Here is a 144,179-nt window from a genome sequence, read left to right on the forward strand (position 1 = left end):
AATTTGCATATTTTTCTTGAGAGACAATGTCATCATGATTTTTTTTTTTTACTTCTATGCCTAGAAAGTATTCTAAGAAACCCAATTCTATCATCTCAAATGAACTCTTCATGGCCTGTTTGAATTCACAAATTAGGAAATTATAATTTCCATGAAAATTAAGTCATCTACATACAAGACAACAATAAAAACCTTACCATTTTCTGCCTTGATGTAGAAAGTGGGTTTGCCATCACTTTTGCTAAAGCCATTTCTCATCAAGTACGATTCAATCCTGCTATAGCATGCACGTGGAGCTTTCTTGAGCCCATATAGAGATCTCTTCAACCTATACACTTTATTTTCCTCACCTACAACTTCATAACTAGGTGGCTTCTCTACATACACTTCTTCTTTCAATACATCATTTAAGAAGGTGAACCTCACATCCATTTGATATACCTTCCCCTTGTGTTGGGCTGCAATTGCTATGACAACACAAATGGTTTCCATTCTTGAAAATGGGTCATAAATCTCATCAAAATCTTTTCCATACTATTGTTTGTACCCCTTGACCACTAGTTGTGCATTATGCCCATCAATTTTTCCTTCAGCATTGCACTTGGTTTTATAGAACCATTTAACTCCAATTACTTGTTTCTTGGGAGGTAAATCAATTAACTCCCATGTTTCATTTCTCTCTATAGCATCTATTTCCTCATCTATAAAATTACACCATTTCTTTTCTTTCATGGATTCTTCAAAATAGATTGGATCACTACAAGAAAATAATGCAAAATTAACACTCTCATCATAATATTCATCATACCTTTCATCTTGGTATATATCACTTAGACTCTTAGTCTTTCTTGGCAATAGGGAGACAAGAGTGGGATCAAAATTTTTAGTATTGTTGCTGCTACTATTTTGCATCCCAATCTGGGGCTGTCTAGAACTACTAGGAGAAAATTATATTTTTGAGGTTGCTTGCTTTTTTGCCTCTATCTAGAGCTCTTTATATCTGCCACTCCTTCATTTTGTTGATCATCAAATTCATCTTCTTCATCAATGGTTCACACTTTACTTGAAGTTCTTGAAGATTCATCCATTGAGTCATCCCATGACTACTTTTCAAGAAACTCCACATCTCTTCAAATGATGATTATCTTGGTGATTGGATTATACAATATACAGGCCTTTGATTGCCTACTCACCTCGAGCTTTCTCCTCCAACATTCCTTTGTCTAGATTTTCGATGAACTCTGCCTCTAGAGCCTCTACCGGAGCCATTTCTTCCTCTCCCCCTACCTCTTGAATTTGACTGAGCTTTGAAATCTTTCTCTTGGGAAGATGTTGTTGATCTATTAATCCAGTGCTCATGGGTTTGAAGAGTACCCGTCAACTCATCAATTGTCAAGGTAGTAAGGTCCTTTTCCTCTTTAATGGTCATCATAATATTATCATACTTTAGAGGAAAACTCCTCAATATCTTCTCCACTATTCTTTTCTCCTCAATCTTGTCTATTTGATTTCAACTAGTTTATCACACCACAGGGCCTTGAGCTAAAATCTACAATAGACTCATTATCCTTCATTTGAAGGTTCTCAAACTCCCTTCTAATCATTTTTAGCTTCATTACACAGACTTTATCAGTCCCTTTGAAATGCATCTTAGGGATATCCCATGCTACCTTTGAATAACTAGCTATTGCTATCTGAGAAAAAATTGTTTTGTCATGGCTACCTGAGTCAAACTTAAAGCTTTTGCATCCCTTCTTCTTGACTCCTTCAGCTAAGTCTTTGGTTTTTGGTGAAGGAAGCATATTGAGTTGGGTTGATTACATAATTAAACCCATTTACCACAAACTCCCACAAGTCATTTGCAACCATAATGGCTCTCATCTTCTTTGCCCAAGTGCCATAATTTTTTCCATTAAAGGATGGTGGCTACTACCATGTCTTTCTTGCATCTCTAGTCATGTCTCCTATAAGTTCAAACACCTAGAAATAATGCCCAAACTCACAAGGATGTGAGGCATAATAGCTCTGATACCATGAAGAAACTTTCCAATTTTCCTAACTTAGTGAGATGATAGACCAATAGGGGAAATAAGCTCAGCAAAGGAAAAAAACAAGTATGCTTAGTCAACTCTGAGAATGACACTCGATCATTACTAAGAACAACTCAATCAACACAAATTGAGTTAAGTTGGTTAACAAAGGAATCGAGTGAGCTTGGAGAACTCAGTCAGAGAAAGGACCAAGACAACTCGGTTAACACAGTGACCAAGAGAACTCAGTCAACATAGCTTGGATAACATAGTGACCAAGTGAACTTGGTCAACACTGCTTGGTGGAAGAGACTCAATTAGAATAGGAACAAGACAATGACTAAGCAAAGATAAATGAATCAGTTTACTTAGGGACTGAGCTAGATGACAACTGACTAATATTCTGGTTTATCCACCATTAAAGCATGAAGTAAAGATCAAAGACGCACAACTCTATTTTGCACAACTATCAAGATACATACTAAAATACATATGAAAGAAAGGAAACAACAATGTAATACAGAGGATGGAAAAAATTTCTTTCTTTCTTCTTTCTATTAAACTGAATCAAAAGATTAGAAATCTAGAACATAAGCTACAAACCCAAAAAACTTAAACTTACTACTACTTCTGATGATAAAACTAAGCCTTTAACTATAAAGGGTTGCATTTAATAAGCCTAGATCAATCACTGCTTCAACATGACAATCATTCACTTACAAAACACACAAAGAGAGATGCAATGTGCTAATACACAATCTAATATTTCTCTACTACTATTGCTCTGCAACTTTTTCTTTGACTCACTTCTGTCTACTCTGTCTCACATTGAATTGCAACATATTCCATCCTTTTTGTATTCACGCAAAAAAATTCCCTCTCATTCCAAAAATTTGAACTCACCTACCAAGTTAAATGCTTTTTGTTGTTGGCTCCTTTTGGGTAGGTGAGTTCAAGGCTCCAGGGACAATAAAATATATTAAAATTTCAACATAATGTAGCATTCTTTATACAATGTTTTTCTAGAGAAATTTTTTAGATGTGGGTTCTTCCTTTTGATCGGATATCATTGTGATATGTGTTAGGTAATTTTTTATTTTTTTGGGTGGGTGGGGGAGGAGGGGTAAGGCATCGTGGAAAATGTGAATACAATATTATCATTTGACTGAACATCACTAGATGACTGTAATGAGTTTTTATTCTCTTATAGAAGTTTTGTGAGTGAACTTAATTATGATCTGTAACATATTATTATTGTATTGTAAGTAAACTTAGCATCAATTAAATGTCTATAAGGTAAACTTATGCTAATAAATCTAATGTCTTTGAATAGTGTAGAATTTATAGTAGAATACCTTTTTATTTGTAGAGTTTGTTATATTCTGTCAGATCTAATATCACAAGAAAATGGGGATTAGGTCCATGTACATCTCACAGGCCCAATTTGGGCATGGAGGTTTCTTGATGGATCAATTGGAAAAATTTGCAAGAAATTGATTGGAATTTAATGGACATTTAATCGAGTGTTTAGGTTTGCTGATATAATGACTTTGCATTTGTCTTTTAGATATTCTTTCTTACATTTCTACAACTATTTTCTATACACATTGAAAATAAATTATATAGTTGTGAGGATAGAATGTGGACTAATGGATATTTAATTTAATTAAAAATATATATCTAACATTGGATGTTGGAACTATAGAAGTCAATGTTGAAGGTTGTTATGCATTGATTTGGAGATGAACAACCATGGTGTCGACCCTAAGGAGTGTGGATGATGCAATACGATGAGCATACGATGAGCATGGAGGCTTCTTTATAAACTAATACAAATTAAAACAATAAATATTGTATTTGGCTGAGTGCTCTAGATGGTTGAATGGGCTGGTGTTTGGATGAGTGCTCTTGATGGCTAATTGGGTTGGATGATTGGTAAAGTGAGTTTAAAAAACTACTTAACAATAGTTTGAAAGCATTTCCTTGGGGTAATATTTAGGTGTGATACAATTGTCAATTGCAAGCAACCTCAATGGAAAAGCCTATCGGCTAATTAGTTGGATTTAACATTATATTGACTAACAATTTTTACTCATGCCATCAAAATAATTATTGAAATTGTGGCAGAATTAAAAAGATAGAAAAAAATTTGCACTACATATAATAGTGGCTAACAAGCTGAACTAATTATAATCTTTACTTGTTAGTTAATAGAATATGTTTGATCTCACAATAACTGTCTATCATACCAATGGACGGGGAATACAATCATGACTCATTCAAGAAAATAAAAAATAAGGATAGAATAATATATTAGATAACTTTGTAATCACTAATTTGGTCACATTTGTAAATAAATTCAAATTTAAAGGAAAAATAGAAAATAAATTTTTAGAAATGAATCCCTTGTCTGATTGGCATGAGTATCCATTCATTCCTTATAGTCAATGATAAGAACACATGGCATTCATTGGTCTTTGAAAATTTTTGTACTTTGTCAATGACCCTAATATTGAGAAAAGAAACCTCACAACACAATCAACAATAAAATCTTCTTGATAGAGAGAAATAGAAAAAAAGTAGAAGATTATTTTATAATGATGTTAAAACATGAACTGGCAACCAATATTTCATCTCATAGAATGCCAATTTAAAATCTATGCAGTTCATAATCTTTATTAAGTTATGATTTATGATTAGAACTTAACAATAAGAAGGCACTAAACTTGTTTCTCGATTAACATCTCAAGTATCATGAGATATTCATGAGTTATCAAATAGTAAATAAATATCTTATTAAGTCAAAATTATTAGAAAATAGTTAATTCATTCATCATTAGAGGAATGAAAATAAATATCATGACATACATAAGGAACATCATATTCTTTCTTGTCAGAAGTAATCATAACTCAGAGATACAACAATCAATGCAATAGTCTATACTTATATCCATAGACTAATCTTATTTTGACTTATAGTTGTGTAACTTGGGGTCAAAACTAAGCACAGTGAGCTCAAGGTCCTAGTGTGGTATTAAGAGCTCTAGTCCTCATGGTGACAAATCAAACACCTACACCCATACACATTTGCACATATTAGCACAATAGCCCAAGGTCATAGGGTTTACATTTCTAGAAAGATAGAAATAACACAAGTGCTGACCTACATGAATAGTTAACTATACAATTCATTAAACATAATCTAGATTATCAAATGATTATCCATCAAAGAATGAAATTACATAAAATTATCCCAAGGATTTTGACCTTTACATCATTCATTCATCACAATACACAAATTTAATAATAAATTCACTGATTATTATAATACATTATCCATTACACATAATTACATCCAAATGATCATGATAAGATGATAAAATACATTACATCATATGAAAGTTCAACAAAAGGTGCCCTTGAACAAGTGTTCATTTGCAAGTCTTGGTCTCCTTAGCCATCAGATATTGTCCATCAGCTATCTGAGATGAGAGTGTGGCCCTGGTGATTTTACCATGCCAACCAAAAAGTGTTTATCTCCCTTGAGGTTCTTCTTGACATGAAGAATTCCCCAAGAATAGCATTAGAAGTTTAGCCACTCTGAACAAGAGGATTAGATGGATCTAGTGCACCTGTGAAACATACTACTTTTCACACATGTCTAAGTATCCTAATCATGAAATGTGGAAGGGAAAATATTAAAAAAAACATATCTACACATATGTAGTAAGATTTACAGCTTTTTCCAAAGCACTTAAAGAGTTATATTTAGCTAATAAATGAAACAACACATATTGTATCAATTCTAATCAAAATTGGAAGATAGAAAGAAACAAAGCATAGTGTATCCATTTCTATCCATCCCAATTTACCACATTACACCCATTCCATAAGGAAGTATAAAGTGTACCCATTCAAAAATGAGGAATAATAAAGATCAATGATAGTTCTAAAGTAAAACAATTTCTTATCCATTATCTACATAGGAATTCCATCTTTTGTGAATATGATACTGAAATCAACACACTCAAGATTTCATAATGAACTGTATAGGATTAAGATAATTTCACCCTTGTTTTACAATGTAAAATTCATATTTCTTGTTCTACTAAAGTTTTAAGGTCTTGTTGAGTTTCATTCCATTCCAACAATTTTTCCAAAACAAGACCCAATACTTGAAAGAGCTTTGCAATTAAGTCCTATTGCAAAAATGAAATCAACCAACTAAGAGGATAACAACTTACTTACTATGGTTTTGTTTAATCCAATAATTTGTTTTCTTAGTAATAAAATATTGTATACATTTTTGGGAAAATTCTACAGTTTCCAACTGATAACAATAGTAATTCAAGGTAGATGCCTAAATTGTTGTGGGGGATTTGATAATTCTTCTCTAATTGAGCTAGATTAACAACATAATGATTTAATTGTAAAGGAATTATCAAAAAAAATTCCAATAGAATGGAGGTAATGGTAGAATGTTCTAACTTGATAGGATAACAATGAAATATGCCTCCAAAATTAAATGCACTCCATATGCACAGACAAAGTTCAAACCAAAAAATCAAAAGAGCATCTTTTATATGCTTCTCCCAAAATCAATAAATTTTAATACATATAAGATATGATTCTATGCTTTTGTAACATTAAATAGTAATGAATAAGGGGAAAAACTTCCATGTAAAAAACATGCATTGATACTCATGTAATAACCTCAACAATCAGCCACTTCTAAAAGTCAAACATACTTAATAATAGAGAATAAAATGCATTACTTAAATTCATTAGTCCAACATTATTTTATAGGCTAACAATAAATATTTATTTTCTTTCCTAATGCATGCCATTCTTTCTAGTGGTCACAATCCAATTTATGCAAATCAATCTTTCAAGGAAGACTTATTAATTTCCATTCAAACTTTATGTTTATCATTTTTGCATGAACTTGAGTGGAGAGAAATTTGACCTGCAAGCTTTTTCCATGTATATTTTATATTAAAATGAAATATTGGTCTTTTTCTCTGTAGCATGAAAGAATTGGTAATATATAAATCATCATTTTAGTACTACTTTTACCACTATGGCTGAATCAGTCATTGAATTGCACTCACATATATTTGGTTTTGAGCAACAACTGAAAGCTTTAACAAAGCTAAATATAGGCCCTACCACCTTTATAAGGTTTTTCTTCAATGAAGTGAACATTGGATAGTTATGAATCTAGTTTGAATTTTCACTTTCCATTTTATAATCTTTGAATTGTGTTGCCTAGTTTTTAGTTAATCCTCCAAGGATTTCTATAGCTTGTGTGACCTCATGACCCAATAACATCACAATCCCCCCTTTCCAATATGGACAAAATTTTTCTTAAAAGAAAGGTTTGCAGATGGTATGCTAATGGTGTTTTGAAACCTACCTCTCTACACATTGAGCTTACAGAGTTTGACCATATTGGCCTGGAGTCTTCATGAGATCGACTCTACAACATGATTGCCAATAGTAGAATGATATTTTCCAAATGGTCCCAGGCATGGAATCAACTTAAATTTAGTAAGAAGAATGTCAACCACATAAAATTCAAGGAAAAAGATAAAAGCCAACATCAAAATAGGTTGGTTTTCCCACTTTCAATTTGGCTCAAGACATTTGGAACACCATTTAAGTTGTTGAAATATGTTAGTTGACCCTTGAGCCAACCATTCACCTACTTGTCTGACACATTTAACTCGGTAGGTGAGTTTGAATCTGGAAAAGAGAGGGAAAGTTTTTGATACAAGTCAAAAAGAAAATATGCTCATTCATTCAATAAGAGGAGAAGAAGAAGAAGCAAGAAGGAAAGAAAATATCAGAGTAGAGAACATTGTGTTCAGAGATTAGAAGGAAATTGAAGAGGATCAAAGTGCAACAACATAGGATTAGTTATTTTGTCCTTTGTAAGCTGATTTTTTTTGTCCTGTGAAGCAGTGATTGCTCCAGGTATTATTGTATGTAGCCTCATAGTGTTGTAAGTTTATATTCCAAATAGAATCAATTAAAGTATTTTGATTCTGGTTGAAGCCATATGCTCCCATATTTGTAATAGTTGAATTAGTTTTTGAATAGAAAGAAAGAAAGTAGGCATATTAGTCGGTCCAATTAATTTATCTCATTGTTATCTCCTTTCTATCTATTTAGTATTGTGATAAGTATCTGGGCAACTCTTTGTTATTATAAGTGTGTTTTAATAGTGGAAAAAACTAGACATCAAGTATGTGATTAACTCACTCAGTTTCCTTTGTTAACTAAGCTTTCCTTGTGCTAACTTGATTAGTATATGTTTGTATTCTCTCTTCCAAGTTAAAACTAAGTCCACTAAGTTCCTTCCTTGTACTTATCAAGCTTAGTCAGGTTCTACTCTTACTAAGATCACTTAGTTCCAACCTAGCTCACTTGGTTTCTATAACGACCTGCCAAGGGATCCAAAAGAATTAACCTAAAATTTTACTAAGTTTTCCAAACATTTTTTTTAAAAGAAAGAATAATAGACATGTCAAACACAAAGTAGCGAAAGCAATAACATACAATCATAATTAAGCAAACATCACATATTACATTCCTTAAGGATCCCAAAACATTAAGTCACATTTAAATTTAATTAATACTAAATCTAACAGATACCACATCCACATGAAAGAATAATTAAAAGTCCAAGTCCATTTAAATAATATACATTTGTTCTAAATGCCACTTGGCAATAAATTCAGAATGCTCAATCATCCATTATACATTTCACATGGTATGAAAGACTGAAAGAATATACATTTAAAACTAGGTTACATCATCCCTTTTGGATTATGAAACAAAGTACAATACAACAAGTAAAGATCATCCACCATAAAGATATAATCATCCATCATAAAGATATAACCATCCATCATAATACACAAAGATAGAATGAAAGAAAAAGTAGACAAGAAACTCCAATCACAACATCAACGGATGGATCTCAATGGTAAGAGTAAAAAGCACTACCACCTGACCATGTGGTAACCCAAAAAGGCCCACTCCCACCACACTAAGGAGATAGTCTCAAGTCCCAAACAAGATATCAATCCAAAAATCAAAAGTAATATCTAAGTCAAGGAAACCCTAAAAGTAATCTAACTCAAAGGTTCCAAGATAAATCGACATCTAGACTTAGAGGTAAACACAAACACATAGGAAATTTATACTACTAGTGGGCAAGTGTCATCCCAAAAACCAACTCTAGGGTTACCCAACTAGTCTTTTAATCCTCTGACCCCCCAGTGACTCTATGCAGCACTAGTATCCTTTTGTATTCAAAAGGTGTACTAATGAGTCAACTCTAAGGTTACCCGACTAGTTTTCTAATCCTCCGGCCCCTTAGTGACTTTCTATGGTACTAATATCTTATTAATTCATTTTAAACCCATTTAATGAAATGTTATCACTTATTAAAAAACTTACAATGGATTACCCTGGCAGCCACTTTGGGCCCCGACCTCCATTGCAAGCCACTTCCCAACTTAACATATAGATTACCTACCCTAGGCTCATAAAAGTAAAAATCAAAGAATCATAATATTCACCTTAGTCCTATATAAGTGACTAGAAAGCATCAAAAGGTAATTCACAATAACTCATTAGTTCTTTACAAGCGACTAGAAAACATCCCCAAAAATATTGATCAAAGACTCAAAAAGGTTAAGTCAAATATGTCATAGCATCCCTCTCGTTATCCCACAATGACACTGAAAGAAATAACCAACAATATAATCAAACTCATCATAGAGCATACCAACATATTACCATGGTTGAATTTAAAAGATCAAGATCAAATCAACATAATACCACAATCACAGAACTCCCAAGCCTTTGGTAGATGTCCTAAAATTGGTCAACACTCTAGTCAACCCAAACCCAAAACATAGATAAAACATACATACAACATAGCAATTCCATAGTTTGATTTGATTTTGAAATCACATAGTTAAGTCAATAGTAAGGTTTAAATATTTGTTTCAATGTAAGTTTGTGAGTACCTATGATTTACAATTTAACCCTTACTATTTACCCCATTCCTATATTTGAATAGAATGCACAATTACACTAATTCAATTTTAAGTCCATTATACCAAAATAACTTAAGGATAATTATTTATTTAAATAATTAAAATAATACTTATTAATTTTTAAATAAAATAATTTACAATTTTTAAAGGCACTGTCAGCTGCAACAGCAATACCAAGTACTACTACTACTGACGCAATTTGTACTTCGATTAGTGCAACACTTACTAGTGTCGTCGGGAGGTAGGGGGTGGGGTAAATCCGCCTCCCTTTTAATAAATGTATTTTATAATTATTATTTTTAATTTTTAATTTATTTTTTTGTTAAATTAAAACAAAGTCCCTCCCACAAGCTTTTTAATATATATTTTTATAGCAGTCCTAGCAAATCTTTGATAGGGAAAATATGACCAACTAGTCAAATTTTCAATTTTCAATTTCCTTTTCAATTCAAAACCCTTCCTAGTTTAAATTCTAATTTTTAAATTTATTGAATGAGGATTCCATGATATTTAATCTTTACGTATACAAAAGAAACTTGATACGAAAGAACAAAAAGATTCAAAACAAAGATTGAAAGATTCATACAATGAAATTTGGGAAACAGATTTCAACAATTGCAAAGAAGACAAGAATAATAAATAACATAATTAACTAGGTAAATCAAAACACAAGAATCCACCTGGTTTTGATGCTAAAATTGCAAACACCCATAAGATTTGTGAGAGAAATTTCTATTCTCAAAACCTTATCTCTGAAAATTCCTTCTCTGAAATTCATGATCCCTCAAAAATGAACCCTCAATTGTTAATAACGAATTCTCTCCTAAATTCGGGGCACTATTTGTGTGATCACCCAAGAGGACTCCTTGCTCACAATTTTTTAACTCCTACTTAACTTTTTTCAAAACTTCATGCACACTTTATGCAAATATTTGTAATTAAATTCACTTGCTTTCTCTTTTTTAATTAATTTATTATATTTTAATCTCATGCATATGTTATGCAATTTTAAAATTCTTTAATAAATTAATATCTTTTCCATTCTTTAATTTATTTTCGAAGCGTTAATTCATAAAATATTTATTAATTTAAGTAATAATAATATTTAGCATTTATTTACAAATGATCTCCTTAATATATTATTAGTAAATTATATAAATATTTTAGGCTCTAAAATTGAACTTGTACTTTTATCTTTTAATTTAATTAATTTCCTAATTAATTAAATATTTAAAATACCATAATAATTTTCTATTAAATTAAATCATTAATTTAATCTTTAATTTGACTTAATTAATAGAAAAATCACAAAAGACTTACAAGATGAAATATGAAAACCTATCATAAAATACCACATACAAGATCAAACTAAAGGGTTATAATCATGAATTTATGTTATATGACAAATTCAGAAGGGTAAACATCACAGATACTTGTCCAAATTTTCTAGGATAAATGGTTTAAAGGTTAGGATTTAGACTTCAAAATCTATCTCCCCTCTCTTACCATTGGGATAATGCGATAGGGTACGCTCATCCTAGCAATTCAGAGAAGTCAATACCCAGTACTTACAATCTGCATAAAATGCATGCATGTACAAACACATATATACTAAACTAAATAGGCAATGGTAGGAAGTGGTGCATCATGTAGATCTTGACTACCAGGTGACTACAACTCCCTTCCTTAACCACATCAAAAATTCCATACACATGCAATATGGGGTAAGTATTCATAAGAAAACATGTATAATAATCCATCTAACTGATCATCATCATGCATACATGAAGTAAATAGTACCAAGTAGTCTCATCATAAAATCAACTGAATATGAAACAATTTCTGATAATCTGAAAGATAATGCTACTAATCATCAAGCATAAAACTAGCCTAAAAGAGTTCACCAATAAATAAAAAAATGTAAACTAGGGGTAGGCACTACAGTTTCTATGTCAAATGAGCTCACTCGATATCATGTTATCTGCACCCATTATTGCCAAGCTCTTTCCTTTGGTGACTAAGTCACTTAGATCCCATTGTTGTTGAGCAATTCGACATTACCTGTCACTCGACTACTTAAGGTTTTGAGCAACTTGACACACACTGTGGTTCTTTTTTGCTGAGAAAAAATTATTGTGAAGTTTTTCACATGGTATTGGAGCTTTAAGTCCCCATATCCTTGTGATTTTGGGCATTTTTTATAGGTATTTTTCATGGCAAAAGATGCAAGAAAGACATGGTAGCAACTATCGTCCTTTAAAGGAAAAAATTATGACAATTGGACAAAGAAAATGAGAACCATCATGGTTGCTAATGATTTATGGGAGTTTGTGATGAATTGGTTTAGTGATACAACTAACCCAACATATTATATTGCCCTCACCAAACCTCAAAAGAATTAGTTGAAGGAGTCAAGAAGAAAGGATGCAAAAGCCTTAAGTCTTATTTAGGTAGCCATGATAGAGACAATCTTCCATAAGATAGCAACAACTAATTATTCAAAGGAATCATGTAATATTCTTGAGACAAATTTCAAAGGGATTGATAATGTCTGAGTAGTGAAGCTACAAATGATTAGAAGGGAGTTTGAGAACCTTCAAATGAAGGATAATGAGCTTATTGCAGGATTCATCTCAAGAATCTCTACTTTGATAAACCATCTCAAAGAAAATGGAGAAGAGTTTGAAGAGCAAAGGATTGTGGAGAATATATTAAGGAGTTTACCTCAAAAATATGATAATCTTGTGATGACCATTGAGGAAGAAAAGGACCTCACTGTATATGAGCAATGTTAGTATGCTAATAGAAACCAAATTTAAATAAAGCTTCTACAAACTAAACAAAATTCATAAACTTCAAGATAGACTAAGATGAACTCTCAATTGAGAATATGAGCCATTAATGGACTCTCTCAATGAGAAGCTCTCTTGTTGAGTGGCTTTGTCTAAATAGATAGGATGTATGCTCAAGCTTATGCTTCAAAAAGGGCTTCAAATGAAGTTGGAATTTGGGTTTGAGTGTATGGTTTTGATGTAAAATGGCTTCTTAAAATGGCATTATGACTTTACTTCATGGATTGTGTTATTTTTCAAAGGGGAAGGATCCAATTTATAGGCAAGAGGCTTGAGGGATTGAGGGCTAAGATGCAAGGATGGGAAAAAGCTCATGGAGGGCTCAGATTGCATGAGAAGAGAGCACATGGATTGTACTTCCTTACAGCCAATCAGAGAGTGACACATGTCACAGGGTGAGAGGATGGAGGAAAGGGGAAGGATGAGTCAACAAAGGAGGCTCAAGGGATAAAATCTTCATAAAGACCCTCATAATGGCTTGTAAGAGCAATAAAAGGGCTTGGAAGAGTCATTTATGGCCTAGTGGGCTTCATAAAGTTTTATGGTTGAGATATTTTGAGAGAGATGAGAGCAATTTCAACTTGGGCTTGATTAGGAGGGTTTTAAGCTTGCTTAGGATTGTGCAAATGATTAGAGGATGGATTAGGATGGTTTAGGATTAGCTTAGGGATAGGCAAGTGGATGGCATTTAATGAGGGTGGGTGAAGGAGGAGATATTTGTTAACTTTGGCTTGGGTTAGTAAGTTTTAACCCATGTTTAGGGAATGTGACAAGGTTAGGAGGGGATTAGGATTAGGTTAAAAGACATCTTCTAGAAGAGTCTAGACTTTGGATGAGGATAAAGACTTTCTAGAATAGTCTAGAACTTCCTAGGATGAGGATGAAGACTTTCTAGAAGAGTCTAGAACTTTTTAGGATGAGGATAAATTAGATTTTTAGAAAATAAATAAAGTTTTATTTATTTCAAGGGTTTGGGTTGAGGAGATATTTATTAAAACTTTTTTAATAAACATGAGGATTAATATTTAATCTTAATTAAATATTTTGAGTTGGGATTAGTGGTAGGAAATGATGGGATTAGCTTTTAATCAAAATTAAAGAAGGATTAGAAGATTTTGGAAGAGGTTAGTGGTCTTAAGGAAATTGGCCAAGTTTTGGGCAAAAAATAAATTTTTTATTTATTTTGGGTTTTTGGGTCAATTTATTAATTAAATAATTAATAAATAAGGAAATAATGTATAAATAAGATTTAAACATTTTTGGGAGGGATTCCTTAATTAAATATTTTTAATTAAGATAAAGGGTTTTAATGGCATAAAAATAAATTAATTAATAAATGATGTCATCAGGAATTTTTCAGAAAATAAAAATACTTTATTTTCTAAAGGTTTTTAGGTGTCTACATTTTGCCCCTCTTTGATGTGATGCCGCAAGTGGCATGGCATCAAAGATCAGAAAATAAGATGCCCAAGGCTAGAGCAGAAGAGGAGAGAATGGACTGCAAGATGCCCCCTCAAGAAGGCGGCGGGGAGAGAAAGTGAGGCTCGACGACTTCTTGAAAAGTACAAGAATCTGAGATAAGCAAGAAGACTCAGATTGGCAAAGAGAAGGGGCTGAATTAGCTCAAACTCTCACTATGGGAGAATGATAAAGGAGAATCAGATGCACAAGAGGAAGCAAGCTTAAGACTTTAGGGAAGGTGGAGGATGAAGGAGCGGAGCGCTATAAAAAGGAATCCAAGATAGGGAGATGGATGAGGGGATTATAAAGATGATGCAATAGGATTTCAAAGAGTCAAATTGGCGGAAGATGGGTTTTGGAGATCCCTAGGACTAGGATTGTGGATCTCGAAAGATGAGGCTTGGTGGATTGATTTGGATTGGTGGATCCCTAAGACTAGGATTGTGGATCCCTAAAGCTAAAGGTGAGGAGTGATTCAAAGAGATACTGATGCATAAGCTAGGGTAGGAGAGATGGATGTTGGATATGGATGGGGGATAATGGAGATCAAGGAAAACCATTGACGCTTTTTGAGTGGGGGGATACTTCAAAGAGAAGTACCACCATATAGTTGAGCACTAGATTTGCTATAGGACTATTGGTTAATTGCCAAGGTTACCAAGAACATCAAGGCCTTTTCACCAACTGTCCAGAGGACTGACGAACTGACTCAAAAAAAACACGCAAGGATTGCCCCAGTATCACACATGAATCCCAAAGGAAGCAGTGTGGAAATGACACTGGGTAACCCACAAGTAGAAAAGAAAACAAGCAAAAGACATGATCAAGACCTTACGCTCTGATTGCCCCATTCGCAGTATACCATGATATGGAAGATCGTGGCAACCTTGAGGAGGGAACAAGGAGATTGCTTGGAAAATATATTTCAAGACCCAATAGGGAAGAGTCCAAATAAAAAGAAAGCAAAAATCCAAAAGAGAACCGTTTGCCAATGAGATGGGTAGGACGAGGTACTAACGGACCAAGATCAGACATGAGGAAAGCTATATCTTGCAAGGACCTATCGAAGAGCACCTAAGCTAGTGGATTTGGATGAGTGATGCATCTGGCAAGCTGAACTAAGAAAGATAACACTTTGGTGATAGGAAATCTAGCTAAATGATGCATTGGAATAGCTAACCAAGATGTGCGATGGGTGCAAGATGTTGATCAAGGATGAACTGACATGAACGTTAGATAGATACAATGGTACTAAGCTAAAGAGGATGTACAAGCTGATGGACCAAGATATGTTACAAATGTACAAGTTTGTTCATGTTTTGGTTTTTGTGAGATGGAAATGTTTGTGAAGTATGGGATGTCTATAATAGGTGATAGGTGGATAGGTAGATGGTTTGCGAAAAGCTTAAGTGAAAATGGGGTTTTGTGTGTGCACGTGATAGTATACAAGCTAGGATACAAGATTATTTACAGGCTGGAATATGGTACAAACTTTGGACAAGATTCAGATATACAAGGTATGGTACAAGATTTAAAAGGTATAATAAAAGCTTTGGTACAAGATTTTACAAGCTGTACAGGAGGTATTTACAAGCTCCATTAGATTTTGGATATTTCGTTGGAACACCAAGGGAACAAACAGGTGTTTTATGGGATGGTGGGTGAATGGATGAGGGATAGGATAGTGATAGATAATGGATTAGTCTTAGTACACAAGGTGCCTAAATTACCAGGTTTTCACCGAGGTACCTATCCAAGGCGCTTGAATTGCCAAGTTTTCACCATTGGACGCTTATTTCTCTTTACTATTTTTTTTTGTATTTTTCAAAAGCTGGGTATACCAAGGATCTTCAAGCATAGAACTTCTTGAAATGAATGATGTTAGTAGGATCATTCAAGAGTTCTCCTTCCGGTGTAGATAGCTGATAGGCTCCAAAGCTAAAGGAAGTAGTGACAACATAAGGACCAAGCCATGTAGGTTCAAACTTGCCTTTTTTTTCTCGATCTTCTTGGACTTTCATATTTTCTTTGAGGACCATGTCACCTGGCTGAAAGTGTCATGGAAGCACCTTCTTGTTGAAATTCCTTTTGAGATGAGTTTGATAGACTGTGAGATGATCATAGGCTTGTTGTCACTTCTCATCTAAGAGATCTAGCTGGGTGAGCCGAGCTACTCTGTATTCTTCATCTGATATTTTCCCTTGCAAAGATATGTGCAAGGAGGGAAGTTCAACCTCTATAGGTAGTACTGCTTTGGCACCATAGACTAGGGAGTATGGAGTTGTGCCTATGGATGTATGGAAGGAAGTTCGATAGGCCCATAGGGCTAGATATATTTGTAGGTGCCAATCACGGTTGGAATCATTGACAACTTTCTTTAGGATTTTGAGGAGGGTTTTGTTAGTTGCCTTTGCCTGGCCATTACCTTATGGGAAATATGGGCTAGAAAAGTGGTGATGGATGTGGAGGGAAGTGCATAATTCTTCCATGTTGAGATTTTCAAAGTTACCTCTGTGGTCGGTGAAGATGGTGGATGGGATGCTGAAGTGGCAAACAATGTGGTACAAGATGAACTTGGAGACTTGAACTCCTATAGCTGAGACTAGGGGGACTGCTTCCACCCATTTAGTGAAATAGTCTATAGCTGTTATTATCCATGTATGTCCATCAGATGAGAGGGGTGTGATAGTTCCAACTAGATCAAGGCCCCAACAAGCGAAAGGCCAAGGTGGTGCAATAGGCTGTAGATCCTGTGCTGGAGCGTGCACAAGATTTGCATGTTGCTGACATGGGAGACACTTTCTGACAAAGTCACAGGAGTCTTCTTCAATGGTAGGCCAATAGTAGCCTGCTCTAAGGATTTATCATGCTAGGAAAATACCACTCGTGTGGCCACAAAAAAGTCTAGAGTGTACTTCCTTTAACACCATCGCGGCCTCATTTTGGTCTAAACATCAAGAGAGAGTATCGTGATAACCTCGACGATATAGGGTATTGGCTATCATAACATAGTGGGATGATTTTTGGATGAGGTTCTGGTGTTGGGTACGTGTGAGGTGAGGGGATATGATACCATCATTAAGGTAAGCGTAAATCTCATGGTACCAAGGGGATTGGGGACCAACCAAGATACAAACATGGTTTGAATCCTCATTCGCATAGGCGAGTGTGAGGAGTTGCTCCACTAAAAACTCATACTATGTAGCTGCTTGGGGAATTTCCAAGAGCGAGCCTATAGTAGCCATAGCATCTGTTGCTTTGTTTTGTATTCGAGGCACTTGTGTAAACTGAAGCCTTGTAAAATGTTGGGTTAGCTGATCAACTAGATCTTTGTAGGGTAATAGCTTTTCATCTTTGGTTTGATATTCATTTAGGGCTTGCTCGATGATGAGCTGAGAATCGCCAAAGATTTATAGCTTAGCAATGTTCCATTCTACAGCTATCTTTAATCCTGCTATGAGGGCCTCATATTCAGCTATATTGTTGGTGCTAGGGAATTGTAGCTTGAAGGCTTTTGGAATGTAATCTCCTTGAGGTGTGACCAACAATATTCTTGCCCCTGATCCATGAGATGTGTATGAGCCATCAAAATAAATTTTCTATGGGGGTTGTTCTTCAATTAGATAGATATGCTCATCTAAAAATTTTGTGATCAACGGATAAGCATCTATTAGAGGTGCATCAGCTAGGTGATCTGCTATAGCTTGCCCTTTGATTGCCTTTCTGTCCACATACTGGATGTCAAATTTGCCAAGGAGCATAACCCATTTGGCCAAACGGCCTGTAAGTGCTGTTCTGGAGAGCATATACTTGAGAGGGTCAATCTTGGAGACTAGTTGGATGGTATGACTTAGCATGTAATGGCAAAGCTTTTGAGTTGAGAAAATAACTACCAAACAAGCTTTTTCCATAGGAGTGTAATTGAGTTCATAACCAACTAGGGTTCTACTGATGTAGTAGATAGCTCTTTCTCTGTTGTAGTCATCGAGCTGTGCTAGAAGTGCCCCTAGAGCAGTAGGTGTTGCTCATATGTACAAAATCAGGGGATGACCAGGAACTGGTGGAACCAAGATAGGGGGATTGATGAGATACTGCTTGAGATGGTCGAAGTTGCACTGACATAAAGGATCCCACTTGAAGTTCTCATCCTTCTTTAGTAAATGTGAAAATGGTGTACACTTATCTGCAAGCTGGGAGATGAAGCACCGAACAGATTGAAGCTTTCCCTAAAGAGAACAAAACTGTCGCAGTGTCTGGGGAGGAGGCATGTCTAAGATAGCCTTGACCTTCTTAGGGTCGATCTCTATACCTCGTTTAGAAACTATAAAGCCTAGAAGCTTGCCAGATGTGACCCCAAAGACACATTTCTTGGGATTCAGCATGAGATGATATTTGGCTAACGTATCAAAGACTTTCTCTAGGTTAGCAAGATGATCCATGAAGGTATGAGACTTGACCAAGATATCATCCACGTAATCTTCCAAAATGCTATGGATGAGATCATGAAAAATGGCTGTCATAGCTCTTTGATAGGTAGCCCCAACATTCTTTAGGCCAAAAGGCATCATGTTGTAGCAAAAGGTTCCCCAAGGGGTAGTGAATATTGTCTTATGCTGATCCTCTTCTGAAATATTGATTTGATTATACCTAGAAAATCCATCCATGAGGGAAAAAATTTCATGTCCAGCTGTAAGATCTACAATCATATCGATGTTGGGCAAGGGAAAATCATCTTTTGGACAAGCTTTGTTAAGATGTCTGAAATTAGTGTAGATTCTGATGTCACCAGAAGGCTTAGTGACGAGGACCATGTTGGAGATCCACTCTGAATAGTCAATAGATCGGATAACCTTAGCAGCTAACATTCTTTCTAACTCATCTTTGACCAGTAATGCCACCTTGGGGTGCATTTTTCTAAGCTTTTGTCTGACGGGCTTGATCTGTTGATTGACTGCAAGATGGTGAACTACAAGCTTTGGATCAAGCCCTGGCATGTCCTGATATGACCATGCAAATTGGCCAATGTTCTCTCTTAAGACCTCAAAGAGGAGATCAACTTGGTCTTGTGATAGGGATGTAGCAATGTGAACAAGCCTAGGGATCTCTGAAGAACCAATGTTGACTTCCCTAGTATCCTCAATTAGAATAGAAGATATCTCTGGTCGATTATCTTGAGGAGGTAATGCTAAATCCTCATGTTCTGCTTGTGGCCCTGGATGTTCTTGCTGAGGGGTTCTCTTCGCTGCCTTAGCTAGTCTCAGATTCACCTTAGTTCCAGTTTTGGGTGTATCGAAACTAGGTTGGGGATTTTCTCCAAAATACCCCTTGGGATCTAGCTTGTAGATATAGGAAAAATCTGGCTTTATTTTCTTGTGAGGTGTTTCAGCTCCCATGAATCTCAGAAGTGCTTCCTCTGATGTGAACTCATCAATGTGTATGACGCTTGGTTGGTCCCAATCTATGAGTTATGGATGGGTGAGTGGTAGGTCAATGAGGTGGATGGATAGTTCTTGGAGAACAGAGTCTCTGAGGGAGATTTGGTCTAGGATATCATTGTAGGCTCTCTTTTCAACTGTCTTAGGAATGTCTTTGATTTTGACAAGGTCACGGTGAATGTTCAAAAAAGCATGATCGTCTGTATTGGTGCCCTCAGTTGTGGGTATGCCAAAGCCAAGACCTGACTTCGATTCCCACTTGTGTGCATCGATGGGGCATTGGATGCCTCTTTCTTCTGGTCCTAGACCACCACCTTGATAGTTCCATTTGTCAGTGATGTGCTTATGTTCTTTGGGATACTTCTGGCTGAAGTGATCAAGGCGTGCCTGATTCCTTTGAGGTGCATCCTTATGTAACCAATTGTTGATATCTAGAGTGAGCTCCTCATGAAGAGGGATTTTCGAGGATACAAAGGTTGTTGGGCCAAACTGTTTGTATCAAGGAGATGGAATCTCCTTAGCTTTGTGATATGTCGGTCATCCATGGGCATGTGGATCAAGTGGGAGTGCCCCAATAGCAAATGCATCCGACAGACTATACTCTCCACAACCCTTGTTATTGATCTTCATGGTAGACAGGGTAGAGGCGAGGATGGTTTTTGGGTCATTACAAGTGTGGGATGAGCTGGCAATGGATGTGCCGATATCAATTCCAGGGCAATAGTTTGTATATGAAGCTTCAACTGCATTGCAATAAGCAAAGGGTTCTAGATCGGCATGGTTGGTTACCTCTGTGCCTTGATGCAGAAATTTGATGCACTGATGGTAAGTGGATGGAACGGCTTTCATGGAATGAATCCATGGGCGACCAAGGAGGATGTTGAATGGTAGGTTTAGATCAATAACATTGTAGAGTGTTTCTTGGATGACTAGCCCAACCTTGATTGGTAGCAAAATAGTTCCTTCTGTGGTTCTTTCCAAGTTGTCATAAGCTTTGATGGTGATAACCTCACTGATGATATCTGCCTCTATATACCCAGCTTGTTTTATGAATTTTAGGGTGCAAATATTCAAGGTTGATCCATTATCTATCATTACTTTTTTCACAGCAAAATTAGATACCATGATGGCTATGCGAAGCAGAAGGGTGTGATCTGGCTCGACCATGGGTATGTCGGTGGGTTTGAACGATAGGGCACATGAGGATGAAAGGTGTCCAACAAGATTATGAAAATTAGTAGCATTGATATCAGAAGGGACACGGGATTCTATGAGAGCACTATCAAGGATGTTCTTGTACACAGGACTAGTGCGAAGAAGGTCTAAAATGGAGATTTGGGCTGGCATGTTCCCAAGGTGTTCCAAGATATTGTACTAGCTTTTTGATGGAGCTGATGGTGCTGGTGAAATAGGTGGGCCTACGATGTTAAATCAGGCTCTTCAAGTGGTGAGTGTACACTCATTGTTTGGTCCTTGGATATTGATAACATTGACAAAAGGCTCTTTCTCAGATATACAACCTATAAGGCTACCATAGTCTATATAGGATGAAGTGTGGTCATTGTTCTTCCCATGCTGTTGGTTTGGCTGACAGTTGTTGGTGTTGTTGTTGTTGGTTTGGATAGGTGCTTTTCCAAGATTTTGATTTTTGTGAGGAGGAAAAGCATTTTGATAAATCTGTAAGCCTGCATTGGGAGAGGTTTGGGCACCAATAGTGATTTCCTTCCGATCAATGAGGTCCTGCACATAGTCTTTCAGTTTCATGCATCTGAGGGTAGTGTGACCTTTTACCCTATGAAATTTGTAGTACTCATTGTCTTTGTACCATGCAGCTTTGGATTGGCTTGGGTCAATTTGCTAGGTAGGAGGAAATTTGATGAGGTTTTCCTTGACTAATTTCTCAAAAATGACATCCAATGGCTCACCAAGGGGTGTATAGTTTCTAGGTGTAGGTTGGAATCTGGGCTTTTGTCCTGCAACTACATTGATGGCATTAGCTTGATTTCTAGACCCTTGAAAGTTTGGTCTTGGATTGTGGTTTTGATAGCTGTGGTTATTCTACTGTTGGTAGTTGATAGCTTGTTGATTCTTTGGTTGATAGGGTGGGTTGGACTGGTTGTGAGAAGGACCAACAATATTCACATGTCTGGTGTTAGTGACGCCATCTGTTGCAACATGCTTGTTTTTATTCCAATACCTAGACTTGTCATTGGAATGTGATTGATTTTGGTTGGCTTCCTTGTAAATCTTGACCACACCATCTTTAATGAGTCCTTGCTCAAGGATCATTCCTTTCTCTTTGATATCTTTGTAGGTCTGCAAATAGTTCATGGTCATGTGGTGAGCCAAGCTAGGATAGGCATTATCAATAAACATTTTTACCAAATGGCACTCTCACAAGGTGCAAGATATGCAGGTGGTAAGGGTTTGCCATCTTTGCAGATATTCAGGAAGGCTTTCTCCACCTTTTTGCTTGGTGTAGACAAGATCAACTACTGATAGCTCTGTTTCAACAAGATGGGCATATTGGGCTACAAATGCCTCAGATAATTCAGCAAAATTTTTAATTGTGCCATAGGGGATTCTATAAAACCATTCAAGAGCTGGTCTGGCCAAGCTTTTGGGAAAGAGACGCAAGAGGAAAACGTCATCGTATGCCACTTCTTGGCAGTGCATGTAAAATTCTTTGATATGTGTGACAGGGTCTCCTTTTCCTCTAAATTTGTCAAATTTGGGTGTCTCAAAATGCTTGGGGAATGGTGTCATGGTAATGGCTTTGTCAAATGGGTAAGGGCACACATTCTCAAACTTGAAAGTTTTTAGATCATTTCCCTCTTGGATGTTCTTCAAAGCTGTTTTCATGGCTTCCCATTCTGAATTAATGGGTGATGGCTGGGGTGCCCCCAATGTAGGAGTGCCTTGAGGTAGGTATGCACTAGATGGGGCCATTGAATATGGATGGTTGTAAGGGATTTGCTGATAGGGATTGTACATTGTTTGGGCAGCTACATGGTGGATGATAGTTTGCTGAGGGGGAGGTGGCGCATAGTGTTGCATGTGTTGCGAGGCTTGCTATTGATATGGGATTTGAGGTTGGGATTGAGGAACATAAGCTGGTTGTGGGATAAATGAATTTCTTTGTGGAGGTAAGGTATAAGATGGTTGTGAAGCTTGGGGAAAGGATCAGGGGGCTTGTGGGGTTTGACCAAGGTATGTGGGTTGTGCCCCCATTTGGGATGGTACCTGCAAATAATTGGTGGTTGGCTGGATTGGTGGGTTACCTCCTAGAAGTGGCATTGAAAAGTAGTTTGTAATAGGAGGTAATGGATTAGTTGGTGGTGGAGGTGGTGGGAATTGAAAGATAGGAAATGGAATTGATGGGGTTTGATAGCTTGGTGGCTGGATTTGGAAGCTTGGTAGAGTGGTGGCGGGAGCTTGGGTCACTTGAGAGCTGGGTAGAACATTGGTAGTAGCTTATGGGGTTTGATAGCTTTGTGGAGTGAGGGTAGTAGCTTGTGGATTTGTGGCTAATGGCACTGAGCTCCCAAGACCTAATGGAAATGATGGGATTGTGCTTTGGGCTATGGTGAACAAGCTGGGGGTGATGAAAGGTTGATTACTTGGCCCCATAGGCGGCATCCCTGTTGTATATTGCTGAGGTTGGCCAAAGATGCTAGCATTGATTTGGGAGATGGGTGGATTTGGAAGGCTGGGTTGGGGAGCAGTAGCAGCAATAGTGAAGGGTGTGAACGGTGAGGTGTTTTGGGTAAAGGGGTTTGGAGCAGAGAGGTATGAACCAAGGATGGAGTGGTGGTGGCTGGGTTGGCTTGCGGCATGGAGATTTCAACTTGGGTGGATGATGGTATGTTTGGGTCTGTTGGAGCATATGGATTGGTTGGAGGCTCTTCTTTTGGCATATATTGAGGATAATTTGGATCATAAGAGCCTATGGCTGGTGGCAACTATCCAAACAATGGGTGAGATGGATCTAATAATGGAGGGGGTCTTCCAAAGTCACAGGTTCCTACATTGTCCCTTCAAAAATTAGCCATGATTGTCTCTTTGTTTTTGTCTATAATGGCATTTACCAATACTGCATTTCCTGGTTGATTCATGAAAGCTTCAATGTCAGTAGATGATGGCATAGCTTTCTCTGGGCTAAAGGATGGCTGAGTGCTCAAGGGGGGTGAGGTTGTTTGATCCAAATGATAGGGCTCCATTGTTTCTTTCTTCTTGGCTAAGCGAGTGACGGGTGGCATGAAAAATGCTCCTAGGGATGAGATGCAACAAATGTTGGTGGATGCAAAAGGGAGGAAGGCTTTTCTATGCAAATGATTTCCTAGGTTGAGGAAAAGCTATATGAAAAAACCTAAGGAGGATTGGGTTGGGGATTCTAACTTCAAAGATATGTTGCCAAAGCACAAAAGGTCTACTTTCCTATGTGCAAGCTTGGTGGTGATTGTCTCAACTTAAGGATAGACTGATAATCCTTTAGGAAGAACACGAGATTGACCACTTGTGGATCCCAACCTTTAGCTCAAGGTGATGAGGGATAACAAGTGGCAAATCTAGATTACCCTAGACAAAGCTTTGTCAAAGGGATAACCTTGGTGAGATTGGTAGTTTTGAAAGATTTTAGGAATGGCAAACTTTTAGCAAGGTGACAACAATTTTTGAAGGCTTGGATGTGAAGATTTTGGATTGCTGGCTAGATGGTTTGGTCCTAAATGAGATGGATGAGCTAATAATTCTTAAGGGGATAACCTAAGATGGCTGACTTTTCTACAAATATGACTCTAAGGTGAAGCTTATCCAAGAAGGTGTGGAGAAACAAGGGTGTCTAATCATAGAAATCATGCCTAGTTGGTAAGGCATAAGCAGGATTAACTCCTGGATGTTGGTTAAATTTGATGGTGCACTCTAACCAGGCCTCTTGAAGTGCTTCGTCAACAGCTTTATCCTCCGCTTTGTGGAGTTTGAAAATTCGAGGACTTGGTGTTAGTTCCTTTCTCTTGGCTGAAAGTTTTTGGTATGCCTCAGATAGTTTGAGTTTAACTTTGTGGAACTTTTGTTTGGGTTTGGGTTGCTCTGACATCAATTCTTGAATCCGCTTGGCTTTGAGAGACCTCAATTATTTTGCTTCAACTTGTTCAACTTCTGGCATAGGCAGTGACTATGCTAAGTGTACCCTAAGCTAGGATTGACCAATTTTGGAAAACATTCAATCAACAAATAAAAAAGCAAGCAATAGATAGGAACAACCAAATAGAAGTTTTTGATTCTCAAAATGTGATACTTGCGCTGAGGAGTGTGTATGTTTTACAAATGTTTTGATCAGTCACTTCAAACACATTAATACTCTAGATGGTTGTATATAAGGCTGATAGTTGGTTTAGCTAGGGAGTCCTTGATATACCCAAAGGTACGTGAGGCCCAAATTCGTAGATGAAACCAACAAGATGTCACACAGCCGAGAGGAGCGGTAACCCACTTCTCCTCTTTCACTTCTCAAGGGTATAAAGTTCCTTGAGGCTTAGCCCGAGTGACAAAAATCTTGATTCCAAGAGAGGTGTCTTTCAATTCACCTCTCGATTCTTATACTCCACCAGAATGCTGGAGTTTAGGTCGTCCAAGGGGTGATGAAATCCTCAAGCAGGCCTCCTAAAAAGAAACAAGGTTTTGGATCCTAATTTTATGCACCCAAGATGGCCTCGAAAGACGAAAAGGGGAGAGAAGACTTGGATGACCTTGGACTATAAAAAAAATGCTTTTTCTTTTACCAACTGACTCTTATGTGTGCTAATCTAGACTTTGCAAGCACTCATGTTTAAGAGACAATGTTCAATTCCAACTTGAAGCACCAACAAAATTAAATTGATCAAAGAATGCAAACAAGAAGAAGAGTTAGGGTCAACAAAAGAAAACTCACATGCCCAGAGGCCTTCCATGTCAAGTATCGATTAATTTCCTTTAAAGCATTCAAGAGTTGGTGTGATTTTGTTTTAAGCCCAAAGCAAAGATGTGTGAGACTCGATTTGTCAAGCACACGCCCAGAGGCCCTCCACGTCAATAGTTGCTCAATTTTAGTGCCCAAACTTGAAGTGTGATCGATTTAATCTAAAGTTTTGGTCATTTAAAATTTTTGATAAAGTTAAAGCAAACGTTCAAAGACCAAGTGAGTGAGTTAGATTGTGGAACATTTAACACTTTTTTTCAAATAGACCCATCCCCATAAATGGCGCTGAGATTGCAACCAATGGTTGAATTGATGGGTGATTAGAAAAGAGGTGAGTCCAAGGAACTACTCAAATTGATTTTTGCAAATTTGTATTTAACTTAACAAAGTTTCTTAAATGTCCAAAAATGAAACTTTACCTAAATTGCATGTGGAAAAGAGATTTGTTTTGTTCAATTTTAGAAGCTCCAAATGAAGTGTTTGATATTGCAATGGTTAATTGATCCTTGGCATTCAAGATTGGATTTGTTGTTTTAATCATGCATTCAAGGAAAATTTGATTTTAATCCATGGCATTCAAGAGTGTGTTTGGCAACATGCATTCAAAGACAAGTGATTAAACATTCAAGTTTTTTCCTTTGAGCATTCAAGATTGAGATTTTGTGTGTTGTTTTAAAAACTTTGAAGTGCTTTGTTTTAACCTTAGATCATTCAAGATTGTTTTGGACTCAAAAGTGAAAATGACTCTTTGGACTTTAGTTTTCATTCAAGATTTTGTGTTCTAGTTTGCATATTTTAAGCCCAAAAATGATATTCCTAGATTGTTTTGATGCATGAAAAACCTAAGGAACATTCAAGATTTTGCAACAAGACATTTGTTTGGAACAAATAACAAAGCTTTTATGACAATTTTTGGCAACCATTTAGGACTCTTAGTTTTCATGAGATTTTTAAAAGAACTTTAAAATATTTGCAAATGAGGTTCATTTTATCCTTGATTGATGCTTTGAGTTTGATTTAGATTTTAGTGTGCACTTAGTGTTGATTTTGAACCTTTTGAAATGGAAACTTGAAGTTCTTTTTAAATTTCCAAAAATGAAGTGTTCCTAACTTTGCATGAATGCATCTAAAACCTTGATGTTGCAAGGATGCAAATGATTGAATTGATTTAGTTTCACTTGTTAAAAGGCTTTTTTTTTTTTTGCAAATTTTTAGTTTTTAATGGATTTAAGTATGATTTAGGGGCTCATTTTAAGCACTAAAAAGAAGTGTGTATGATTTTGCTTCCTTCAAAAAAAATGGCCAAGATCTCCCACAAGAAGAAGAAGAAGAAGTAGATGGAATAAGAAGAATATAGACAAGAAGAGGAAGAAGAATTGCAAGTGCTTTGTCCACCTATAAGCTTGAAAAATTTGCAAACACTATGAGATAGATTATGAGTTCCTTTGTCTTTTTCATGCTCATGTGGACCTACAAAACCAATTTATACAATCCTACCAATCAAAAAAACAAACAAAATTAGCCAAAATTAGAAAATGACATACAAAACTTGACTAAAAAAACTAATTAAGATTACCCATGCGGGGTCCCACCGGGCGTGCCAAAATGTATATGAGCAATGTTAGTATGCTAATAGAAATCAAATTTAAATAAAGCTTCTACAAACTAAACAAAATTCATAAACTTCAAGATAGACTAAGATGAACTCTCAATTGAGAATATGAGCCATTAATGGACTCTCTCAATGAGAAGCTCTCTTGTTGAGTGGCTTTGTCTAAATAGATATGATGTATGCTCAAGCTTATGCTTCAAAAAGGGCTTAAAATGGAGTTGGAATTTGGGTGTGAGTGTATGGTTGTGATGTAAAATGGCTTCTTAAAATGGCATTATGACTTTACTTCATGGATTGTGTTATTTTGCAAAGGGGAAGGATCCAATTTATAGGCAAGAGGCTTGAGGGATTGAGGGCTAAGATGCAAGGATGGGAAAAAGCTCATGGAGGGCTCAGATTGCATGAGAAGAGAGCACATGGATTGTGCTTCCTTACAGCCAATCAGGGAGTGACACATGTCATAGGGTGAGAGGATGGAAGAAAGGGGAAGGATGAGTCAACAAAGGAGGCTCAAGGGATAAAATCTTCATAAAGACCCTCATAATGGCTTGTAAGAGCAATAAAAGGGCTTGGAAGAGTCATTTATGGCCTAGTGGGCTTCATAAAAATTTATGGTTGAGAGATTTTGAGGGAGATGAGAGCAATTTCAACTTGGGCTTGATTAGGAGGGTTTTAATCTTGCTTAGGATTTTGCAAATGATTAGAGGATGGATTATGATGGTTTAGGATTAGCTTAGGGATAGGCAAGTGGAAGGCATTTAATGAGGGTGGGTGAAGGAGGAGATATTTGTTAACTTTGGCTTGGGTTAGTAAGTTTTAACCCATGTTTAGTGAATGTGACAAGGTTAGGAGGGGATTAGGATTAGGTTTAAAGAAATCTTCTAGAAGAGCCTAGACTTTGGATGAGGATAAAGACTTTCTAGAATAGTCTAGAACTTCCTAGGATGAGGATGAAGACTTTCTAGAAGAGTCTAGAACTTCTTAGGATGAGGATAAATTAGATTTTTAGGACATAAATAAAGTTTTATTTATTTCAAGGGTTTGGGTTGAGGAGATATTTATTAAAACTTTTTTAATAAACATGAGGATTAATATTTAATCTTAATTAAATATTTTGAGTTGGGATTAGGGGTAGGAAATGATGGGATTAGCCTTTAATCAAAATTAAAGAAGGATTAGAAGATTTTGGAAGAGGTTAGTGGTCTTAAGGAAATTGGCCAAGTTTTGGGCAAAAAATAAATTTTTTATTTATTTTGGGTTTTTGGGTCAATTTATTAATTAAATAATTAATAAATAAGGAAATAATGTTTAAATAAGATTTAAACATTTTTGGGAGGGATTCCTTAATTAAATATTTTTAATTAAGATAAAGGGATTTAATTGCATAAAAATAAATTAATTAAATAATTAATTAATTAATAAATGATGATGTCATCAAGAATTTTTCAGAAAATAAAAATACTTTATTTTCTAAAGGTTTTTAGGTGTCTACACTCACCACATTGACAATGGATGAATTGATGGAAACTCTTCAAACTCATGAGCACCATATTAATAGGTCAACCACATCTTCCCAAGAGCAATATTTCAAGGCTCAAGAAAATTCAAGAGGCTAGGAGAGAGGAAGAAATGACTCTGGTAAAGGTTCAAGAAGTAGAGGTTGTGGAAGAAATAGTCAAAGGAATGCTAATGCAAAAAGCTCAGAATGAGAAATCAATCAAGAGGGAGCAATCAACTCTCAAAACAACTCTAGAGGAGGTAAAAAGAATTACAACTCCAACAAGAGCAATGTAGAATGCTATTACTTTAATAAGTTTGGGCATTATGTAAGTGAATGATGAAAGAAGCAAGGTGATCAATTAAGACAAAATGCAAATGTGGCTAATGTGAATATGGGAAATGCAAACAATCCCACACCCTTCATCATGTGTAACATTAGTGAAGAAGGCATCCTTGAGGTATGGTACTTGGACAATAGTTGCAACAACCACATGAGTGGTAATGCAAGTTTTTTTTTTCATTGATAGAAATTTCAAGTCTGAAATTAAGATGGGAAATAATGGAACCATTCCAATTATGGGCAAAGGATCTATCATGGTCCACACCAACCAAGGTGAGAAGAAGGAGATACAAAATGTATATTTTTCCCTAGGTATGAAGTATAATTTGATGAGTGTTGGATAATTCATTCAAAATGGTTATAAGGTGTTGATGGAAAATGACAAGTGTTTCATTCATGAAAAGGATGGGAGTAGCAAGATACTTGCAATAGTCCAAATGATAAAGAACTGGATGTTCCCCTTGAATATGGAGACATGCTTCTCTTCTCAAGTCAGTGTTGCACCTCCCAAGCATGCATATAGACTAGTACATCAGATATCAGCTCTTAGGAACATGATTAAAGACCCCTCCAAGCTATGGCATCTCAGGTATGGATATCTTGGCTTTTTTGGTTTAAATTTATTGTCTAAGAAAAGAATGGTATATGGTTTTTCAAGCATTGTAGATTCATGTGACAAGTGTGAGGCTTGTATTTTTGGTAAGAAATATAGGCTTCCCTTTAATTCTAGTAATTCTACAAGGGCAAGAGCACCATTAGAATTGGTGCATTCTAATTTATTTGGCCCTATGAAAATCACTTCTATTGGGGGGAGTACATATTTTATAACATTCATATATGATTTTAGTCATACGACATGGGTGTATTTCTTGAAAAGAAAATCTGAAGTATTTGATAAATTTATTGAATTTAAAGCCTTGAAAAAAAAAATGTGGACACTATGTAAAATTCCTTAGGTCAGATAGAGGAGGGGAATATACCTCCAATTTGTTTTTAAATTTCTACAGTAAGAATGGCATCAAGAAGGAGCTTATAGCCAATTATACTTTGTAGCAAAATGGAGTGGCTGAGAGGAAGAATAGGGCCATTATTTAGATGGAAAGGAGCACAACGAAAGAAATTGGACTCCAAACATGATATTAGGGAGAGGTTGAAGCAATAATAGTATACTTGATAAATATATGTCCTACAAAGTTAGTTCATGACAAGATTCCTCTTGAAGCATGGTCAAGAAATAGATGGACAATTGAGTACTTGAGAGTGTTTAGATGTGTAGCATATGGACATATGCTAAAGGAAAAAAGGAAAAATATGGATGAAAAAGGTGTGAAGTGTATCTTCATTGGTTACAACTCAAAATCAAAGGCCTATAGGTTGTATGATCCAATTACCAAGAAGATTATCATTTCAAGAGATGTGTATTTTCTTGAAATTAGTCATAGGATGGCTCAGTGGATGAATCTTCAAGAACTTGAAGTAAAGTGCTTACTATAGACGAAGAAGATGAAATTGGTGATTAGAAAGATAATGGAGCAGAAAACATAGATAGCTACAAATAATGACAAAAAGGCAAGTAGCCTCAAACATGTTGAGTTTCAGCTCCTAGCAGTCCAAGACAACTTCGAGTTGGTATGCAAAATAGTAGCAGTAGAAATACTGAAAATTCAAATGCCACTCTTGCCTCCCTATTACCAAGAAAGACTAAGAGTCTAAGGGAGATATAGCAAGAAGAAAGGTATGATGAAGATTATGACGAGAGTGTTAATTTTGCACTATTTTCTCATAGTGATCCAATCTATTTTAAAGAAGCTATGAAAGAAGAGAAATGGTGTAATGCCATCGATGAGGAAATAGATGCTATTGAAAGAAATGAAACATGGGAGTTAACTAATTTGCCTCCAAAGAAACAAGTAATTGGAATTAAATGGGTTTACAAGACTAAGTGCAATGCTAATAGAAAATAGATAGGCATAAGGAATGATTAGTGGTCAAGGGGTACAAGCAGTAGTACGGAAAAGATTATGATGAGACATATGCCCCAGTTGCAAGAATTGAAACCGTGCTTGTTGTCATAGCAATTTTAGCCTAGCACAAATGGAAGGTACACCAAATGGATGTGAAGTCCTTCTTGAATGGTGTATTGAAAGAAGAGGTATATGTGGAGCAGCCACCTAGTTATGAAGTTTCATGTGAAGAATACAAGGTGTATAGATTGAAGAGAGCTCTATATGGGTTCAAGCAAGCTCCATGGGTATGTTATAGCAAGATTGACTCATACTTAATGAGAAATGGCTTTAAAAAAAGAGATGGTGATCAATGAAGCAAGTGGTAAGGTATTGATTATTGTCTTATATGTAGATGACTTAATCTTCCCTATAAATAATAATTTCCTAATTGGTGAGTTTAAAGAAGCCATGTAGAATGAATTTGAGACAATAGACCTGGGTCTCTTGAAGTGTTTTGTAGGAATATAAGTAAAAAAAATGCATAATGGAATCTTCATCTCTCAAGAAAAATATGCATATTAGATCTTGGAGAGATTCAAAATGTGGAAAAGTAAGGCAAACCCAAAACCAATAGTAGTAGGTCTAAACTTGAGCAAGGAAGATTGCAGCAAAAGTGTGGATCCAACATTATATAGAGTATGGTTGGAAGTTTAATATATTTGACAACAACTCATCCTAACATGATGCATGTAGTAAGTTTTATTTCCAAATTTATTAAAACAAAAAAAGAATTTGTATTAGCAAGCAGGAAAGAAGATCCTAAGGTATGTGAATGGTACCAAGGGATTCAGTATTTTTTACACTATTGATAATGATTTTTAGCTAGTTGGGTATACTGGAAGTGATTTGGCTAGAAGCCTAGATGATAGGAAGAAATTTTTTAGATACATGTTTCATATGGGCTCAGGTGTAATTTCATGGGCATCCAAGAAGCAACCTATTTTTGCTCAATCTATAGCAGAGGCTAAATACATAGATGTGAATGTAGTAGCATGTCAAGCTATTTGGTTAAGAAGAATCTTGATAGATTTGAATGAAAAATAAGAGGATGAAACTGCTATCTTTTGTGACAACATTTCCTCAATTGCACTGTCAAAGAATCAAGTCTTTCATGGGAGAAGCAAGCACATTCAAATCATATATCACTGCATCAGAGAGTTGGTGGAGAATGTAGAAATTAAGATAGAATTTTGTAAGTCTGAGCAGCAACTAGCAAACATATTCACTAAGTCATTTAGCATAGCAACTTATGTGCATCTAAGAAGCAGTCTTGGTGTAGCTAATTTGGATCAGAAGTGATCCTTGTTTTTTTTTGTCTTGAGACAAATGGGGAGTGTTGAAATCTATCAATTTCCCCTTGAACCAACCACCCACCCACCCATCTGACACATTTAACTTGGTAAGTGAGTTTGAATCTAGAAAAGAGAGGGAAAGTTTTTGAGACAAGTCAAAAAGAAACTATGCTCATTCATTTGATGAGAGGAGAAGGTGAAGAAGCAAGAAGGATAGAGAATCAAAGTAGAGAACATTGCATTCAGATATTAGAAGGAACAGGAAGAGGATTAGAGCGCATCAACGTAGGATTAATTTTTTTGTTCTCTATAAGTTCATTTTGTTTTTCGTATGAAGTAGTAATTACTCTGGGTGTTATTGTATGCATCCTCATAGTGTTGTAAGTTTATGTTGCAAATATAAGTTATAGGCTAAAGTACTTTGATTCTGGTTGAAGCCAAGTTGAATCAATTTTTGAATAGAAAGCAAGCAAGTAAGCATATTAGTTGATCTAGTTACTTTGGCTCATCTATTCAGTATTGTGATAAGTATCTATACAAATCTCTATTATTATCTCTATGTTTTAATAGTGGAAAAAACTAGACAACAAGTCTGGGATTAACTTGCTTGGTTTCCTTTATTAATTGAGCTCTCCTTGTGCTAACTCGCTCAGTATAGGTTTTTGTTCTCTCTATCGAGTTACATCTAAGTCCACCAAGTTCCTTACCTATACTTACTAATCTTACTTGATTTATACTCTTACAAAGCTCACTTGGTCTTGGTTGAGCTCACTTGGTTCCTTTATCAACTGAGCTCACTCAGTATAGTGTTATCCACACCCATTATTGTTGAGCTCTTTCCTTTAGTGACCAAGTCACTTGGGTCCCATTATTTTCGAGCAACTCGGCATTTCCTGTCACTCAAATACTTAAGTTGCCAAGAAACTTAGCACACATTGTGGCTCTTTTTTTCTGAGAAAAATTTGTTGTGAATTTTTTCACACAAGTTTCAAATTAATAATTTAAGCAAGGAGAAATAAGGACATACAAGGAAAGTTTTGAAGAAAATTTGAAACACTTAAACAAAGCCATAGTGCAAATTTTTATATGTAGCACATGTTTATTTGTTAAGAAATGTTGCAAAATTCCCTCATACATGTTCATTGTATTTATGGAAGGGAGGAGATGAGTTTCCAAAAAGGCTAAAAAAAACCACCTGGCTTTTTCACTTCCAGATCATGGCCTACTCTTCCCAACCCTTGTCACTCTCTAGTTCCATTTCCTACCCCCCAATCTTCTCTTCCTATCCACTATTCTTTTTATTTTAATAACTAACACAATCTTGTTGTCTTATCCAATAAAAAAAATCATATTTAACTAGTTATTAGAAATAGATAATACTAAGTAGGGGGGGTGAATTAGTATTCTACAAAATTTTGTCCATAACTAAATATTGTTAATTACTTTTAACTTTCATATGAAAGTAAACCAAAAAAATTGAATAGTAAATATAACCATGCATATAGAGAACTCATAACACCATTATTTTTTAACTAGGGAAACCCTGACCAAGGGAAAACCCTGATGGGGATAATACCCACTAGATGATTCACTAAACAATAGGATCATGTTAAGGATATTGACCCTATTAGGAGTCTATGAAATACATATAGTATCTCAAGTCCTTGTTAGAAGACTAGGCCTTGTTAGAAGCCTCAACCCTATTAGGACTTGGTAGATCAAACACAATGTATGCAAGAAGAGCCTACTACCCTAACATGCAATTATACACTTTAGCTTCACAATAATAGATATACATGCAATACTTTTTGTCTATTTTATTTCACACTTGCTCTAAACATCATTAGATGTAGTTTGCATATCATCTTATCAACTTCACATCAACCACAAATATCGCATAGATCATACATATGTTGCACACTTATCTTCACAAGATAAGAACTTTACTTATACCTCACACATTCATAATTCACTACTTAGTTGACCCCCATGTTTTTACATGCTTGTAATAATCTAAAATAACTTATGGAGTAATATCCACATAGTTATCGCATCATGACTTAGTAATTTTTTTTTTACCAAAATAATTCCTCAAGTCATACAACTTTGATTACTGGTATGCTCTATTTGGCACTATTTAATACCTATATTGGTATTTCAATCATATCTCGTGTCTGACTATCTGTATACGCCTGCACACTAGTACGAATAATCATGACACTATCATAGAACTTTCCTCAGCTGTGCATAAGCTAACTCTCAATGAGTCATCCGTACACATCACATCTGCTCTCTATGCTACTGCAAACTATCTAATACTTAGATAATTTTCTATCTCTAAATGCATAAATAAAATGTTGAATATATGTTGCCATAAATGACAACTCTTAAAATATCTATCTGACCATATTGCCAACAATCTCCTCCTTTGGCATTTATGGCAACATTTGGAAAAATTGGCTAAGTCCCAAAATGATGTCATACATAACAAAAACAAATAAAAGTAACTATACAAAATTTCCTTCAAAACATAACAATTGTATTCATTATTGATGGATCATTACATTCCTTATCACTCCTTTACATTGACACATAAGTACATAAGTGTACTCCCCCTACATATATAATAATACAATTTTCCTTTACATATTACTACCCCTTTGACATCAATGTTAAAGGTGTCAAAAAATATGTCCAAAAATTGTGTAGCTTGTTGCTAATCAACTTGTCATTCTAGAAAAACAATTTGCATAAACAAGTTTTAGCTTGTTTACTTCTTTCTACTAGTTTTCCTTTACTAAATCAAAAATACTACTTAGTGCGCATAGTTCATAGGATGCCACTTCAACTGTGCATAAGTAAGTATATGCAAATTTGTCATAGGAAGTCTTTACTGCAAGACATTGCTCTAGATTCCTCTACAAGGTATGTATCTTAGGTGACAAAATTTCTCTAAGACTAGAGAATCTCTTTGCTACCTTCTCCTTGTTAGTTTCCAAGCCTTTGATCACACTATGGATCTTCTCTACTTTTGTTCCACTCTCTTCAATGCTAGTTTCTAGGAGCATTAATCTCATAGTGAGTGATTCAAGTTCACTCATCTTACCCATAATTTGACTCTCAAAGTTAGTCAAGTATTTATATGATAGCACACATTGTCCATACAATCTCTTCCCTTCATCAATGTGATTAATGAGTTATTTGATGCTTCCATCAAGTGCTTTCAATTCATTTATCACATTAGTGCATACTATATCAAATAGTGATACATCATGCTTCACCTACGCTTGCATTGAAGCTACTGCTAGAGTTGTGAAATCTTCATCAAAGATCTTCACCAACTCCTTGGCCTTTAATTGCAAGTCTGGATTGGCTATAGTAGTAGTAACTATCTTTAGCATTCTATCAAATACTTCAGTTAGTGTCTTCTCCAAAGATGTTACTGATTTATTCATTTCAAATAACTTGCTCAGTGAGTTCATTAAATCTTTTTATTATCATCATCAACTAATGGCACTGATATCACTATTGTTACTATGATTGGAGTTACAGTAGGAATAGGTGTAACTACTTTCTATTTTGTCTTTTTCTTCTCTTCTTCCAATCTTTTTGCTTCTTTCCTTTTCTTCTCCACTTCTTCTTTCTTTTTCTTGTCTTCTTCTTCTTTCCCTTTCTTCTCCTCCTTTTCCTTTTTCTTTTCTTCATCTAACATTTTTGCCTCTATTATCCTCTTTGTTTCTTTTTGTTTCTCTTCTTCTTTCTCTTGCATAGATTCAGTACCCATAACAATGTGTGGTGGTGAGGGTACCTATTCTTTCTCTTCCACTTCTCCCTCATCACTAGATGTTGTGTTTTCTTGCACATACACTAGACTATTAGCAATGGGTTGGACACTCACCTTTGGCACTGAGGTCATGACTTTCACAATTGAATCCTCTATTTCTTTCCTAACATCCTCATAGTTGCTTCCCATCAGAACAATTTCTCTTCTTTTTTTCCTCAACAAGGGTTCAATACCCTTCAAAATTATGTCTGAGTCCTCCTTGGAGTCAACTTCACATAGTTTATTTATCATTGTGATCCTCAAATTCATATATTCTTCCAATACTCTATTCTTCCTATTTATCAACCTATTATATAGGTCTTTAGGTATCTTATTTTGATTATTATCAAACTTCTTATATTCAAAATCATGTTTCTTACAATGGAATTTTCCAATTGCCTTCTATCCATGTTACTGTACAAGCTATAATACTTATTTAATTGAACAAAATTATCATCATTTATTATTTGCATGTTAAGATTCTCTACCTTAGGCTTCCATTCTCTCTTTCTAGCTGATGCTCTACCTTCATGCACATCTTGTTCAACTAGTCTATCTTCAGTTTCTTCTTTTGGTTCTCCAAAATCACTTATTTGCATCATTTTCCTTCTCTTTCCTAGTGCACTTGTGGTCTTCTTGACCCTTTTCTTGGATGGTGGTGGAGCTTCTTGCTTTACCTTTACCAATCTCACTAACTTTCTTAGCACAATAGGTGCTTCCACCTCTAGTTTTGTCTTAGGCGGATCACCTCTTGTCCTCACAGGTTGCACTTGCACAATTGTTTCATATGGCATAATGTTGGCCTACACACATTGTTGTGTTATACTCACACTTTCTTAAGGTCCTACAATAGCAATAGGAGTTGCTGAAATCACTTTAGTCTATTTGCTTGCTTTCATTTCCAATGCAATGCCTTTGACTTCATTTAATTCCTCTCTGGTAATGCTTGATTCCTTGAGGATAGAATCTATCGCGTTTTCCACTTTCTTCTTTCTTTCCTTGCTATGTAATTCTGACTATACTATTCTCATTTTCTCCTCATAGGTTCTCCATCTAGGGTACTCTGTGTCCTTCTTTAATTGGAGTATGATCTGCACATACCCTTCTATGAGCTATGCACTCATCTCATATTTCATGGCTTCAATAAACTTAACCCTTGGTACCACAACTTCAATACAAGTGTTATCTAGCTCCACCATGAAGCATATCTCATCCTTGTATTTCTCTACCATGGACGAAGGTATTCTATACCTCTATTTCATTTCAGGCTAGAAACTCTTCAACATTCTATCAATGTCATCATCTCTGATATTCTCCAACTTAGATCTAAAGTATTGAGTCACCATCTTGATTGTGCACTAATTGATATCCTAATATGTTACTGCTAGGAACTTCTTTTTAGCATAGGAAAAGAAATGAGTCAGTAAGGAATCAAATCTGAAAACTGTGCTCTTTGTTTTCTTCACTTTGGCAATGTTATCCAATAATTGTAGTCTGTCTCACATAGATTAACTTTTCTCCCTTGAACTACCATTACCTAAGCCACATGTAAAAATCCAGTTGGTGCTAAGTTTACCCTTGATCCATGGTTGAACTTATACCCTAATATCTTTGTTAATAACTTTACTCCTTTGTCTTGAATGAAGTCTACTTTCATGTTTCTTCCATCAAACCTTGTGTTCAGGTTTGTCTCAACCATCTTTCTTACATTCTTCTCATTTACAGGATTGCATCCCTCATTTCTTAAACCTATGACCTTATGAATTAGGTCATTATCAATAACTATCTACACATCACCTAGCCATAACAAATCTTTATGTACCCTACTGAGAATGATTCAGGTCCAATCATGATTATCAAATTTTGTATAAAAAATATAGTTTACTAAATTCAACTTGCTCAAGTGTGCATACTCAGATTTCAAAGATACGTCACTATTATACATAGTTCCCAAATCTTTGTGAATATCTTTATCTCCTATGCTCTCAACCTTGCACTGGATATAACTTCTAATATCCTCAACATGAAGCACATTCTCTAGAAATTTTGAAAATTTCCCCAATGAGTCATCCAAAAGTGAAATAAATAGATTTTTCTTGAACACATATCATGGTCTATCACTCACATTATAGATAGTCTAACTATCCATTGAATTGTAACTATAAGCACTTAAAAATTGGATTTAAACTTCGTAAAATACCTTAAAATTGTGTTTTAGGGATTTTTTAACTTTTTACTTCACAAACTTCTCTTCGCACTTTAATTCACCCAAGACACTTTGCATGAACAAATGATATGCATAATCTTGTTCACGATCCTTAAATCATTTCAAATTAGACTGTGCATTAAATGTGTATCTACCACAAATTCAAATATTGTCCTTGTTTACTAGTAAGGTTGTTTCTAAATTCCTTCTTACTGAGATCATATCAAGACTTGTGCACTTGACCATAGCTTTCTCTCTAAGTCCTTTACCTTTTGTTAACTGTGCAACTTCCAATTCTCTCTCTAACATTAGTTCTAACCAATTGATGCCCTACCTCAGCTAGAGTAGCTTAATTCATATAGGATGAGTCACAAACAATCTATATTTTCAATATCTCATCAGCTACATCAAAATTCTATTCCTCCAAAATTGTATGAAAGCTTTCTAGATCCTTAGCTATCAGAAATGCTTCCTTGAATTCATCCACATGTTCCTTAATTGCTTCCTTTTGGCTATTATCACTTCCATTTTCATTACTTCTACCATTACTATTATTGTTCCTCCTATTATTAGGATTCCTGTTAAAGTTTCTTCTATCCATTCTACAAAATCTTGTTGTGTGTCTGAAGTTAATACATAATTGACATACAGGTGTATTTCTTTTATGATTTGTTTCATTCTGATTCTAAGGTGCTCTGTAATTCTTTGCAATGTGTCCAAGATTGTTACACATGTAACATACAATATTCTCCCTTTTACCATCAGGTTTATCACCATCATTGGGTCTACTGTGGGATCTACCTCTTTCATTACCTGTAGGCCTAGCATTCCTAAACATTCAACTATTTGCATTATTACCATCAAACTTAGGTTTCTTACACTACATATTTATGTCCATAACCATGACAATTATAACAATAGAAATTGGTAATAGATTTAAAAGACTTACCTATGCAATATCTTTTTATATGTCTAACTTCATTACATATGAAGCATCTACCTTTGAACTCATGTCTTACTTCCTTGGGTGGTTCATCTTGCTTAGTTTTATCAACTTGTTATATATTCTTAGGTTCATCATGTTTCAATGATAAATCCATTAATTCAACTTTCTTTGATACTTCAGTAGATGTGCTTGATTCTACCTTATTGAGATCATATTCCTTGGGGAATTCAATAACTGGATCTAGTTCTTTTTTTATTTCAACTTTCTTGGCCTATTTCTCTTCAATAAGATATCCAAGTCTTGTCTTGTTAGAAGAAGGTCTCTAGTGAAATATTTGTTCATCTATCGTCTCACTACTAGAATAAAGTTTCTCTAACTATTTCCTAGCTTGTGTCAATTCTCCTTTCACAATTATATTGCATTTTTTTAATTCTACATGCTCAATCTCAATAGTATCTAGTTTAGATGTAACTTGAGTTGACTGGGATCTAAGGTCTACATTCTCAATTTTTAGTTCAGGTTCATTCTTGCCACTAATTTTCTTAAGACTCAACTTAAGTTCAACAATTTTCAATTCGTGTTTCAAAATCTCATTATCTTTCTGGATATTTCCTACTTCATCATTGTCACTAGTCTGCATAATTATTCCTTGCCAAATTTTAGATCATCAATCTTGTCTTTCAATTTACCAATGAAAACTTTTGCATCTCCATATCTAACTTTCATGTTATCTCTTTCTTCATTAAGAAGGTCAATCTACTCTAGAGCTTCTTCAAGGTTTTTCTTCAACTATTCCATATCTATAGGGATCTTGCTCAAGCTATTAAACCTCCTTAGAGTAACTAGGCTCTGATAGCAATTTTTAGAAATAGATAATACTGAGAGTGGGGGTGAATCAATATTCTACAAACTTTTGTCCACAACTAAATATTGTTAATTACTTTATAACTTGCATATGAAAGTAAACCAAAAATGTTGAACAATAAATATAACTGTGCATATAGAGAACTCATAACACCATTATTTGTTAGCTAGGTAAACCTTGGCCAAGGGGAAATCCTAGTGGGAGTGATACCCACTAGATGATTCACTAAACAATAGGATCTTATTAAGGATATTGACCCTGTTAGGAGTCTATCAAATACATATAGTGTCTCAAGCCCTTATTAGAGGACTAGGCCTTGTTAGAAGCCTCAACCCTATTAGGAGTTGGTAGATCAAATACAATGTATGCAAGAAGACCACACTGCCCTAACATGCAATTATACAATTTAGTTCTTCACAAGAATAGATATACATACAATACTTTCTATCTATTATATTTCATATTTTCTCTATACATACATTAGATGTAGTTTTCATATCATCTCATTGACTTCACATCAATCACAAATATCACATAGATCATACATATATTGCATACTTATCTTTGCAAGATAAGATCTTTAATTATGCCTCACACATTCATAATTCACTTCTTAGTCATGCTTTTACATGATTGGAATAATATTAAATAACTTATGGAATAATATCCACATAGTCAGCTCATCATGACTTAGTAATTATTTTGTTACCAAAATAATTCCTCAAGTTGTACAACTCTTATTACTGGTATGCTCTTTTTTGCACTGTTTAATACCTATACTAGTATTTTAATCATATCTCACAATTTAATATTTGCGCACACCTATGCACTAGTATACGACATCATTACACTATCATAGAACTTTCCTCAACTACATGTAATCTAACTCTCAATAAGTCATTCATACACATCACATATGCTCTTTGTGCTGCTGCAAACTATCTAACACTTAGACAATTTTCTATCTCTAAATGTAGAAATGAAATGTTGAATATATGTTGCCATAAATGAAAACTCTCAAAACATCTATCTGACCATATTACAGACACTAATTATGTCATTAATAAAAGAAATAAATTTATCTATTAATCAATTCTCCTAACAATATTTATGTGGCAATAAACTTTCCATGAGACGAGTTATGACACATTTGAAATTTCCAAGAGTTAGCTTTTGTATTTAATGTGTTAGGTAAATGTCATGCTTTTCTGAGCTAGTATTTCTGTTTTAAATCATGATGCCCGTTTATTCCTTTATTTTTTATATTTTAGATGCATTATGTAAGGGGATTCTATGTTAAGTAATAGAGATAATATGTCTGCCTATATTTCTCATGTTATGCTCTATTTTTCTCTATTCTAAAAATATCTATTATGTTATTAGAGCTAATGATTGAAAGGTAATGGGTGAAAGGTAATGGTTGAGAGCTAAGAGTTGGAAGTTGAATAAGATCAAGAGCTTCCTCAAGAAAATGTTTTTTCCATAATAGAAGTTTGGAGTTAGTAAAATATTTGGGTGAATGAGTCATGTTTTTACACTAAAAAGATGGAGGTTAAACCAATCATGTTCAACCTACACAGAGAGAAGTATCTATAACAAAAATTTATAAGGGTTTACAATCTCTCTTAGTAGAAGAGAAGATCGAGGAAATCAAGTGTCTTAGTGTTTTTTGGCAAAAAAATTTGGTGTCTAGCTTAGGAAAAAGGGGAAAATAGATTAAAATAGTTATAGATTCCAAATGTAATCCTAGCACACAAGGATCAATACTGAATGACAAAAAAATTCTATATGGGCCATTAAAATGAATACTTAGTTGAAGAATTTAGATTGTGGGGAGGATGTAGAAACAAGTATGAAGAGCAAAATACATAAGAACTAGCTCAAATGAAAAATGCACAAAAGAATACAAATATAGAGAACAAAAGGAAAGATTCAAGAGCTTGTGGAACATACATAATGTAGTTGAAGAATCCATCTTTCCCAAAATTTTAGCAACAACCAGTGCAAATTAGACATGGGAGATACTTGCAACAACATGTGAAGGAGTAGAAAGGGTAAATAATGCTAAGCTATAGATTCGAAGAAAAATATTTAAAAGTTTTCAAATGAAGGACATTGAGACAATAGATCAGTTCATGTCTCAATATATGGGTGTAGCGAATCAGCTGAGAGCTTATGGTGAATATTCATAGATAGAAAAGTTGTGGAGAAAATGCTTAGAATTATTCCACAGTCATATGATACTTTGGTAACTACAATTGAAGAATGTAAAGATCTTCATACATATTCCATTGAAGAGTTCATTGGTTCAATATTGAACCATGAGACTAGAATATAAAAGAGAAATGAATCTATAGAGATTTATCAAAAAATACAAGCCACAATTAGTAGAGAAAGAGGTAGAGGAAATAGAGCCAAAGGAAGAAGTTATTTTCAATTTGATAGAAAATATTGTACTAAATATTGATTAGAGGAGGCCCTACCATAGTCACAAAACTAAAGGGGAAGAGGAAGAAGCAATGAAGAGGCAGATTTGATAAATTGAACATACAATGATTTTATTGCAAAAGATATGGACATTTTGAGAGAGAATGTAGGAAGAAACAACAAGCCTAGAATAGAGGAATATATAATGTGTCCAAAATGGAAGAGGAAACTCATTCAATGTTTATATCATGCTTAGTAGAAAAATATAATAACAAAGAAGACACATGGTTGTTGGACAGTGCCTACAATAATCACATGATATGTAAAAAATATTTTTAGTATCTTTCGTAAAACAATCAATGCCAAGATAAAGTTAGGAGATGATGACTTGGCTCATGTTGTAGGAAGAGGTACTGTCACTATTGTAAATATGAAAAATGAAAAAAAAGATATCCATAATATTTATTATGTTGAAAATTTGAAGCATAATATAATGAGTGTAGGCCAAACGAGTTAGAATGGGCTTGAATTCAATTTAAAGGACCTACTTGAATTATCCTAGAAAAAATTTGAAGCAAAATGGTCATAGCTAGAGTCCAAGTCACAAGAAATAGATTCTATCATCTAAGTTTAAGAAGTGTCAAACAATCTATTGGTTATGCACATTATGTTACAAATTTTGATGAAACTTGGCTATTGCATCTTAGATATGGCCAACTAGTTTTTAACAATCTAGATATTTTGCGTAAAAGGTCAGTGTTTGTAGGTCCACCAATAATAGATGTTCATCACAATCCTTGTGAGAGTTGCATAATTTCCAAACATAAGAGGAGTGTCTTTGCAAATGTTGAAACTTATATAGCCAAAGATCTACTACAATTGATGTGTACCCATCTTATTGGACCCACACAAACAAAGTATTTTGGAGTGAGCTATTATTTCTTAAATTTTATTGATGATTGCAGTAGGATGACATGGGTGTATTTCAACAAGAAAAAATCAAATACCTTTGAAAGATTCAAACAATGTAAGGCAATGATAGAAAATTAGAGAGGTAGAAAAATTAAAATCTTAAGGTTTGATGGAGGAGGTGTATATGATTACAAAGACTTTGTTGCATATTGTGGAGAATAAGGAATTCATTGATAATTTACTGCTTGGTATACTCCGTAATGAAATGGAGTAGTAAAGAGAGAAAACCAAACAACAATGAACATGGAAAGAAGTATGCTGAAAGATGAAAAGAATTACCAAATGAATATTGAGATGAGGAAGTTGCATCTTTAGTATATATCTTTAATAGATCACCCACAAAAAGTGTGAAGGATTAAACACCTCTAGAAGCATGGAGTGGAGTTAAACTATATGTAGAAAATTTGAGAGTTTTTTGAAGTGTAGCTTATACACACGTGCTTGAGGAGATAAGAAAAAATCTTGATGGTAGAAGTTAGAAATGTATAGTCATAGTTTATAATGATGCATGAAAAGCCTACAAGTTGTATAGCTCAATCACTAAAAAGATATTAGTAACTAGAGAAGTAAACTTTCTTGAAGATAAGTTATGGTATGAACATGACAATGGAATAGCTCATAGTCAACCCACTCCATTTTTTTTGAACCGAAAGATGTTGGTTAGCCAAGATAAAGACTACCTAGATTAGAGGTTCTAATAGAAGTAGGACAAAACTAAGGACAATAAGTGCACAGTCCTTCTTCCAATAGTATTTCATACCCTACACTAGCACAAGTGAGGAACCAAAAGACTAGAAAAATTAGAGAAATATATGAACAATAGGAAAAAAATGAACAAGTATTATTTTCTTTGATGTCTAGTTAGTATGTATGCTTTGAAGAAGCAATTCACAAGAAAGAGTGGAGTAGAATTAATGAATAAGGAAATTGCAGCCATAGAGAAAAATGACACATGAGAGTTGGTAGACTTGCCACAAGAAAAAATGAAAATAGGAGTTAAATTGGTTCATAAGAAAAAGCTTAATGTGAAAGCCCAAATTGAGAAGCACAAGGCAAGACTAGTATCCAATGGTTACATAGAACAAATAAGTATAGACTATGAAGAAACTTTTGCACCAGTGGAAAGATTAGACATAATTAGAACTGTATTAGTAGTTTTAGAAAAACCTCATTGATCGGTTTATACAATGTGAAATCATAATTTTTAAATGGAATTCTAAATGAAGAAGTATATGTTGATTAGCCACCTGGGTTTGAGATCAAAGGACCAAAAAAAAAAGGTCTATAAGTTGAAAAAGGCTCTATATCCATTGAAACAAGTATCAAGGGCTTGGTATAGTAGAATAGATTCCTATCTACTCAACAAAGGGTTCAACCCTAGTAATAATGAGCTAACATTGCACATAAAGACAAACTTACAAAGAAGACTAGACACAATTAGAATTGTATTAGCAATTGTAGAAAAACATCATTTGACAGTCTATCAATTAGATGTGAAAGCATTTTTAACTAGAATTCTAAATAAAGAAGTATATGTTGATCAACCATCTAGGTTTGAGATCAAAGGAGAAGAACAAAAGCTCTATAATTTGACAAAGGATCTAGATAGATTAAAACAACCACCAAGGGCTTGGTATAGTAGAATAGATTACTATCTACTCAACAAAGGGCTCAAGCATATAAATAATGAACCAACATTGTATACAAATAAAAACTTACAAGGTGGAATTTTGATTTTATGTATCTATGTTGATGATTTACTATATGTACTAGTAACTTGCATCTTGAAGAATTTGGGCTTGACATGGAAAGAGAATTTAAAATGACCAATCTTAGTCAAATGAAGTACTTTATTGGTGTAGAGATTGAACAATTGGAACAGGGTATTTTCATCAGCCAAAAGAAGTATGCATAAGATGTGTCACAAAAATTTAGAATAAATAATTGCAAGCCAATTAGTGTGCCTATTGTTCCAGTTAAAAATTTGAGAAAACATGACGAAGGTGCAATAGCTTGAATCCCACATTATATAAGAAATTGGTAGGAAGTCTCATGTAGTTGACAACAACAAGGCCATACATTATGTTTCTAGTCAGCCTTCTTTATAGGTTCATGGAATCAACAAAGACATCACATTGGAAAGTAGGGAAAATAATCCTAAGATATATTGTAGGAACAATTAAAGATGGTATTTTGTATGTAGGTAATGAAGAAAATTGACTAATTAGATTTACAGATAGTGATATTTCTAGAAATGTAGATGACAAGAGAAGCACAATGGGTTATGCATTTTTTTGGGTACAATTATAGTTTCATGGGCATCCAAGAAGAAACCAATTGTCACCATCTCATTAGTAGAGGTAGAGTATGTAGCAGTCTATCAAGAAGTATGAATGAAGAGAATCATAAGTGATCTTAAATGAACAACAAAGGAGGAGCCAATATTATCTTTTGTGAGAACAACTCATCAATTACACTTTCTAGAAATCCAATCTTTCATCAGAAGAGAAAGCACATTGACACTTGTTGTCATTTAATCAGAGAGTTGGTAACCAATGGAGAAATCAACTTTCAACATCAAAAATCTAAGGACCAATTGGTAGAGCTATAAAAGGAACAATTAGGAATCATTAGTATTAAAAATGTTGTAATGTAGATAGATTAAAAATTAAGGGGGTATGTTAAATGTAATTATTGAATCTATATGTTTTTGGTATTTATCTTTTGGTTAACCCTATCGATACGTTGTGTTAACCACATGTTTGAATTTTTTGAGAGGCATCTTTTGGATTTAATGTGTTAGGTAAATGTCACTCTTTTGCACTTAGATTTGAGTTTCAAATCATGGCACCCTTTTGTTCCTTTATTTTAGATCTTTTAGATGTATTATGTAAGTGGATTTTTGTTGGATACAATTGATTAATTGTGTATTGTGTTTGATGTTACACAAATGTCATATCATTATCAGTTAGTGCATGTCGAGCTCACTCGAGCAATGAAGACAATTTTTTTGTCTAGTGATTGTTCTTGTGTTTGCCTAGTTCAAAAGGCAGTATTTGCCAAGTTAATTTGGGCATCAAAGGAAAGTTTGCGAAAGATGAGTGTTAACTGAGCTCACTTGGTAAATGAAGGAAATATTAGATGGAACCATTATTAACCGAGCTCACTTAGTTACCAAAGGATCTTTGTGAATATGCAATGTTAACTGAGTTCACTTGGTTAACATAGGAAAATTATTTTTGCGTTAGTGTCTACCGACCAGGGTCAGCTAATGAAGGATTTTCTTGTTTTGGCATATTGAGTTTAATTAATTTATCTATTGGTTCTAGCTGACTAAGATGATGAATATTAGTTATTCTAAGTTGTATAGGAGCTAACTTGACAATTAGAATGATATAAGTATAAGGTCAAGTTTAGAATTTGAAAGAGGGTGTAAGAATGTGAATGGATGGAAGATTTTGAAGATCAAATGATGCAGTAAGGAAGCAAATCAGAAGGATAAGCATAATATCCTCATGAAGTTGAAAAGATATATTTGATCAAGAAGGATCAAGTACAATCCAAAATAGAGATCTTTAAACAATTCAATTACATCAAATATCAAGTCATCTCATTGTTACTCTCTAACCATTATAGCAGTGATTTAAATCTCTTAACAGAGTTGGCTTAATAGCTATTTGTAAAACCTCTAACAAGGTGGCAATTTCTTTAAATTATCTAAAGACCACTAATAAGGCCATTCCTACTAGGGTGATTAAATCCTTTAATAGGGTCACACCTAATAGTGTGTTTTGTAACCTTTGATAGGGTTGGTTCCTAATAGGGCTCACTTTAGAAGAGTGAAAACAATAACTAGTTGCAATTGGTGGTTTTCCCAAATTGGGTTTCCTCATTAAATCCTAGTGTCAAATGTGTTCATGTTATTTTCTTTTATGTGTTTGCATCTAAGTTAAGATAATGGTAAACATATATAACATATAATATTTACATGTCAAGTACTTACCAAGCATATTCAGTATTTACCGAGTTACAACATTTTGTTGGAATATTCAAATATGGAAAGAGTACTTATGAGAGGGGGGGTGAATCATAAGTATCATACTTTAGCCAATAAAACTTTTAACTGAAAGTAAATTGCATGCATGTAAGTATATCAAATAATCATGAAATTAGACACATGCATCAATAACACTTAACATTGGAATTTGGTAACCCAGAAACCCTCCAGAAATAAGAAGGTAAAACTGGGGTGGGGATGATACCCACAAAAATTACTGCAGCAATATTGTTCAACCACTTCTGATGGTTTGCCCTATTAAAGGCTTTACACTGTGTCAATAGTGACCTGGTTAGAGGCTTTTAAACACTTAACATGAAGTGTTACCCTGTTAAAGGATTTTATCACCTGGTTAAAGGATTTATCGAAATAGCTGTTAAGCTAACCTATCATCATAGGATTTTTTATTCTAATACAATTGCTAGAAAGTATTAGGTACAATAAACCTGACTGATTACAATCCTTGATTGCTGATTGTAGGCACTTTTTCTGCTTTCTCCGATCTGGATCCTTTTGTGATTTGATAATCCTCACTTTTGAAAATAGACTTCCTTGCGAACCCTTGTATATCTTCTCATACCTCTTATCTCTCTCTTGCACTTTACAATGAAGTTTCGTCTTCCTATATAGAAGTTTGATTTGCCTTTACTGCTCAATTCTCCCTCTTCAATTTTTTTAGGGTTTCAAAATTGATTAGGTAGGATATAGTGTATCTACCTCATATCTTGTTTTCTTCTTGAAACTTTGCCAGTTGTATCTTAAAAACATTTTACATGGTGTTTTGTGCCACCAACTCATCATTCTTATCTTCCTTTTAATTCACAGATTTTTAGATAACAACCTTGTCGGCTTAGATCTGGCAAATCTTTGATTTCCTAAATAATGCGGCAACTCGACACTATTGAGTTACTGGTGCTCGGCACCTCTGTGTTACTCGGCACCTATACCAGCTCGGCACTTGAACTTACTCGACACTTGAACTTCACTCGGCATCTGAACTTCACTCGGCACTTGAAGTTACTCAGCATCTGAAGTTACTCGGCATCTGAAGTTACTCAGCATCTGAAGTTACTCGGCATGCATGATATACTCAGCATCCAATGTGGAATATGATTAAGTGTGTTGGCACTCAAGTGTCAAAAACATTATGATGTTAACAATCTCCCCCTTTGACATGAGTGACAAAAACACTTAACTAGCCTTATAAGTACATTTACTAATCTGATTGGTATGTACATATTGAAATCTTTGATCAAAATTTATGTCTTACAAACTTACAATATATACCTCAAAAATTTTGTAAATCCCCCTGAGTTGGTTGTGCCTTATCTATATATTATTTGTATATCAATGCTCCTCCTTTGTATTAACTCCCCTTATTAATCTGTATCTCCTCCTTTACAATCTATATCTCCCCCTTTTTGACACTTATGTCAAAGAATGTTTAAGGGTTAAGACCATATTTAGCCAAAAATGTTCTATTTACCTCCATAATCATTCTGAGAGCTGCATCCCAATTATTCAAAGCAATTTCTAGTGACTTATGCTGGATGGCAGTCTCGGCAGCAAGATGAACAAGTCCATCTAATGTAGAAAGATTTGGATCTTTCTTGAGTACATTTTTAGCATATACTTGCTCTTTATGGAGTATCTCTAAATGTGGGGTAATGGAGGACTAGAGTTGTATTACTTTGGCCTTGATATTGACCTCATCTACTATTAATACAACTATTTCTTTGTTTGTGTGAAGCGACTGGGCAAAATGCTTCTCACTTTGAGCTGGATCACTTGGTAGTTGCATGCTTGAAATGTTTAAGTTTCTTTCCAAGCTCAGTATCTTTTGGCTTGTTTCTTGTATGAAATATGAAAAATCACACAACTTTTTGTATAGTGAGAATATATTCTCAAGTACCTTCTTCACCTTATCAATAAGCTTTGCCAATTCTACTTGTGAAAGTGTGATTTGTCTTGATATTTTCTCATTCACTCTCCCTTGAAATTTCTTTTCTGACCATTCCATAAGTTTTGCATTGGTTTCTAGGTCTTCATTTGTCACATGGTCAACAATATCTGTTAATTGCTCTGTGATATGCTTTGACTCATCTGGTGATTGCAAACTGAAGGCATCCATAAAGATGTCCTTGATCTCATAAAGTGTTTGCTTATTTTTATACTCTTTCCTGAGTATTTCTTGTCTTTTCCTTCTATTTAGTGCATCTTGCACTTCATTGATTTGATCAATGGTTATTGATTTTGAGTCATAACTTGGTATGACTATCTCTTCATCTAATTCAGGGTCTCCATAGTGAAGTACCCTTGCAACTCTGGTGGTGCTGGATGATGGTACTGAAATTTGTAATGGCTTGTGTGAAGGAGTCCCCGAGGTAGGAAAATTTATTAGTGTTTGTATTGCCACCTGTTCTTTAGGGGTTTTAACTATTTCCTCCTCTTTTTGTTTACCATGATCAATTATTGTTATCTATGGAAGTCCACCTTGTATTTGTGCTGTAGGATCAGATGTAATGGTCTGTCTTGTTTGTTCCTTTCCTTTTTTTATAGCTACACTCTGCTTTTGTCTTGTAGCATCAGTTATACTAGTTGGTATATCAAATTGACTACTAGTAGTTGTGATAGAAGGTGGTTCTTGTGTATTCACCTTATCTTTAACTATACTTTCTACTAGTTTCTGTAACTCATCTATATTGACCAATACTGGTTCTATACATAATATTGCTTGTTGTGTTGACTGGTCAAGAATTCTTTTCAGATCTTCTGCAGTTAATGGATTGACATTCTGACTAGAAGTATCAGGAACATCAGTAATTGTTATTGTATCTGCAGGTGGAATGGATGCTTGTGGAGGGCTAGGGGGTGGCAATTGTGTGTCTTGTACATTCTGATCTAGTTGCTCCTCTTGTTCAGTTGTTGCCATTGTATCCTATTTTTTTGTCTTTCCCTCCTTTTCTTCTATCTTTTCTTCTTCTCTCTTCTCTTCTTCTCTTCTCTTTTCTTCTTCTTCTTTACTCTTTTTCCTCTTTTCTATTGGTATGGCTGCTTCTTCCTTGTATTCTTCCTCAAGAAAATCTTCAATCTTTTTATACAAATTCTTCCATGATTTTGTTGTTCTTTGAACAATCTCTTCCATTCTATTTTGAAGTATAAAGAATGCCCTATATTTGAGTGTGAACCTAATATTATGCCTTTTGACTGCTTTGCTAATTTTTTCTCTAATCAAATCTGGCAATACACTGGCTAGGGTTGATTCCCTCATCTCCTTCTCCATTTTTAAGCAAAAATGCCATCTGTCTTCTATAATTTTTGACAGCTCCTTTGGCAATTGACCATCTAGTTCAAGTGGGGTGTACTTGAACTGCGCCATCATTCCATACACTATTTCTTCTATCTTATTTTGTTCTTCTTTATTAAATTTACTAAAATCAACTTTATTTAAATTATTCAAGTCACCACTTGCAATCCTTTTACATAGGGTATCAACTGATGAGTTGCTTACCTCTTCTGGTTGTTCTTCGTCATCAGTGTCAGGTTGAGCCACATACTTTCTTCTTTTTCTTGGCTCTTCTTGAGATTCCTTGACTTTTTTCTTCTTTGCAACTTCCTCTTTAGCCTTTTGAGTAGAGGCTCTTGTTGATGCTCGTATTATTGGCTTTTGAGGTGATGAAGTGGCAACTTTCTTCATTCTGGGCTTGGCTAAAGTCTATTTTGTTGCCTTTCTCTTCTTTGGCTTCGCTTCAGTTGGTGCTTCCTTGGCTTCTTCTTCCTCTGCACCTTCCTCCTTGCCTTCTCCAAGACCTTGGGTTTGTTCTATTGCCCCTTGTTCCTGCTCATCTTCATCCTTACTATCATCTTCTTCTTCTTCTGCCCCAGCCTCAATTTCTTTGCCAAACTTCTTCTTGATCTTCTTGACTAATTTATCTTTCTTCTTCAATGTAGAAGCAATTTTTAATTCCATGTTTATTTTTGATCTTACCACATCATAAGTGCCAAAGTGTGGTGCATTTTTATCAGCTTCTTCTGCAAGTAGAGTTGTTATTGCTGCAGAGGTTTGATCAACATCAAGTTCATAACCTAGTGGCCTAAGCCATCTTATTCTAGGTATAACTGCTTGTATGTAAGTATAATATATGTCAACTAAGAAATATATTTCATTTGTATGCTTTTCTACCAATGAAGCTGGTATCCTTGACCTTTGCTTCATGGATTTCTTGAAATCCTCAAAATAACCTTTCATTTGGGCATCAAAATTTTCACCCATTTGCTCAATGTATCCATTAATTTGGTCAACAATTGTTTTATCTGGATTCCATTTTACTTTCCCTATAGAAGGAAATTCTTTCATCAGATAGAGGAACATACACAACAAAACTGATCCAAATTTTCATTGAGCTCCTTTACTTTTCCTTATGGCTCCCAGATTTTCATTAATCTATTGAAACATGAGCTCTGCCAGATCATAAGTGTGATCTTTTTTTATTATCTTGTATGCAACATCAACTGCTATACAAGGTACACTGTTCAACCTGCTTGATTGATAGAATTTGTGTGAAATAATTCTCACAGCAAAATCTATAGGGGATCTATGACTGTGTCAATAGTCATTCCTCTATTGTTCCATTTGGCACCTATATTTTTCTCTATTATTTCCCTTTTATCACTTTGAAGGGTCTTTGGCTGATCTAGGGTTGGAATACCAGTAACCCTATGAACAATTTTCTTGGTAAATTTTACTGGCCCTGACTCTAACCAAAAAACTCTATCATGTATTCGGCTCAAAATTATCTGTACCCATTCTATTTTGAAAACAGTTGGAAATGCTAGGGTTTTGGTCAATCCTTTTCTTTCTACTATTGAAAACTCATTTTTCAGTACTTTGTTTTCACACAGTTTATCATATGCATTCTAAATTTCTAAGTCTCCTATGGCACCAATTTTGCAATTGTAACATTTCCTCACATCTTGAACCATTACAACTTTTGGGGGAATGTGGGAGAGAGCTTCGGCTGGGTCATTTTTGTAGGCAACTTCAAGAATAGGGCAGAAATTAGGTTGCTTCACTTCTTTTGAAACTAACTGGACTTCAAATGACTCTTTTTCTTAGGTTTTCTTTGAACTTGACGCCATTATTGTGAACTAGGGTTTATACAACAAATGGGTATAAAACTGTGTAGCTTGGCACAAACAAAAATACCTTTTGATCGATGAAAAATGTGTTGAATGAGTTTGCAATCTTCTTGAAATATTGGATTCTTGCTATGAAGTCGCTCAGCTCTCTTTCTTCTCCTTTGCTTCTTGATCGCGATGTAAAAAATTGATTGAAATCGTGATAATATACCCTAATTTTATCGCATTGAATGCTCAACTGCCAACTCGGCTTCTAAAGAAATTTTGACCTAACTCGACTTCTATTGGAGTTATCCAACTTGGCATCAATTTTCAGCTCGATCGCTGTTGGGAGCTTGGCATCCAAAGGCAGTTCGACATCAATATTTAGTTTTATCTTAACATCTTGTTTCATGTGGATTTATACTTTTCTTAACTTCCTTTTCTTGGGATTGATGTATGATATAGCTTTGTATATCAGTCTTGTGTACTTCTTGTGCTTAGTTTGATGAAGTATGATCACTTAACCCATTGGGTGAGGTGATCCCTCCACTTGATGTGTTGCATCCTTCCTTCTTTTTCCAAGTCTTATTCATTTGTCCTCTTATCTTTTCAACATCAATTATTTGTTTCTCTTTGCAATCTTCAGTCGTGGGTGCCTTTGATTTTGTTGGGCAATTCTTGCTAATATGACCAATTTTTAAGCAATTGAAACATGTGGTTTGATTCAACCATCTTTTGTAGTTTCCTTTAAAATGTGTTCTTATACAATTTTGTGGTATATGTCCATATTCTTGACTATAGTGACAACTGTACCTAGTGTTGTAATTCCAATGATAATGACTTTCATTTCCTTCTATTTTTGCTGGCTGATTTAATGTCCACATAGGTTTTGATCTGCATTCAAATGCCCTATGTCCATACTTTTTGCAATTATAACAATTTCCATCAAATCTTTGAGTCCTTGTGACATTGGATCTGCAATTTTGTGTCATATGTCCTCGCATGTTGCACTTGTGACAGAAACTTTTGGGTATGTTTGATTGATTAAATCTTCTACTCCTGCACACATTAGTTGTATGTCCCTTCTTATTATAGAAATGACAAGTGGGTTTTGAATTCTTACCTTTATCACTTCTTTTTTCAGCACTCTTTGATGATTCTCCAAGTTTAGTGCTGTTGTATCCTAGTCCTGATGTATCATGGGTAGATTTTGGAGATTTCAGATGCTTTTCAAAATACTTGATTGCTTCACTTGATTTGTTGAGATTCTCGGCTACCTCTTTTTCTCTGTTCAATTCATTCTGCATTTGTTAATTTTGCATCTTCAAGGTAGAGATCTCAATATACTTTACATTGAGTTCATGATGAAGATTCATCATTTGGGCAAGTGTATCCATCTGCATGTTTGAGATCCTTGTCAGTTTAGTACATTTTTCTTCAAGTCTGTTTGCAAGATTCCTTTTATCATTTTCCATCATGACCTTATCATCAACTGCTCTTTTCTTTTGTTCAGTGATTTCACATATCATTATAGCTTGTGATTCATGTTCCATCTTGAGAGTTCTTATCTCATCTGCTTGGAATTTGTTTTTCTCCATCAATTCTGTTATTGCTGCATCAAACTCTTTAGTGTCTCCACTAGAAAATTTTTTAGTGGTATCAATCTCCTTGTAGTGTATATCATTTTCAGCTATGGCTAGATCCTTCCTCTTTTTTAATGAGTTTCTCAACTTGTTTCTGAATTCCTCCAAGCTATGCAAAGCAAGTTGCACATCTATCACCTAATTTTCAATGATCTTTCCAAGTTTGAAGGCTTCCATCTTTAGATCTTTTCTTCCAAGTTGTTAGGCTTTTCCTTAAGAGAACTCGGATTAAGCTCTGATACCAATTGTTGGAATATTCAAATATAGAAAGAGTACTTATGAGAGGGGGGGTGAATCATAAGTATCATACTTTAGCCAATAACACTTTTAACTGAAAGTAAATTGCATGCATGTAAATATATCAAATAATCATGAAACCAAACACATGCATCAATAACACTAAACACTGGAATTTGGTAACCCAGAAACCCTCCACAAATAAGAAGGTAAAACTGGGGTGAGGATGATACCCACAAAAATTACTACAGCAATATTGTTCAACCACTTCTGATGGTTTGCCTTGTTAAAGGCTTTACACTATGTCAATAGTGACCTGGTTAGAGGCTTTTAAACACTTAACATGAAGTGTTACCCTGTTAAAGGATTTTATCACCTAGTTAAAGGATTTATCGAAATAGCTGTTAAGCTAACCTATCATCATAGGATTTTTTATTCTAATACAATTGCTAGAAAGTATTAGGTACAATAAACCTGACTGATTACAATCCTTGATTTCTGATTGTAGGCACTTGTTCTGCTTTCTCTAATCTGGATCCTTTTGTGATCTTATAATCCTCACTTCTGAAAATAGACTTCCTTGCGAACCCTTGTATATCTTCTCATACCTCTTATCTCTCTCTTGCACTTTACAATGAAGTTTCGTCTTCCTATATAGAAGTTTGATTTGCCTTTATCGCTCAATTCTCCCTCTTCAATTTTTTTAGGGTTTCAAAATTGATTAGGTAGGATATAGTGTATCTACCTCATATCTTGTTTTCTTCTTGAAACTTTGCCAGTTGTATCTTAAAAATGTTTTACATGGTGTTCATTGCCACCAACTCATCATTCTTATCTTCCTTTTAATTCACAGATTTCTAGATAACAACCTTGTCAGCTTAGATCTAGTGAATCTTTGATTTCCTAAATAATGTGACAACTCAGCATTATTGAGTTATTGGTGCTTGGCACCTCTGTGTTACTCGGCACCTATACCAGCTCGGCACTTGAACTTACTCGGCACTTGAACTTCACTCGGCATCTGAACTTCACTCGACACTTGAAGTTACTTGGCATCTGAAGTTACTCAACATGCATGATGTACTCGACATCCAATGTGGAATATTATTAAGTGTGTTGGCACTCAAGTGTCAAAAACATTATGATGTTAACACATTTTATGTGTGTCTGTCGAGCATCAATAGTATTTTGTTTTCATAGTTTATTTTGTATTGATATCTAAAGGGATTTGACATATATTTTAGTGGTAACTAATTTTCCCTTCCCCTCTCAATTACTCCTCTTATATTTCCAACAATTGGTATCAAATCTTTTGGTGCTTACAGAGAAGGTTTCAAGGACCTAAGCTAAAGATCAGGATGTCTTACAAAAGAGAGATTCCCAAGTTGAACAGAGACAATTTTGCAACACGGCAAGGACTTATGAGGTTACATTTGGATACCATCAATGATTTAGGATGTAAATATCTTGATGTTGAATACAAGACTCCTTGGAATGTTATTAGTTGAAGATATTGCTGAAAAGAAGAAAAATAACATCATGATGATTGATATTGCATCTGCTCTTAGTTATGCTAAATTTGATGAAGTAAAAGATTGTAAAACTGCTCATGAAATGTGGACCAAACTAAAAGACATTTATGGAGAAGATGGAAGTGTAAGAAGAGATAAGGATAAAAGTCTAAGAGGTCATTTTAATCAGATGAAAATGAGAGAAGATGAGAACAGTGCAAAATATGTGGAAAGAATCAAAGCAAGTGTGAGTGAAATCAAAGCATTTGGAGGAGACATTCAAGAGAAAATAGTTGTAAGCAAGGTAATTAGAAATCTTCTTCCTATTTATGTAATTAGAGTGTTTTCTATTCAAGAAATGAGATGTGATCCATATAATAAAATATCTTTGGATGCTCTAGGTAGAAGATTGATAGCTTTTGAGTTAGATAACTTTGATAACTATATTCCTAGTTCAAAAGGTATTAAGTCTACATTTGAAACTAAACTCACACTCAAGAAAAAGAGTAAGAAATCAAAGTCTAGTCAATAAGGAAGTGAAGAAGAAGAATTAGAAGAAAGCTTAGATAGTGATCTTGAAGTTGTTAAAGCCCTACTTGCAAGGGAGTATTCCAAAGGTAGAGGAAAGTAAAAAGGTAAAGTTCCTCTTATCTACTTTTCTTGCAAAGAAGTTGGTCACATTTCTACAAGGTGTCCAAAAAGAGAAAACAAAGATGAAAATAAAAGTGATAAGCATAAAGGCAAGAAGGATTCCAAGAACTACAAGAACTACAAGGGAAAAGGTAATAAATCTTTTTTTATGGTTAAAGATTTTGATAACAGTGAAGATGAAATGGTATATATTGTAGTAACAAATGAATCTAATGATGGAGATAAAATGGCACTTATCTCCTATGTTAGTGAAAATGATACATGAATTATTGATAATGGTTGTTCACATCATATGACTAGAGACAAAACAAAATTTGAGCACATGGATTATAATGATGGAGGTAGTGTGAGATTTGGAAACAATGAACCTTGTAACATAAAAGGAAAAGGATGTATTTATTTGACAAAGGAACTTGTATGTGACAATGCTTATTGGGTTGAAGGACTAAAAAATAATCTACTGAGTGTGGCATAGTTGAATAACATTGAATTCAAGGTAGAATTCATGGATGGACAGGCCAAAATATCAGATGGAAAAGGAAATCTAATTGGATCTGGAAAGCAAACAAAAGGTAATCTATTTTATCTTGGTCTTAGTGAAAGTTCAAGTTTTATTGCTCAAGTAGAATGATACAAGATCATCTTGGGTGTAAAAGGAATCTTGCATCACCCTAAAATTATTTTTATTTTAGTCTTTTCTATTTTAATAAGGACTAGTAGACAGGGTGGTTACTATTTATGGAAACTTGCTATTTTTAGTAAGTTTGTCATATGAGCTCAGAATGTCCTCATTTTCTACAACAAGGTTAATTTTAGAGTTGTAAGCCTACCATAAAAATCTCATTGCTTAAGCATAAGTATCAAAGAAGTTATTTCAAATATTTGGTGGAAAATTTTACAGAAAAATCTTCAGGCTCACTGTTGGAGGCCTTAGAGTACCTAGATGAGGTCCGAAAACTCAATGGAAGGGCATTAGCACCATTCCAAGCCTATAGATCATGAGCTAGCATTTCCAAAAAGTGGTTATAATAGCCAATCAAAGAAATAGTTTGTGAGTTATGGCCTTTCAAAGTTGGGCTACCCGAAATATCTAAAATAATTGTCAAGGATGTATTTGGCTGACTCTATATGTATTATTAGGGTCTGTTGAACCTAGGTATTAAGTTTCAATGTCTAGAACCTTCTTAGGTGGCATAAAATTGCCTATTTAAGAACGGCCCAAATATTGTCTAGGACAACTCTAGGTGATAGTTCACAACTTGTCTTGTAGATTATTGTAATGAAGGCACCCATGTGGGTTAGCATATTGTACATGATAATTTCATAATTCTGCATTTCTTGTGCAAATAAGAAGTCCATATTTTGTTCTCACTTTGGCTATTATTTCTTTCTTTCTATTATGAGTTTATGGTTTTAAGGGGAGCATCCTTCATCAAGTGGTATCAAAGCTAGAGTTCTTGAGTGTGTGGACATATCACCAACTATAAGGCAGTTCATACTAGGACCATAGTTTGGGTTGAGCATGTAGACAGATCACCCATTGTGAGGCAATTTGCACTAGGGTCTCAATAAAAGCAAAAAAATGTCTCCATGAAGAGACCATGGCTAAATAGCTATAGATGTTACACCTCATGGTTTTAGAGCTCTCCAAAGAAAAATGTAAGCATTGGAAGAAAAAATGCATAGAGGAATAAATCTTCTTGTAAGAGATGAAAGTGAGGATGAGGACGAAGTAGAAGAAAATGTTGAAGCAGAAGCAGTTTTAAATCCAGAGGAAGAGAGGCTTTTTAGGGCCATCTTCAAGATTAGAAAATGACCTAAGTTTGAGGTTCCCACATTTTCAAGAAATCTTAACCCGAAAGAGTTGATCGATTGGATCAATGAACTAGAGGAGTACTTTGACTATGAAGATAATGAGGATCTAGATAGGGTCAAGTTTGTGAAGGAAAAATTGAAGGGACATGTAAAGATCTGGTGGCAAGAGGTTCAGTTAGAGTGAAATAGAAAGGGAAAGGACAAAATTCCCAGATGGGATTGGATGATAGCTAAAATGAAGTGTCAATTCATTCCTATGGATTAAGAGCTTGATCTGTTGAAGAAGATGCAAGGAATGAAACAAGAAAGAAAACCTATTCAAGACTGTACCCAAGAGTTCTACCAAGTTCTCATTAGAATTGGCCATGTAGAAGCTGATAAGAAGAAAGTCACCCATTATCTTAATGGATTAAGGCCAAGCATTTAGGGTGAGCTGAGTCTGGTTCAAATGAGCAGTATTGAGGAGGCATACCAATTTGCCCTAAAAGTTGAGGAGAAACTAAGCAAGAAGTTTGACAACAAGAATAATGAAAGAGGTCACGATAGAAGATCTATTGGATGATCTTATGGAGGTTGTAATGATGATCAGAAGAACAAGGATGAGGCTGGAAGTAGCAATTAGAATAATAGAGATCAGAGAGGAAGAGGCAGAGGACAAGTATCTGGAAGAGGAGGCTTCCATGGGAAATGTTTTCATTTTGGAGAAGAAGGACATAGAGCATTTGAATGTACCTAGCACCAAGAAAGGACAAATTGAATAATTGAAGGTCTGACTAGAGTTGCACATGTTGATGAAGATGTCAGATCCTCACATTCTAAAGATGCTAAAAGAGAAGAAGTCCTAGTTAACAAAAGAATCCTGCTAAGTGGTGAGGATGAACCTAATCAAAGAAGGAGTTTGTTTCACACAAGGTTCACATGTGAAGATAAGTGTTGTGATGTGATCATTGATCATGGAAGTACTGACAATCTGGTGTCAAAAATGATGGTCACCAAGTTGAAGCTGAAGAGATAGAAACACCCACATCCATACCATATTGCTTGGGTGCAAGATGATCACAATGTTATAGTCAATGAGCAGTGTTCAGTGAAGTTCAAGATTGGAAGCTACTAGGCTGAGGTACTATGTGATATCATACTTATGGACATATGTCATATGTTTCTCAATAGGCCATAGCAGTTTGATAGGCATGTTGTACATGATGGGCGAAAAAATACCTACACTCTGACCAAGGATGGAGTGAAACATAAGTTGAAACCATTGAAGGATAATGTAGAAAAGGTATGTAGTGCTTCCAGAATATGTCTTGTTGATGGAAAAGAGTTTCTCAAAGGTGTGAAGCATGAGCATGAGTGTTTTACTATAATTCCAAAAGATAGTAAAGAAGAAGTAGAGGAGGTACTTGTAGAAATTGTAGATATGTTGGGAGAATTTTTTGATATTGTATCAGATAATGTACCTGATGGATTTCCTCCAATGAGGAAGATCAATCACCAGATGGATTTGGTTCCAAGAGCCACTTTTCTAAACAAAGTATTGCACAGAATGACACCAATAGAATATGAAGAGTTGAACAGACAAGTTCATGAGTTGTTGCAAAAGGGGTTGATTCAAGAGATTCTAAGTCCATGTGTTATACTAGTAGTATTAGCACAAAAGAAAATTGGAGAAGGGAGGATGTGCATAGATTCTTGCACTATAACCAAGATCATAATAAAGTAAAGATTTCCATTACCAAGGATGGATGATATCATGGACTATTTGAGTGGAGCTAAGTATATAACAAAGATAGATCTGAAGAGTGGATACCATTAGATTTGTATCAAAGAAGGTGATGAGTGGAAGACTGCTTTCAAGACAAGGGAAGGAGTATATGATTGGTTAGTCATGCCTTTTGGGCTAACCAATGCATTGAGGACTTTCATGAGGCTCATGAATGAGGTACTAAAGGAATTTCTAGGTAAGTTTGTCATTTTTTACCTAGATGATATATTGATCTTTAGTAAGACATTGGAGGAGCATTTGATCCATATTTGCAAGGTGTTTAATAAGTTGCGGGAAGAAAATCTGTTGATAGACTTGAAGAAGTTTAATTTTGTAAAGGAGTTGGTGTACTTGGGATTTGTTGTCTTAGTAGAAGGTCTAAAAATGGATCTAGAGAAAGTGAAGGCTATCCTTGAATGGCCTACTCCAAGGAGTGTGATAGAGATAAGATCTTTTCATGGACTAGCTACATTTTACAAAAAATTCATAAGAAGTTTTAGCAGTATTTGTGGACTCTTGATTGAAACAATTAGAGGGGATAGGAAAGAGTTTAAGTGGAATGTAGGAGTAGATAAGAGTTTTAATCTGTTGAGTAGCCTATTTTAGCACATCCTAATTTTAACAAGCTATTTCAAGTAGATTATGATGCTAGTGGTACTGCAATAGGAGTTGTTTTGAGCCAAGAAGGTAGAGTTGTTGCTTATTTTAGTGAGAAGTTGAATAATGCAAAAAGAAAATATTATGTTTATGATCAAGAATTTTGTGCTATAGTTCAAGCATTGAAGAAGTGGAGACACTGTCTTCTTCCTAAGGAGTTTGTTTTTTATATTGATCATCAAGCTTTTCAATATTTGAATAGTCAAGGAAAATTGAACCAAAGGCATTTAAAGTGGGTTGATTTTTTGCAGAGTTATACATTTAATTTGAAACACAAGAGTGGGAAGACTAACAAAGTTGCAAATGCTCTTAGTAGAAGACAACTTTTGCTAATAGAAATGCAGATAGAGGTGGTTGGGTTCAAGGAACTCAGTACTTTGTATCTAGATGATCTTGATTTTGGTGAAGCATGGAAGACTTATACAGAACCTATTACACTTGATAGGACAAGGTGGTTGGATTTCATGATCCAAGATAGTATGTTGTTGAAAGGAAGCCAATTGTACATTCCTAGAAGTTCAATGAGAGAGAATCTCATCAAGGAGAAGCAATGGTTCATGAGTTATGGCTTTTCAAAGTTGGGCTACCCAAAATATCTAAAATAATTGTTAAAGATGTATTTGGCCAACTCTATATGTATTGTTAGGATCTGTCAGCCCTAGGTATTAAGTTTCAATGTCTAGAGCTTTCTCGGGTGACATAAAGTTGCCTACTTAAGAAAGGCTTGAATATTGTCTAGGACAACTCGAGGTGATAGTTCGTAGCTTATCTTGTAGATTATTGTAATGAGGGTGCCTATGTGGGTAAGTATATTGTACTTGAGAATTCTATAATTTCGCATTTTCAGCACAAATAAGAAGTTCATATTTTGTTCTTGTAGTGGCTATTGTTTCTTTGTTTCTATTATGAGTTTATGGTTTTAAGGGGAGCATCCTTCATCATAGAAGAAAGCTGGTTATGACGCAAAATATTATGTCATGTAAACTTTGATAATCTAGTTAAGATAAGAAAACATAAAAGAGTAAGAGGCATTCCTAGTTTGAAGATGCCTGATATGGGTCTATGCAAAAATTGCCAAATTGCTAAGATGGGAAATACTAGTTTTAAAAGTAAGAACTATCAGTCAGGGGACTTGTGCATATAGACTTATGTGGACATATTGGAATAGATTGTTACAATAGAGAAATTTTTTTCATTCTTTTCATTGATGATTATTCTAGAATGATGATTGTAATGTATCTAAAAGAAAAATTTGAAGCTTTTCAAAAATTCAAGTGGTATCTAGCAAGAGTAGGAAAAGAAACTAGAAAGAGATTGAAATGTTTAAGATCAGATAGAGATGGTGCGATGAATTCACCATCTCTATCTGATCTTAAACATTTCAATCTCTTTCTAGTTTCTTTTCCTCAATAAGTTTTTCATTGAAAGAGGGATCAAAATACAAGTATCAGCCCCCGGTACTCCACAACAAAATGGTATAGCTAAAAGAAGAAACATATCCATCATGGATTGTGCAAGAACACTAATGATTGAAAAGAATGTTGCAATCAATTACTGGAAGGAAGCTATCAGCACTGTAGTTTATACCTTGAACAAAGTACAATTTAAGAAAGATTCAAATCAAACTCCTTATCAACTATGGTATGGGTACAAACCAAATGTAAGTTACTTAAAAGTATTTGGTAGCAAATTTTATATCTTGAAAGAATCTAGAAAAGGTAAATTTGATGTCAAGGGTGATGAAGGCATATTTTTAGGATACTCCTATAGAAGCAAAGAATTTAATTTTTTGAATTTTTCTACTCATAAAATCATAGAAAGCGCACATGTGAGAATTAATGAGCTTGCAGAAAAGAGTGAAGAAGAAAGAAGTAAAGAGCTAGAGAATTATAGAAGATTTGTTTACTATGAACTTGATACCGTGCCAAATCTATCTGAGAGAAAGGAAGCTTCTGCCCTCGAGTCCCCAAAATCTCCAATAGTTACTAAGTTGTAGATAGTACAACCTAAGTCATAGTCTAAAGGACCTGAGTTACAAGTATAAGCTACCGAGCTAGTTCAAACTAGGTCTGATGGACCTTACTCATAGACAGTGGGACCCAAGCTAGATACTAAAGTTCATGATGAAAATAATGGAACTCATTCCAAATCCAATGAACCTATGTTAGCAAGATATGTCAGAAGGCATCATGCACCTGATCGGATCATTGGAGATAAATCTAATGGAACAATGACAAAAAGAAAATTAAAAGGTACATGTTTACTTACTAACTTTTAACTTATAAATGTTAAAGATGCTTTGGATAATAAAAGTTGGGTTGAAGCAATGAATGAAGAAATAGAACAAATAGAGAAGAACAAAACCTGGACCCTCATTCCTAGACCTAAGGAAATAAATGTAATTGGCACAAAATGGTTGTTCAGAAACAAGCTGAATGAAGATGGAAAAGTTTCTAGAAAAAAAGCAATATTAGTTTCAAAGGCTATTCTCAATAAGAAGATTTTTCTTATGGTGAAACTTTTGCTTCTGTTGCAAGATTAGAAGGTGTTAGAACTCTACTAGCATATGTAGCACACAGAGGATTTAAAGTGTATCAAATGGATGTTAAATCTACATTCTTAAATGGGATTCTTGATGAAGAAGTCTACATTGAACAACCAGAAGGTTTTGTAGATCCTAACAAAAAGAGACATGGTCTGCAAATTACACAAAGCATTATATGGTCTCAAGTAAGCTCCTAGAGCTTGGTATGAAAGACTTCACAATTAATTGATACAAATTGGCTTTCAAAGAACAAATTATAATAGTAGTCTTTATATCAAAGAAGAACCAGACACAAAGATTGTGTGTTGGTAGAAATATTTGTTGATGATACCTTATTCACAAGAAATAATGACTTATGCAAAGCATTTTCAAAAGAAATGAGTAAAGAATTTGAGATGTCTATGTTTGGTGAGATAAAATTCTTTGTTGGATTGTAGATTAAGTAGAACAAAAATGGTATCTACATCACTCAATCTAAGTATATCAAGGAGATATTAAAGAAATTTGGAATGGAAGATTCAAGACCAGTTGGAACCCCTATGTCTACTAGACATAAGTTTTCCAAAAATGATGATTTAAAGGAAGTAGATCAAATCACATACAGATCAATGATTGGAAAATTTTAGTATGTAGTGCATACAAGGCCTAATATTGCATTAGCAGTTTGTATGGTGGCAAGATTCTCAGCAAATCTAGGACAAAATCACATGATGGAAATTGAGAGTATCATGAGATATCTGAAAGGTACTAAAGACAATGGTTTATGGTACAAACTTGGAGGCAATTTGGACTTAAAGGTGTTCACTAATGTTGATTCGGCAGTAAGTATTGATGACAAGAAGAACACTAGTGGTGAAGCATTCTTTCTTGGTAAAAGAGTAGTGTCTTGGACAAGAAAGAAATAAAATTGCATCTCTCAATCCATAGTAGAGTAGAATATGTGGCAGCAATAGTTAATTGTTCTAACATTGTTTGGTTCAAACAACTATTGGAAGGAATGAAGATAGAGATCAAAGATCCAGTAGTCATATACTGTGATAACACTAGTGCAATCAATATATCAAAGAATCCAACGATGCATACCAAAATAAAGCACATTGCAATAAAATATCACTTCTTAAGAGAATTGGTGCAAGATAAAGAAGTCAAATTGGAATGTGTAAATAAAAAGAATAGATTGTAGACATATTCACCAAGCCATTACCTAATGATGCATTTATGTATTGAAGAGGTAAGCTAGGGGTCATTCCCCTATCTGAAATCCACTAAATTAAGTTTAGTGATGCATCAACCTAGAACTTGTTAAAGATCAATTAGTTGGTGCACTATTGACAAGGGAATATTGCAAATGAATCAGTACTTAAGGTACATTGATATTAATAGAGTTGTTGTCTTTGGCATGTGTTGTCAAAGAGGGAGAAGTTTACTATCATATCTCATAAAAAAATGTAATTAGAAGGAGAATTTTTCTATAAGAGGGAGAAGTATGCTATCATAGAGATGCCTATGAGGGATAGTAAACTTAGCAGAAGTTATCTGATAGAGGGAGAAACTAAAGGCAGAAAGAGTTTATACTAACATGTTTTGTTGCCATCAATGCCAAAGAGGGAGATTGTTGGATACAATGGATTAATTGTGTATTGTCTTTGATGTTACACAAATATCATATCATTATCAGTCAGTGCATGTTGAGCTCACTCAAGTAGTGAAGATAGTTTTCTATGTCTATCAAGCATTCCTATGTATGCCTAGTTTAGAAGGCGGTGTCTACTAAGTTAACTCAGGCGTTAAAGGAAAGTCTGCAGAAGATGAGTGTTAACCGAGTTAACTAGGGCATCAAAGGAAAGTCTGAGGAAGATGAGTGTTAACCGAGATCACTCAGTTACCAAAGGATCTTCATGAATATGTAGTGTTAATCGAGCTCACTTGGTTAACATAGGAAAATCATTTTTGAGTTAGTGTCTACCAACCAGGGTTGGCTAATGAAGGATTTTCTTGTTTTGGCATATTGATTTTAATTAATTTATCAATTGGTTCTAGCCGACTGAGGTGATGAATATTAGTTATTCTAAGTTGTATATGAGCCAACTTGATAATATGAATGATATAAGTATATAAAGTCAAGTTAAGAATTTGAAAGAGGGTGTAGGAATGTGAATGTATGGAAGATTTTGAAGATCTAATGATGCAGAAAGGAAGTGAATCAGAAGGATAAGCATAATATCCTTGTGAAACTGAAAAGATATATTCAATCAAGAAGGATCAAGTACAAGCCAAAATAGAGATATGTAATCAGTGATTTATTTGCATTAGAAATTAGGTCTTTTCATTGTTATTGTCTAACCATTGTAGTAGTGATGTAAATCTCTTATCAGAGTTAACAACTATTTGTAAAACCTCTAACAAGGTGGCAATTCCATTGAATTGTCTAAAGACCTCTAATAAGGCCACTCCTAATAGGGTGATTAAATCCTTTAACAGGGTCACACCTAATAGTGTGTTTTTTAACCTTTAACAGGGTTGGCTCCTAATAGGGCTCACTTCAGAAGAGTGAAAATAGTCACTAGTAACAATTGGTGGTTTTCCCAAATTGGGTTTCCACCTTAAATCCTGGTGTCAAATGTGTTCATGCTATTTTATTTTATGTGTTTGCATCTAAGTTAAGATAATGGTAATCACAAATAACATTTGATATTTACATGTTAAGTACTTACCGAGAATATTTAGTATTTACTGAGTTACCACATTTTATGTGTGTTTGTCGAGCATTAGCAGTATTTAGTTTTTAGAGTTTATTTTGTACTGACATCTAAAGGGATCTGTGATTTATTTTAGTGGTAACTAATTCACCCCTCCCCTCTCAGTTACTCCTCTTATATTTCCAACTATATCAAGAAATATAGATAATATTTCTGCTAATTTTCATGTTATTCTTTGTTTTCCTCTATTATGAAAATATATAATAGATTTGTTAATGTGAACACAACTAAAATATTTATGTGCTAAAAGTCAAACCAACAAAGCCAGAAGAGAGAGTTTGATCATCTCCAGCAAATTCTAAGGTGAAATAATTTTTGACAACAAGAAATTATGGGCACTTTAGATCCATGTGTTATGTGGTTCAACTTTTAGAAGGAAAAAATAAAAAGACTATCATCAAAAATCAAGAGAGCCAATTGGAAAATAGGAAATTTTGAAAATTCCATTTAATATGAAATTTTGCCTAGACCATAGTACAAAATAGAATAATTGGAATATGGTACACACCCAAGGTGGCAATTAATATGAAAATAATAGTGAAAACATTAGTCGTTGCCATTATCAGACATGGACTAGCAATTATAGAATTACTTATTTTTGTATTTAGAATAGATGATACACACAATATTATAACATGTAATGATTTTTAATAGCGCCTAGCCCTTCCCTTTTTACAACCATACATGTTGTCCACATTGGGTGAAATAAAGAACCTACAAATCTAAAAAAAATATTTATAAGCTATTAAAAATAAACTTCAGATTTGGTGCCTCAATAATATTCGTAATTAATAAAATTTATTGAGATTTATAAGAAGGAGGAAAATGAATAGTTAAAATTAGCCAAATTAAAATATTTGTACAGCTAAGTGAGGCTTCAAAGTTGGATGAAAGAAGACAAGTGATAAACATGAATATCTCCCTGCTAAACTCTCCCTTAAAAGGCATTATGGAAAAGTAGATTTAAATCATTCTCAATAGCATGGAAAAACATCATCTCACCCACAAATATGGTGTTAAATCTAATATTTAGTAGCTGCAATAACATTTCTAAAGAAACGGTACAAAGGGAAGGGAAATTAGAAGAGAGGGATGATGTACTAGGTGCAATAAAATTTGCAAAATAAAGTCTAAATGAAAAAGTCAAGGAAAATACACTTCCAAAGAAATACTATTCATGATGTCATGATTGGAAGGAGTATAGTATTTTTTAAATACATAATAAAATCAATTTATTATATTTGGTGACAAATTACACAAAGTAAGTTAAGAAAATTAAGCTTTCTAGTTTATCTTGAGATCACCAAAATCTTTAACATAATAAAAAGGCCACTCAGAAATATTAATCTCCTTTCTAAAGATAAGGACTACCAATGATTTTTAAATACTAGGAATGAATTCGTACACAATTTTTTCAAAGTTGTCACAGATATTCTAACCAATCCATACAAAAAGTAATAATTGAATTAAGACCTCATATTTGATGGTGGTCCCTACTGTCATATATTATTTTATGATAGGTAACTTATTTTTAATTCCTTTCATTTTAGGTTTCAATAAAATATTGTTTGTAATTTTTTAATTTATAAATTGTTCTAAATATAAATATTTTATAAATTTAAAATAATAATAAAATTAATTCCATTCTGATACAAATACATCAATTGAATGCATTCTAATAAAACAAACATCAATTGTGAGAATAGGTTTCGAGTCAATTTCAAAGGACCTAATTACATTATCCTAGACAACCCCTGAAGTAAAATGGTTAGAGATAGAGTCCAAATCACAAGAAATAGATTTATTATCTAAACTTTAGAAGTGTCAAACAATGGATTGGTTATGCATAGTATGTTACAAACTATGATGAAAATTGGTTATGGCATCTTAGATGTGACCATCTAGCTTTTAACAATCTAGATGTGTTGCAGAAAAGGTCAATGGTTATAGGTCTACCAACAATTGATGTTCATGATAATCCTTGTGAGAGTTGGATTATTTCCAAGCATAAGAGGAGTTCCTTTCCAAATGCCACAACTTATAGAGCCAAAGATCTACTAGAATTGGTGCATACCCATCTTTTTGGACCCATGCAAACAAACTCTATTAGAGGGAGCTATTATTTCTTAACTTTTATTGATGAATTTAGTAGGATGACATGGGTGTATTTCATCAAGAACAAATCAGATACCTTTCAAAGATTTAAATAATTTAAGGAAATGGAAGTAAATAAGAGTGGTAGAAAAATTAGAGTTTTAAGGTTTGATGGAGGAGATCAATTTATAATTCCAAGGCTTTGTTGCATATTGTAGAGAACAAGGAATTCATAGATAACTTAGTGCTTGGTATACTCCACAACAAAATGGAGTAGTAGAGAGAAAAACCCAAACAATCATGAACATGGCAAGAAGTATGTTGAAAGCTAAAAATTTATGAAATGAATATTGGGCTAAGGTGGCTACATGTTTAGTCTACATCTTGAATAGACCACCTACAAAAAGTGTGAAGGATATGACACCTCAAGAAGCATTGAGTGGAGTAAGACCACATGTAGAAAATTTGATATTTTTTGGAAGTGTGGCTAATACACATGTGCTTAGGCTAGGGAAAGAAATTGATGATTGAAGTGAGAAATGAGTAGAAAATTTAAATTGTCCCAAACACTATATTAATTTATTAATATTTCCTTTGATATTATAATTGATTATTTATTAATTAATTATATTTTTCATATTCTTCTACTCATTTAATTAAATTTATCTAATTAAATAGGTTCACTTCCCTAACATTTTTAAGTTTAATTTGGATACTTCACCCTAATGTGTTAAATTTATTTAATACATAGTGCTCCATAAATTCCCTTTTAAATAATTTCCCTCCACTTTATTAAATTCTATAATCCTATGATTAAATTAAATCCTATTTAATTTAATTCTAATCCTACCTAAAGCTTAACCTACCACCCATCACTCTCATCCTTCTAAGTTAATCCCACTAGTTAATCCCACTTTATTATGTTAAATACCCTCTTAAACCCCCTTTAGCCCCTAAGTGTATGTTCATACATGTATGAGCAACTCAAAGCCAAAGAAAGCCCCCCTTTCATTAATTCCTCCAAAAAGCCTCTTACACACTTGTCCCCCTTTCCTTTCTCCAAGGTTTCTCACACATGTGAGCACACCTTGAGCCATCTTAATCACAAAAAGTCTTATTTTGACCTTTGCATGACTTATCCCCTTAACCCATGTGTCTCTATTGTGCCACCTATGTGGATGCTACATAGATGCCACTCTTCAAGACCTCTCTCAAGCCTATAAATAGAGCCCTTGTCTCAAGTATTTTTCATCTCCCTCATTTGCATTGTTAACATGCTAGTATAATTCTAGAGCTCTTAGTAGTTTTATGCATTTTTCTAACCTTTGGTAGTATCTAGCTTCATTTTATTTTTATCACTAACTTAGTTTATTTTCTTGCATCCATCTTCACCATCCTTGAATTATTTGAGCATGGTTGCATCCATAACCATTGTTGAAGCATTCTCCTCACATCTAGTTAGCTTCATGCATCTCCCACTTCATTTCAATCATCTTGGGATTCAACCATTGTGTTTGGTAGAGCACATCCACATCCCTCCAACTAGAGCACATCAACAAGGTTCACATGGGTGCCCTTGTTGAGTTGCTCCAAGGTTGTGTGGGACTCATATCTATTGGTTGATTATCTTAGTGAAATGCAAGTAGTTTTAGTTGTTTTCATTGTTTGAATCTTGATATATGAACATGTACAACTAGCATTTTCCTTGTATAAGCATTCTCGCAACATGTAGGTTTTGCATGTATGCATCTTAGCACACCTAATTTTTCATTGTTTTCCTTACAAGATGAATCCTTCCTACACAAGCTTAACAAATTTACCATTAGAATAAATTTCATGGCAAGAACTATGGACTAAATGACTACTTGGTCATAAGGTCTTTTGTTGATTTTGTCTTTGTGTGTCAGCGACAGCCTCCCCAAGTGTCCCCCGATTCTTCAATATCTTGGTACTGTTTGAATGGCTTAATATGATTACATGGTTAATTTTGTGATATCATCTATTTCATAATTATTAAGCATATCTATGTCAGTTTTGAGATATGGTTATGCATTTCTCATTGGGGGCAATGGGTTAGCACACTTTATACCAAGATCCTTGAAAAGACTTTGGGTGTGCCCAGACCTCTCTAGTGTATATTTGTCATAGCTACCAAATATATATTGTGTTTTAAGAATGTAGTCCATGCAAAGGAACCTTTCCATCTGTGCTACTATAGCATCTAGTGAATAATTCCTATTGCAAAATCAAACTAGGGTGTGCTCTCCCATATGAACACAACTGAATCCCTCACTATCATGTATTTATGATGCATTTAGATTCATTATCTAGTTAAATCATTATCCAGTTCACCCTACTTCATTCTAGTCTTACCAACAAGTCATGCAAGGTCATCTTTTAAGCCTTTTAATTTTCTCTTTTCCTTCTCATGTCTATTTTCAAGAAAATGGGGCAAAATATATTACTCTTTTACCTGATTTCTTCAAGAGGGCACCTTCCTCCCTTTTCGTCACCATGTCAAGACTCTTGTGACTCCTCTCCTCACTTGGGCAACTTGTCTTTTCTTTTCTTTGATGCAATGTCATCCTGAGACTACATCAAAAAGGGAAAAAAATGTAGACACTTAAAATTATCCCAAATACTATATTAATTTATTAATATTTTCCTTGATATTATAATTGATTATTTATTAATTAATTATATTTTTCATAGTCTTCTACCTATTTAATTAACTTTATTTGATTAAATAGGTTCACTTTCCTAATGCATTTAGATTTAATTTGAATACTTCCCCTTAATGTGTTAAAATTATTTAATGCATAGTGGTCCATAAATCCCCTTTTAAATAAATTCCAATTTATTTAATTTCCCTCCACTTTATTAATTTCTATAATCCTATGATTAAATTAAATCCTATTTAATTTAATCCTAATATCACCTAAAGCTTAACCTTCCACCCATCACTCTCATCCTTCCAAACCTACCCACTAGTTAATCCCACTTTATTATCCTAAATATCCTCGTAAACACCTGTTAGCCCCTAAGTGTTTTCTCACACATGTGTGAGCAACTCAAAGCCCAAGAAAGACCCCCTTTCATTAATTCCTCCAAAAAGCCTCTTATGCACTTGTCCTCCTTTCCTTTCTCCAAGGTTGCTCACACATGTGTGAGAACACCTTGAGCCATCTTAATCACAAAAAGACTTATGTTGAACTTTGCATGGCTTGTCCCCTTAGCCCATGTGTCTCCCTTGTGACACATATGTGGATGCCACATAGATGGCACCTCCTCAAAGCCTCTCTCAAGCCTATAAATAGAGCCATTTTCTTAAGCATTTTTCATCTCCCTCATTTGCATTGTTATCATGCTAGTATAATTCTAGAGATCTTAGTAGTTTTAAGCATTTTTCTAATCTTTGGTAGCTGTTAGCTTTATTTTATTTGCATGGTTAACTTAGTTTATTTTCTTGCATCCATCTTCACCATCCTTGAATGCTTTGAGCACTATTGCATTCATAACCATTGTTTAAAGCATTCTCCTCACATCTAGTTAGCTTCATGCATCTTACACTTCATTTTAATCATCTTTGGATTCAACCATTTTTTTTGGGAGAGCACATCCACATCCCTCCAACTAGAGCACAGCAACAAGGTTCATACATGTGCCCTTGTTGAGCTACTCTAAGGTTGCGTGGGATTCATATCTATTAGTTGATCAACTTAGTAAAATGTAAGTAGTTTTTATTGTTTGAATCTTGGTATATGAACATGTTCAACTAACATTTTCCTTGTTTAAGCATTCTCCCAATAGGTAGGTTTTTCATGTATACACAAATCACATGCAAAACCCTACTAGACAAACAAGAATGCATCTAAGAATTTTTTTTCTAATTGTCACAAGATTGGATCTATGAATAAGAATTGTAGGACCCAAGTACTAGTACCAAACAATGAACACAAAAAAGGTAAAGGCAAAGTGAATTTTGATTAAACATAGAAGAAGATAAATCAAACTTGGAAGAAAAAAGTAGAGACTAGAAGTAGTGGAACAAATGAAGTTAGGGTCACCCAATCCAATGGAGGAGGTGATCACACCATCTCATATTGATAAAGAAAGGTATGTAAGGAACTATATTATTTAATGATCTATCTTACATCAATTCCTAATAGAAAAATGTACTAAATTTCATATTTGAATAAGAAAAGATGCATAAGAACATATCTATGGAAAGAATAGTGCAAAGGAAACATTTACACAATGAGTGTTGAATGTTGGTAAAATTTTCTATATGACTAATAATTGCAATATGGACTGAGTACTACAATGCCAAATTGATGTATAGGCTAAGTTAGATGGAATTAACCAAGCTATACAATTAAAGTTCAGTTCAAAGGCATAATATCAACCAAAACAATTGAATTCTGCCTAACAGAGAACTTGGCATTAATGGAGACCCTAATTCAAGAAAATGGGAGTATATATTGAAAATTTGAAGGTATTTTACACACCTTACATTCAAATTTTGATAGAACAGAGCAATTTGAGCAATTTGAGCAATGTCCAAAAGTAATTTTACGGCAAAAGATTGATCAAGCAAAGATTTAAGTTGTGTTGAGTTGTTCAGAGGATAAAGTTTCAAAACCCTAACAAGGAAATATGACATCATCATCATCCACAAAAAAAATTCAAGGACTAGAGGTAAGTAATGTTTAATTGGTGAATAATGACACTTTTCCTCCACCAAAATTTTGTGAGATTTCTATGAAAAGTGATCCAATGGGTGTGTTATTGTTGATATCACCTAAAGTCATTATGATCCATGATGTATGGAGTTGTTACATGTGTAAAATTGGAGAAGTTGGTGATTATGAGATTTGTAGGGCATATGAGAAATTATGTGATGAAGGAATATTGAACGATGAATTCAAAATTTTTGAAAGGAAAGGGTTAACTCGTGCCCAAGATTTTTTGAGGAGTTTCAAGATTGAATGAATTAAGGTAGTGCTAAGAAGGATTCATTATATGAATTTGTGGCTATAAAATGGACCTATTAAGATCACAAAGAAAACAATTCACAAGGTTATTAGGTATCCAACAATGGATAAAAAGAAGACTATGCATTGTTTGAGAAGAAAAGAAATTGAGGCTAACACAAAACAATAATTGAATGGTATTCAATCATAGATTCAGTGATTGAGTTCGCAATGATAGTCATTTCTCACAAATTTTAGTAGTTGAGTAGGCTAAATAGTGTGTCATGTATGGCAGTCAATCAAGTGTGGAAGATTGTTATGAAGGATCATGAATATGATCTTTTTGAGTTGCAAAGGTCATAGTTGGTAGAAAACCTGACATCAATAAAAAATGTGAACAATTAAATGTGTAAGTTTGGATCATTGATTATGTGTATTTTCTTTTATGTTTAGAATTATTTTCTTGTTGTTGACAATATTGTTCAGGAGAAAGGTAAACCTATCACAAGAAAGATTAGTGAATATTCAACTCAGTTGGGAGAAAATTTTGAGCATGTTATGGACATGTATTTTGAGGAGTTCAAACAAAAGATGAGAAAAAGGATGAGGATCCCAAGAACATTAGTGATGAAATATTACAATGATGTATGTTTTCTAGTACACATAGATAATTCATTTATTCAAGTAGTCAAGCCTTGGAAAGCATGGCTTAAAATATTTTGATAGTGACAATGTAAGTGCAAATATTGGTGCACTACTTAAAGAAGAAATTGATGCAAAAGTATATCCTTTTGGGAGATATGAAGAAGCTAAGGAAAGGATCATAGTTGATATCAAAATAACTTCAAAGAGAAGAATAGAATGAAAATTATTGAAGATCTAGAAGAGAAGCTAGGCACCCAAAGACAAGGAAAAGAACCTTTGAAGCTTACAAAAGGTGTTGGCGAAGGTGAAGATAAAGTTGGTAGTGATGAGGAAGAGGAAGAGGGAGAAGGAGATTGGGGTAAAGTACTAGTGGTGGTCACTCCACCAATGAAGAAAAATAAAACTATAAAAATCACAAATCCTAAAGCAAAGGAGGTTACAAAGAAGTCAACAGTAAAACTGCTCTCTCCTCCTGCACCAACAAAGCCAAGAATAAGGGTGACAATAGCTAATGTCGAGCCATATAAAAAGAAAGGGATAGTCATTATTACTCAATTGAGTTGCTTTATTATAGAGGAGAATAAAAGGAAATCCACTGGGAGCCAAACAAAGAGAAGAAGGCTAGTCAAGAAAAAAGAAATTGAAGAGGATGATATAGAGAGGACTGAGTTAGATCAACCAAGACATCACTGAGTTGCAGTACCTAAAAGATAAAATAATTTTGATGAGGTATGCACTAACATTAGAAGCTTTGCAAGATTATCAAGTTTTAGATTTGTAAAATATGATACACTGAATAATGATGACAAATCCAAAGTAAAAGAGGCCATGATAGTTATAATGGCTAATAATAAATTAGCTCCTACTAAATTGGAAAAGAAGATTCCAATTGATTTGTATAGTACATTAGCAAGGAGATGGAAACATGCATCAGACATGGAGAAACAAATAAGAGAAGGAACTTTGGCCAAAATTATGCTTGAATTATCAAACAATCAAAAGTCAAATTTTTTTGAAAAGTATAGGAACCAATTTGTTCCTAAGTTTAAATTTTTTATGATTCTTCAAAATAAGATTGAAGTTTTAGTACAAAAAAATGAACTATTGTGGTTAAGTATTTTAGGCTTAACCACTGAAAGAGCTTAACATGAGAATGTAGTGGAGACTGTGACCATCAAAGATGATCATAGTGATGGAGAAAGCTCAGGTGTGTTGAGCCCACAAGGAAGCATATCACCTACATATGCCACCAAACTTAACACTATCATTGATGAGAAAAAGAAGTCCTTAGATGTTGAAAGACAAGAGCAAGAGGCAAAGTAATCAACCAAATAAACTAGTGTAGAAATTTCTTCCATGGGTCAAGAAGGACCAAATGTTTTAGGACCTCAAATTCAAGGAAACAAGGAAACATGATAAGGAGTAGAGAATATAGTGTTGAATGCTACAATTTTTGTCTCATGTACTAAAGTTTAGATAATACTGAGTGGTGACACTCCATCACCTACTCCTACTAGAGTAGTGTCAAGCAACAATACTTAGAAGAAAAGTAAAGGAAAATAAAGAAAGGACAGTTCTCCAAATATTATTGTTAGTCTAAATGAAGTCATCGAGATTCCAAAATGGGATCTAGCCAATCTTACTCTTGAGAAAACTATCATTCTATAGGACATTTTGAAAAAGAAAAGGAAGCAAGAACAAGTGAAAAGAGAACATCAACAGAAGTAAGTGTTGCATGATATAAAACATATATTCATTGATCCTTTTGATGTATAGAATATTGATGGGAAAGCCCCTATTATTTCCTAGCTAGTACAAATTGTTAAATAAGTAAATACTAGAGATATTTTAGTGAATGAGAAATTAATGGCATGGTTAGAAAATAAATTTGAGAATAATTTTATAGAGAGAGTCTCTACATCCATTTTCCAGAGGAAGGTAGAGTTACAGGAATGTGTACAAAATATAAAGGAGCTTTTGCACAAGATATAAAATTTGTGTAATATCTTATGTGATGTGCCAAGGTTTACCAATGATTTTTAGGAAAACATACAATGGATTTAGACTGAAATGAAGCAATTAGGAAGCTTAATCTCACAATCAATAGAATCTAGCACAATGCATTGCAATAAACTATTGTTTGCATAAGGAGAATTGGTCAAACTACAAATAGCTGAGAGAAACATGAGGGCCAAACTAATCTCTATATAGTCAATGTTGATACCATATCTAGAGGTTATAAAATGAGAGATAAATTCAACAAAGGATCTAATCCAAACAATCATAATCTTTTGACTATTGATAGTTTAATTTACTTGGAAGTAAAATTGGAATTGAAGATTCATGTCTTGGAATCAATAAGAACAACATGGGATCATGCTCTTGCCATGATCAATCAAATCCACAAACCATTTATAGAAAAATATAGTTTGATTCCACCCACTGAACCCCAACAATAACCATAAGTGACAAAAACAAGGAGGCATGTAATACTAAAAATTGCATACAAAATGGTAAAATGATGAGATCAGGGAGTATATAGGAATTAGAGATCCAAAGACACAATCAAACTATTTAGCATCATGTAATAAATGTATTCTTATATTGTTCAATTGGAAAAAGTTTTGAAGTTCTATACAAAATTAGTCACAGGCTTAGGGGGAGTAATCGTATACTTTTATTATAAAAATGTAAACATGACAAAGTTATTTTTCCACTAATTTCAAAGGGGTATATTGGTGGTATCTCCAAATCTTGTTGTCTATTAGTGTCAAACACGTAGTCATATATGAGGTAGAGTTAGTTGGTTATCATTGTGACCAAACTACTCTATAGAGGTTGAATCATGTGGAAGAATTGTAAATAAACATGTATATTTCAAGCTCTATAGGAGCCAAGAATTTTTAGTACAAGTCAAGCCTAGTGAATGCCGAGCAGACAAAGAACATAGATGTCAAGTTATACAAAAGTGTTAGAATATATAGTCCACCAATACAACTAAGAGGGGGGGGGTGAATTAGTTATACAACTATAATCATAATTATCAACCTTAATAAATATTAACCATATGAGCAATATAATTAGAAACCATAACAAGACACTCATGCACAATAAAACCAAATATGATAACTATGGAAACCCTTGATCAGAGGGAAAACCCTAGTGGGGATGGTACCCACAAGATGATGTACCAATATGAATATTCCTTGTTAGAGTATGGACCCTATTAGGAGTCGATGAAATAAATTCTATACATATGAGTCAATGTTAAGAGACTTTGAATCCTTGTTAGGAGTTGTGCCAACCCTATTAGTAGTTGTAGAAGGTGGATGGACCCACTATCCAAATTTTTTTAGGGGCAAGACCAATGAACCCATTATCAAAATCATCTTTGCATTATTCCTTGTAGAATAATAGAAATGAATAGTATTTCTCCTTCCTCTTCCTCTATCCTATCAACCAAGCTTCCACTCTTTCAAATCTTGTTACTAGATCTCAAATCTTACATCCAATAATCCTTTTGATTGCTTACTTGCATTCACCAAACACTTTTCTCCTTTTTGCACTTCCTTGAACACTTCACAATTGATACACAAAAATGAATACACTTACAAACAAGGAAAACTTCTTTCCTTTATATCATATCTTCAAAAATAATTCCTTGAGTTGGTCTTGAACCTTTCCCAATTAATTGTAATAAGATAATTAATTAATTCATAATTACAATAGTATTGTCAGCTCATAGTTTATACAACTTCTCACATGTGTGATACTAAGGCTTGTGCACTTGCTAACATCATCATCATCATCATCATCATCATACTATCTTCTATCACTAGCTAACTGCACATCTCCAAATTATATCTTCGCTAAATTATATAATGTAAACCTCAAAAATTACTAATAGTTACTCTATCTCTGCATTGCTCTCTATAAATTAGGTATATCTTCCATACATCTTTGACTTACTTAACGTGCACTGAGCCACATCATCAGGACACAATGTAGAACATGTCCTTGAATGTGCATCACCAAAAAAGAAAAATCTTATCTGTACAACTAAGATCTTTGTCTTCTACTCTATCAGTCTTTATAGATTAACTACTATGTTGACATCAATGAAAAACATAGTCATGAATGCAACATGTCAATACTCTCCAATTCTTAGGATACTCCCCCAAAGGAATACCATCACCATTCATGCTAACAATATACCCCTTTGGAATTCATGGCAACATAGATGAAAACATCTAAATTCCAAAATACTAAATCATATTCTATTGTTGTGTTTCTCTCATCTTGTTAAATCATCTTCATCAATCAAATCTAAAACCCTCTGGAACACTGCTTTGTTCTTCATGTTGCATATCTCCCTCTAGACATACTCTTCCTTCTTACTTTATGAACATTTCTCCCCTATACATACTTAGGAGATGTGCTCTTCTCCCCCATTACTTAGAAGATAATTTTTCATGAATACTTCCCCCTTATTGACACCAATGACAAAGGCCTCATTATGTCAATTTACTACTCAAAGTCTTCAACTAGCTCAAGTGTCCAAAGACACTAGTTAAAACCACATACCAAGAGTCCTCAATGACTCAGTTCATCATCAATACTCCCCCATACAAGAAGCATCAACATTCAGTCTAGTCTAATAATAGTGTTTTGTACCACTAGATTGATGCAATCTCTGCATCATTTACTTTAAATTAGGCTACAAAATAATCTAAAGCATAGCTCTTAGGTACTCAAATGTATCTTTAGGTAAGGGCTTTTTGAAGATATTTGTAATCTAATCTTTAGTACTTGTTGCCCCACTTTTATTTTTTAGATCTTTCTCAAAAGTGAATTCTATGCACCCTAATAGAAACTAAGGTTCGTCCTTATGCGCATTTAATTCTAGGTCAAATCTTGATAGATAGATGGTCTTCACTAAGTTACCCCCATCCCTACTCTATTTTAGAAATATGTCAGGTTGCTATCAAAATTTATGTAATACATTGAGTAGGTTTAGTACTTAACTTGGTGAAGATCAAGATTTTCTCTTTCCAAACAAATCATGTTCATAGGATTGTTTCTAATGCTCTATAATTCTTGAAGATTTCATATTTCTATAGCACCTGTAAAGAAAGAGTATATTGCTATGACTTTAGTGATTATTGGAAGATAAGTAATTTCAAGCCATGTTGATGGCTAATGGAACAAGCATTGGCAGAAAACCTCATATCATCTTCTCTTTGGTAGGTTTTCAACCCATGAAAGTGATTTTTTGTGGGAGCTCAGTTGTGGATACATCAAGCATAATAGTATTTGAAAGTCATAGATTCCTTGCTAAATTGAAAGTCAAATCTTAGATCAGGCCCTCAAGCATAATCTAAACTAACTGAAATTGAAGTATGAAACTTTAGTGGAAATCTCATATTATGTTCTCCTCAATGGATTATCAACCCATGATGATGATTTTTCATGAAACTAATTTAAAAAAATTCAAGATGTTAAGTAATCTCGGAGTGAACAATTATACCTTGATTTGGCATCCTAAACAATAAAATCAAGCTTTAGCAAAGACTCAACCATATAGAAGCATCTACAAAAAATTGGAAATCACCTTCTCCTTCGTGGGTTTTCAACCCATGAAGGCCATTTTCTGCCTCATCAAAGAAATTGAGGCAATCAAGAAGATTTAGTTCAAATGAAAAACTTGATAGATGATAGGATGACAATGGAACGAAATGGACTATCACAAATGGAAGATGTGATTGGGATCTTTCTCGATAGATTTTCATCAACTAAGTACTCCAAAAGTAATTTTATGAAACTAAGGGGGAAATGGAAAAGTAAATAATGAGTTATTCAAAAGTTACCATTATAACCAACATGATGGTGAAAAGTTTTTAAATACCCATTAAACCCTGGCATCTACTTTTAATGGGTATTTCCTTAAATTATCACTTGTGTGGTGTGATCTATGAAGTTTAATGGATGAATTAGGGCTCTCATATAAAAGCACACAAGCAGTTGAATTAGTTACTTTTCTTTCTTGAATTCTCATTTCTACTAGTGTGCATAGCTTTAAAAGATAGTGGTTGTAAAAAGTATGTTGTCTTTTTCACCTTTTGATTCAAAGCCTTATTTGTAAGCTATGGCCACTAAGTTCATGGGTTTTGATGGTTTGACTAGAATAAAGTCTCAACTATAGAACTTCACAGACACATCCCTCTATTTCTTTGATATGGAAAACTTCTAAAAGAGGGTAAAGGCCAAATGCATCTATCCTATCACTAAGAAGCTTTGAGGATGTGGTTTAGTTGAAGTTTTTGGTTTCCCAAATGTAGTCCAAGCCTTAGAACTCATATACAAGTGCATTATTCATTACAATCAAGAAGTGCAGAAAATCATTCTACCTGATGATACTTTTTGATTTCCATCAATAGAGAGATAGTGGTCAAGTGTCTTCATGTGCCAAAATGGGAGGAATTTTTTGACCTAACAATCAGTGGAGTTGTTTCAAAATTCTCAAAAAAGAGGATGATATGGAGGAAGGAGATTATGCTAACATGGTTCCAAAAGCCACGGAGTGACAAGAGCAAAGTTCTCAAGACCTTGTTCAGGTCAAACCTCAAGCCAAAAATAATTGATATTTTGGTTTTTCTACATAGATTCAAAGGTGAAACTGAAGCCCAAAATTTTGATCAACAATAATTCTATTTGGTTCAAGTTATATGTTTTGATATGTAGTATATTGATTGGGTGTAGGAGGTAAGTGAAATTCTACCCCATGCTCTCCAAGCAACCAAATTCTATAATTCATTCTACATGTCCTCATTCCTAATACTTGGCTTCCTTGTAATTTGTAGGGACTTGTAGGGATGCCTAGAATAGACGTTCTCCTGAGAAGCCATGCCTGTCATTAGTAAGTTCCATTATTATTTTAGTTAGTTTTCATCTTTCTCTTACTTGTGTCTTGTAGCTTTTGATAGCTTTCCCTTGAAGCTACCAAGATACCCAAGCGAGATGATGGTGTTAATTGAGATCATTCATTAGGCCATGCAAATGAACATCCTAAGCAGGAGTGTATGGAAGAAAGGGTATGAGTTCTCCATAAAGGTTAGGGCATTCAACCTTGACACCTGGTCTGATGCTAAAAATATGAAGATTTTTGAAAAGAAGTACAAGCTGGATATGTATGAGGTATTGAGACCTATGTTCGACCTTAATTGGTATGCTAAATATGTCCTGCAGATTACAAGTGTGATAAATCATGTTAGCGCAATTAAAGACTATCGAGCTAACTCCAAAGATGAATTTGAAAGTCATGATCATGCTTTTGCAAGGTTGATAGTAGATCAAATTAAGCTATACAAAGTGAACATAGATGTGGAAGAGGTTGAAGATGATGGTTAGAATATGTAAAGCACAAATTACATGACCAAAACACCCCTATAAGCTCTTTATTTGTTAGAGAGATTGTGGAAGACTTGGACATGATGATGGAAAAAATGTATAAGAGGACCGAGAAGTGGGTCAAATGGACTATGACATGAAAGAAAAGAAGTAAAGTTGCATTTGCCCCATCCACCCTAGATGTAGCTGAAACATCATCTTCCCCTAGTGGAACTTCAAGAACAACTCCATCACTCATTCAAGGCCCAGCTCAACCATTGGATAGAGGTGATCAACCTCCTAACAAAAACATTCCTCTAGATAAAAATTGTTAGGATGGTTCGGTCCCTATGACCAAGGTTTAAGTAGATGCAGAAAAGAACAAAGCCAAGGAACCAAAGGATGCTCCTACTCTAGTAGTTTAGTAGCTCCAGGCCAATCCAATTCCAACCATGGGAGTGCTACTAATCTCCCTAAGTAGTCCCTCCATTTAATTATTTGAACTTCACAATGGGGAGAGCAGCAAAAGTGAATCCCCCGGATTAGATGAAGTAGTAAAGAAGACATCTCAAGTGGTAAAGACTAGTGAAATTTCAAAATTCATTTCCCTTGTTTTGGGAAATCCTTTCTCTTCATTTGTTAAGGTCTTTACCTCCATTAGGAGAAACATGTTTAGTGCGAAGACACTATAAATTTTGTCCAAAGTGATAAACACTGATTCATGGCTTGAAAACACTTTGGACAGGAAGAGGAAAAGGATAGAAGATGGAGCTCCAAATAAAGAGACTCTTTCTTTGGCCATCCACTCTAGGTCAACATTAAGTAAAGTAAAGAATCTAAAGACTTTGTCTATCCTCAATAAAGATCTAGACATGAGACACCTTACCATGGAGATTGCCAAGCCCATCAAAGAAGGCAAGATCAAGGATTAGACTACAGCCGACTTTAAATTATAGTCTTTGGATTAAGGAGAGGTTAGGAATGATACCAAGGTGGGATTATGGAAAGAAAATACCAAAGTGATAGAAGAAGAACTTGAAGACTTCAAAATTGCTAAAGTCAAGCTGAAGGAAGAGTTCTATGAGCTGAACTTCTTTATCATGTAACTACTTGCCCCATTAGCAAGCATTTTAGGGATACCATCTACTAGTGATCCCATATCTACATATATTATATCCATTATATCTTAGCTACAAGAGGACAAGCAGTTTGTACAAATTGGTAGAGGTTGGAGTGAAAAACTCAAATATGAAGGACTTGTAGTTATAGAACAACTTGGAAATGTAGTGTTGAGGCTCGATATAGAAAAGGATAACATCCTAGCTAGCTAGGCAACTCTGTTAGCAGAAAAGGAAAAATGTGAAGATTGCAGCTATCTTCTACATATGACCATTCAAATGAAGGCCAAAGAAGTAGTTGAGGCCAAGATTTTACAAAAAGGAGACAAGGCTTTATTTGAATGGCAACAAAGCTTGCAATTGAAAGCTGGCATGATCTCTTCATTAGAAGAAGGATTGCAGAATACAAGAAGCAAGGTCAAAGAGGAGCAAGACAAGGATTATGAGTTGTTGAAAGGCCTACACATGAAATCCCAAACAAGTGGGCAAGGAAAAGGATTAGTTGGAGTCACTATTATGCAAAAGGATTTTTTTGACTACTTAGATAAACTAACAAAGAGATCTTCCAGCCATTACGATAGAGTGTTAGATCTCCAATGACTCAGAGGATGCATACATGTAGCAATAGAAGAAGTGAAGGAGAGCTTGAGTCTAATAAAATACTTGGCTAGAGAACACTCCAAGTGGTTTATTAGATACAACAACATCCACATCAATAGATATAAGGAGCTCATTCTAATCATTGTTGGTGCCAAGGCCTATAAAGTGAAATTGGAAAAGGGGAAAAAGTGAAATCATATCACTTCCACTCTTTTTATGTTCTAATATGACTTTTTAACTAATAATTGGCTTCTTTTTTTATATGCTACTTTAGTATGTTAGAAACACTAAATTAAAAACAATCAAAAAGAATTTGCATACTAATTTAACATAACTTCATGAGAGACAAAGTCAAGTCCTCAAATGAGAATATGAGCCATGTATAGGCTCTCTCAATGAGGATGATCACTTGATGTAGAGGTGTGTCTAATAGCTTAGATGGCTTAATTATGTATGTATGCTCAAATGCTCAAATGGGCTTCAATGGAGGATTTTTGATAGATTTTGGTGAATGGATTTGATGTAAAAAAATAGCTTCTCAAAATGGCATTATGGCTTTACTTTCTAGATTCTGTTAAAATGGCTTGGGAGAGGATTCCTTAAATAGGCAAAGGGATTGAGGGATCAAGGGCTAGGATGCAAGGATGGGAAAAAGCATATGGAAGGTTTAGATTGAATCAGAGGAAAGCACATGGATTGTGCTTCCTTAGAGATAATCAGGGAGTGACACATGTCACAAAGTCATTGGTTAGAGCAAGAGGGGTTGAGGGGTCAACAAAGGAGGCTCAAAGCTCATAGATACCCTCATAGTGGCTTGTAAGAGCAATGAATGGGCTTGTAAGATTCATTTATGGCTTTGTGGGCTTCATAAAGTTTTATGGTTGGGATATTTGTGAGAGAGTTGAGATATTTTGACTTGGGTTGGATTAAGAAAGTCTTAAGCTTGACTTAGGAATGTGCAAATGATTAAGGCTTGGATTAGGCTTGGGTTAAGATTAGATTAGGCTTGTTAGAGATGGGCAAGTGGATGTCATTTAATGAGGGTGGGTGAAGGAGGAGATATTTGTTGGCTTTGGCTTGGGTTAGCAAGTCTTAACCCATGTTTAGGGAATGTGACAAGGTTAAGGGGGGATTAGGATTAGGGTCAAAGATAAGGATTGACATCTTCTAGAAGAGTCTAGGCTTTGGATGAGGATGAAGACTTTCTAGAAGAGTCTAGAACTTCCTAGGATGAGGATAAATAAGGTTTTTAGAAAATAAATAAAGTTTTATTTATTTCAAGGGTTTGGGTTGAGGAGATATTTATTAAAGTGTTTTTAATAAACATGAGGATTAATATTTAATTTTAATTAAATATTTTGAGTTGGGATTAGGGGTAGGAAATGATGGGATTATCCTTTAATCAAAATTAAAGAAGGATTAGAAGATTTTGGAAGAGGTTAGTGGTCTTAAGGAAATTGGCCAAGTTTTGGGCAAAAAATAAATTAATTATTTATTTTGGGATGTTTGGTCAATTTATTAATTAAATAATTAATAAATAAGGAAATAATGTTTAAATAAGATTTAACCATTTTTGGGAGGGATTCCTTAATTAAATATTTTTAATTAAGATAAAGGGATTTCATGGCATAAAAATAAATTAATTAATTAATAAATGATGATGTCATTAGGGACTTTTTCAGAAAATAAAAATGCTTTATTTTCTAAAGGATTTTTAGGTGTCTACACTTTCCATTTGTCATTTTTGGGAAGAAGATGAACTAATTCAGTTTCTTTTTGTAATGGTTCATCTCAGAATCCTATATGTACTCAATTGAAAATTAATGAAAGGGTCATCTAAATTTTGGTGTGAAATACTTTAGATTGTGGAGACAACTTGAATGTGTTTTGTATCAATCATTTACTATTCTATTGCATATCTTAGTTAGAAACCTCTCTTTGAGTTGAATTAAACTAATGAACAAACATAGCTTTGTTCGCCTATTTTAATACAATAAACTGAAGATAATCATAGTATTGTTAGAAGCTAAAAGATACTTTTTCTAGTGTTATTTCTTAAGCTAGTTTCCTACATTTTAGAGTTAAATTCATTCTGTTAAGCATTTTTTTCATTTAAATAGAATTCTCTATTGCATCACCAATTTTACAGGTTCATAAGATGTGTGGATTTATAGATTTGGTTAGTATTAAGACCTAGACTTTAGCCTAAGTTAGTTTTTGTCTAGGCCTAACTTAGTTTTCCTCTCCTATTCTTTGGTTAAGAAAAAACCCCATCTTAGAATTAGGAACAAAAACATTCATTAAAAATCATAAACTCAAGGAGTTGTACCTATAAATTCATAGGAAAATTAGTCACTAAGTTACAATTTCCCAACTATTTTAATCAGTTGTTGTTCATAGATATTGGGCATTTAAAGAGTTAATTGAAAAGGAACAATCTATTTACCAAATTATTTTTGGTGACCCTGCTGGGGAGACAAATAATCGCTAGACTAGTAGATGTTATAAAATGAGGAAAGATGGTGCTACCTCATGAGAACATATTTCCCATACTCCAACCTTACCTTGGATTCCAAGATGATCAAGAAGATATTATTTTATCCCTAAATACATTTGTCTAGGGGTATAGAAGGAATGAACAACACTATAGAAATGCCAACCAAGTACTTGAGGAAGAAGAATCTAGAGTTGAAGCATGAGAGGGGCTATTTAGAGGAGAGATATTTGAAGAGAACAAAGGAAAGAAGAGTGTGAATCTTGAAGAAGAGACTAATTTGGAACCCTGGACCAAAGAAGGTTCCTCGGGAGTACCAAAGATCAAGGTGGGTAGGACCCTATTTTTGAAAAGCTTGCAAAACTTAGCTTTCCCATCCTAGAAGAACCTCAATGAAATGGTGACAAGAAGAGTAGGAGAAAGCCATCTTCACCTCTAGAAATCAAATCTTATTGTACACTAATTTCTAGGTATTGATTTTACACAAAGTATTTTCTCCTCTAGTTATCATCTTTTTGTAATACCTTGTGTGAACATTTATGGCTACTCCCTAAGCCATAGTGACTGGTCTATTGCAACTCGTAGCATACCATTTGCTTCCATATTATTCAAGAAAGAACTTCCCCAAGTTTTTAGGTCATGGGAAGGTTACTACTGATGAAGACATTAAAGCCTTTTTCACATCAACTTATATCTTGGGAGTGGCACACGAAGAAATAGTCAAAAGATTGTTTGTAGAAACTCTAATAGAAAGTACATTAGATTGGTTTTATCATTTAGATGATGCCTTAACTATGGATTGGCCTACAATGAGAACAAACTTCAAAAAAAGATTCAAAATCATAGAAGATGAACATGTTCTGCTAGCATAGTTGACATCTATCAAAAAATAAGCCTCTATAAGTATGAAGGGATTTTGTTGCTAACTTTAACAAGATCACTAGTAGAATTCCTACTGCTAATAGACCTACTATAGGTAATTTAAAAAAATTCTTCATAAGTACAATGCCACTGAGCATTAACTATGATCTAAGGAGATCTCATCCCACTGATCTGGGAGACACCCAAAAGAAAGTTGTTGAACTAGAAAATGACATGATCTCTACCCAAAAGTGGAAATGACAGTTTCAATCTAAGGAAAGTACTAGTAACACCACTTCATTTGATGAAATTTTGCAAAAATCATCAAAAAAATTAGTTTCCATGAAGAGGAAACTCCCCGGATTCAATAATTCCTACCAATATAATTTCCAAAATTAACCTAGGAGGAATACTGATGGGAAAACTCTACAACTTACTGGTTTGCAACAGAGACTCGCTATAGAAGTTGTACCCAAAAAAGGGAATATGTGCATCTTCCATTTAACAATGGATCATGATAATGAAATTTGTCCTAGAACAACCTGTATGATGTAGTTGTTGTTTGATAACAAGGTAAATACTACAACTTCTGGTCCTGGGTCAGATTTGTACTCAAATTGTGACTCTAGAAATTTATTTTTAGAGTATGGATCAGACTTAAAAGGGCAAGGTGAATGTCTTTCTACAATTTATGGGACCTCATATATAATGCTAACTCAAAGCTAGAAGAATAAAAATAAGGTTTCTAATCATTCTCCAGGTGGTAATGATGATTTTCCTTCAAGTACTAGTAATGTCAATCAAGGAGTCAAGATTCCTCAGTTGGGTAAGGAAAATAATTCTTTTGATTTCATTCAATTTTCTAAGGACTCCAAGATCCAAATTTCTCCTATAGACTACTTAAAGTCTCATCCCTCTAAATCAAAAAGGTTAATAGATCATTGAAAAGGAGATAATATAAACCTAAATTATAATGTTACATCTATGGAAGAAGATGAATACTTAACATCTAATCTTTTTTATCAAGAAGAATCCAACATTTTGGTGACTTTTCCAAGTCAAAAACCTAACCCATTTTATGTGTCCCTATATATTAATGGATGTGAACTGAGTAATTATATAATTGATTCAGGGGCTTCAAACAATGTGATGCCCTACCTGATGGCTAAGGCTTTAGGTTGTACTCTTACAAAATTTCATAGTAGATGTTACTCCATGGATACCAAACAAGTTACATTGCTAGGGAAAATCAAAGGCACATAGGTAGCCTTAGCCACATCTGGAGAAAAAGTGACTATTAACCATCCTAGTCACAAATATCCGTGCTAGCTATGGGTTGTTGCTAAGAAGAAGCATTTGTGAATATTTAGGGGGGCAAATAAATTTGGATTGGTCTTAGGTGGTGATTTTGGTAGGGAGTAAGAAGGTGAAATTAGGCCCTGAGGAGAAAGCTAAGTTTATTGCTCTGAAATTAGATGACCCTAAATCTCATATTTTGTACCAAGAATTAGAGTTTAGTAATTACATGTTTTTCATTGAAGATGATATAGATGAACCAATTAGTAAGGAAGAGGATGAAGACCCAACTCTTGTCAAAGAAGAAATACTACAGATCTCGACACTAGAATTTGATGGGAGTTGCTCTTTATCTTGGTTCGGTGCAAGGGTGGTACTAATACCCCCAAAAGGAGAATCAGAACCCATGGTATTCAAATTGGAGCTTGAGAATATTAATAATACCATCGAGTACAAGGCCCTGCTTCTTAGGATAATAGCTACAAAGGAAAAAGGAATAAGAATTCTAAAGGATTGTGGCCATGTGGAGCTGATTGGAGACCAAATTAAAAGTCAATATTTTGTGAAGAATCATAAGTTAAAAAACTACAAGAATACAATATGGGATGAGATCAAAGAGTTAGATGATTTCTCAATCAAATCTATACCAAGAGAAATGAATTTCAAAGCATATTCATTGGCAATTTTTGCCTCCTCACTGCTTACTCACCCAAAATTCAAAGATAAGAGGTATCAAGTGGAAATTGTGTATAGACCTTCCATGCCTAACAACATAGAAGCCTGGAAAGTATTTGAAGATGACAAAAGTTTGCAGTTATTTTTTGAAAATGTTGGAAATGTTCATGAAGATAGTTCAAATGAATCCTCTCAAGAAGATCATCACAAGAAAAAAAAGATAGATGGATCCCATGCCATCCAATTACAAGGTAATGTTATTCCTCCTTTGTATCTTTGGAATTGCTTAATAGACATGATATTTTCATCAAGAAGAAGAGGATGGAAAAAGGGCCTACAACCAGTGAGTTTGAAGGTATGAATATTGGGGATATGCAAAATCCTAAGATGATCAACATTGGGAGATGTTGCATGCTGGAAGAAAAGGACGAAGCATAGAAGGTTTTATATTTTGCATTCTCATTTTGTGGTTTATGTACTCAATTTTACGGTAAACAACGTATTAACTCAACAAGATGTAGGTTGAAATAGTAGAGGAATATGGATAGCTAAGACAAAATAATATGGCATTGAACTTAAGCTCACAAAACTAGTAAGGGGTAATTCATTATGTAAGCCATAGCGGAAAATGAAAATAGTGAAAAATCAGAAGAAAATCAATTAGTTCTAGTAGTAAGCCTACAAGATCTTTGGTTTGAAAATATCATATGTTTCCTAACATATGGTGAATGTCCTAAAGGATTAATAATGAAACAGAGAAGAGATCTTGAATTGAAAATTGCCAAATATGTGATCTGGGAAGATAGGCTATATAAAATATCCATAGATGGGACATTCCTCAAGTGTGTAGACAAATAACAACAAGAGAGATTGCTGAAGACATTCCATGATGAAGCATGTGGTGGACATTTCTCATCCTTAGTCACTTATTTCAAGATATTGAGGAAATGTTACTACTAGCATGGGATGTTTAAAGAGGCTTACCAATGGGTGTCAAAATGTGAAAAATGAAAAATGTTCATTGATAGACCTCAGTTAGATGCACTACCTCTCAAGCCGGTAGTAATCAAAGGTTTTTCCTAAAAGTGGGGCCTTGATTTTATTGGTCCTATTAATCATGTTTCTAGTGTTGGCCATATCTACATCGTCACCACAACAGATTATTTTATGAATTGGGTGGAGGGGAAAGAAACTAAGAAAATCACTTATAAAGTAGTTTGTGAGTTCATAAAGGAGGACATACTAGTCAAGCTTGGTGTGCCTAATAAAATGGTAATGTATAATGCAACTTATTTTTCTTTAGTTGAAATTACTAAGTTTTGTTTTGAGTATGACATGACAATCAGTCACTCATCTTACTACTTTATGCAAGGGAATGATCAAGCTGAGTCCAACAAAAAGAACCTAGTGAACATCATAAAAAAATGATGTCAAATAATCAAAGGACATGGTACAAAAGGGTCTTTAAAACACTTTGGGTAGATAGAGTGACTCCAAAAAGGGTGGTCAAAATTTCCCCTTTTGAATTGGTTTATGAAGTAGAAGCTAGTCTTCCCCTACCCCTAGAGATGGCTACTAGTAAATTAAGAAAAATGATTGTAGATGATATTTATAGGGATGGTTTGGAGAAAAGGATCATGTACCTAAATAATATTGAAGAAGAAAGAGAAGAAATTTTGGAGCATATTACACAACATCAAATGTTTGTAAAGAACTTGTTTGACAAAAAAATGAGGCCTTATAATTTTGCAGTAGGAGACACTATGCTATTGAGGAATAAGAAAAGGGCACCAAAAGGTATGTATGGGAAGTTTGACACACTTTGGAAAGGACCATTCATCATCCATCAAGCTTTTGAAAGGAACTCGTTTAAATTGGTGTATCTAGATGGCAAGGTGCTACCTCTAACATATAATAGTCAAGACTTAAAGTTGTATCAAATTTCAAATTGAAAATAGGTAACCCCTATATTGTACCATAGTTTCATTTTCTCATTTCCTTGTTTCCCTTAGCTAGGTTCTCTTTCCTTTCTTTCCTTGTTTTTGTTCTTTTGCTTTAGTGTTTTTGTGTAGCCTCCTTTCATTCTTTTGCAAAACCAAAGATTTGGATTCCTCGCTTGGACATGAAATGCCCAAGTCCCTAGATAGAGCCAGTTGTTGCCCCACTTTTATTTTTCAAATCTTTCTCAAAAGTGAATTCTATGTACCCTAATAGAAACAAAGGTTCATCCTTATGCGTATTCGAGTGTAGGTCAAATGATAGCTTGACACTCTTCATCACATTTCCCTTAAATCCCTTCTTTATTTTGGAAATTGGGTGGTTTTATGTCAAAATTCTCGTAATACATTAGGTAGGTTTAGTACCCAACCCAGTGAAGATCAAGATTTTATCTTTCCTAATGAATTGTATTCGCAAGATGGTTTCTAATGCTTTATAATTCCCAAAGATTTCATATCTCTATAGGACTTGCAAAGAAAGAGTAAATTGCTATGACTTCAATGATTATTGATAGATACATTAATTAATTTTAAGCCATGCCAATAAATAATGAAACAAGCATTGGTAGGAAACCTCATATTACCTTCTCCTCGGTGGGTTTTCAACCCATGAAGGTGATTTTCCATAGGAGCTCAATTATGGATACATCAAGCATAATAGTATTTTAAAATCACGTATTCCTCACTAAATTAATAGTTAAATCTCAGATCAGTCCCTCAAGCATAATCTAAACTCATTGAAATTGAAGTACAAAACTTTGGCAGAAAATCTCATATTGTCTTCTCCTCAATAGGTTTTCAACCCATGAAGATGATTTTCCACGAAACTCATATAAGAACAATTCAAGATGCTAAGTAATCTCTAAGTGAACAATTATGCCTTGATTTAGCATCTTGAACAATAAAATCAAGCCTTACCAAAGATTCAACCATATAGAAGCATCTGTAGAAAATTGGAAATCACCTTCTCCTCGATGATTTTTCAACCCATGAAGGCCATTTTCTACCTCATCAAATAAACCAAGGCAATCAAAAAGATTTAATCCAAATGAAGAACCTAATACATGATAGGATGATAATAAAACAAAATTGACTATCACAAATGGAAGATGTAATTGGGATCTTGCTTGGCAGATTTTCATCGACGGAGTACTCCAGAAGCAATTTTTTGAAACTAAGGGGAAAATAGAAAAGTAAATAATGGGTTATTTGAAAGTTACCATTAAAACCAATGAAATGATGAAAAGACATTTAAATATTTTTTGAAACCTTGCATGTACTTTAAATGGATATTTCCTTAAATTATCACTCATGTACCATGAGTTATGAAGTTTAATAGATGAATTAGGGATCTCATATAAAAGCACATAGGCAGTTGAATTAGTTACTTTACTTTCTTGACTTCTCAGATATGTAGTATATTGATTAGATGCAAGAGGTAAGTGAAATTATGTCCTATGCTCTCCAAGTAGCCAAAATCTATAATTCATTTTACATGTCCTCTTCCTTGATATATATGTTAGCTTCCTTGCAATTATGGCCTGGTCTGCCATGTCTACACAATTGGTACACCAATGATAACTAGTTGCAAATTCTCTAGAAAAGATGAGACACCTATAATTGAATAGAAGAAGTACATATCCATGATTGGAGGATTGCAATATCTAACTCACACTAGAACATATATAGCAAATGCAGTTGGAATTGTAGCTGGATTTCAAGTCGATCTTAAGGAGTATCAATATGCACTAGTAAAGAGGATATTTGTGTTAACATTCCAGTCATGTTTGTTATTAGTGGCATACACTTATTCAAATTATAAGTCTATACTGAGCATATTGTACAGTTAACAATGCTAACCAAGCATTTCAATTGTTACCAAGTTCTATAGTTGCTACCAAGTCCTTTGGAAAGATTTCAGTTTGCACTGAGTAGTTACTATAGAGTTAATGATCAGCAGTGTAAATCAAGCATCTCCATGTATGCCAAGTTTACCAGTGTAAAATAAGTTGTGCAGTGCTTATCGAGTTCATAGTTGATGTGATGTGAGTCTAGTTTAATTGAGCTTCTTAGTGTTAACCAAGAAACTCAATTTATATTGAGCTTGAAGTGATAGCATTAACTAAACTATGCAGTATGAATCAAGTGATTCAGTTTATATGCTGAGTTTTGCAATATTCATCAAGTCACCAGTGTAGATAGAGTTCAAGACTACTTGGAAGTGATCAGTATGGACCGAGATTCTATGTCTACCAAGTGCATGATGATGTCAAGCATTAATAGTAGATTATGAGTATTAGAACCTCACCGAGTCAGTCTTCATGACCCAAGTTTTTACACTTTGACTAACTTTGTAATATTTGTGAAAACTTGTATTCAGGCCAACTTTATAATTATGTAATTGGATTAATATATGTGTAATGTATTGTATCACATCCAAACAATCAAAGAGAATCAATGTAATCATTAGAGAAGAGAAGAAGAGTGAATTACAAAGGCTATAAAAGTATAAGGAGCATCAAAGATATACCTATCACAGTAAGGTGATTTTTACATTTAGAGGAATCTCATTCAACAAACCAAGTTGTAGATCAGAGATCGACTACTACTTCATCCTAATAGGTGGATTAGTCAAATCATTTAACAAGGTAGACCTAATAGTCTTATGTAAATCTCTTTACCAAGTGCATACTTCATTCTGTGTTTGTAAATCCTTTTACAAGGTGGACCTAGCAGTCCTTATTACTTCTAATAGGGCAGATCATTAGAAGTGATCATTGTAAACCTTAACAGGCCAACTTTATACTGTAGTACTAAAGCTTGTGGGTATCATCCCCACCCTAGTTTTACTTTCTATTTGGAAGGTTTTTGGGTCACCAAATATTATATTAGAAATAGTGTATGCTTTCATGTTTTTCAGTTTCTCATGCATGTAGTTAGATCAGAATTCACATAATGATTAATTGCTAATTGGGATAAAAGTTTTAATGGTTACTAATTCACCCCTCCCCTCTTAGTAACTTAGTCTATCATAATATTTCGACCAATTTAGATATTTGAAGGGAACACATAATTATGAGATATGGTGTAATAGATCAAGTGATTTCACTTTATGTGCCTATATTGATGCAAATTAGGCAGACAATATGGATGATAGAAAGAGCACAAGTAGTGGAGCATTCTTTCTTGGAGGAAAATTGGTTTCTTAGCTGAGAAAGAAATAAGATTGTATTTCACAAAGTATGTAGCAACAACAAATAATTGCAATCAAGTTATGTGGATGAAGCTAATGCTGAAGGATATTGGGATAGAATTCTAAGAACCTGTTGTCATATATTGTGATAACATAAGTACAAAAAGTATGTCTAAGAATCTTGTATTGCATTCTAAGACTAATCATATATCTCTTAAGTATCATGTTTTGAGAGAAAATACATTAAAAAAGGAGATCAGATTAGAGTATGTGAGTACTATTGGTAAACAAATTGTTCCTTTTCAATTAATTCTTTAAATGCCCAATAGTATACTTTGAACTTCTTATCTATTACTTATGCCAAGAATATTCTTACTACTTCCATTCTGGCTAGAAGTGCATATGTCTCCTCCTAATCTATTCCTTCTTGTCATGAGTATCCTTTGCACACAAGTCTGGCTTTGTTTCTTACAACTTCACCTTGTTCATTCATCTTGTTTCTGAATACCCATTTAGTTCCTATTAAATTCCGTTGCTTAGGTTTAGGTACTGATTTTGATGTATCATTCTTCACAATCTAATCTAGTTCTTCCTTCATTGCTTGAATCTAATGATCATTTTTTCATGCTTCATGTGCACTTTTAGTTTCAACTTGAGAAATCAGACCTAATTCCTCATTGATTCTATTTTTTGTCATCACTCATTTATCTCTGCTTCCAATTATCTACTCTAGTCGATGATTCTTTGTCATGTTCTTGTTAGATGTAGGAGTTTCTATCTCAACTCTCATCTCTTCTCTTGGTTTAGACCATTTTTCTCCTCTTTGCTCAACAATTTGTACATCATTCTACAGATCATTGTTACTCTCAATGAAATTTTCAACATTCCTTCTAAAAATTCTAGTATTATCTTCTTCTTCATCAAAAATTTAATGCATCATCTTTTTCTTGATTACAAACTTATCATCAATCTTTACATTTGTGCATTCAACTATTGTTTTGGTTCTATGATTAAAACATATGTAAGCTTTACTTTTCAATGAGTAACCAAGAAACATACCTTCATCTCTTCTTGGATCAAACTTAGCAATTTCATCATCTCTCTTAATGTAACACTTCCTTCCAAATATTCTGAAATATTTAACTAACAATGAATGACCAAACTATAATTCATAGGGGGTCTTGTTCATACCTTGTGTTATCTATACTCTATTCATAGTATATACTATTGTATTGATTTCTTCTCTCCAAAATGTCTTGGATACATCATTTCTCTTGTTGCCTCTGATACTGATCTTTTCATCCTTTTAGCAATCTCATTTTTCTCAGGTGTTTTAGGTGAAGATAACTGTCTTTTAATTCCATTCTCTTCACAAAACATGTTAAACTCTCTAGAGGTGAATTCTCAAACTCTATCTAATCTCAAACATTTTATCTTAATAATAGATCCATTCTCAACTCTATTCTTAAATATCTTACACTTCTCAAATGATTTAGACTTTTCTATATGAAATGCTACCCACGTCATTCTAGTGAAATCATCAACAAAAATCATAAAATACCTTTCTCCATAGAATCCTCTTATCTTAGTAGGACCACTCAAATATGTGTGAACAATTTTTAGCTTCTCTATAGTAGTGGACTTCATGTTAGTAAATGATACCTTTTTCTCTTTAGCCAAAACACATTCTTTGCCAACAACATTAGTAGGCTTTGTTATCTTAGGCAAGTCTCTAACTACAAATGTATTACTGATCTTCACAATATTATCAAAGTTTATGTGACAAAATCTCCTATGCCATAACCAACTATTATCCACATGTCATTTTAGTAGGATTTAACTAAAATACATTACCTCTGGAGCTTTTTCTTGTTCTAATCATCTTACCATCCTTATCCTTGATGGTGCAAGTTTTTTCTGTGAATTGTAAGTGATAGCCTTTGTCCACCAACTATCCAACACTCAACAAGTTATGCTTTAGTCCATCAACAAAATAAACATCATCAATTTTAGTCTTACCATCAAGTGTAATAGATCCTATCCCTGTAATGTGATCAGATGCATTATTACCCACTCTAACAATACCTCCATCATGATTTTTGAACTTAGTAAATTATTCATATCACCAGTCATGTGATGTGAACATTCATTGTCTATTATCCAATCATATTTATTTTCAACTTGGGAAACTAGACCTTTTTCTTCTCTAATTTCTCTATCAAGATCATCTTCTTTAATATCTACAAATCCTATCTCATCATCACTTTCACTTTGAGCTCTTTCATCAAATTCTTCATCTTCATTCGCATACAAACAATTTCTATCTCTCCTAGGCTTAAACTTTCCCTTATAATTTTTCTCCCTCCTAGGACGTTTAGATGCATAGTAACCAAACTCATTACAAGTCCAACATTTAAAGATGTTCTTACCATCTTTTTCTCCTCACAATAAGGACTATACCTTCATCAATCTTCTTATCTTCATCAAATCTGGTTCTAGTACTTCTATAAGTCTCCATGAGTGCTTGCACTTCTAGACAAATATGGTCTGACATATAAGGCACTAAAATCCATCTCTAGTCTTGCTAAATCTTCAAATTGTCTCAAACCTTCTTCTATTTCTTCCAATCTTCCAAGCAACATTTCTCTGGTAAACTTCTCAATATATGGTATAAGTAGTTCAATCATATGTTCTACTTGTTTGAATGGTGGTGTCAAAGTTCATAGAATCTTCCAAACCACTTCATCTTCTTCCTTGGATCCACCATAAGATTTAATTCCTACAACAATCTCTATTATCCTACCAATATAGCTTCTTACATATTCATCTTCCATCATTCTACCATCTTGAAATGAATTGCAAGAATTTTCCTTCGAGAAAAATCACCCAAGATCAAGAAGCTCAAGTACTAGCACAATATGGACCAATAAAGTATGATCAGAATAACAATATGAAAATGAATTGATGTTCATACACACTAGGAGTGCCTGAATATAAAGGGCTCTAGAATGACTAGGAGTCTGTAAAGTGATAAGTCTCACAACTAAGCACATGTCCACCAAGAGTGGATTATCCTCCATTGAGCATAGAAGTTAGTGCAATGATGAGAAGATAATCTTAACATGGGTGAGTCATGTAAAATTATGTTGTAGACACCATGTGTTTAATTAGAGTGCAAAAAAACTATGTTGTCTACATAGCAACTCAGATGCTTATGCAAACTCCAGTGTTTTAGACAACATGTGCTAAAATGAGATGCTAACTCTTGTGTTGTTAACAAGACAACTCATATGAGTATGCATACTCCTAGGTGTCTAATCTAATAAATAATAAAATAATACATTAACCTAATTAAACTTAAGTAATGTGTAATAATAATTAATTATTTACACTAACACCCCCCCTTAAGTGCAACTTAGTGAAATGGACTTAAACTTATGAAAGTTATAATGAAAATGCATGATGGGTCTTGGCTACCAGGCCATGTTAGGCACCCATGTACAAATGCAATGCAATCTCTCTAAAAATGAAGAAAGAGGGAAAACCTCATGGGAAAAAAGATTCTCCCAAAAAGAGAGATGAAAATACAAGATGCATGGATGGATGGAGTAATAATGATCCCCCATTACAACATACATCATGTATATACAATAGAGAAGTATGAGATAGATGTAACCCCATAAGAGGAAAAGTCCCCCTGATAAGAGAGAAGAAGAAGAAGAAAGGAGACAAAGTAGTCCCCCCCCCCCCCCCAAAATGTAGAATGTTAGATGAATGTAGAAGTTGATCCATGACTACTAAATAATGTTCCTCCCTTTAGGAAAAAACAATGTCATAGGTACATATGAGATACTTCCCCAATATGTGGAAAGAATCTCAAAGATGAATGGTGTCTTTGAAACCTAATAAACTATCCCTGTGTTGATATTGACAGTCACCCCTTCCAACACTATTGAAAAGAACATGTTTAGATCTAGCAAGGATTGATGTAGAACATATCCCAAAAAATTAACTGTCACCTCAAATGATTAAGAGACCTCCTACAAATGCTATACATAAGGATCCACAATCATATCAACCTAGTAAGACTGATCATGTAGAGAATGGATATGAGGGTTAGAGTATTCCCTTGCAACAACTAAAGAAGGATCTTCCTCATCAAATACAAGATGTATATCATCAATAATATCTCCCAAATTTGCTATGTATGACTCCACAAACAAACCTGAAATATCTATTATGTAGTTATCCCCTAATGTTGGAACTAGAAGATAAGGTGTACCCAACTGTACTAAATTACATGGACCTATTACTATAGCAATGTATGCATTTGGAATTTTCTGATGGTGTGACCACTTCCTACATCTATTAATAGGATCCCCCAAAATCTGAACCTTTTAAATCACTATCACTATTGTCACTATTAGTTTCCACAATGTATGAATTATGGAGAGGATTAGAGGATAAGCTAGGTAAAATTTCCTCAAAGTGAACATTCCTCTCTATAAATATCTCATGAGTCTCAAGATCCATAAGTCTATATGCCTTAACACGTTTATCATATCCAATGAAATTACAAGGTTATGTCTTGATTGACTTTACCCACTACAACCAATGAATCATCCTTAAGATTTTGCACCATTACTAAATAAGGAAGGAACTCGTCTTTATTGCCACCTCCATATTGAATGGTTTGGTAAATTGAAGGGAGATTAGTGTTAAGGTTAGGAACATAGAGAACATATTTGAACTCTCCATTTTCCATCTCAACTTGTCCTTTCCCTTCAACTTCCACTTGTGTATCATTCCCTACAAAGATGTGAGGTACCTTAGACTGCTTCAATGAAGAAAAGTGTCCTTTTGAAGAACCCATATGATATGAGGGACCTGAGTCAAGAATCCATTCTTATAAAGAACTTGAAATTGCCATAAATGCTTTCCCTTTTGCTTGTGAAGTGGATGGATTGGAATCCTTGGAAGCATTTGGCACATTGATTTTGTTCTTCCTAAGTAATTTTTCTAACTCATCTATTTTCTTAGTCTTGCAATGACACTCATCATGATTCAATTTCTTGTAATATGCACAAAATAGTTTATTCTTCTTGTTGTTGTTTCCCTTCTTATTGGAAGAAGAATTGCCTTGTTGTGAGGGGGAAGATTGTTGTGTCTCAAATTGTGATTTTTGCTTCCACTGCTTTTTCTTGCTGTTGGTAAAACATTTTTCACCTTGATTTTAATGGTTCTCATTACTAGCCACCAATTTTGTAGACTTGGATGACTTGAGAATTCTCGTATCTATCAACTTGGGTTTTTCCATTATCAACATTTCTACAAATGCATCAAATGTAGGCTTAGTGAAGGCACTTCCCATGGTCAACATGTTAGTGTTGTTACTCAAACAAAAGATGCATATTCTAAAAGTAGCCTCTTCAAGATGTGATGAATCAATCTATCATCCTTCATGTGATTACCACAATCCTTAAGTAGTTCTCTCAATTCACTAGCTTTGTTGACATAGTCTTGAATTGTGTCAAAATTTTTAGGATCCAATTGAAGTAGATCATCCTCAATTTGGAATCCTTTTTCCTCATCCACCTTACCATACAACCCTTGAAGTTTTTCCCAAGCACCCTTGGCATCCTTAAAGGTGGAAATGTGGAAGAAGAGATCTCTATGAACACAACTCCTAATAATTCCTAAAGCCTAATTGTCTTTAACTTTCCAATCAACTTTTACATCAGCATTAGTGGGTTTTAAAATTGTACCATCAACATATAGATTTAAACCTTTTTCCATTAGTCTAGTCCATACAATCTCTTTCCATGTAGTATAATTGTGTGAAGCTAGAAGTGGAGTTTTAAGTGAACTCATGATGCAAAGAATTAAAAGAGAACAAGAGAGAAAGCGAGACACAAGAACACAAGATACCCCCCCTCGCTCTTATTCACTAAATCAAATAACCCCCCCTCAAAATGATGCTTTGGGAACTTTATATGTAGTGTTTTTACAATAGGCCACTTGTCAAAATGGACAAAAGTAGACTTCTAATTTTGTTGCTTACAACCTCCTCTTAGAGTTCAAAACTGGTACTAAGCAATGTAGCTTAGATATAAAACAATTTTGAAGTTTGATCAAAGCAATACAATGCAAAAAAGGACCTATTTCTCAAAGTGATATTTGTGTCCACACAAGCCTATAATTTGATTTTAGATCTAGAAAATAGATGAAAAATTATGCACTTTCAAAAAAAAATGGAATATGAATATTTGTCCAGATGAGCCCAAACAAAGCCTTTGAAGTTGTAAAAATCAGGATTTGTAATTTGCAAAAAAAATCAATAGTAAAGTGTACACGGTATAATTGCATATTCATGAAACTTTAATGTAGAATGTAGATGAACTGAAAATAAACTAGACTAAACACAAGATATCCTTGTCAAAATATAAACCCGACAAGTGTCTCATATTTCCCTAACTACAAACACTAAGAAAGCTCTTAGACCAGCATCTCAATGACAGTTCTAGAAATGGGAGTATGCTTAAAATGTAGATCTACAAGAATGCATGCAAGATCTAATTACTAAAATGTAGATTATATGTGGGAAAAAAATCTTAGAATGCTATCAAATGGACATGCAATAAGCTAACATGTAGTAATGATGCTAAATAACATTAAAAAAATGCTAAAATGCTAAAATGCTATAAACTTGCTAGAATGATAATACTAATAACTCAGAATGTGCCTATAATGAAGATGCCTAAAACTTGGATCCTTTGGTGCTTGGATTTCCCTCCTATTTATAGGATTTTGGAAGGGGTTGGGGTAAGAATTAGGATTTTCACCTTTGATTGGTGGATGAAAGTGAAACTAAAAATATCTCATAAGAGACCAGGAGGAAGAATCTAACAGACTTGGTTTTGAGGATAAATGGAGATATTTCTAATTCTTTTAAATGATAAAGGAAGATTTTCACTTTTGTGAGGATAATTGATTTAACAAATTTTTATTTATTTTCAACACTTTGTCTTTTTCTTCCTCCCTTTTTGAATTTCGTTTTATGAATTTGAATTATTTTCCTCCTCTTTTAAAGTTGATTTAGGTCTTGTCGATTTGATAGATAATCAATGACCTGATGTGATTTTGATTTGAAAGTATGTTGTGTTCTTCTTATTTCCTCTTTAATTTGCATTGATTGATTAGAATTGTGTAATTCAAGTCTTTGCCAATTTTTGGGTGTCTACAAATGTCCCTCTTTGAGCTAATATGTGAAGCATATTAGTTCAAAGACTGTCTTGATTTTTTGATTTTTAGGTTGAGTTTTGATGATTGAATGATGTCTTAACATTTTGCAGTCGTCATGGTGTCTAGTTTTTGATGGCTTGATGTATGATATTTGATGATTTTATGTCTTGATTTCCGTTGATTTTTTCTAATTGATGTTGTAATGTTTTTACTTGGATATCCTGGTTTTGATGTTTGAAATTTTGGCTAGGGTAGAACGTTATATATATATATATATATATATATATATATATATATATATATATATATATATATATATATATATATATATATATATATATAGAAAATTTTGATGGCCCAATTTGGATGCCCTAGTTTGATATGGATATACTAACCCCTCATAAATGAAATTGGAAAAAAATGAAAGTGCAAAAATTAAGAAGGGTGTAATTTTATTTCTAACTGTTAGAATTCTTTAGAATAACTGAGAGGGGGGGGTGTGAATCAGTTATTCAAGGTCTAAATGCCCTAATAATATTTTTTTAATTATAGTGAGCCCATTAAACTATTCATCATCCAAGCTTAATACAACCATCCTAGCAAGTTACAGCAAATCAACATGCAGGAATAAAACATGCAAGATCAACACATGACACAGTGATTTATGTGGAAACCCAATTTGGGAAAAACCACCAGTAACATACTACTCAATTCTCACTCTTCTAAAGTGATGCCCTGTTAAAGGCCTTCCCTGTTAAAGGCTTACAACTCCCTGTTAAAGGCTTACAACACACTGTTAAATGTGACCTTGTTAGAGGATTTTACCATACTGTTAGGAATGGGCCTGGTCAAAGGACTTTGGAACATTCACTTGGAATGTCACCCTATTAAAGGATTTACAACATAGCTATTAAACCAACCTAAATCCATAGGATTTATACTAACTATTACAATTGCTAGAGAGTAAAAATAATGACTTTTGATCTGATACAACTTACAACATATCTTGCAGATTACAGATCAAACTTCAGTTCAATCCTTTGCTTGGCTTTAATCACTGTAGCTCTGACAGCTTGTCATCTCAAGCTTCGTCTCCTTGAGTCTTCTTGCTCATCATACCAATGCAATCATATATGTGGTCATCTATCAAAATAGAGTATCTATTCTCTCTTTCTCCTTAGCACCTTCTTTAGCACTTCATTCTTTCATGCTTGGTCATCTACTCTGCTTCGTGACCTTATGACTCCTTAAATAGAAATCTGAAATACCTTTCCTACTCGATTCTCCCTCTCCAACTTTAGGGTTTCAATAGATTAGGTAGGATACAATGTATCTGTCCCATATTTTGCTCTTATCTAGAAACTTCATCTAGAATCCAATTGTATTTTCCAAAAACATTTTACATAGTGTTTTGTGCCACCAACTCATCATTCTTATCTTCTTTCTGATTCAAAAAATTCTAGATAACTACCATGTCGGCTCAAATTTGGCAAATCTTTGATTTTCAAAATAATGTAGCAACTCGACATCATTGGCTTACTGATGCTTGACTTCTTCTATGTTACTTGGCACTTTGTATCATGCTCAGTACCTGATCTTCAGTTGGCACCTGAAGGCTGCTCGGCACCTGAAGATCACTCGGCATTTGAAGATCACTCGGCACTTGCTAAAGTTAAACTTTTCTTGGCTTCAACTGAGAATCTATTCAACACTAACTAGCTTGCTCGGCTCTCTCTAATGAACTTAGTTAGGCTTTACAGATGACTTAGCTAAACCTTACATCTTTGATGTGTTTTAGTGTGCCCATTCTATGTGTCCTAGTGTATGAAATCAATACACTCTTTCATTAATGGCTTAGCTAATCCTTATACTTCCTTATAACATCATAACTTCAACCTTTCTCTAGGTGTTTTGGTTACATCTTATTGATTGCCTCCTCCTTGCCAATCAACCAATTGATAGTATTTGGATCACTAAAGCAATTGTCATTCCTACAAGTAGCAAGTTTGACATCAATGACAAAACAATGATAGAGAACATTCTTTACTAGTTCTATTACTCTTCATTCATGATCTTCTCAATCATTTCCAACACTAACATGTTAGATAATTGATGAATAAAGATGGTCAAGTTGATTTAGTGCAATACCCAATTCACGAAAGTGAGAATAAAAATTCCAATGTTAGGTAAATAGGGTGAAAAGTGAGGATGGTGGTCCCATTAAAAGAGCACAGATTCGAAAGGGGACACAAGTATGAGTATCCAACAAACTATGATGCTCCAATAAGTCATTGAGATCCTCCATTTTAAGATTTTTTTTGCATTTGTACCTAGATTTTGGTGAATTTCACGTGAATTTTGGTGGGAAATTGGCTTTTTAGATGTTTTTGTGCATTTAGCTTTTCTTTTACTACTTTTGATTTCTTTTAGTGCATAGGAGTAACCTTTTAGTGCATATGTAGGATGAAATTGTTAGAATCTGATAAGATTAATAACCCAAAAAACTAATGCAAAGAATAAATATCTAAACTATGAATGCAAATGATACAAAATCAAAATAGCATCATAGAGTTAGTCTCCAAGAGAGTAATGCAAATGTTGTAAGCAAAATAGCAATTAAGAGGATGCAAAAACAAGAGATGCAAATACAAGCCAAGTAGCATGCTTATATAGGCTAGAAAGAGAGAGGAGGTGGCAACACCAACCAATGAGGAGCAACCATCTATCAGACTAAAGATAGTAAAGTATCTTCTCAAGATAGCTAATGGATGCTCACATGTAGGAAGGTGACACCTCACAACCATTCACCTAATAAGACATGCTTTATTAACCTAAGAGAGATTATTAAAAGTGTAGGAAAAATCTAGCAAAATAGGAAAAATAAAAAACTACACTAACACCCCCCCATAAGCGAAGCTTAGGTGGATGTAGAAATGGGTCCCGGCAAGTCAAGCCTGATGAGGTACCCATGTACATAAAATTCCCCCAAAAGAGAGAGAAAAGAGACTCCCCAAAGAAAATTAGGACTCCAAGTGAGAGGAAGCAACCCCCCTAAAAGATGAAGCATCCCATACCCCCAACAAAGCTTTCAAATTTTGTCTGATAGATCCACTTACATCGAACAATTTTTCTTCCCTTAGAAAAAGGGACAAGATCCCAAGTGTGGTTCCTCATCAAAGAACTATACTCTTCTTGCATAGCTGTATCCCACTCAGAAATACCAAAAGCCTCATGAAAGGACTGTCGATTTGAGGCAGTAGCAATGAAGATATGTAGAGCATCTTGGAATTGTGAATGAGTCTGCTTGGTGTCTGATGGATCCCCAACCCAATCACCTGCAAACTGCAAGGTCTGTCTAGCCCAAAGTGGACCAGAAGATGGAGAATCTAGAGGAGAATCATCAACCTGTGAATGATGACTAGGAGAGGAAGGAGGTGAATCCTCTGAATCACTCTTTGCATCAAAAGTGGAGGTAGAAGACTACTCAAGTGAATCTGACCCATTAGAAGATCTATCATGTATTCCAAGCGACTCCAATGTCAAAGTAGAAGGCAACCCTGTGACCATGCTCTGATGGTTAAGCTGATGCAAGTAGTGGAAGTTAAGATGGCCAAACTGCTCATGCCATAATCTGCTCACATCATTAAAGTGAGTGAGCAAAATAGTCAAAGAAGGATCAGAAACAAAGTGAGAAAACATATAGAGTCGTGACTGATGATCTGCTCTCCCAACTGCAACTGTAGAATCATTGTGCAACTCACGTATCTCCACTGAACTAGGAGTGAACTCAACCCGCTTGTCTAAACTTGTGTGAGTGATCTAGTGTACCGATAGGAGATTAGTTGATAATGAGGGTACATAAAGAACATCATGGAATGTGCCATCCCCCATATCAACAAACCCTCTCCCACACACCTCAACAAGAGTGTTATCACCCATCAAAATAGAAGGCATAGTACATGGCTCCAAGGATGCAATTTCTTCCTTAGATGAAGCCATGTGGTGTGAAGTACCCGAATCAAGAACCCAAGTGGATGGTGAGGAAGCAACTACACAAAGAGCCTTGCCCTTTCCTTTCCCCTTGCTATTTTCTTTTTCTTTGTTAGACCCTTCATTAGAACTTTGTTTGATAGACTCAGGAACACTAATATTATTCTTCTCAAGAATGTATGTCAAGTGATCAAGTTGTTTTTGCAAACATTTATGTTCATCATGACCAGGTCTTTTACAATAGGCACATTTGACCTTTTCTTTCTTAGGCTTATCGCCCTTGGAAGATGGTGTATCAATAGTTGCTTTTGAAGAAACTAGCATCTGATCCTTCTTCTCCTCACTATTCTTTTGTTTCTTGTCTTTACTATTGTTGTTACTACTTTTTCCTTGTTGTTCTTTTGTGCCTTGGTTGGCAGCCAAGGCATGTGACTTAGAGGACTTAAGAATGCCCATCTGGATTAGCTTGTCCTATTCTCGAGTGAGATTGACAGAAAAATCATCTAAAGATGGCATGGTGAATTGAGTACCAAGTGCACCCTTAGTAGCATAGAAGGTAGAGACAAACACAAAATATTCTGAACTTAGCTTAGAGAGAATACTAAGAATCAGTTGTTCATCTTTTTTTTCAATTCCACATTGTTTTAACTGCAGCCTTAGTGATTTCAATTTGGTGAAGAAATCTTGGATTGTGTTGAAATTTCCTGGACTCAAACTAATTAATTCATTTTCCAACATATGACCCCTCATTGAATCTTGTGTGCCAAATAGTGTTTCTAGCTTTGTCCATACTTCATTTGGTGTATCCAAAGACTCAATGTGAAATAGCAAGTCAGGAGAAACAAACAAACACAATGTTCCAAATGCCTCATCATATTTGTTAAACCACTTAGGCTTATCTTCATCTTTAGCAGGTTCAGTTTCAAGTCCCATTATTATCCTATTTAATCCAGCTTTCCTTAAGTGAATTGTCATGCGTGATTTCCACTCAAAATAATTGTATGGAGTTATGATGGGCATATTTGTTTGATCCATGATGAAGAAATGCAGAGAAGAAATGCTAAAAAGAAGAGAACCCAGCCACGACAATGTCCCCCACTTTTTACTCAATCAAAGAACCCCCCCAAAGAAATATGATTTGGCACTTTATTTTAGTGCGTTTACAACTACCACTAGAAAGAAATACTTAGTGGTCTTGATTTCAATGCATTACAAACTCTCATGAAGAGCATATGCTAAAAGTGAAATTTGGGCACAATAATCAAGGAAATAAATAGCACCACTGCGATCTACTCAAAAAATATGCACTTTCAAAAAAAGAATCACCTTGATACGAGGTCGTATGAGAAAGTTATGATCCTCTGAAGTTTTCAAAATGAGAACTGTGCACAGTCACGACTGAGAATCTGCAATTTCTGAAGAATTCATGCATGAAAATCAAAAAACAACTCCACTAGTGGATAGAGCACAAAAAAATAGCCAAGTTCATAACAAGAATCATCAAAATCAGAGTCCGTATGAGCAAGAACGAGACATTTGAAAATTGCATTCAAATCTGCGACTGCCAATGGAGAGGGGTATGGTTGTAGCTTTTCATGCTTGATTCTGCAAAATATACAGCTTGCATGAAAAATCTAAAAGATACCCAGATGGTTTTTCGGGGCTGCGAACAAAACCCAAAAAGCATTTTTCTTGCTGATGTACAGAAGATGTTGCTATAGTGTAAATCAGACACCTTTAACAATAAAAAATGGCTCCAAAAATCACAAAATGACCCTAGCAACCAGAATATGACATGCAAATGCTGGATCAGCTTCCTAAGTCCATCAATGGCATGCTGGAACCTGCAAAACTGATTGAAAACTACAAATATACAAGTTGGTTGTCAGATTTGAGATTGAAACCCCAGAGAAAAACCATTTTTGTCAAAACTTTTCTGATTCTCAGGATCATCCAAAGATGCAAGAGAATAGCATACTTCGTTTTTCAAAAAAACTACAATAAAGTTTATTTCCCCCCCTCGAATCTCTCAAATAAGGAAACTAAAATCTACTCTTGCACATAGAAAAGCTCTGATACCATGTTAGAATCTAATAAGATTAATAACCAAGAAAACTAGTGCAAAGAATAAATATCTAAACTATGAATGCAAATGATACAAAATCAAAATAGCATCATAGAGTTAGTCTCCAAGAGAGTAATGCAAATGTTGTAAGCAAAATAGCAATTAAGAGGATGCAAAAACAAGAGATGCAAATACAAGCCAGGTAGCATGCTTATATAGGCTAGAAAGAGAGAGGAGGTGGCAACACCAACCAATTAGGAGCAACCATCTATCGAACTAAAGATAGCAAAGTATCTTCTCAAGATAGCTAATGGATGCTCACATGTAGGAAGGTGACACCTCACAACCATTCACCTAATAAGACATGCTTTATTAACCTAAGCGAGATTATTAAAAGTGTAGGAAAAATCTAGCAAAATAGGAAAAATAAAAAACTACACTAACAGAAATAGCACATAAGAAAACCTAGGTTTTAGGAAAATTAGTGCATATTATAGTTTTAGTAGCACATTTGCATATGTTAGTGCATGTGATTATTCTTATAGCGCATATGAATAGTTTTTTAATGTTCTTTTTTAAATAGTGCTTTTGCGATGCTAAATGGCACATATGTGTATTGTAATAGCCCTTTGCCATATTATAGCACATTTGAGGTATGAAAAAGTATGTTTGAATTTTATAATAGCACATAGATCTATTTTAGCGCATTTGAATTATCTTATAGCATGTGTGTCCTAGGAAATAGCGCAAATGAATTTTTAAGGATGAAAATAGATTATAAAGCCTGAATTGAGTAGAAGATAACACAAGAGGCTAGATTCTAGGTCTATTGATCAGGGATTTTTCATAATGATTAAACAAAACTAGTCAAGCAGTCATGAATTAATGTTCTAGGAACAGTCTGATGATAGGTAGGTAAAGAATGATGGTCTAGCTCAAGATATAGAGTAGGGAAAACAAACAGGTCTGACTCAAGATAGAGAAGGATGAGTAACAAGTCTAAGATAGAACCATGAGCTGAGTAGCTACATATCAATAGTAGACTGATGTATGATGATCACTTGTGACAAAGGCTGACATTGGTGTTTGTTTGTTTGATGAAAAATAGGTTTGTGGGTGAAAGCTCATGATACAAGGGTTATACCCATGGCCCCAAGAGGTAATAGGTAGATTATCAGTGGAGGAGTGATAGGTGATTGATAGATGTGGGTTTACTTATTTGCTACAAATGCCCTAGTTCTGAGTGAATAGGGGACTATTGACAGTTGTGACTAAGCAATGCCACTTGGACCACAACACCTTTCATTTGATAATGGGGGAGATGACAGTGACTCTTGAGGATGTATATCAGATATTTTAGATCCTGAATGTAGGGGATTTGGTGTACTATGATCAGACTGCCAATGGTACTACTTTCTAAGATTTTTTTGGGGATGGGAACATATCATGGTTTCAGATGTTGTAGTATGAGACATTGCCAGCAGTTTTGGTTGGATTGATAGGAGAATTTTTGTTTCTAGATCATTAAGGGTGAGGGTGTCTAGTTGGATGGGGCCAGTTGACATAGGATATGATTGATCAACCACAGAGATTTGCATGAGGTAGTTGCATTTTGGCCCAATTATATCATGACTTACATTAGGTTGTGTATTTTCCCATTACTCATCTGGTGTGTGTGTGTGATAGTGGTTGTAGGATATGCCTTACATGCATACTTATTCTAGTGTGATCATGCAACCCCATTTGGGCAAGATAGAGTATTGGCGGTGTATATTGGATGACATTGATGAGGTTGTATGGAGACCTTATAGGTTTACAAAGACATGGGCCAAGGATGATGATGAGATGGTATATTTATTTGATCTGAGGTATTTTCTTGGTCGAGTACTTATAGTGATAGAGAAGTTTTATTTCAGGTGGGTGGTGAGATAGTTTGGATGGTGGCAGGGCATACCATAGGGGTCAGCACAGTATTCTTAGGTGCAGTCAAAGAGAGTGGTGTGGGGGTTGACTTTGGAGTATGAGGCTTTCCTAGAGGCCTTTTTGCAAATGATAGACACACCACATCCATGGGCATTGGGGGATGGAGGGGGATTTTTGAGAGCATCCCTTTGCAAGATATACAGATCTGACAAAGCCTATACTTGGGATTGATGAGCCATCAAGTGGGAGAGAGGATAAGGATGATGAGGGTGGTCTAGGGAGAGGTAGAGGGAGACAATGGGCAAGAGTTAGGGCAAGAGGTGTGGTTAGAGCATGGGGGAGGAGATGTTGAGTAGCCACGGTGCTACTATAGAGGGGTGTGGCACGAGGTTTAGTGTAGGGACTAGTAGGTGCAGGGAGGGTTGGAGGGATCTAAGGCCATGGTGGTGCAAGGGTGAGGGGAGAGATGGGTGGTGGTGTGGGAAATGGGTAGTGGGAAAAAGGTGTTGAGTAAGGTAGGGTAGAGCAAGTGAGGGTCAGGTTGCCTAATGATGTTCAGTTTATCTGGCAACAGAGCCGTAGGTACAGGGGCCTATTAGAGATCCATTGGAGGTACAGTCATAGGGGCCATAATAGGTGCTACCAAAGGCACAACCACAAGTACAAAAAAAAGTGCCACCAGAGAGGCTAGGGGGATCTACTAATTTGGAGGCTCAGATGAGTGCTATGGAGGCTCAAGTGGGTGAGTTGATGAGTACCCTATAGGCATTTATAGTTGTGATGACATAGGGGCCACCACTGCCACCACCACCACCAAGGATAGATGGGGCATCGACTAGTTAGATAGTCATAGCCGAACAAGTTGCATCAACAATAGATGTGATAGAGCAAGCACCACAGCAGGATACAAGTGCCCTTGGTGAGTAGGGACCTTCAGGTTAGCCGCCTGCATAGGGATGAGTGTACATTATGTGTTATGGCATTACTCCTCATTATGTATGATTATTCGTTTGATGTTTATTTTGATATTCATCCTGATTTCCTTGGTTGATCTATGGATGTTCATGTGGGTAGACATTATGATCTGTTCATGTTCATGTTATTTGATCTATTGGATGTTCTTGTTGATGCAGTCTATCTTATATTCATTTGAATTTTGGCCTTTTGCTTAATGAGATATATGAGCTTATTGATGTTTAGATGTGTGCACTTGTTATATCATGGACACATGTATGCATGTGATGGTTTGATTTGATGGATATGATAGGAGTAGATGTTAAAATATATATATATATATATATGTGTGTGTGTGTGTGTGTGTGAGTGATTAGTGTAGCATGACATATGGATAATTAATGAAAATAAATGAAATGGCAATAATGATATAATGGATGAAAATGTAATGTGATAGTTTGAATATAATGAAATGAAATAAAATGTGGTAAAAAAATAGAATTTGATGTAATGCAATGTGATAAATGAAGTATAATGAAATGAAAATGGGTGTAATGTAATGGTATGAGATGTGATGTGGTATAGTAAAATGTAATGTGATGTAAGGAAATGAATTGTGAAAAATGGATTATGATAAATGAAATGTAATGGAATCAATTCTGTGATAATGTAATGTAATGGAATGAAAATAGATAAAATGACATGGACAAAAAGAAATGATATGTGAGGTATGACGAAAATGAAATTAAATTTGTAATGTGATAAGATGTAATGAAATGAGATTTATAATGTGATAAGATGTAATGAAATGAAATGAAATTTGTAAGTGAATCGGAAATGTGATGGAATGGAATGAAAATCTGAAAGGAATTAATATGATGTGATGAGAGGGAAAATGATATGTGGTATGATGAATGTAATGGCATGAAATTTAATGTAATGCAACGTAATGTAATGGAATGATATGTAATGAAATGAAGTTTCTTGTGATGTGAAATGAAATGAATGTGTAAATGAAAATTTAAAAATTTAAAAAAAAAAATTTAGATGAATGAATGTGTGACAAAGTGTCATGGAAGGGAACATGGTAAAATGAGAATAAAAATGTGAAGATGGAATGTAATGACATGAAATGATAAATAAAAATGTGAGAAAATGTAATGGGAACATAATGAAATAAAATGTGATAAAATGTAATGTGACAAATGGAATGTGAAAGAAAGTGAAAAATGGAAGGAAATGGAATGGTTTGAGATTTGAAAGCTATGGGATGGGATGTCAACTTTTGAGATTCAAAAGCCACTTAATGAAATAGATGAAATGCGTGAATTAAAGGTAATGTGATGAAGAACACAAAATGCAAGTCACAAATGTAGAAAAATAGGGAAAGTGAAATATAATAAAATGAAATGAACTGTGATATGGAAGGAAATGAAATGGGAGGGAATGATATGTGATGTAGTGAGTTATGATAAATGAAAAGAAAATGAAAATGGGATGTGATGAAATGAAATTTCTTGAGATTCAAAAGCCACGTAATGTAGTAGATGATGCGGTGAAATGTGATAGTGACTAGAATTGTTTGAGATTCGAAAGCCATGTAATGTAGTAGATGATGTGGTGAAATGTGATAGCATGGTGGCAATATTGTGAGGAGATAAAGTACATGATAGTTGAGTGCTAAAATCTCACCTTGATGTTGATGTTGTGTTCTATTATTGGATAACCAGTCATGAATTTGCTAAATGATGTCGTGAAGGCCTCCTTGTGTATTCCAATTTATGTGCCAAACTTTTGTTTTTTAAGAACCCAAGATGAAAATGAAAACTAAATGAATGCAATTAGTTGTCACTTTGTAAAGAGATGCAAAATTAATTTTCATCATAGAGTTTTTAATAAAAAGTGACCAAGTACAATCACCAATAGCTTAGCTATGGCGATATAAATATTATGTCACGCCGAGGAGTACTAGCAAAAATGAACAATGTACATGAAAAATATGACAATTAATAGAATACAAAGTTATATATATAGAAGAATAAAAATAGGCATGTAAATAGTCACATGTTAGATGAAAAACTAATAAAATATCATGACTTCATCCTGGCACCTCTAGTAAAGCACATCATTGAGGCACTAGAAGTACATAATAGTGAACAAACCATTATTTGAGGACTAGGCATGCTACCAGTCGTGTGTAATAGTGTCGAGTTTGTTTAGTTTTGCCTGGGAGAAACTATTGTACTAGTTGGATAAGAAAGCATGGGATATGTTTGTTGGTATGATTTTCACACTTGCAAAAAAATTTTTGAAAATTATGGTGAGAAATCATTTGAGTTTCTAGGTTGCCCTAGTTTTTCCCTGTTTCATGTGTTATCAGAGTCTATTGATTTCTCCAGGTTGATCTCCTAAAATAGCCATGTAATTGTCCTAGGTCTGAAATTGATGGCATCCCTTTTGAATTTCTCAGAAGGAGTTGTAAAATGTTTTAAGTTAGTCATTTACATTCTTACGGTGTGAGGTTTCATGTAACAACAGAATGCCTTTTGCTTTTGGTTTTTGTGGCCACGCTTTCTAATATAGTGAAGAGGCGTAAAGGATTTATCACGCTTTGAAAAGCTCTTGTTACGGGCTTACAAGTAAACACCTTGAGCGAAGGAGCGGGGAAGCCTGCAGTGTGATCTATGCATATACATTTCAATGGGTAGCGTAAAGGTGTAAAGCGTGATTTGAAGGGTGCGCGAGGGTATTACGGTGTTACGAGTAAAGGATTTTTTGTAAAGATGGAGGCAAGGTTCCATGGTGTTTACGTGTCTACAATTCTTGGGTTTGCGGATGACTGTAAAGCTTCGTTTTAGCGGTAAAGGAATCATGTGGGACCTGTTATAGTGTCAGAAGGGCCCAGTTGCAACGAATCAGATGGAGGCATGACATTTATGTCAGATGGACCCATCCCTCATGGCACATGACTTAAGTTTTTGATATTACGCCCTTATGCTTGTAAGTTAAGCGTATGAATGAAGAGTTGTTTTTTCCTTTTTCTGTGGTTACAGGTCCAGTCTCAGCGTGTAAGCATAAAGAGGTGAAAAGGAAGATCAAGAAAAAGGGCTTTACGCTTATACGATAAAAGGAAAACGTGAGACCGCAATAGTAGTTGAGAGGGCTCTCCGGTGATACGAATGAAGCTAAGTCGTAAGAGTGGAAGATAAGTTTTGAAGCCTTACGGTGTCCCTGAAAAGGTGGTAAGAAGAGCTATACAAGTCATGTCTGGAAGTAGTGAGTATTTTGCTGATATTAGGAAAAATTATTTTCACCAAAGGGCTACTGAAGCATGAAAAGCTTCTACTGACATGCAAATTGCAGCATCAAGATTGGATGACAGGCTCATTCAATCTGAGAAATTCATGGAAGATGATGATTTTATTAAATCATCATAATTTAAAAGTTTTCTTTATAAAATCAAACAAAATGAACTCACATTGAGTCTCATGCCAGGAGAAGATCTAGAGAAAAATAAAGAGTTAGTTAAAAAACTATTGGCTTATGACCCTGAAAGTGAAACAATGACTGCTGCAGAAGCTAGGGAATTAGTACATAGGAGTGGCATGATTCTAATACCACATTGGGATATTGAGAAAGCCTTTGTGTTGGACCAAATGAGAAGACAAGATAAGGCCTTCAGTTATGAAGCCACTAGCAGTGAAGGCTTTAAAAGAGGGTCAGGTTTTAATGTGGACACTAAAACCCTAGTAGTATGGAGTGTGGCCTTTGACACCAACAAGCCTAAGATGATGGATATAGAAGAAATTGCTTAGGGCAATATGATTGTGTGGACATTGGAGAGCACTACTGGGAAGGAAATCTCCAGTTTGGTAAAATGTTTTGCTCTTATGAATGAGGAAAAGGTTGATGAAATTGAGGATAAGTTAGCTGCAATGTTCAATGAATGCCTTGATATTAGGAGAACATATGAAGAAGAGCTCAAAATGAGCCATGTATAGAAACAAAGAATAGAGGAGTTGGAGGAAAAAATTAAGATTCTAGAAATAGAAATAAAATCCCTCAAAGAACAGCTCAAGATAGCAGCAAAGGCAGAACATGCACCAAGGCAAGAGGAAGAAAGAAGGCATGTAGTAGAAGCAGAGGCCCAAACAGAAGGAATACTTATGGGAACAACAGTGCCTGTGCCTGTGATTAGTGTGGAAACAAAAGTTTCCCAGGTTGACAAGAATACCAAGAAAAATGCTTTGATGAATGTATTAAATCATAGAATCAGCATTCTGAAAAGAATATCTCAGGATACTTATAATACATTCATCAGTCTAAAATCTACAGAACAGGTATGCATGGGTGCAATTAGATGGCTTGAGCCTATTTTTCAACATTGGGGACCATATATGTGATTTTTTGATAGGTTGATACCCTTGTTAGCCAAGAAGCCAGATCTCCCAGATAAAGTTATTACTGTGAAGGAGGGTATGGACAAAGTGAAAGAATTATTGCAAATCTTCACAGGGAAGCTGGCAGTAATTCAAAGCAAATTGAAAATAGTAACAAATGGTTTCTATTCTTTGATTCCTTCTGTTATTGATTTTGATGATAAGTTAAAAGATTTTGATGAGTGGTCTAATTCTTTTGATCACATTATAGACTTGCCACAAGTGGTATCCATTCTCCAAGATGGTATTGATGAATGTCTTTTCAATGAACTAATTGATACCCTTTTCAAGATTGAAATTGAAGTGAATAGGTTTATCATAGAAGGAAGGGTGATTACTGATGCCAGGTGGTAGAAAACTATGGATGAGTTAACAACAGTTAAGGAATGTGATTGGCCCACTAAAAGAGAAATATTTGTATGGGAAGCAATCGCAGAAATCAAAGCACTACCAATAGGGAGCAGTTAGAGAAAAGGACAAAATTGAAGATTTTATGCTCCAGTTGTCATCTGCCTTCTGTTTTATTTGTTTTGTTTTATTTGTTCAGTTTTCTTTTGAAAAGGGGTAATTTACCCTATTTTTGTAAAAGGACACCTGTCACTTTCTTTTAGCCTGAAGCTTGTTGCATCTCACACTATTTAAGTGAGATCCCAAGGCTAAAGAAGGGTCCGAATTCTATTTCTTCTAAGTATGATGCTTAGTCTATTTTTGGTCCAAATTTTTGAAAGCAAGTTTATAATGTATTTTTCTGTCAATTCTCTGAATATACATGAATATAGAATGAGTTGTGTTTCTTTCTAAAGGACATTCTGAGTCTATTGTAAAGGATATACCATTTTCAAAGGAAATGAATACAAATTGTGAACTGTCCCCATATCAGTTCTTTCTGAATTTTGTCTCCTTCTAAATACTTAGCTACCTTGATGTTGTATGAGTAAAAGCTTGTGCAATTGAATGCAATCTAGTTAGGTTGTATATCCATTTATCGTTGATGTTAATTTAATGGATTAAATAAAGGCTTTGATGAATGTGATGAGATTCCTTAAGTATTGAAAAGGATTTTGAATGATAAATTCTGATAAGAATTGCTGTTAGAATTTGTTGTAAGGCAACAAATTAGATCTAAGAATTTTCTATAGACTCTGAACCCCAATGGATTAGGCACTGATCAAGTTATTTTAGCTGAAGGAGAAATATATTATAAATGGTCATTCAAATGCATCATCAAATCAAATTTTACTTTTATTTCCTGTAGATCTTCAAAGTTGGCCAGCACTTGTCTGCATGGAATGTTTTGACTACAATTAGCCACTATTGTTAAGGACATCTGTAGATCTATAGAAGAATTCTTGGCCATATCTGTTTCATGGGATGTGTTTATCTGGTTAGTAGGAATTATAAATATGTTTTGAGGATTGTGAGATGAGAATCATAATAAAACTAAGAATAAACCTCATACAAGTTTTCCATTTTTGAATCATCCCTGGATATACCCGCCTGGTTTTGTAGAGCCAAAAGAGCAGAAAACCATCTGTGGTTTTGTTAAAGTTGGGTCCAAGTACTTTGCATATGCAATTGTAAATAAGAATTGGCTAGTCTTTAGGTTGTGTATGTATTGTTATCTTGGTATTAAGCCTTTTGTCACTTAGTAGTTTTTTGTGCATTTTAAAACACCAACAATGTTAGTGGTAATTTAGTAGCAAATTTTGTCTAGTGATGTGCGTCAGTGAGAATTAGGGTGTCTAAGTGTCAGAGCCAAGGGTCAAGTGTACCTAGTACCAGTGTGGTAGGATGTAGAGAATGGATACGTGGAAAGACCAATAAAGAAAAAGTCTCAGGAGAGTGACAGCTATAAGTAAGTTGATATCATGGGAATGGAACAAGGCAAGGAGAAGAGTAGAATGTGGCTATTGGATATATTGAGAATTTGCAAGAAGCATGCAAGTGAAATTATGTTGGGCTCACTATATCAATCACAGTAGGAGGGTGATGCTAGCCAAGGAAGGTGGATTAGGAAAGGGTGAAGAGTGAAGCGTGTTCGACGAACCTCTAAGGAGTTGGTGTATTAGTTGGAACAGTAAGTGTTAAGTTCAGAGCTAGGTGAAGCAAGTCATGCGAGACAAGGGTTGGTGTAACCCAAAGAGGTGGGGATCAAGGTAGAAGAAATGCCCTTGTCAGCATTAATGATATTGTCGTGGACTGCAATGCAATAGGCATTATAGGTGGTATTGGATAATGAGCCAATGACATAGGTGGAGAGTAGTCTATCAGGGATGATGAAGAGTATGTTAAGAGTGGAGGAGGAGGTGGGGGAGATAAAATCTCCTGAAAAGTCCATGGGAGAAGCTCCAAAGGATGTAGAAGGCATTTGTGTGGGTGAGATAATGAGTGGAACATGTCAGTTGATTAGCCTCGAGATACCAAGACAAGGGTCAACAAAAGGGGAAGCGAGCAGTGTAAATGTAGAGGAGCCATAGCAAGAAGTGAGAGGCAGAGATCAATCATCATGGGATGTGGAGGAATTATGAAGAATGTTAGCCACTGAGAGAGTTTGAGCAGAGAATGTAGAACAAGAAGTCACATTTTTGCTGAGATCGATGGAGAAGGCACAAGAAGATGGAGTGCAAATGGAGGCAAGATGGTTGCAAGTGGTGGTGGATGTAGAGCGGGCATGGGTGCAATCACTAGAAGTGGAACTACATGTGGAGAAATTGTGGGCAAAGGGAAATGACATGGGAATGTAGGCAGAGCAGTCATGAGCTCAAAGGTTGCAGGAATCTCTAAAGATGGCTCAAGTGGGTTTAGAGAGTGCTCAGAATGAGTTGGTGTTATTGCAATCACAGTCTGAGTCATTTAGGGAGGAAATTATGAAAGTAAACTCCCTATCATTAAATTTTCAAGAGAAGTTAGTGTTAAGTGAGGGGAAGGTGAGATAGTTGCAGTAGCATTTGGGTGAGGCAAAAGCAAATGTGGAGCACTAGCAAATGGTGACTAATCAAATGTAGCAAGAGTAGGATTTTTCCCAACAAGTGATCACTACACTGGGTGTAAGCAAGTTGATATAGAATGTGTTTGTACGAATGCATCAGAATGTGAAGGTACATCAGGAAGTCACTTATTATATGGGATGTTATTATCATGCATTCCCAAATGAGGACTAGCGAGAGTTGTAGTTTGTGTACAAGGAATTTACACAACTATTGAATGCACATTTACGTAGTGGGGGGTTTCCAATTCCCATGGATGCAGTGTGAGTATGTAGAGGATTGACACCGGGGGCTTCCTCTTCTAGAGTTGGGTCAGAAGAAATGCCATTGGTTGGATACCCTATCTTGCCACCTCCCCTAGGGAGGCCAGAATAAATAATCCACTAGACACAATTCAAATGTAATGTTGTCATTGTCATCATAGTAGAATTAAAGTTTGTGCCTATTCTTGTGGCAATCAAGGGACAACGGATGTTGATTGTAATTCATTGAAATATTTGTTTTTGGTATTTTTAGAATATATTTGGATGTTTTTAGCGTTTTGAAGAATATGTGATTTTTTTGGAATTTTTGATAGATATTTGAATGTTTTTGTGTTTTGTGACAAATGTTGGAAAAGTTTCAATCTCTGTAAAAGTGGGAATAATATGATTTGTAGAGTAAGGGTAACCTTTATTATTATGTGGGTAACTAAAGGTCCATGGGAGGCTCTCAATGAAAGATGAGTATAGATTTGTGTAATATTTGGGGAGCCATGATGTGTAGGGCATAATTCGGTGTATATTAATAGTCGTTAAAAATGATTATAAGGCCAACGTTGAGATGTGTCTCGAGATGAACATTCACAAGGCCTAAAAAGCATTTAGAGGCCCAAAAAGGACACTTTGGGCCAAAAAAGGCACTTGAGGGGCCTAGAAGATGTTTGGGCTTAAAAAGGACACCTAGGCCTTGAGAAAAGTGAAATAGGGCCTCAAAAAAAGTGCTTTGGCCTAAAAAGGTCCTTGAGGGGCCTTGAAAAGGGTACTTGGGCCTAAAAGGCACTTGAGGGGCCTAAAAAAGGTGTTTGGGCCTAAAAAGGCACTTGAGGGGTCTTGAAAAAGGCTTTTGGGCTAGAAAAGGCACTACAGGGGGGCCAAGCTCTCATTCTTACACTTACTTATTCTGTGCCTCTGGTTAAGTGAGGATGAAAGAGTCCAATGAATATTTGGGCTTTCGAGATAGCATTGATATATTTGTTGAAGGGGGCTAGACCAATCATGGCCACTGCAACATAAATAAGACTAATGATCTATAGGAAATTGTTGTTCTTGAGAAGAGGAAGGAAAAGGGGACACATCTTGCACTATTTGCATTGTGCTAGATTTTCTAAAGTCTAGTCAAATTCTTTCAGGACATAGCTATGTTGTTTCTTAATGCCAGTGAGGCACGTCATATTCAAATATTTTATATCTTGTTATATAGCCTATTTGAGCAAGTGAACCATGTTTGACAGTAATTTTGAGGTGTTGTTAATTTTGCAAGCTTTTGTCGCTATGTTTGGCAATTATTACCCCCTTTTAAATGGTTTTGGCATTTTTGACAATTTTGGAATTTGTTTGGTAAATTTTTGGCAATTTCTAAAAAAATTCTGGTAATTTATTTTTGATAATTTTTGGATTTTTTTATATATATAATTTTGGACAATTTTTGAACTTTTTATACAATTTTGGATGATTTTTGAAATTTTTTGATAATTTTGGACGATTTTTTAATTTTATTTTTTTGATAATTTTGGATGATTTTTGGATTTTTAGGAGTGGAATGAGGATGTGGGTGAGATTTTTTGGAATATGTGGGTAACCAAGACCATGTAAGGCACCTAAAGAGGCAAAGAAACCAAGACTAGGCAAAAAGGTGAACAGTGGGCATGGATAGCTATATTTGGGATGCAGGAGGTAATGAAAGGAGTTTGGGACATCAAATAGGTTGAACAAGGGCTAAACTAAGCATTGGTGATCGTTGATCAAGGTGGATAGCTGAGATGTGCATTGATTTTCCTGCAATTCATGTCTATGGTATCTCAATACATAATCTAACTCCTTGTTTCTCTCAATTTGTTGTTCTTCCCTTTGTCGCTATCATGCTAACTATCTCTTATGTTATGAACTAAATATGATGCCAAAGAACCATGAAACTATAACTCACAAGTGTTTCTCAATTGGGTATGTGTGAAATTAACTTGATTGTGCTAGATGAGCCTCAAACAAGCAAAATTTGTCATAAAGGATGCAGCTTGAGGGTTGTCTTGACTATTTTTCAACATTGAAGGACTTGTGTTGTTTAGGGAAGTCCAAAAGTGTTGTCTCTCACTCCTTTTCAAACCAAAAGTGGCATTCTCAAATTTTATTTTTATTTTTTTGGTATTTTTGATGTGTTTCTCAAGGCTCTAGACATAAAATCTATTGAGATGGATACTATTGATGGGTTCTACAAGGTTCATGCCATCACAATCTGAAAGTCTGTAAGTACTAATCCCAAAGGACTCTACGATAATGTAAAGACCAATCCAATTGGCTTCCCACTTTCCTTTCTTTTCCCTAGCCGCTTGGTTCTTAGGGTTTTCTCAGAGCACCAGCTCACCAATCTGAAAAACATAGGGTTTGACCTTTTTGTTATAATATCTTGATAACCTATTCTGATACACTTTGAGGTGTTCATGTGCTACACACTGGTGTTCTTCTAAAAATTCTAGTTGCTCTAGATGGGCCACTTTGTAATCCTCATCTGATAGGACATCCTAAAGAGTAACTCTCAAGGATGGGATCTCAACCTCTAAAGGAAGAATAGCTTCACAGCCATAAACCAATGAGAAGGGTGTCACACCTATAGGTGTCCTAACACTCATCCTATAGACCCAGAGGGTGGAGTTCAACTGTGAATTCCAATCTCTACTAGTATCATTGACAATTCTTTTAAGGATGTTAATAATGGTTTTGTTGGTGGCCTCTACTTGGCCATTGCCTTGGGGATAATAAATTGGTGAGGAGTGGTGTATAATGTGAAAATTTTCACATAATTCATCAATTATTTGATTTTTAAAGTACAAGGCATTTTATGTGTGAATGGCATGAGGTATGCCAAACTAACAAATGATATTGTTTAGAATGAAGGAAGAGATTTTTTTTCCCATAGAATCAGCAAGTAGCGTCACTTTGACCCACTTGGTGAAGTATTCTATGGTGGTGATAATCTATTTATGTCCATCGAAGGAAGGTGGATGGATGGCTCCAGTCCAATTAAGGCCCCACTAATAAAAAGGCCATGGTGTGGCCAAAGATTTGAGCTCTTGGGCTAGTGCATGAACAAGGTTACCATGGATTTTGCATTTTTTTCAAGTTTTAACATAGTTGATAGAATCATTTCCCATGGTTGGCCAAAAATAGCCCATCCTAAGGATCTTCTTTGCTAGTGTAAACCCATTGGAGTGTGACCCAAAAATCCTTGCATGGACTTCCTACAGAGTGACTCTAGACTTGTCTTTTTCAAGACATCTAAACAAAGTACCATCAAGACCCTTCCTATACAGCGTATCAACCACCTAAGTGTAGCATGGGGTTTGTCGAATGAAATTTCATTTTTGGTTATGTGAGAGATCAGATGGAATGGTATTATCATAGAGGTAAGTGATGATGGGGTTATACCAAAGGGAATCAAGAATGTCTAAGTGGTAAATGATAAGGGAATTGAGTTGAATAAACATGGGTTGAACCACCTCTTCTACTAAGAACTCATATCACTCGTGCTGCTCTAGTAGTTGGAGTAAGGAGGCCAAGGTGGCCATAGCATCTGCTACTATATTTTTATCTCTGGCAATTTATTCAAAAGTAATATGAACAAAACATGCCTTGAGGGTGTTAACCATATGTTTATAAGGTAATAACTTTTAACCTTTGGTTTGATAAGTGTCAATGACTTGATTGATGATCAACTGGGAGTCTCCATAAACCTCTAGTGATGTTAGTTTCCACTCTAAAGTTGGTTTGAGACCCAAAACCAAAGCTTCATATTCTACCATGTTGTTGGTGTAGGGGAAAAGTAGTTTGTAAGTCTTAGGGATGGTAACACCTAGTGGCATGATGAACAAAATACTAGTGCCTGATCCATGGTGTGTGTAGGATCCATCAAAGTAGAATTTCCACATTACTGGCTCTATCTGAAGAATGTACATATTTAGGAAATCAGCTAGGATAGGATTTGAACTCTCTATAGGCACATCTGCCAATTGATCAGCAATGGCCTATCCTTTTATTGCCTTCCTATCAACATACTCAATGTCAAACTCACTTAGGATCATCACCCATTTGGCCAATCTACCTGTTAATGTTGTTTTTTTGAGAAGATACTTGAGGGGATCAATTTTTGAGATGAGCTTGACCTTATGTATTAGAAGATAATGACGTAGCTTTTGGGAAGCAAAAACTATGGCTAGATAAGCCTTTTCAATAAAAGAGTAATTGAGCTCATAGTTGACCAGTGTAAGATTGATGTAATAGATGGCTTGTTCTTTTCCTTGGTTGTTTTCTTGTGCTAGGAGGGCTCTAATTGATTTATCTATTAGATAAATGTACAATAACAAAGGTTTGTGTAATATTGGAGGTACCAACATGGATGGGTTCATCAAGTAGGTTTTGAGTAAGTCAAAAGCCTTTTGACACTGATCATCCCATTTTAAAATTATGTCTTTTTGTAGTAAGTAGGTGAAAGGTACACACTTTTTTTCCAACTAAGAGATGAACTGACGAACTGGTTGAAGTGTTCCTTGAAGAGAGTGTAACCTACTCAGGTTCTTTGGAGGTTGCATATTTATTATGGCTTGGACCTTTTTAGGGTCAATTTCTATCCTTTTGATTGAGACAATGTATCTTAGAATCTTGTCTAATTTGATGCCAAAAGTGCATTTCTTGGGATTGAGTCTAACTTTGAATGCTTCTAGGTAGGTGAATATCTTGGCCAATATGGGGAGATTTTCTTCTCAAGTATGGGATTTGGTGAGGATATCATCCAAATAATCTTCCATAAATATGTGCATCATATCATGAAAGACAGTGGTCATGGCCCATTGATAGGTGGCCCCAACACTCTTTAGCCCAAAGGGCATCACATTCCAAAAAAATGTGCCCCACACCCAAGTAAAGGCTATTTTCTCTTGATCTTTTGGTACTGTCCTGATCTGATTATACCTTGAAAACTTGTCCATGAGTGAAAACATGGAATGGCTTTTTGTCAGGTCTATAATGGTGTCAATGTTGGGAAAAAGGAAATCATCTTTGGGACGTGCTTTATTTAAATCCCAGAAATCAATGTAGATGCATATTCTACCATTCTTCTTTGATATAGAAACAATGTTGGATATCCATGATGCATATGCTAAGGGCCAGATGAAATTAGTGCTGATTAACTTCTCTAACTTTTCTTTGACTAGTAGAGCTATATGGGGATGCATCTTTTTAAGCTTTTGTTTTACTAGCTTGACCTTTGGAGAAATGTTGAGATGATGGAGTATTAATGTTGGATCTAATTTGGACATGTCTTCATAGGACCATGCAAATTTTATCTATCTTTCTTCAAAGAAGTGAATGAATGCATTTCTTTCTTCTATGCTTAAGGATTGTGCCAAATAAATGACCCTCAGTTCTTTCTCTGTGCCAATATCGATTGGTTCTGTTGGTTCAATCAAGATACAAGATCTTTCCTCAGAGTTTTCGGGTAAGGTATTAGTCTCCCCATCCGTGGGTGCCACAGTTGGGTTTTCACCTTGGGATGTGTCACTTATATTTGTTTCTTTTTTTTCTCGAGATCAATTACAACTTGATAGTGATCATTAAGTTTGTAAAATGTGTGACCTATTATAGTGTGACTAAGGTAATTGATACTAGGCTTGACTTTATGCCTTTCTTCTATTCTTTGTTGATGAGATGGTTCAACCACACTAAGGTAGATGAAAACATCATGGTCAATGTCAAAATGAGGAAATTGGTGAGGCTTGATTGTATCCCAATTAATGAGTTTGGGATGGACTAGGGAGAGTGATTCATAATATGGAAAGTGTTCAATGAGGTTTAAAGACATGATTTCATTGGATGGCTCATACATTGTATCCATTAGATCTATGATATGAGCTTCTTCTATAGTATCAGGAAAAGTAGAGCTTGTGAGAGGCTCATAGTAGTCATCTTCAACTTATATTGGAAAGAAGTCAGGAAATAAGGTTTGAAACCAAAACATTTCAACATGTTCATCTTCTAAAATGCTATGTTGTACCTTGACTCTTGATGAAGTGGGCCCTAGAAAAGAGGTTATTCCTTGTGTAGCTAAACTGTTAGATGTGGGTATGCAAAAAACATCACATTCTTTATCATGGAGAGACTCCTTGGATAATGATTCAAATTCCCATTTAGTGGAATCATCATCATCTTCGTTATTAGAGATATTTATGGGTAACTCTTTCATGGGATGTGAACCCGAGAGGGATAGATTTGCATTTATGATGTCTGTTGTTTTTTGGCTATTATCATCCCTTTGTTTAGGTACCCACACCAAGGCAAAAGAGGAGGAACCACTACGCTTAGGAAGAGCCTCAAAAGAGGTTTGTGTCTTGTCTTGTTCACCATACCCTACCCCTATTTTGGACATGTTCAACCTGAATTGGGCTATCAAAAGTTTGATGATGCCTGTCCCTTTCCCCAAGGGACCATCTCCCATATATCCCATCATTTTCATGAGATCAAAACCTTTTTTGTGTAGGTCCGAGATGCCAATTTTTCTTTGACAGATTTCTTCTATTGAACTTGGAGGTGCTCCACTTGCTTTGATAAAATGTGTGTGATAAGGCTTAGTGGTGGATGATGGTTTCCCATGAGCTTTTGGAGAAAGTGGGGGATCAAATAAGGAGACTGAGTACTTGCCCACTCCTTTGCATTGTAATTTACACTTTTTGTCAAAATATTTCATCAATCTATCCATTTCTTCATAGTGTGACTATTTAGGGTATTGGATGATGATGGTAATGAAAGGGAAGGGCTTGAACAACCAACTTTCTCTTTACCCTTAGTTGATGTTGATGAGTGGTTGTCATTTCAGCGAGTATAGCATGAAGCATATTTAGATGTGGACTACCTGATGTCATCTATTGGTGTGCCAATTTCTTCCCTATTATGAGGGAAAAGAGAATTACAATATTGGAAAAAATGTTGATCTCTGAGTATGGTCACCTCTTGACCCATGTAAGGAAATTTAAGACATTGATGGTAAGTGGAGGGAATGACCTACATGTCATGAATCCATGGTCTTCCTAAAAGGATGTTATAATTTAATTGCAAGTCTAAGACCTGACAAATAGTTTCTTTCACAACTGGTCCTACTCTGATTGGCAGAATAACCATGCCTTTGGAGGATCTCTCCTCATCGTCATAAGCTTTGATGGTGATTTTCTTTCTTGGGTCAAAAAAATCCTCTAAACACCCTAGGGCTTTTACTAAATTGAGTGTGCAAATATTAAGGCCTACCCCATCACCAACTAATGCTCTCTTAACTCTATTTCTATGGATAAAGACTTCAATATTTAAAGGAGAGTTTTATGGCTAGATGACAGACATGTCATCTTGGGCTGAAAAAGATACACAGTGAGGGGCAATTAGATTGTTGACCATGTTTTAAAATCTACTCACAATTAGATTGTTGACCATGTTTTAAAATCTACTCACATCTAGGTCATTTGGCACTAAGGCTTTGGTGAGTATTTCTTTATGCTCTAGGGAGATCTATAATAGTTCAAAAATAGAGATATGGGTTGGAGTCTTAAGTAATTTTTTGACTAGGTTGTACTTGGGCAATGAGGAACTTATAGTTGCATGATTGGGATTTATCATAGGTCCTGGTAGAACAACTTTAGAGGCCTAGCCTTGGGTGATGGCATTTGATGATTGTTTCTTATTTTCGTCCTTGACTATGATAACATTCACGGCATCATCAAAGCTAGAGATCATGTTGATGATATTGTTGTAATGATACATGTAATTAACTTTAGTCTGATTAGCTTTGGAGGATTCCCCCTTTTCATGGCTCATGAAAGGGTTCTTGAAGGCCTATGGTCTTCATTATTGGTAAAATTATTTACTTCAATGAATCCATCATTGATTAATTTTTGTATTTCCCCCTTAAGGGAAAAAAAATATTTAATTAGGTGCCCCCTATGTTTATGATAGGCACAAATGTGCTTCTCATTCCACCACTTTGGCTTGACTTGGGGTTCATAAGGTTTGGCCTCATGAAGCACAATGATCTCATCATTCAAGAGGGTTTGCAAAGCACTTTCGTAAGACACCCTGATAGGAGTATACTCCTTGGGTATATCAAAAGATTGATATCTGTAGGGAGGAGGAGCTTGATTGTAAGTGACTTGTTGATTGGATGTTGAGGGAGTTTCTCCATTACATTGATAGAATGGACAAGGATCATCTTACAAAGGTGTGTTGGAGTTGGTATTGTTGACAACATGATATGATTGGTTTAGATGGGATTGGGTTTAAGTTTTAACATGGTTGGCTTTGACCATCCCATCATTAACAATGTTCTTATTGTTGCTTCTCCACCATGAATTTTGTCTATTAGTGGCTTGACCAAAGGAGTTATGAGTCTGTGTGGATTTGTTTGAAAATACCTTACCATCTTTTGATAGTTTAATGATGTCATTATTTAGTAGGGTCTCCTCTACTTTAGCGGCATTCTCTAAGGTATTTTTGAAGTCTTTAGGCGCCTGGAGTTGGAGCCAATAATTCATCAGTTTGGAGAGACTATTAATGAAGATGTCAGTCTTCTTTTTGTCTGGTATGTCTCTATGATACTTGGCAAACATGTGTCTCCACCATTGTAGGAAGGTCTTGAATGACTCATCAGGAAGTTGTTTTGTATTACATAAGTTGATCATTGTAACTTCCCTTTTGATATTGTAGGAATATTGAGAGATGAACATGGATGCCAATTGGTCAAAGGTTTTATTATTGGAGGTAGCTTGGAGAACCACTCCATTGCTTGCCCTCCAAGGCTCCTAGGGAAAAGACGCATTAGGTGTGTCATGTCATGGACAAATTCCATACTCAGGGTATAGAATTGTCGAAGGTGATCTTGTGGATCTGATGTGCCAAAATATTTATCATATTTTGGTAGTTGTACATTTTGTGGGAAAGGCATGAAGGTAATGTTCTTATCAAAAGGGAGAGGACGCACCTTTTTGAGGCTCAATTTTGTGGATTGTTTCTTTCCTCTCTTCATTCTTTCCATTTCCATTTGTAGGTCTTGTAATTTTTGTGTGACAACATCTAGGGGTGACTCTTCTTCATCTCATCTCAAGTTGGTCACTTCAAAATTGGATTGCAATTTTGTACTTTCTTGTGCTAATGCTAGTATATAACACTCCTTGTATTTCTCGAGTACCTTGTCCATGATGTTGACAAGTTCAAGATTTTGTTGAAAATCTTCAATTTTAGTCTCAATACTCTTGTCATCCCATATGTTAGATTAACCCATTATAGCTAAGAATTCCAAATTTTTATTGAACAAGGGTGACTCATGAATAACTGAGTCAGTGAGCAATCTATTGGTGTAGTAGGTTCAAGGAGATTCAGAGGTTTTATGCATTTGATGGTTCTATTGGCTATTCTAGAACTCACTCGTATAGACGACCATCTTGATTTTGTAGCTATACTGATTTTGTTTTGTGGCATGAATGTGAGTTGGATTCTTTTAGTTCTTATGCATTTTTGAAATGTGAGGGTTTCTATTGACCTTGATTCATCTGGAGTAACAAGTTGTTTGACAATGTTGGTGAGATGAGTTCACTTTCATGAAGTCAGGTAGGGGATGGATGTGTGTCTCCAAATGTTTCTTTCTTGATGTGCAAAATGAAGCAATAATAATTGTTGGGTTGATAATGATATTTGTAGCTCTGCTTTTTTCAAAAAGATGTTTTCAGTCAATTATGGAATCTCTCGGACTTGTAAAATACCAGTGAGGAAAAGGGTAACCAAATTTATCATTTGATCACAATTATCATGCATGTAGATGGCCTCTATTTTATATCTTTTCTTAGATGCATCACGGGATTGATCAAATGCATTGTTTAACTGATCATATGCACTTTCTAAATGCTTAGATGCACTATTCTAGTTTTCATGTGTTGTTTAATGATTTAGATGCATTGTTTGGATGGGAAAATGAGTTGTTTAAATGTTCAAATGCACTTTTCCATAGGAATATGCATTATAACAGAGATAAATAGCATACAGGAATATTCAAAAGCACTATTTTATTTAGTATATGCGCTACTTCAGGGGTATTCAGCTATGTTCTTGTTTTGGACTTGGTTTCTTAATGCTAGTTTGAAGTTGCATCTTTTTGGAAGGATAGTGATCTGTACTGTTGTTTCTCATTAAGTTTTAAGTCACACCCAAGTAAAACAATAGTAGAGATCAAAGTAAACATAAAATCGTACACACCTAGAAAATGAAAGGAAAGAGCTTCCTAACAAGGTTATCTAAAGTCGATGACTAGCAGATTTTAGTGTTTAACCAACTATGTTTAAATTTACCTCCCTTGTGACAAAGAGCTTCCCACCAATGCTAAGGAGGTTTGGTGCAATCCCTTATGGGACTACTAGAGGAAGGCTATATTCTAAATATAAGTGGCTTGCATTCAATTAGGAATGCAAGATTGGGAGGCAATCCCTCTCACCAGACCTACTAAGGCAACTTGGGAGGTAGCCTTTCTATGGCTAGATAATCCTACCTAGTGGAAAGCAGGAAATGGAAATCACAAGCAAGTTTGGGAGTTTGATCACTCAAGAAGAGTGAGAGCATATCCCTACTATCTTGACTTCCCAAACACAACATACACAAATTTTTAATCACTAGTCCTTATACTACTAAAGACAAAGGGGCTCCTAGTTAGGCTATGTGTAGATTCATTCCTTGTTCAATTGTAACTGATCTTTATAGAAGGTCAGGCATTCTTATCAACTCGAAGGAGTTGACAACATAGGCCTACTTCTATTTTAGATTAGTGAGATCAAACATTTCCATTAAGCTATGTTTGGAACTTAGAAATGCCACACTTTAAATTAACAAGAACCGAGGTCCACTTACCTGATTTAGAGCTAGCAAAGGCTAGGTGCATTTATGAGGGTCTTCATTCCTCTTGTGCACTATCTGCAATCTGGGAGCTTTCATTAACTATGAAGGGACCTATAAGAAAATGATATTAGGATCTAGAAGTTAGATTCAAGAAACTATAAATTTTATCAGATGTGTTACAGGAATACTCATATGCGCTACAAAAAGCTTTGTATGCACTATTTGATCTAGAAAATGTGATGTAGAATACTTTATATGTGCTTTAGCAATGATTAGATGTGTTACAAGACTCCTTAGAAGTGCTACAAAAAGTTTTAGATGTATTAAAAAACTATTTAAAAGTGCTTAAATGCGTTAAAACAGAGTTTGGAAGCATCAAAATATCTATCAGAAGTGCTAAAATAGAGCTCATAAGTGTTAGAAGATTTAGATCTAGCCCTTGTGTGTTCAAGGAAGACTTTGGGACTTTACTCTCATTGATTGAAAGGCTCTAGAACACTGTAGAACCTATAATCGATCAGATCTACATAAGGAAATAGAAAGAAACATAGATCTATAATACCCCAAAATTGGCTCATTGCCATCTCAACCAATTTTGGTCTATTTATGATCAATCCTAAAGTCATATTCCATTAGGAAAATTCTCATTCTGCTACTAGCTACTTGACTTAATTGTCAAATGCAGAAAACCTAAATCTGCATTCATCATGCTTATTATTTAATTCCTATAGTATTTATTCATATTAGTCACATTAAACCTATTGATTAATATTTTATTGTATTACTAAGTATTTATACTTTAATTAAATTAAATTATATCTTAAGGCTAATGTACTATGGAATTAAATTTATTTAATTTAATAAACGTGCCTATTTTAATTAATTAAAAGAAAATTATTTAATTAAATGGAGTACTTACTTCTAATTAATTAAACAAAGTTATTTGATTAAATGGGAAGCCATTCCTAATTAATTAAATGAAGTTATTTAATTAAATAAGAAAAGTGTCTCTAATTAATTAAAGGAATATTTAATTAAATAGAAAAGGTAATTATGAGAGTATATCTCATTTTATTAAATTAAATATCTCACCAAAATCTCTCTTCAGTTCAAAAAGGGAAATTTCCAGTTCACTATTGATCAAAAAGGAATTAAATCAATTAATTCTTTATTATACTCAAATTAAATCAGTTAACTCCCTTTAATTTGGGAATCTTCCTTTATGACTAAACTTCACCTTTAATCCAGACCATTGATTGAAATTGATCTCAACCGTTGATGGATTCTAGGAAAGTCTATTTAAGAGACCCTCATCTCTTCATTTTGGGAGAGGATGAATTTGGAATTTGCATCGAATTGCTACTGGATTGTGCATTCATTTGAGCTCCTTACTTTCATAAGATATTCATTTTCTAGTTTAATCTCATTTAGCATAATATGCATACATTTCAGCATAGCTTTCTTTTAAATGTTCTTAGATTAAACGTGCATACTCCATTCTAGATTAATCTGTATTCTCATATAGATTAGTCGCATTTTCTTTCAAATCCTTCGTTCTTAGAGGTTCTGGTTGCTTAAACACCTCAAATCTGAGGATATCTAACAAGCAATTCCCTTTAGATAGAAGGCAACAAGTTTCCTTGCCAGTTGATTTTCGGATGAACAATCCAATGTTCATTTTGGGATGAATCCGCATACAAAGACTGTGTTGAAGTGTGTGTGTTAGCAGAGGCCGCATTTTCATGCATACAAGATCTATACTAAAAATGTATTATTGGACTGAAAGATTTGAAAGTAGAGAGGCTTTGAGCTCAAGCCCCACAGTGGGAACCAATTTGTACATGGTATAATCATGTATTCATGAAACTTTAATGTAGAATGTAGATGGACTGACAATGTGTAAGGTCCCTACTCACACGAACTTATCAATTATGAATTTCTCTATTAAATCTATGGTAGGAGATTTGAATGGTTTTTTTTTTATGGCTTAGATGTCTTGATAAGAATTGAGATCCTAATACATTCATGTTTTATATATTCAATGATTTGAGAACAAACTGCATTATCTCAACTATTTAAACATTAAAATTTCACTAACGATGATACGAGAAATTTTCACTTGATGATAAGGATGTTGATTTTGATACCCCGATGATTAAGTTTTATGTTCCAAATAGTTTAGTATTCCTTAAATGGAGATGTTTATGATGTTAGGTTTATGCATGCCTAACGATGATTTTTTTGGCATTTTAATTTGAATTAATGAATAAGTTATGCTATATTGATTATGTCATTTCTTATGATTAAATGTGAGTAGAAATGAATTAAATAGTTAATTATATGAGAGATTCATGTTTTGATTTATGTAACTAACTAGATAAGTTTTGAATATATGTACATAATTTTCTTGAGGTATTGATGTGTGAAATGAGTGTGCAGGATATTTTAGTTGAGAAACTCGATGGAGGAACGAAACTGATCCCTATGTGCCATTTGTGGAAACCTTGTTGTTCGTAACTTAATTGTATTGTGAGATGTATGAATGTATCTTTCTGTGATCAGTAAATGTTAATGTTTGTAACTGTATTCTTTTAGTGTCGCTTGACACTTGTGAATTGTTTATGCTCTTCAGCGTGCTAGTTAGGGTTAGCTGTGTAACCTTTGGACCTAAGTCAAATTAAGTTAGTGTCTTTTTGCTAATTTGGTTCTTAATTGAGTTTAGTCATCCCTAATCTGAATTAGTGCTTAATCTGCATTTTTGAGTTGTTAAATGGTCCTATTTTATTCCTAGCTTTTGTTGGCTCTAAACCTATTCCTAAGGCTTTAAAACATGAAATAATTATACCCAAGGGGTATGGGTATGGGTTGGGGGTCTTTTCCAACCCCTAAGCCCCTTTTATTGACTTTTGAGGTCACTCAAAAAGTCTCTTTTTGTCTTTGTGCGAAAATTGACTATGGCTACCATGAGTTGTCTCACCTCACCTCCACTTAGTGGTTAACCATAGTATAGGTTGAGTTAGAAGCTTCTAGATTTGTAGGTGGGTGGGAGAAGTTATTGATCCCTTTGGTGGTTGAGTTGGAGGCTTATTTTAGAGGCCCTTCTTGGTCTAGTGGGGGGTGTTACCCAATCTCTACATTTAGAGAGGAGTTCTTGAGGATTGAAGCAAGGAGAAGGAAAATCTACTCAAACTTGTTCATTGCCATTACCTCTTTGTGAAGGTTGGAATTCTCATCTCCCTTGTTCAGATTTCATTCTTGTTTCATGCTTATGCTACCTTGATGTTGTTGCAATGTTTGTATGTTTGTGGGTATGTTGGGAAGCTTTGAAAACCAGGTTGTTTTTGGATGATTTCTTTTCATGTTTATGTTGAAATTTTGAGATGTTTCTTGTATGGGTGTTTTGGTATTACTCACCCTTAGAGAGGGCAGAAGTGACCAATTTTGGGAAAGGTCTATTTAGTCAGACTCCAACCAGTGTAGAGTCTCTTCTCAGGATGAGAAGAGGGAGAAAGGGTAGGGTGTTATGGGCCCCTACCTGTCAGCACAAACCTTGTATGATTATGGTATGATTTTGGTATGTTGAAATGGAAGAATGAAAGTTCTTGGTATATAGCCCCGATTGGGCATCTGTTTGGTGTTGTGCTTGACTTCTCCTGGTTGGAAGAATCCACCTTTCCCTAGTTTTGATTCATTGTGAATCCTATGGTGTAAACCATGTATGATTATGCTTGTTTGATTGTTCTTGGTTATGCTTGGTTGTCACCCGATCAGATATTTGTTTCCTCTTCGGTTCGTATAAATGTGTTGCAAAATTTGAAATGAATCCCTTGATGAGGGACATGAAGAAAATTCAATTATATTGTTGAAATTTGGAATTGATATCCTATTGTAAATTTTATTTTAAACCTTATTGTAAATGGCAACGAAGCCGGATTTTCTTCCTGATTATTTCTCGGCTAAGCCTTTGAATCAGGTTTGCCAATAAAATTAGTGGTTGAGTATAATTGGTTATCATGTGATTAAATCGTGATTTAAATTTAGATGGATGTATCTCAAAAATAGGATGGAATTGATGATGTTCAATTTGGTAAAATTTCAAGTTTTCTTTCATGTTGAAAATGAAAATTATGATCATGGATGTAGATTCAAGTTGCATGATTATTTGAATCAAACAATTCTTGCATTATTGATTTAAAACAGATAATTCATATTCTTGTATGTTAAGGTTGTAATTAGGCTTTATGGATTTTCATTTAAAAGAAATTATTGGCAAAGGTCAAATTATTCCAATTAAATCTATTCAAAAAAAAAAATTGTGTTTTGCCCATGTAGTTTGGGCATGACACAATGAACTAGACTAAACCCAAGATATCATTATCAAAATATAAACCCTATGAGTATCTCATGTTTCCCTAACTACAACCGCTAAGAAAGCTCTTAGACCAACATCTTAGTGATAGTTCTAGAATGGGAGTATGCTTAAAATTCAAATCTACAAGAATGCACGCAAGATCTAATGACTAAAATGTAGATTATATGTGGAAAACAACTCTTAGAATGCTATCAAATGGACATGCAATAAGCTAACATGTAGTAAATGATACTAAATAACATAAAAACAATGCTAAAATGCTATGAACTTGTTAGAATGATAATATTAATAACTCAAAATGTGCCTATAATGTAGATGCCTAAAACTTGAGTCCTTTGGCTCTTGGATTTCTCTCCTATTTATAGGATTTTGGAAGGGGTTGGGATAAGAATCAATATTTTCACCTTTGACTGGTGGATGAAAGTGAAACTAAAAATATCTCATTAGAGACTAGGAGGAAGAATCCAATAGACTTAGTTTTGAGGATATATGGGGATATTTCTAATTCTTTTAAATGAGAAAAGGAGATTTTCACTTTTGTGAGGATAATTGATTTAATAAATGTTTATTTATTTTCAACACTTTGTCTTTTTCTTCCTCCCTTTTGAATTTCATTTTATAAATTTGAATATTTGTTTCTCCTTTTTTATAGTTGATTTAGGTCTTGTCGATTTGATAGATAATGAATGACCTGATATGATTTTGATTTGAAAGTCTATTGTGTTCTTCTAATTTCCTCCTTAATTCACATTGATTGGTCGAAATTGCATAATTCAAGTCCTTGCCAATTTTTGGGTTTCTACACAAAGATCTCAAACATCCTAATGTAGACATCACACAAATCTACCCCAAAAAAAAATTGCTCGAAAAAAGGAGTTTGTATGAGGGAGATATCGTTGTTTGAAAATCACCTCTATAATTATTTTTCTTGAATCACTGTCGTTGCACCTTCAAAATTCAATTGACTCTAGATTTCACCTTAAATGTTTGATTTTGATGAATCAAAAGTTGATTTGGGAGATTTTTGACATTCTAAATATGATGCCAATATTTGATTTGCACTAGCAAGCTCCAATCTTGTCCGGCAAAAAATCTCTCCTACTAGCCTAAAAGGCCATTTTTTGCGCAAAATTTTGGAAATAAAATACAAATCTAAAAAGAAAAAATCCAAAGATGCAAAAATATTCAAATCTAAAAAATTAATTGCATAGATCAAAAGATGATCATACTAAATTCGCAAATTGGGCCTTCAAGTTTCAGTTTGCAAAAAAAAAATTGCCTCAAATTTGACTATGGCCTAGGGTAGGCAAAATTATAGTCAAAATTCACCAAATTGATGCTCTAGATGCAGTGGTGAGGTTTTCTTTGGCTCTAGATACTCCCAATGATTGATACTTTGGATCTAAATCAAGGTCCTCTATGAGATGAAGCAAAAAAATGTCTCCAATGGCTATGTGAAAAGAAGCTCCCTCAACTCTGATACCATGTAAGAATTTTCCTTAGGGAAAAATCACTTAAGATCAAGAAGCTCAAGCACTAGCACAATATGGACAAATAAATTATGATCAGAATAACTATATGAAAATGAAATGATGTTCATACACACTAGGAGTGCCTAAATATAAAGGCCTCTAGAATGACTAGGAGTCAGCAAAGTGATAAGTCTCACAACTAAACACATGTCAACTAAGAGTGGATTATCCTCCATTGAGCATAGAAGTTAGTGTGATGATGAGAGGATAAGCTTAACATGAGTGTGTTACATAAAATTATGTTGTAGACACCATGTGCTTAATTAGAGTGTGAACAACTGTGTTGTCTCCATGACAACTCAGATGATTATGCAAACTCTAGTATTGTAGACACCATGTGCTAAAATGAGATGCTAATTCCTATGTTGTCAACAAGACAACTCGTATGAGTATGCATACTCCTAGGTATCTAAATTAATAAATAATAAAATAATGCATTAACCTAAGTAAACTTAAGTAAAGTGTAATAATAATTAATTATTTACACAACATAAGCATATCCAATTATGCAATCTTATCCTCTTTGAATGTTTATCACCTTCAAAAATAGATTTTAATGTAATCCAAATCTTATGAGCTTTTTGAAGTGACTTTACCTAACTATATTCATTCTCTAGAAGAGACGATAGTAAAGCTTCTCTAGCTTTTAGGTTGTACATGAATAGATCTCTTTCTACTTCACTACAATTTCCTTATCACCTTTTGTCAAAAGCCAATAGATTGGGCCCACACAAAGAAAATGAGTATTCATCTTCTCCTTCCAATTGTCATAGTTGACCCCATCAAATCTAGGACTATCCTTTCTAAAAATATTCCCCATCGATCTCCCAAATTTGTTAAGATTTCTCTTCAAGTACCTAAAGCTCTTATACCAATTGTTAGAATATATAGTCCACCAATATAACTAAGAGAGGGGGGGTGAATTAGATATACAACTATTATTAGAATTATCAACCTTAATAAATCTTAACTATATGAGCAATATAATTTAAAACCATAACAAGATACTCATACACAATAACACCAGATATGTTAACTAGGGAAACCCTTGATCAAAGGGAAAACCCTAGTGGGGATGGTATCCACATGATGATGTACTAATATGTTGGTTAATAGTTTGTCCTCCTATTAGATTTTATAACCTGACTCTTTGATACCCAATGTTTGGAGAGACAGAAGGATGTTTACCAACAAATGGGTCAATGTATGTATTCTATCACTACCCTCTAAATGATTAGGTACAACTCCCTATGATTTGCAATTATATGCAATGAATATGTTTCTATGAGATTAGATGTTTTGACATTATAAGCTCTTAACCTAAGAGCAATAAAGGATAACCAAATTATTTGTAGGCATAAAAAATTTAGGCAAGATGGATTTGAATAACCTATCACACTCAATGGAATGACTATAGTAGATTATCTTGATATTTCTAACCCTTACTTCTACTATAAATGTAGATTAACTATCTAAATACAAAAGAGGAATGAAGAGACATGCACGTGAGGGAAAATGGATTTTCTTTCACTATTAGCCTTGAATGAAATGGAATCCAACCAATAACTAATAGATTCTTACACATTTATCTTTCATTTCCCAATGAAAATATCTAACATGTTATGAAACTAACAAGAAAAGAAATAGAACTATATATGAATAAAGTAAATGGAACTACTATACTGAAAACATCAAATTGAAATGGAAATTATCTTATTATTCATAGAATCATACATGATTATCTTTCAACTCTTAATGCAAAACTATTCTATGCATTGGCCACAAAACATGACAAGAAAAATAGGGTAAATAGAATTATAGACTAATTCACCATCAAGTTTGTTGCCCCCTATATTTTCCCACGAGATTACATTTATAGTTTGTTTTTATCCTTCCATTTAGCAAAGCAATAGTCACAAAATAGAAAAGGAAATAAAATGTGAAATTTTCCACGTAGTATCTTTCCTATCGATGATCTAAATCTATGGCACTTCCGAAAATATGAAATAGCTTTTTAGCTTCCTATAATCATCATGAAATCCTATAGAAAATCATTATTTTCTTCATCTTCTGTTGTTTCACACCAAGCCTTTGTATTTCATATTGCAATAGTCACTGCAGCTTTGAATATCCATCATTGATCTTAGATCAATGATCATGATTAAATTATTATAATCTCTACTATAATTTTTTCCATGGGTCCCTCCATGTACATGCATCGAATTATCGTTATGTATCTATAATTAATTTTTGGGAAACATTCCATAATGACATAATGATGAGCATTGATCTATTTTTGATCTAATGGTGGCAATAAAAGATCCTAACCTTTTTTTTACTTTGTGATGCGAGTCCACTTTCCAGCTATACACACCATGGCAAATAGGTGGCACAATTGCATTGCTTGGAGAATGTAACATTGACCTTCTTTTCTTCGAGGCACTTTTTGACTAGGTTCTAACCATATCTCATGATATGTAATGGGCCTAGCAGGGCACATGTTGTTCTATCACTATGTCGCCATGATTACTAACTGAGCAACTTTCTATAATGATATAACAATGACCATAGATGTTCTTTTGATTTGACAGTTATACTTTAAAAATCTTAATTCATTTTTTTCCTTTGCAATGTGGGTCCATCTATTCCATGTGTCACATCATCATTATGTCGGTTTAGTTATTCTTCATACAACTATTTATAACAATATAGCAACAACCATGGATCTTTGTGAGATCCAACAGCTAAGGAGATGCATCATTGAATACTTATAATTTAATCTTAAAATGTCACTCATTGTTCTGGCCTTCATTTGATGATCTAGATGTAGTCCTTGAGCCATTTGACTTGTCAAATTTGCAATGAAGATGTGCACATTAAATATTGACCATCGATTGGATTTCAAAAAGAGTCATGCCACCTTTGACCAAGTTCTTTCACCATCTCTGCACCTTTCAATGCTCACTCTATATCATATTCAATTGTTCTTTCTTCTAGCATGTTCTCATGATTTTCATATCATCTTTAAGCCTTAGTCCTTAATGTTATCTATCATATTTTTCTCTAACTATGCATGTGATCTCTCCATTCTACCTATATTATACCTTCAATGAAACACTTGATCATAGAGTTAGGATTTCTAAATAACTTTCCGCTCATCTGGGAGATGCATAAACTTACCCTTCCTTTCCTAATCATTACATTTGAACAAATGCATTATATTTCTTTGAATGCCCACCTAAGTACACACAAAGAGTTAGATGAGAGGATAAGTTCCTTAAGGGTAATCTAGACATTGATACTTGACTCAAAACCCTAGAGCAAAAAGATATGAACTAAAACTTGGGAAATAGTTGGCTCTATCTAGGGATTTAATCATGATAGTGCTTGAAAGAATTCTTTCAATATTTGGTTTCACACAAAACGTGACAACTTGGAAACAAAAAGAATAGAATAAACTAGGAAAACAACAACAAACTACCTAGGAAAGCAAGAAACTAAGCTAAAGCAAACTTTGTGGAAGGAAAACCTACCCTATGCAGGGGTTTCTTGGTTTCAATTTTGCATTTGATACAACTTCAAATCCTACCCATTATAAGAACACGGTAGGGTTTTTCCAATGGGATATTCCAACTTGAAATAATTATTCTGATTCACTTGTATGATCTAAAATTTGAAATTTGGAATGCATGCCTCCTGGCTCATGTCTCTTATCCCATAGCAACACCAAATCACCTTCCATGAATTTTCTAGGCCTTTCTCTTAAGACTATCAAACAACCTTTTGACTCATCCCTGGTGTTCAGTGATTTTATCAACCATCTCTTCTCTTTCTTAATGTAGTTTGGTAAGATACAAGATCCTCTTTTCTAATCCATCTTTGAAAGCATTATCTTCAATCACAGTCTTTAATTTACAAGCAACAAGATCTAGAGGTAGTGGCAAATTAGCTTCCACTCCATTGACTAATTCAAAAGGTGAGATACCAATGGCCCTTTTTGGTGTGGTTTTGTTAGCCCATGAAGCATCATGAATCTTCTTATGCCAACTTTTCTGATTATTTGAGACCAATTTCTTCAAAGTATTAATCAAATTCTTATTACTAGACTCAACCTACCCATTTCCTTGAGGGAAATAATCAAAGGAATGTCCAACTTGAATACCATTATCATAGAAAAATTCAATAATCTCTGGAGAGAAAAAATAAGATACATTATCCATTATCAACTTCACAGGAACTCCAAACCTGGTCAATATATGATGTTTGACAAATTCACATACTTCTGATGAAGTCTTCTTCATTGAATTTGCTTCAACCCATTTGCTGAAATATCTGTGGTAGTTAATATATATGAATGTCCTTGACTAGAAGGAGGATTGATTGGGCCTATAAAATCTAAACCCCATTGATCAAAAGGAGCTTCAATTATCAATGGCCTAAGAGATATGGCAGCAAGCTAAGGTTTACCAATAAACATCTTTCATTTCTCATAGTTAGCAACCCACCTATATGCATCTTTAAACATGTTAGGCCAATAATAACATTGTCTCAGAATTTTGAAAGTAGTGAAAATAGAAGAAAAGTGTCATCCACATGCCTCATTATGAAAATATGTTAACAATTTTACCTATTTCTCCTTATCCACACATCTCAAAAATGTTCCATCAATTACTCTTATGTGCATTACATCATAATGAATCACATTCTTCAAGGATTTTTTTTTTAGATCTCTTCTTTTCTTAGTAGTCAATTCATCAAGGAATTCACCATATGTCAAAAAATAAGCAATGTTTGAGAACCAAGGATCTTGAAGACTTACCATTAGAGCTTTTGAATTATCTTCTTATTTGAATTGTTGATCCTCTACCATGACTTATAGAGTGCATTACCTCTTACAAGTTTAGTTGGATTAGTTTCTATATCATATTCTTGGACTTTTTCTATCCAAACTCCTCTATTATTACAACCAACCTCTTATTGTGTCGAAATACTTTTCACTATAGGATCTGGCACATATATCACTAAATGAGAATGTAGCACATAAATCCTAAAAAATTTAAGGGCTCTCACCACTGCATATGCATGTTTGTCCATCTGTGAGTATCTCAGTTCTTGATTCTTCAATGGTATACTCATGAGAGCAATAGGAGCTTGTATTCTTTACTTATTTTCTTACATCAATATAGATGACATAGTATGTTTTGATGCATAACAATAAATGATGAATTCTTTAGTATAGTCAGCATGGACAAGCATAGAGGCTTTGGTAATGGCACCCTTGATATCTTCAAAAGCCTTTTTCCCAAAATCACTCTTTTTGAAAGTTTTATTGCCTTTCATCATATCAACTATACATTTAACTATTTCAGAATAGTTAGGAACAAATCTCCTCGATAAATTTACCTAACCAAAGAAAGACTTCACTATAATTTTACTCAATGGTAGACTTAATTGTCGGATGGCTTTAACTCTATCTAGATTAATCTCCACTCCTTGAGATACAATATGACCAAGCAATTTTCCTTCTATCACACAAAATATTGACTTCTTTGGATTTAGTGAGACACCATGATCTCAACATCTTTGTAGCACTTTTTCTAGATCTTTGATATGATTTTTTCTCTTCTTAGAAAAGATTGTCAAATCATCAAGATATATGATAATGATTCTATCTTTCAAATCACCAAAGACCAAATTCATACAATGTTGAAAGGTTGCATCTGCATTAATTAAGCCAAAAGGCATCACATTGTAAGAAAAAGTACCCCATGGTGTGGTCAATGTAGTTTTTAATTGATCTGCTTCATCTACCTGAATTTGATTATAACCTGAAAAACCATCTAACATGGACATCATTTCTAATCCTACAACAGTTTGTAAAAGATGATCCATATTAGGGAGATCAAAATTATCTTTGAGTGAGGCTTGATTTAGATTTATTAAATCTAAACAAATCCTTATCTCTCCATTCTTCTTACATACTAGCACAATATTAGCAATCCAAGTAGAATGATGAATAGGATATATAATCCTAGCCTACAACAATTTGTCAATCTCCTTGAAGATTGTTGCTTCAACTATAGGGTTATAGTTTCTTTGTTTCTACCTAAATGGTGTTGCTTCTAGTTTAAGATGGATTTCATGTTTGAACTTTCCACCAATGAAACTCTTTAGGTCTTCATAACTCCAAGAAAATACATCTTGAAATTCAATGAGTAATTTCTTGATTTCTACCCTTTCCTCTAGTGTGCAACACTTTCTTATGTTTATCATCTTTGGGCTGACTTTTGTCCCTATATTGATTCCATCATATTCACTATAGGTTTTTCCTTTCTTATCTCTTTCCCTCTTTATGTATGCATCATGCCTATCAAAAAGTTTTTCTAAAGAGATTAGATGGGGTGGAATCTTATTACCTTTCAATTGAATCATATTAGGCTCTATTTTATTTTTATCAACTGTCATTGAATCATCACCATTTATATTAGTGCTTTCTTCAAAATACAAGTATTCAAAAGGATCTTCCCCTTCAATGAATTTTAGTATGTGTTTATCATCTTCAAAAACCTGCCATGAATCTTCATTATCAAGGACATTGGGCCTGAATAGAACTTCTACTTTATAGATCTGATCTTTGAAATCAGGATGTGGTAGGAGTAGACATAGAATTTGCCAAAGAATCAGCTCTTGAATTGAATTCCCTTGGTACTAATATAATTGAAAAAACATCTAAACCCTCAATTTCATCCCACACTTTATTAAGATAGTTTCTCAGTCTTGAGTTCTTTATTGCATACTGGTTTTTGACTTGTCTCACCACTAATTTCGCATCTCCTTGAGCCTTGAGTATCTTAACTCCTTTTTTTTTTGTTGTAATTATACCAAGGAGAAGGGACTCATATTCTACAATATTTTTAATATTTTTAAAATCAAACTTATAAGCCAAGCAAGTCATTTCCCCATTAGGTGATGTCAACACTACCCCTGCACCTGAACTAGCATTAGCATAACTGCCATCAAATTCTAGAGTCCACAAATGATCACCTTTAGTTTGTTCTGATTCTTCTAAAATATTAGGGGTGTTAGAGAACAAAATATAATTACCAAACTCCATTTCATGATACAAGGCTTGAGACCTAAGATCATCTGATTTTAGGGTAGTGAATATTGCCTTTTCTTATGGTTCTAGCTTCACCTTTTTATTTCCAACTTGAATAGTGGAACAAGACCAATCTAGTTTTATCTCTCCCCCCATGTCTTTGCAAAAAATTCTAATTAGGAGCATGCCATAGCTTGTAGGCATATCTGCCACTAGAATAGTGAGTTTTAGCCTTTTGGAAGGATAAGTAGAAAGGGAAACTTGAGCATCTTTTATCTATCCAAGCAAGGGCACTCATTTTGTATCCATTGAGTAACATCTACCAAAAGTTTTAGTCAATGGAATACCTAAAGCTTTTGCTATAGAAGTAGGCATTACATTATTAGAGGCTCCTGAATCTATTATGCAGTTACTCAATCTATTTCCATTGATAAACAAGAAAATGTAGAAGGGATCTGGTTTTTCATTTGGGCATTTGGCTAAGACAAGAGGTTCTTCTTCTTTAAAAAACTTACAGAGTGCAAAGTCTTCATTAGTCAAAGAAGTTCCACTAGTGCTAGCTTTATTGTGATGATCAACATTAGCATTAATATTAACATGACCCCTATCCTTATTATTACAATGCTCAACTAATATTTGCAATTGATTAGGATTAGACTTAAAGTAATCCAATGGAGATATTTGGATTCTTACCTATTCACAATATTGTATGATGTCAAAGGAATTAGCCGACTTACCTTTGTGCTCCTTTTGTGTAGTTGAAGTTACTATACCACTATCTTTATTAGCTTTATTTGATGGTACATTATTTTTTATAGGAACTGAATTATTGGTCTGAATTCTATTCTTCTAACCTCTCATCATTATTGTTAACTGAGGTTCTTCTAGAGTAGCAAAATAGTCACCTCCTACTTTTGAATCTGATTCATACTCCAAGAAATAATTTAGAGTCGCCACAAGGAGCATGATCATTCTCACTTTCAGGATATTCAATTTTTTTTTTCTTTGTTATCCACCATTTTCCTATATCTAATCATATGAGCACATTTATCTCCATCATGATTTTTCCTTAGATGAAAAGCACACATATTTTGTCTTTTTGTGGTACCTTCAATTGCTAATCAATGTTGGATAGGTGGTATTTTCAATTCTTTAGCTCCATTTAAGTTTCTATAACCTTCTTGATGAGGTTGATGAAAAGAATGAGCTGACCTATTGATTTGTTTCTTCAATGAAATGAGCTTATTAGACAATTTTTGAAGCATGGCTTCTATATTGTTTGAAGTGCTAGCTATATTACTCATGGTTCTAGATCAAAATTCTCTCTTCCACTTACTAGATGCTATCATGGCATCCTCCATCTCTAGAGATAGTGCTTAGTAGCTTGTAAGTTTGCTACATTTTCTCTTCTAATTTAATATCCCAAATTAGGAGGTGTAGATCTAATATAGAAAGTCTTCTTATTATCATTTGTAGGTGCACTTGTAGCAGGTATTATTTTGATGAGTTTATTTAACTTTGCATTAAAATCTCTCATGGAAACTAATGGTTCTTTCTTTATCTGTGTCAATTGCAACAACAATACATGTGCATCCTCTATACTTTTGTAACATTCTTCAAACCTTTGTTTCATAGTATCCCAATTTGTGATGCATCCTATAGGTAGGTCTTGAAACCAACCAGAAGTATTATCTACCAGTGTATCTACAAACATTCTAACAGCCATATCCTCATGTTGAGGATTTACTACATCACAAGCCTTATGGAATGCACTTAGGTGTTGTTCTATAGAGATGGTACCATCACCATTAAATTTTGGAAAGCTCTTCCTTGATGCTCTTGGAAAATCATTATTATCACCAAGAGCAAGGAGACCAATAGCATTTCCCCATGGTTGTACCATAGTTGTTGGTATAATATTTTGGTTTATCTAAAAAGTAACAAAAACTAGAAGTGTTGCACCAATCAACAACAAAGCATCAAAAGCAAGAGGAATGGAAGTCCTAACAATAGGAAGGGAAGAATATTGACTTCTCTATGCTCTATTAGGAGGAACAATTATAGACAAGTGAGTATCTTGGAGTTGCTTGGTCACATATTCCCTTGCACGTGCTCTTCCTCTTCTGCAAAGGTCTTCTAGGATAGGAAAATTGGCCTTCTTGAGCTCTTCATATATTGGGTCAATCTTTCCTTTCTCATTGGCACTTCTAGTATATTTGCAATCTAGAGTGTATCAAATATATAGAGAAATAGTGTTTTGAATTTACTTTACCAATATTCAACTTTTAATTTGATTCTTTTCTTTAGTTGGTTGAGGATGTAAATTGATATCAAGTTCTTATGGAAAACCCCTAACTACCACAAGTCCTTTCTTACAGCTCAAATAAATGGAATTAGATTGCAAATTAATATGAATAAAAGTTCTTTAGAGCTTTCATCTGAATGTCCCCAATAGAGTCACCAAAAATTGTTGTTTAACAGTTTGTCCTCCTATTAGATTTTATAACCTAACTCTTTGATACC

Source organism: Cupressus sempervirens, chromosome 3 (genome assembly GCF_028749045.1).
Source record: "Cupressus sempervirens isolate cs-2001-9-10 chromosome 3, ASM2874904v1, whole genome shotgun sequence".
Classification (NCBI taxonomy): domain Eukaryota; kingdom Viridiplantae; phylum Streptophyta; class Pinopsida; order Cupressales; family Cupressaceae; genus Cupressus; species Cupressus sempervirens.